At 43.7% G+C, this 142,879-nt stretch overlaps 6 protein-coding genes across 7 annotated transcripts; 1 reads left to right on the top strand and 5 right to left on the bottom strand.

Moving 5' to 3' along the window:
• Positions 1–5,237: 5,237 nt before the first annotated feature.
• Positions 5,238–11,302, bottom strand: TMEM272 (transmembrane protein 272). Its single transcript, XM_056856776.1, has 4 exons — positions 11,245–11,302; positions 10,511–10,570; positions 7,182–7,264; positions 5,238–5,600 (listed from the first exon to the last, which is right to left on the bottom strand). The coding sequence occupies exons 1-4, from the start codon at positions 11,300–11,302 to the stop codon at positions 5,238–5,240; spliced, it is 564 nt and encodes a 187-aa protein (XP_056712754.1).
• Positions 11,303–26,471: 15,169 nt separating this feature from the next.
• ATP7B (ATPase copper transporting beta) lies at positions 26,472–55,933 on the bottom strand. 2 transcript variants are annotated; one of them, XM_056856043.1, is made up of 20 exons: positions 54,737–55,933; positions 54,004–54,249; positions 50,841–51,004; positions 48,404–48,565; positions 46,197–46,273; positions 45,399–45,573; positions 45,018–45,251; positions 42,902–42,993; positions 40,977–41,104; positions 39,151–39,305; positions 38,323–38,457; positions 36,998–37,192; positions 34,956–35,141; positions 32,408–32,606; positions 30,472–30,619; positions 29,332–29,494; positions 27,716–27,919; positions 27,499–27,616; positions 27,273–27,375; positions 26,472–26,739 (listed from the first exon to the last, which is right to left on the bottom strand). In XM_056856043.1, the coding sequence occupies exons 1-20, from the start codon at positions 55,908–55,910 to the stop codon at positions 26,472–26,474; spliced, it is 4,326 nt and encodes a 1,441-aa protein (XP_056712021.1). In that variant the 5' UTR covers positions 55,911–55,933. The 2 variants fall into 2 exon arrangements, with proteins under 2 accessions (XP_056712021.1, XP_056712022.1); XM_056856044.1 differs by lacking the exons at positions 40,977–41,104; positions 42,902–42,993; positions 45,018–45,251; ... (3 more) ...; positions 50,841–51,004; positions 54,004–54,249 and having other exon boundaries at positions 32,438–32,606.
• An 18,703-nt stretch (positions 55,934–74,636) lies between these two features.
• On the top strand, positions 74,637–81,711 carry ALG11 (ALG11 alpha-1,2-mannosyltransferase). Its single transcript, XM_056856884.1, has 5 exons — positions 74,637–74,834; positions 75,895–76,079; positions 77,854–78,087; positions 79,541–80,469; positions 81,440–81,711. Exons 1-5 carry the CDS (start codon positions 74,637–74,639, stop codon positions 81,709–81,711), a joined length of 1,818 nt encoding a protein of 605 aa, XP_056712862.1.
• An 805-nt stretch (positions 81,712–82,516) lies between these two features.
• On the bottom strand, positions 82,517–106,440 carry NEK5 (NIMA related kinase 5). Its single transcript, XM_056856667.1, has 22 exons — positions 106,324–106,440; positions 103,063–103,159; positions 102,047–102,144; positions 100,988–101,071; positions 100,833–100,903; positions 100,402–100,488; positions 99,792–99,846; positions 97,246–97,446; positions 96,789–96,855; positions 95,154–95,290; positions 94,253–94,449; positions 93,730–93,796; positions 93,381–93,500; positions 92,194–92,277; positions 90,972–91,079; positions 90,692–90,772; positions 89,696–89,767; positions 89,085–89,208; positions 88,540–88,662; positions 86,498–86,635; positions 84,551–84,662; positions 82,517–82,818 (listed from the first exon to the last, which is right to left on the bottom strand). The coding sequence occupies exons 1-22, from the start codon at positions 106,438–106,440 to the stop codon at positions 82,602–82,604; spliced, it is 2,457 nt and encodes an 818-aa protein (XP_056712645.1). The 3' UTR covers positions 82,517–82,601.
• Positions 106,441–113,304: 6,864 nt separating this feature from the next.
• NEK3 (NIMA related kinase 3) lies at positions 113,305–129,519 on the bottom strand. The gene is made up of 13 exons (XM_056856716.1): positions 129,403–129,519; positions 127,686–127,773; positions 127,409–127,506; positions 127,212–127,295; positions 125,396–125,463; positions 123,208–123,294; positions 121,092–121,146; positions 120,034–120,234; positions 119,040–119,145; positions 118,170–118,289; positions 116,570–116,704; positions 114,045–114,165; positions 113,305–113,391 (listed from the first exon to the last, which is right to left on the bottom strand). The coding sequence occupies exons 1-13, from the start codon at positions 129,517–129,519 to the stop codon at positions 113,325–113,327; spliced, it is 1,347 nt and encodes a 448-aa protein (XP_056712694.1). The 3' UTR covers positions 113,305–113,324.
• Positions 129,520–135,669: 6,150 nt separating this feature from the next.
• Positions 135,670–142,479, bottom strand: CKAP2 (cytoskeleton associated protein 2). The gene is made up of 7 exons (XM_056856883.1): positions 142,414–142,479; positions 140,465–141,255; positions 138,599–138,803; positions 137,865–138,032; positions 137,588–137,657; positions 136,648–136,975; positions 135,670–135,916 (listed from the first exon to the last, which is right to left on the bottom strand). Exons 1-7 carry the CDS (start codon positions 142,465–142,467, stop codon positions 135,670–135,672), a joined length of 1,863 nt encoding a protein of 620 aa, XP_056712861.1. The 5' UTR covers positions 142,468–142,479.
• Positions 142,480–142,879: the final 400 nt, after the last annotated feature.

The raw sequence follows: 142,879 nt of genomic DNA, 5'->3' as shown, positions 1-142,879 counted from the left end.
TGCTTAAATATACTGCCAGTATAAGGGAAGGGTGGGGCTCCCCCTTTTACCCTCTTTGTTCATGTTTGTACATTTAATTTAGAACATCCTTCACTCTTTCCTTCCTCCTGAGGCAGCCCCTTCAAGAACAACACGAAATTCCTGTACACAACATGGCGGCGGCACCTGCCCTGCCAGAACCAGCCGAGAGTGGCAAGAAACATTTCTCACTCTCATCACTGAGCACTATTTCTACCTTCTCTCCTAGCTTGGATCCCAGAGGCTACGGCTTCACTAGATGGTGCTTCTCAAGTGGAGCCTCACTCTTCCTCCACTGCCAGGCTTAGCTGTGATGGTGGAGAAATGTGAAGGAAAACCCCTTCACTGAACCCCTCATGCTTCTCTGCCTAGACACAGAAAACGAGCAGTATTTAGATATCTGCTGCTTCTTCAGTGGCATTTGTTTGTGGCAGAAAATGTGTGAGAGAAAAGCTGACAAGACCTGCAACCCTATTCAGACTCAGATAGGAGTAAGCCACCACTACATGCTGTGGGACTTACTTCTGAGTAAAGCATAGGATCAACCCATAAGGTGGTAATCTTTTGCCTTCTTACACCAAAATAACTCCCAGGGAGGGTTTTCATGAACAGCCCCTACGAGTGTACTTTTAAATAGCCATGCAGTTTCTCACAGCATTGCCGCATTATTCTGTCAGCAAATTGAGCTGGCTGTCACCTCACTGGCTTCCAGCCTGGCTGCTGTGTTGACATAAGACAAAGTTCGACTTGAGCATGTTGTTGAGGCCTTTCTAATGGATGAGTGTTTGTAGTCACCGATTCCACTGAAGTCTGTCTGCTTCAAGAAAAATTGAAAGGTTGTCGTGTGGCACTGTAAAGACTGGCCTGTTGAAGCATAAGGTTTTGTGGGCCAGTGTCTCAGTCAGCAGAATTATATAGACATAAAAGTATATAAGAAGAAGGAGAGTTGGTTTTTATACGCTGACTTTCTCTACCACTTACAGAAGAATCAAACCGGCTTACAATCACCTTCCCCTCCCCTCAACAGACACCCTGTAAGGTAGGTGGAGCTGAGAGAGTGTGACTAGCCCAGCATCACCCAGCTGGCTTCATGTGTAGGAGAGGGGAAACAAATCCAGTTCACCAGATTAGTCTCCACCGCTCATGTGGAGGAGTGGGGAATCAAAACCAGTTCTCTAGACCAGAGTCCACAGCTCCAAACCACTGCTCTTTAACCATTATACCACGCTGGCTCTCAATAAGTACAACAGCTGTCAGTGCTACTAACATAACTAAGTAGTCTGTTGTAAGCCATTTAACAATGGCTTAGAAAGCTGTCTGATCTACTAAGCCCCTTGTTTACAACCAAGCCTATTGCAGTAGTCTTTGTTATCAAGGATTCCAGCTATTGGTACAGGTCATTGTGGCTATCTTGTGTACTTTTTGTTTTTGCACAGAAATGTTGTCCCTTAACATCCTCACATCCTTTCTTCCCCCCCCCAAAAAAAGAATTATACATGAAAGATTTATGATGGAATTTACACCAACCAGTACCTTAATTCCTTCCCCCTTGTAATCTTCCCCATATGAAGGATTCCCAGTTAGTTCACCACATTGCTACAGAAGTGGGCTGTGACTCACAAATGCTCATAAGGAGCCAATGGACCTTTGTTTAATAAGCTATAGGGCTTGTTTTTGTAGCCTTTTAACCACTGTTCACAATCCTTTCCCCTCACCTATCCTGTATCCAGCTTCATGACACTGATCAGATGAAGTGGACTAAACACATAACCTCTTATGATTCAGTGGTCTTTTTTGGGTTTTTTTTTTTTTGCAGAGCTACAGCAATTTACAAGTAAGTTTCCGACCCATCAGGGACATTTGAACATGTGTGTTCAATAGGAGTATTGTGTCTAGATCAAGGGAAGTAATACTACCACTGTATTCTGCATTGGTGTCCAGTTTTGGGCTCCACAATTTAAGAAGTATGTTGACAAGCTGGAGCGTGTCCAGAGGAGGGTGACCAGAATGGTCAAAGGTCTGGAATCCATGCCCTATGAGGAGAGACTTAAGGAGCTGGGTTTGTTTAATGGGTGACATGATAGCCATGTTTAAATATTTGAAGGGATGCCATGTTAATGAGGGAACTAGCTTGTTCTCGGTTGCTTCAGAGACTAGGAGACGGAGTAATGGATTTAAATTAAGAGAAAAGCGATTCCATTTAAACATTAGGAAGAACTTTCTGACGGTGATGGAAGTTCGATAGTGGAATGCGCTGCCTGGGGGGGTGGAGGACTTTAAGCAGAGGTTGGATGGCCATCTGTCGGGAGCGCTTTGATTGTGGGATCCTGCATGGCAGGGGGTTAGACTGGATGGCCCTTGTGGTGTCTTCCAACCTTGTGTGATTCTGTGATTTGTGTTCCACCAATGGAGACTACAAAAAGATCTCTCCACCTCTGTCTTACATGTTGAATCATTTTCACTTGCACGTAACACTTTACAAGCCTAAAGTCAAATACCAAGAGGGAAATCAGATCCACTTCCATATTTAATGCTGGTAAATAAATGACTTAAAGCAAGGATCATCCTTTCTAATTTTTCTCTAGCAACATTTTTGGTAAAGATAAAGATATTCTGCCACTTTTAACATTGTTTCTGAATGTTTATTTTCATGAGTAATTAACCACAAAATAGACAAATTTACATCATATATATTACAATTTACATTCAAAAGCATATATTTGGCTAGCATGTTGTGAGAAACATATACCCCGCCACGACGCAACATAACATATTCATAGACTCTTGTCGGACTCCCAACTACAAGCGCTGTGGAACGGCAGGAAATTATACTTTAATACCTTGCAAAAATTACCTCTATTATCAGGTTGCCCTGCGCTTTTATTAAAAGGCTATCTGTATGCCAAAGTCCAATTGCCAATCATAATGATGTCCATTTGGCAAATGCTGTATTCCACATCTGGGAATGGATCTTCAGCCGTAGGAGACTATCCTTTGTCAATGACAGAGGGAAGGTTCCCCCCCCCCATCCTCTTTGCATCCATGCCTTCAGGCAATTAACTACAGAGATGAGCCACTGAAATGCATTGGTTCCTCTATATTACTTTAATATAAACCTCTACAAAAACAATCCTAGTAATTCAGAATGGTTATTGAGAGGATGTCGCTCAGCACCCACTGTATGAATGTCAAGAGGGCCAGATACCGTTCTGCTTCAGCAAATCTGTTAGTTTTTCCGGTGCCGAAAGAATATTTTTTCCCCAAGCAGAATTAGTATATGTCATCAGAAGGATGAGAGGGAGGCCTGGAGACACCTGTAAATGAAGGGAGGGCACCTCATGCTTGCCGTAAATAAGTAGGCAGCCCCCTCACCTATTCCAATGAGCAGTGCCTTTGCAGGGTGTGAACAAAGGCTCCCGTTCCCCCATCTATTCTCTGCCTTTCAGTGTCCACTGTGAACGACAAAAGGCATTGGGGTGGGAAATAACGCCTAGGGATCAGGAGAAAAATTAGTCTGGGGTGTGGTTCAGCATGCCACCATTGAGCTTTGGCCTAGGAATCACATTAAAAGCCCAGCAAAAGTTGGTTCTGGGTGAGGCACTCACTGGCTGTTACCGTACTAGGTATTCCCAGCAATGTATTAAGAGTTTGAAAATGTTATAAAAAATAATGTTCGCACTTTCTATGTATTCCCACCGATGTATTAAGAGTTTGAAACTGTTATAAAAAATACTGTTCGCACTTTGTTTGGCCCCTTTAGCTGTGAAGATGTCTTCCAACCATTTTTTAGCCGTGGCATCCAATAACCCTTTTAAAGCGATGTTTTTTATAACATTTCCAAACTCTTGATACATCGCTGGGAATACCGAGTGCGGTAACAGCCTCTGTCTTGAGCTTTCTATTTGTAAAATGGAAGTAACACTAATGGCCTACCTCAGACAAGACATTGAAGCATTTTGTATACTTCAAGTACTATATAAATCACAAAACCCTTTGTAAAATGTTGTTGTTTTCTTTACAAAAGGAGTGCTTAATGATGTTGCATAATTCATAGAAGAAAAGCAACCAAAATCAATATTTTAAGGCGGCTTTCAGCTGCCTCAGACTTAAGAGGCTGTCGTTTCTGCAGTCTGGAAAAAAGAGCAGGGTCATCACATTCATCCACAAAAGAAGATTTAAACAGACGACACGTGGCACTCTAGAGCCCAAGTCCAAAGTCCCGAAAATATTGTCAATGCAAATTTCAGAGTAAAAAGGCTCAGCTGAAAAGATGTAAAATCACACCCTTTGCGGTGATGAAAAAGTGAAACCACCACATCTCCCAACTACTGAAACTATTCCACCCATAATATTAGTCCTTCTAAATATGTAATAGAAGAAAAGAAGGAGCTGACTGCCCCATTCTCATGACTCTTAGACCCTTTAGATAGGAATGATGATCTTCTGGTAACTAAAAGGTTTTACCTGGAGCTCAAAACCAGGGTCTTGCAGGAGCCAAGACTATTTCAAAAGCAGGTTTTCATACCTACCTACCACACAAGCGTTGGTTAAGACTGGTGTTTCCTTCCAGATTGCATACTGCAGAGAAGAATGCCTAAGCATCTGGACCGCGCCTTTCCCTAGACAACACACACAACCACCTGCTGGAGGAGGTGGGGTACAGATGGTTGTGAGCTAGGACAAAGCCCAAAAAAAGTGTTCAGTCATTAAATGCCACTCACAAAAGTACCATTTGAACCAAAACATATCAGCAACATTTGAAGTGACAAGACCTGGAATTTTTTGCATCACAAAATTTGCCTCACACAGCTCTTTTTATATCACAAACCTTTATTCAGGTAAGATGAGTTGACCCTTGCTTTCCTCTGCTTCACATTTTTCCATTTCAGATGGGGAAATTAACAGGTGTGTCTGAGAAAGCATTTGAAAAAGGGTGAACAGTAGCGCATGTGTCTCATTTCCAGATGCATGCGGCGGGGGAGCTGAGGCAGTGTGGCATGTGCCCAGAGCAGAGACCTTTGGTTCTGCCAAACAATATTCTGTTCAAATTTCCCCCATATCACTATTTTTCTCTCTGTGTCAGAAAAAGTAGCCCGTGAAACAGCGCTCATAATTCCTTCAATGGCATTTGCTAATGATAAACTCTGCGCATGCACCAGGAACAACCAGCAAGCCCCACAGTTGCCTGTTGTTATCCTGCCCCCAGCTTTCCAATAAGTTTAATTCTCCTCTGCACCATATCGTTGCTTGGAAAAGCAATAGACGCAGCAGCTGCAGAGGATCAGCAAAACCAGCACCGTGTGGCTGAGGAGGAGGACCCCGAACGCAAAAATGTACAAGGTTTTATCACAGTAATCTTGCGGGTGATGGAAGGGTGGGATGAAATTAGGCAGGTAGGTGGAAAACACCCAGTAGTTTCCCAGGATGAACCAGAGAAAGAGGAACAGGCTGAGGGTCAGGTGAATGTAGTATTTGTGAGCGTTCTGCCTCCACGGATATTCGTCATCGTCATCGTCGTCAATCATAACCGATTTTGAAAGGAGCTGCCTCATCCGGGTGGAGTCGAAGAGCAGAAGCGCTATCTATACATTAGAGAAGCAAGAAGAAAGATGACAGGGTTAACAAATTACAGGTCTGCCTTCCGCATACCGATTGGCTGACTGTATTTTAATTGTGTCTCATTTCACTACGGCAAGGAGAAGACCAGGAGAGAGCTGGATTGGCAGACTAAGCAAATTATATGGATAGAAAGGACCTGACCCTCTGCCCTACATCATGGTCTTCCAGTTCTCTTCTAACATTACCCTAGCTGCACATCAGATGTATTTCCATGAGCCATTCTCATGTGGTTGGGGTAATAAATGAAATACCACACAGGCAAGCCCATTCATGCAAATCTTTCTCCCTGTTCCATAATTGGGGCCCATGCAAATCAGTCCCTGTCCACAGGGCTGAGTCAGTGAAACATTACCCCAGTTGTGCGGGAGTCATTCATTTATCTAGGAATTGAGCAGATGAAAGTTCTCCCTACTAGTCACTGATTCTCCATGCAAGGAAAGCTTCACCTATTAGAGGCATTATTAGGTGAGTCAACATGGTGTAGTGGTTAGAGCATCTGACGAGGATTTGGCTTTGTAATAATATTTATTTTACATAATAGGAGTTGAGAAAAGAGAATATGGCAAAATAAATAATACAGATAATATGTACCGTGCTGAGATTACTACTGCAGATATGAAGATCTAACAAATTCATGTCAAAATTTGGGAGACCCAGGTTCAAATACCCGCTCGCCATGAAAGGTTTCTGGTTAATCTTGGGCCAGTCATACACTGTCACCCTAATCTACCTCACAGGGTTGTTGTGAGGATAAAAATGGATGAGAGGAGAATGGTATATGTTTTGGGTTACTGTTGGGAAGAAAGTCAGGGTATAAATTTAGCAAATTAATAACCAAATAAATAATATATTTCTATCATATAGCAGCTAAAAGCACAGCAGCCCTACTAGAAAAAGAGAATTGGTAACCTTTGTTACGAATGAAGTCAAAGAAACAGCCAGTCTGATATGTTGTAAGAAAAACGTCCAAAGCCCAAATGTGATTCTTTTTCCAATTATGACAGGAAGTTCAATTAAATCAGCCTCTAAACTATACTATATAATATACAACTGCCATCTTGAATATGGCTCCTCTGTGCAGGAGGGAAACATTTCTTAGATCCCCCAACCATCTGTGCTGCTGCATCCTGGCTGCCAGTGTTGTATAGCAGGTAGAATATCGGACTAGGAGCTGGAAGGGCAGGGTTCAAATCCCCACTCAGCTAGGAATCCCACAGGATGGCCTGCCTCACAGGGTTATTGTGAGGACAAAACAGAGGGGAACCACATCTGCCACCCTGAGTTTCTTGGAGGCCAAGCCAGATAAAATGTGATTGATTCGATTAGATAGATCTCCTGCCCTCTGCCTGTAGGAGCCCCTTTTCGAGCAGAAGTTGACCACCCTAAAAAGTTGACCACGCAAAAGAGGCCCCCAGCTTGCATTCAGCCACCAACGATCCTCCTGAAGGGAAGTGTTCGTTGTGTAGGCCTCTTAAGGTTCACTCTGAGCATTTTTAATCACACCTACGGCTTCTCACAGAACCTGGTCAGGGGAACAACAGTACCTTCAAACTGCCAACCACACCAGCCACAAGCAGATATAAGGGAATTAGTGGTTGGACTGGGCAGTCGTTTAAAAACCTCATTCCTGAGAAAATGAGAGAGAGAGAGAGAAAGAGAGAGCAGTCATTTAGGTAGTGTTTAAAGGTGTACAAATGCCACAGTCCTAACACTATATAAAACATACAAAGCCTGCTGAAGACAGGATGGTCACTATCTGTCTGGAAGCACTGCTGGGACTTTGAAGGGCTACATTCAGATAATGAGACGTTTTGTGATGTGGGGATGAAACGAGAAGGGGAAACTTCATTTTTTTTTTTAACTAGTGTGTTACACCACAGAATGGAAAGCCTGTCAGGTGGGCACCGGAAATCGTTCCGGAAAATCCCATAGGCAAAGAGGCAGGAACAGTAACGTTAACAAGACTGAGTTATCAAGACAATGTTACCAAGATTATGTGAATTCAGCACTGGAACTCAGGACCCAGGTTAATCCAAGCATTCTTGCTCAGTTCCACAGATTTTGTTTCAACAACATCTGACAGAAGTGGGAAAATTCAAATAATATGTTGTCCACGTGAGAGCAAGTTTTCAGTATACGTTCCACGTAACCCAGCTTTACCTGGACTCATGAAATCCAACCTAGCTTCATATCCAGTTACGAACTACACCCAGCCAGCTGTACTATACTCAAGGACCACACTTTTCAGACTCGTCTTTGCTCCTTCACTATGCTAGGAGGTCCACTGGACTCTAACACCAATAGCAACAGTCATATCCCTTTTATATCATTGGCACTGGTTATATTACGAATCAGCAGCATAAGGGCTGGAACCATCTTTAAAAATCAGATCTGTGTTTCAATCAAAAGTTCGAAATCCCCTGACAAAACAAAATAATACTTGGCTTCAAATGACTATCTTGTGCATCGGTTTACATTTATCTCTGACACCATCAATACAAGGACTACCAAGCCTCCTCTGAGCTGTTAAGGGTTGTGTGTGTATCTCACCTGGTGTTAGAGAGACACTTGGACTACTGCTGGCCTTTATGTTTCTGGTGAGAGGGATCAGTTTAGTAATTTTGTTTACTTCTTCCTCTCAAAATGCCAAAAGTACAACCTGCTGCTGTGACAATCGGGGCAGAACTGAAGGCACTGCCAGGGCAACCCGAACAACTAGAGTTGCCAACCACCAGGTGGTAAGTACAGAACGCAGGCAATGCTGTATCAAAGTGACAAAAGTGTAATTCATACACAAGTTATACAGGTGTGTAAATACATATACAGTAACTTTCAATCCAAGGTTGAGGTCTTGAAAAAGAAGGGGTGAAAAGGGATATGATGGTTCCCATAGGGATCAGCAAAGGCAAACCATGAATTCTTCTTACATAATTTCCACTGATACATGGTTGCACAGACAATTTCAGCTAGTTACAACGTTCCCGAACAGGATACAATCAGTAGCTACGGGCTGTTGCAGGCGGCCTCCGACGGCAGGAGCCATTCCGCCCCAGGTCCAGCTTCTCCCGCTGCTGTGCTACAGCTCCCGCCTGACTGTCAAAGACTGGAGCCTCTCCCGCTGTACATTCACTCCGAGGCCGAACGCCGGCAGCGCAGGGCTGCGATGAAGCAAGAGATCCAGGAGTTCCTTCTTGAGGACGACGAGGATCTTCCTGCAAGCTGACAGGTCAAGCCCTGCCCTCCACTGAAGCCCAGCCCAGCACCGCCTGCCCAGGCAGACTCCTTGGTCCTGTTCTCTCCCTGCCAGGAGAAGATGGCCTTCTCTCTGTGTTTTAATGACTCTTTTCTAAAGCAAATAAATTATTTTAGCTACTTTGGGATAGAGAAATCTTTGGCTCTAGAAGCCTTTTTCAAGACAAGTGTGCATATTATTGATTCTATTGAACAGGACTGAGGAAGACTTGAGACTTGAAACGATCGTATCCCTTTTCACCCTTTCTTTTTCAAGACCTCAACCTTGGATTGAAAGTTACTGTATATGTATTTACACACCTGTATAACATGTGTATGAATTACACTTTTGTCACTTTGATACAGCATTGCCTGCGTTCTGTACTTTCTTCCTAATCTGAGATATTAGTACAGAGGTGTTAATTTTTGATTGCTTAACCACCAGGTGGTGGCTGGAGATCTCCTCGGATTACAACTGGTCTCCAGGTTATAGAGATCGATTCCCCTGGAGAAAATGGCTGCTTTGGAAGGTGGACTGTATGGCATTGTACCCCACTGAGGTCCATCCCCTCCCCAAAACCCATCCTCCTCAGGCTCCACTCCCAAAATCTCCAGGATTTTCTCAACCCTGTCCTGGCAAGCCTAACAATGAATATGTGTCTGGGAATTGGGAAGTGAGGCTGGATTGAATATGGGTGTGTGTGAGAAAGTGAGTGACAGAGTGGCTGACAGAGTGGCTGACAGAGAGGACTCAGTAGCTGTTTAAATATGTGTGTGGAGTACAAGAGGAACACCAAGCAAGTACGAAGAAGATGATAGTCCCAAAAGACACGTGAAACTAGCAGTAAGGTAAGCACACAGCCCTTTTCTGCTAGAGAAAGTGTGGGGGCAGAAGTGAGGGGATTATGTTCCTTCTGATGCCAAATGTGCTCAGGAGCTGGTCGTGTCCCCCCCCCACACACACACACACTAGTTTTAAGGTGAGTCTGGGTCGCATTGCTAATCAGACAGAGCATATGTGCCTGTCTGAGTTGCAGGCAAATGAGAGAGGAGGTGGTAGGTAGCTACACTGGATCGAAAGCTGTCAGCAGAGAATTCCAACGCTCCATAATTTTTTTCCCTGGCACATGTTGCCTGTCTGTATAAAACCATAAGAAGGAAGCCACGTCAAATGTGGCATCAGCTTCTCTGGGCCCATTCCTGCTTTTTGTATTATTCAAAGATGCTATTCACACATGCCATGGGTATGCCACACCCATATACACTCAGCTTAACACTTGACTAATGCTTTGATGGGGTTGCTTACTCCTTTCTTGGGTGTACGAAGGATCCCACCAACCCATGGCCCCATCTGACCTTGGGCTCAGTGCGCTGATAAGCTTTTTCAATTTCCAAGCAGCTTGAATGTTCATAAACATTCTGTAGCACTTTAGTGAGGGATAGCTCATTTAACTCAACTGAACCCAGAAGTCTAATAGCCAACAGCTACAGCAGCAGCCTTCATTTGTCAACAACTATCATGAGTGACCTGTAAGTCTATGCAGACATGGCTTTTAAATTTGCCACGATCAGAGAGAAGCAGAAAGATCTCAGTTTGTATCTTCTCCGCACTAAAAACACATTCCTTTCCAAGGCAGCTTACCTACAAAAGCCATAGACAGTGGTAATGCCAGGAAAGCCAGGAGTCCAAAAATGAGGCAAGCTGTAAGGAAGAGGAACATCGTGTTACAGGACTCGTGGCAACTGAAAAGGTAACTGAACTGCGCTTTCTTATATGCTTGCAGGGAGGCAATCACATAGTCTGCCTAATGCATATGTAAAGATGGGGCTGTGGCTCAGCAGTAGAGCATCTGCTTAGCATGCAGAAGGTCCCAGGTTCAATCCCCAGCACCGCCAGTTAAAAGGACCAGGTAGTAGGTGATGTGAAAGACCTCTGCCTGGGAATCTGAGAGCTGCTGCCAGTTGGAGTAGACAATTCTGACCTTGATAAACTGATGGTCTAAGCCAGCTTCTCACCTAATTCTCCTCACTTCAACCTCCACCTCACATGGCTTTTGTCTATGCAGGTCCCACAATCCCCACCATAGTCTTTTTGGTGGTCCGAGGGGACCCTTCTTTTCCTCACCCCCATTTTAGCTGGTTGGATCCAATCTCTAGTTTGCTGACATGCTCTTGCGATCCAGGGCAGAATTTCCCTCATGCTCACACACCCACCCCACGTTTCTAAACCCTTTGCAGATACCACCTACACATTTCTATTGTTTTCCTCAAGATGCTAAAGCAGCGAAACGCTCTAAACAGAACATGCCTTTCTCCTCACACTGCAGATTCCTCCAGGCAGCCCCCCCTCCCTGTTAGCCCCACACCTCAACCTACCGTTGCTGGCAATTTTCGAGATGCACTGATGGCATGCTTTCTCCAGGCCTGCCGTCATCGCCGACCACAAGGTTCTGTAGCCCTGGGGAGGACAATTGGAAGGTGCTAACTGGGGAGGGAAGAGTAGCGTTTGAAGTTCAATAGGCCTTTCTCACTAAGGTGCAGAAAATGAATCGAACAAGAAAACACTCTCAAAGCATTTATTTTCCAGACAGGGCTTTGCTGACTTGATGGACAATCCTGGCTCTTATATGGATCAGAGCCATTGATGTACCACCCTAAGCACGGTGGCACCTTTCTAAGCCCATTAACTTGAATTAGAAATGCCAGCCTCCAGGTGGGACCTGGGGATCCCCTGGAATTACAGCTCATCTACAGACTACAGAGATCAGTTCCCCTGCAGAAAATGGATGCTTTGGAGGGTGGACTCTATGGCATTGTACCCCACTGAGGTCCCTGTCCTCCTCAGGCTCCACCCCCAAATCACCAGGAGTTTCCCAACCTGGATCTGGTAACCCTTCCTTCCATCCCCTGCCGGCGGCCAGGAGGGACCTGGCAACCCTAACTCCAGTGGGCTTAGTTTCTAATAAACGGCAGGTCTTCTGGCTCCTGATTTACAAAGTGCGCTTCACAGAGCCCACCTGGACTCTAGACAGTCCTCACTGGGTCTCCAAAGCAGAGGAAACCTGGCCCACAGGATTCCTGGAGCTTCACACCATCTATTTTGTCCAAAAAGTACATGTTTAATTGTTTATTCATAGCCATTCTTGTTAATGAGGTAAATATGCAATCTTCATAGACAAAAACATCTGAAATACTCAAGAGGGAAGAAGCCGGTTACTCTGAAATAGCATCGTTATATTCAGGAAAGATCTTTTTCTTTGCTCACTAAACTTACACCAGAAAAAGTGGTTTGTGGCAAAATCTAGTGGCCTTTTTGACCCTATGCAGTTGAGGAAATTGGTCTGGGAAACCGTAAGAATTTAATTTTGTGTTCACACTGAAATGGCTGCCTCTCATAATGATGTATGTTGGCATTCTTATCCAGAACTACCAGCTTCTGATGTTATATCTGCTTACATTTACTCCCTAGGAACACCCAAAAACGATAGGTTTGCTCCAAGACTTATGTAAAATTCGGCTCGATTGTCATGCCTTTTAGCCACTGCAAACGGATGACTGTCAAGAATGACAGAAATGTCCACAGAGGCCCAGTGAAATCGCAGCTATGCCACAATTTTAAACAGACTGCTTGGTGTGAAGGGACTATTGCTGGGATAATAAGCGTGGCTCCTTCTGGCCAAATAATCGGCCACACCATGTTTACATGCTTTAACCAGGAAAAGGGAATCCTTGAAGATGGTACCACCCCAGTGAAGATGGCACCACCACCAGCAAAGTTGGTACCACCCCAGTGGTCCAAGTTGATAGGGCCATGAAGGGCTAAGCCCTGAAGTAGTGGTTCAGCAGTGCTGTGCTAAGTAGAGTTGCATGTATGTTTTTGCCGTCAAGTTACAGCAGATTTATGGAGACCCTGTAGGGTTTTCAAGGCAAGAGATGCTCAGAGGTGGTTTGCCATTGCCTGCCTTCGCGTCACATCCTTGGTATTCCTTGGAGGTCTCCCATGCAAATAATTGCCAGGGTCGAGGCTGAGAGTGTGTGACTGGCTCAAGGTCACCCAGCAAGTTTCTATGGGATTCTAACCTGGGTTTCCCAGATCCTAGTCCAACACCTTAACCACTACACCATGCTGGCTCTCTAAGCAGAGTTACACCCTCCTAAGTCCTTTGAAGTCAGTGGGCTTAGAAGGGTATAACACTGTTTAGGACTGTAACAAACATTTTGAAGTACTGTTGGCTGAAGAAGAAGAAGAGTTGGTTTTTAATGTTGATTTTCTCTACTTTTTTAAAGGAGAATCAAACCAGTTTTCAATCTCCTTCCCTTCCTCTCCCCACAGCAGACACCTTTGAGGTAGGTGGGGCTGAGAGAGTTTGGAGATAATTGTGACTAGCTCCAGGTCACCCAGCTGGCTCCATGTGTAGGGGTGTGGAAACCAACCCAGTTCACCAGATTAGAGCTTGCTGCTCATGTGGAGGAGTGGGGAATCAAACCCGGTTCTCCAGATTAGAGTCCACTTCTCTTAACCACTACACCACGCTGGCTGAGAACAAACAACTCCATTTCACCTAACGAAAAGCTCGTGGTAACACGAAAGTCTTCCTATCTTTGCATCAATACTAGCGAACTATCAATTTTTTTTTGCAGGGGCAGAATCTTTTATTCTCTGGGACTGACTCCACAACTACTCACTTTCCCCTTCCATCCGTTAAAGACAGCACATGGTTGCCTTGATTTCCCTGCACCTGCGAGCCACCAGTTGCTTTCTGTTTGCTGCAAATATTTTCCCACGCCATTCCCTACTCACCTGCCAAAAGAAGATCTGGAAGGAGAAACTGCAGCACAGCCCAGTAATCTTCAACCAAAGTGTCTGGCGTGAGATAATCTCAGAGCAGCGTGGGGCTTATCTTTGCTTTCAGGTTGCTGGCAGCTCTGAGGGAAAGCTGAGGCTTCACGTTCCTTCTTTGTGATGCCCTCAGTCACTGGACCACTTGCTGTTCATTATGATCTGCAGCTTCTAAACAGACCTCTAGCTTCTATTCCCCACACTCCCACGTTCAGTTTAGTGCATGCATTCACTGGGCCACTAGAGGGCAGTAAAGGAACCCCTGGAAGGTTGATGAAAAAGCATGGAAAGATATTCTGATATTTTTTTTAAATATTGCACTTAGTACAAAATTATTAATAGTTCACATTGCCTCCTGTGGTAGAGTCTCACAGCCATTTGCCTACACTATGAGAAAGAAAAGACAGCTGAGGTTATCTACAGTCTGCTATTGGAGAAATAAGGCCACAGCATGGGTGTCAAGTAGGGTTGCCAGCTTTGGGTTGGAAAATACCTGGAGATTTTGGGGGCGGAGCCTAAGGAGGGTGGGGCTTTGGGTGGGGAGGGATTTCAATGCCATAGAGTCCAATTGCCAAAGCGGCCATTGGAATCTATGGCCCCACCCTACTCAGGCTCCACCCCAAAAACCTCCCGCCACTGGAGAAGAGAGGCCTGGCAACCCTACACTGCATGCCTCAGTCTACTATCCCCAAACAAATGGTCGCATGGATCATTTCAACCATATACTGTTCTGTGGTCTTTCCAGGGCCATTTCTGCCCTGATCATTGAATATGGCAGCTAGGTAGGTGGTCTATAGTGGTGGAGCAGCTGGGCATTCAGGAGTAGTCAGGGGCACTCGAACACTGGGTCCCTCCCAGGGCAGCTACCTTGGATGGCCTGTGGCTAAGACCGCCCCTGTGGAAAGGCATGGGGAGGATCAATTCCTACCTTTCTTCGGTATCACATAGAAAACACTATCAACTTCCTGTTAGACCCTTCACACAAATTAAAAACAGCCTTCCCTCCAGACCCAAGGAACTATTCTACTTCAGAATGATGGCATTCAGTCTCCATGGAGCCTCAGAAACATTCCAAAGGCAAATATACAGAAGGTACAAAATGTGCAGCTTCTTACAGAGAGAATCGTCTTTAGAGAAAGACTCGTAACATTTGGGGAAAGCTCTGTACGTCCTTCACCAAGTCAGACTTGGAGCTATCTGCCTGACAGGGCATTATCATGTTCGATAGCTAGATCTCATGGGAAGGGGACAGGACCGCCCAACCCACATGGACTAAGATTGGCCATGCTACAAAGGAGGAAGTGCAACCATTCGGTGGACTTGTGGGGATATTGTCTAGGGATTTATTCTTGGTTCAGCTGCCACACCCACGACAGAGCTGACCAGAAAGAATCGACCGTCCAAAGCATGATGGACTCAGGGCCTTGTGGGTGCATCAAATGCCCGTTTTCTACTGAGCCTGTGGATTGCATTTCATTTGCTAAGTCCATCTACCCACTGTCATGGTAGCAGCTATGCTTACTGATGGAAAACAGCCCATCTTATACCCATGTCACAACCTCTGCCCCCCTCCAATAAGCCCTTATTGAAGTGCCTGGTTGTCTTATAGAGTCCAATAAAGACAACTAGGAGGAGGTTAAAAGCAAAACAGTTCTTTATTTAGCTAAACACAGACCTGGGGTGAAATAACCCACAAATAAGATGCAGTTACCAGAGAAAGAAAGGAAGCTTACTATCATTTATGCATTCGCATGGGGCAGGCCCATGGCTGCTGACAAGCAGATTGATACACAAAAGTACCAATGCACATTAGGTGTCTACTCCACTCTAATTAGCATAGCCTATAGATATTGCCCGAAGCAAGTGCTAGGTCTTGTGATCTTAGTAACTAGAAACCACATTCCTAAAGATGAAGGTAATTCAAAGACACTGTTTTCTCTACTGGTGAAAGGCCGTACCAGGCAAGCAATGTAATCTGTTGGCCTCTTATAGTTGTGGATGCCAATGTTCCCAAAGCTTCCATGTGTGTGCATATGAATACATAGTGTTCTAAACCAGCCCTTATATCTGGGCATTACATTATTCATTTGTCAAGTGAGAGGCACTTATTGCCTGCTGAGCAGTAGAATCCTTCAAACCTTATCAGTGGGGATCCCCATTTAGAAGAAGAATAAGAGTTGGTTTTTATATGCCAATTTTCTCTACCTTTTAAGGAGAATCAAGCCAGTTTACAATCTCCTTCCCCTCCTCTCCCGAGAACAGACACCTTGTGAGGTGGCTGAGACCGTGAGAGTTTGGAGGGAACTGTGACTAGCGCAAGGTCACCCAGCAGGCTTCATGTGTAGGAGTGGGGAAACCAATCCGGTTCACCAGATTAGAGTCCGCTGCTCATGCGGAGAAGCAGGGAACCAAACCCGGTTCTCCAGATTAGAGTCCACCGCTCCTAACCACTACACCACGCTGTCTCTTACACTAGTCACTGACATGCCCACCTATGGTGGCTACAGCACTTCAATAGCTTGGGCCACCCCCCATTTGACACAGTGGTATTTGTCTCACCAGCACTTCTCACCAGCCAACTGGGTGACCTTGGGCTAGTCACACTCTCTCAGCCCCACCCACCTAACAGGGCATCTGCCATGGGAAGGGAAGGCGATTGTAAGCCGGTTTGATTCTTCCTTAAGTGGTAGAGAAAGTCAGCATATAAAAACCAACTCTTCTTCTTTTCTTCTTCATTATGAATGGTCCATTCAGTGGGGCTACAGTATGGAATGTACAGTGTGATCATCCTAAAATTCACATTCCCTAAACTTGGAATATGAATTCTGGTAACCTGTAATACTTACCTGTGACCCAAAATGAATACTGTGGCATGATTATTGTTCTCTGGCTCTTACTGTTACCGAAAGGGAAGAATTCTTCCTCTTTCCTCCTTAGGGTTATCAACCTCAAGGTAAATGAAATTGCTCAGGAGGGTGTTTTTGTACAAAGTTTTGTTGTAGTTAAATGTCTGTGACATTTTACTGCTTTGTTCTTTGTTACTGCTTTGTGCAATGTATAAATTACACTTTTTAAAATTGCACTGTTCCCCTGTTTCACAACTCAGTTCCATTGCAGTGTTTGTATTTATTAGAAGGATAAAAGTTGGTTTTGATACCCTGCTTTTCTCTACCGAAAGGAACCTCAAACTGGCTTACAATCATGTTCCCTTCCTCTCCCCACAACAGGCACCTTGTGAGGTAGGTGGGGCTGAGAAAGTGATGAGAGAACTGTGACTGGCCCAAGGTCACCCAGCAGGCTGCATGTGGAGGAGTGGGGAAACCAACCCAGTTCACCAGATTAGAGTCCACCACTGTTAACCACTACACCACACTGGCTCTGGTATATTTTATTAGACAGTGGTATTCACTGTTGCCCTGACCTGGATGGCCCAGGCTAGCATGATCTCGTCAGATCTCAGAAGGTAAGCAGGGTCAGCCCTGGTTAGTATTTGGATGGGAGACCACCAAGGAATACCAGGGTTGCTGTGCAGAGGAAGGCACTGGCAAACCACCTCTGTAGTCTCTTGCCATGAAACCCCCCAAAAAAGGGGTCGCCATAAGTCGGCTGCGACTTGAAGGCACTTTACACACACACTCACTGTTGGTTAAATGCTTTATACTGTTCTGATGGCTTTGTTTCTAATCGTGTAATCTGCCTCAAGGCACAGTAAGAAAAGCAGAATATAAATGAAGTAAATAATAAAACAACCAACAGCACTGTGGGGTTTTCCCTGCCTTTTCAGGACAAAGCCTGAATCTCTTTGGATGTCATTTTGGTGCAAGTGTGGAGATATTGTCTATGGGTTTATTCTTTGTTCAGCTATCATTCCCACAACTAGGGCTGCCAACCTCCAGGATACTGCAGGGATACTAGGATTTTAATCCAGAGTCCCACAGCCATGCAAAAAGGTCTTCCGACCTTCCTTGACTGAACTCCAGAGACCTAATAGAGCTTCTAGGGGTAACTTTCTATGTATGAATACTGAGCTGTTCCTTATTGTACGTTTTATTGTTTCAGATGCAGAAATATTAGACTGTAGGAGGTGCAGCATAAGAGATGGTTTAGAATAAAAACATTGCACCACTGCTTGTCACATACAATACACTGTTAATCCTGGGGAGGAATTTTATGGTCTTCCCCCTCCCCCACTTAATCAAATCAACATGTCAAATAAATAGCAATTTAAATACACTTTGCTGTACAAAGAAACTCAATACCCCTGAATGCTTTTCAGAAAAATCTCCCTTCGTTTATGACAGCCAAGGAGAAAGCAACCCTATTGTCACTATAAGCGCCTTTCCATATTTTCAAAGCCTGTTCCGCTATCTTTTCAGCCTGTGATCCTCTGCAAATAGCACAGCATCTTCTAAATAATTTAGAACAACCATAGGAAGCCACAGTTCCTGATTCTTTCAATGTGGCCACTGGGGTAGGAAAGGGATCTTTCACTCAACCTCACCATACCAATTCACAGACCTCCACGTGTTTAGATTAAAAGTGGCACACAGTCTAAAATACCTTCCAGGGGGTAGTGGTGTGAGGTGTGTGGAACCTTTTAACATTAAATAAAATATCCTCACAACTTAAAGCAGTAAATAACTTATCTTACTCTATGAACTTTTTAAATAGACCTTTAAATAGCCTTTTCTAGAATATGTGGAGAAGAGGGCATTACAAAGTAAACGATGTCTATGAACTATTGTATGATATGCCAGCGTGGTATAGTGGTTAAGAGTGGTGGTTTGGAGCGGTGGACTCTGATCTGGAGAACCAGGTTTGATTCCCCACTCCTCCACATGAGTGGCGGACCTAATCTGGTAAACTGGATTGGTTTCCCCACTCCTACACATGAAGCCAGCTGGGTGACCTTGGGCAAGTCACATTCTCTCAGTCCCACCTACCTCACAGGGTGTCTGTTGTGGGGAGGGGAAGGTGATTGATTATAAGTCAGTTTGATTCTTCCTTAAGTGATAGAGAAAGTCGGCATATAAAAACTCTTTTTCTTTATTAAGTTCTGCTAAGTGAATATAACAAATGGGAAGATTTCTGTAAAAAGCATTAATGTACAATAGACCAAGTATTGGAACATCTCGACTGCACTACTATGTTTAACCTACTGCTGCTGAATTTTTATTTTCTTGTTGTTATTATTATAAATTAAACTTAAAATAAAGACTTATTTAAAAAGGGGCACATAACCAATAAAATGTCCATTACGATTACTTGGAGGACAGATTTGGCTGAGGCTCAGGATCTTAGGCTGGAGGTGGGAAAAATCTTTCCCAGGGCCCACTGGCTAGGAAACCCAAGGATCTTGTCCTTTCTTGAAGCATGGCCTTTGGTTTACTTCCTTGAGTTATCTAGAGAGATCTGTGCTGCAAGCACCTTCCTACTGTTCACATGCTCTTCTATTGTGGTATCCTGTGGCCTGCATTGAATTAACTGATCAATGCGTGTGTGTTTGTGTGGTGTGATGGTGAGGATCTCTACGCTTCTTCCAGCACTGTATTTATGATTGTTTGGAAGCAGGAGCAGAGGAGGAGGAGGAGGAGGAGGAGAATAGTTGTTTTTATATGCTGATTTTCTCTACCACTTTAGGGAGAATCAAACCGGCTTACAATCACCTTCCCTCCCCCTCCACACAACAGACACCCTGAGAGGTAGGTGGGGCTGACAGAGCTCTTAATAGAACTTAATAGACTCTTAAGGTCACCCAGCTGGCTTCATGTGTAGGAGTGGGGAAACCAACCCAATTCACCAGATTAGCGTCCGCCGCTCATGTGATGGAGTGGGGGAATCAAACCCAGCTTTCCAGAATAGAGTCCACCGCTCCAAACCACCGCTCTTAACCACCACACCACGCTGGCTTGGAAGCTAAGCAGGGTCAGCCCTGGTTAATACTTGGATGGCAGATCACCAAGGAAGATTGGGCGTTGATCTGCAAAGGAAGTCAGTGGCAAACCACCGCGGCTCATCTGTTGCCTTGAAAAGCCCCATGGTGTTGGGGTCGCCGTGAGTCAGCTGCAACTTGATGGCACACAGTTATATACTGGAAGCAGGAAGCTGGGGGCACTGTCCCTTTTAGTGCCATTGAATCCTGCAGTCACAAGTCTTCTCCCTCCACCCCCATAACTCTGCAACAGTACAAAAGGCAAGGGGAGGGGATAGAAAGCAGACACGTGAAACCGGCGGCCCTCAACAGCACGTATCTCGCATAATCACTGTAATTAAATTGTCTCTACTCTTTTTATAAGATCAGTGACAGTATGTATTTAATAAGCCAATTCTTTACCAAAGAGGTTCTCTCTTACCAACTCCACTTTTGAGATTCGCAGCTGCATTGCAGATGCAGCTTAAAATAGCACCGGCATATTGGAAAGGACAGTTCATACTAGAAACCAGAACACCACCCCAGCAAGGGAGACCCACAAGCTTCGGTACATGCATGCATCTAGCAGGATGTCTGAGTATGAATCATAAGAGTTGGAAGGGACCACCAGGGTCATCTAGTCCAACCCCCCGCACAATGCAGGAAATCCTAAACTACCTCCCCACCCCTCAACACACCCATACTCCACGGTAATCAGGGTTTCCTGCACAGTTTTTGTAAAGCTTATTTTTTAAAATTTATATCTCACTTTTCTTGGCATTCAGGTCTCGAAGTGGTTTATTGCATTGTTCTCTCCTCCTCCGCTTTATCCCCATAAAATCCACCTTGCAAGGTACATTTGGGCCAGGGCAACCCAGCAGGCTTCCATGGTGTTGTGGAGATTTGAACCCAGTCACCCCAGATTCTAGTCCAGCACTGTAACCCCTATGCCAGGCAGTGGCGGATCTACATTTTTGGGGCCCTGAAGCTTGAACTGTTATGGAACCCCTTCGCAACCAGCAACAATAGGGCAACTTCCAACAAGGCCCTGGCCCCATCCTGATGGAATGTTCTTCCAAGTAACGTCATGGCCCTATGGGACCTTCAGAAGTTTTGCAGGGCCTGTAAAACAGAGCCATTCCACCAGGCCTACAATTGAGGGCAACCACAGGTTGTCATCGTTACTGGCCTCCCTCTCCTCTCCCTCGGGGGTTCTGATATTAGGATTTGGCTGCTTGACCGGGCCTCAAATGGCCCTGTAATTATATGAGTACCAACTTGTTAACTGTATTGAATGGTTTTATGAATTTTATGGATTACTTATGAATTTTAGATATATATGATTTCATTATGATTGTTGATACCTGCTGTCAGGTAAGAGAGAGGAATGGGGATCTTCAGTAGCTGCCACCACTCTGGTGTGAGCCTAACTCAAGAAGGCCCAGAGCACCCTACCTGCCCCTGGCTGCTGCTTCTCCCAACAGGGTATACTTTCTAGGTGACCCAATGAGGCACGATGACCCAGGGCAGAGTAACAAACAGTTTATTAAAAAGGTCTAATAATAATGATAACTCAAGCCACAATAGGACGACAAAACCAGTAAAGGCAGACAATCAAACAAATAAAAACCCTAACACATCTATCTTTACTGTCCCTAACCCTCTCCTGGCACTAGGTCTCAGGCTAACCCATCCCTTCCTGGAGGAGGGATCCCTCCGTCTGCAGCAGCCTCTCCCCCCAGCCCTGCTCCCTAGGAGTGAACCCCCTCCCTTTTCAGGCAAGGCATTTTATTCCTTCTCCCCAGGCACCACCCCCTTACCCCTGATTGGCCCTAGCCTTCCCTCCAAATCCTCTTCCACCAATCACAAGGCCCAGAGGGTACCTGGGAGATGTAGGCCTGGTAACTACTTTAATATAGGCCTCCCTAGGGCCTGTAGGCTGCACTTGAGGCCTAGGATCATGACACCCACCCTGAGCCTGGCTTTGACCGGGAATGAGGGTGGGCTACAAATTTAACTAATAAATAATAGGGAGGGGGTCATCAGAGGGATAAAGAGGTGAAAATCTAATCTTTTGGTGTTAAAATGCACAAGCGAGACGAGTGCAGCCTGAATTGAGAATTCAGATGTCTTTTTATGGTTCTGATTGGCTCTAGCCTAAGGGCTGAGCTATAGAATTATTAAGCCGTGCACCAACGAAGGATTTGAGGATCCAGCTGCCAAAATGTAGGCTATGAACAGATTCTGGTGAGCTCAGTGAGCCTTTACAGCTGGGGGTTCGAGCACTGCAAGCCCCCAAGAAAATTTTGAAATGTGACCAATTACAGGAACATTTTGAGGCCATGTGAAATGGGTATTAGAGCATGTTCTAAAGTCAATATTAAGTACTTCAACCCATTGGCTTATGATTCTATCACTAAAAAACTCCATCGATTTTATAGAGAAATTCACTCATTAAAATAATTCACAGTGGGTAGCCGTGTTTGTCTGCAGTAGTAGAAAAGAGCAAGAGTCCAGTAGCACCTTAAAGACTAACAAGAATATTTTCTGGCAGGGTATGAGCTTTCGTGAGCCACAGCTCACTTCTTCAGCTCACTTCTTCAGGTATCTGAAGAAGTGAGCTGTGGCTCACAAAAGCTCATACCCTGCCAGAAAATATTCTTGTTAGTCTTTAAGGTGCTACTGGACTCTTGCTCTTTTCTATCACTCATTAAAAAAAAAATTGCTTTGGGGGCCCCTCCAGGATTGGGGGCCCTGAAGCTTAAGCTTCATTAGTTTCACAGTAGATCCGCCTCTGATGCCAGGTCAGCTCTCAGTTCTCTACACAATTGCTACCCAAATCCTTACCGGCATTGCTAATCTGTATGCACCTTCCATGAGGGGCTGTGGCTCAGTGGTAGAGCATCTGCTTGCCATGCAGAAGGTCACAGGTTCAATCCCCCAGCATCTCCAGTTAAAGGGACTAGGCAAGTAGGTGATGTGAAAGACCTCTGCCTGAAACCACGGAGAGCCTCTGCCATTCTGAGTAGACAATACTGACTTTGATGGATCAAGGGTCTGATCCAGTAAAAGGCAGCTTCATGTGTTCATGTGTCTTGTGATGCCAATAAAAATGTGCAGTGTCCACCAAGCATTCTTGAATTGTTGTGCACAAAATAGTTTTTCTTTTATCTGTGGATCTGAGCCAAAAGAACGAATAGCTAGATCATGTGGACCTTTTGTTAGTAGCACCTTAGAGACCAACAAGATTTTTGGGGTACAAGCTTTCGAGAATCAAAGCTCCCCATATCAGCTTTGACTTTCCAAAGCTTATACCCTGAAAATGTTGCTCGTCTCTAAGGTGCTACTGGACCCAAATCTAGCTGTTCTACTGCAGACCAACGCGGACACCCTCTGAAACATGCTTTAATTGACATGGGAATTCCCATTCAGACCTGAAATTCTGAATACAGTAACTCAGATTCTCTTCTACATCTTTGCTACCTTGCTACATCATTGTTACTTCCTTTAAGAGTGTGTATGTCCCTTTCTCCCCTGTATCTATTAGACATAGAAGAGAAACCCAAAATCATAACTCTAACCTCCCTGCAAGACCATGATCCAGCAAGAGTGGAGTCTTCTCAGCTGAGTCAATAGGCAGAATATTTGATTGACAGGTTTGGCCCAGGAAGGAAGCTCGACCCCCAAGTCAGTTGAGGGAGTTGGAGAACTTTGGAGCAAATTCAACAGCACCACTAGTGGGGTTGCCAGGTCCCTCTTTGCCACCGGCGGGAGGTTTTTGGGGTGGAGCCTGAGGAAGGCGGGATTTGAGGAGGGGAGGGACTTCAATGCCATAGAGTCCAATTGCCAAAGCAGCCATTTACTTCAGGTGAACTGATTTATATCGGCTGGAGATCAGTTGTAATAGCAGGAGATCTCCAGCTAGTACCTGGAGGCTGGCAACCCTAACCACTAGGCCTACATGCATTGACATAAATGGCCTTAGAAAGGTGTAACTGTGTAAAGTTTATACTGCCCAAGAAATTGTGAAGGCAACAGAAGGATCCAACTATGAATAAGTGGGCTTTTCCGACTTAGTCCTGCTGGGAAAGCATGTAAACAAGTAAAGGGTGGAAAGAAATGAAGAATACCTTTGGGGGGGAAGAATATGAAAAACTAAATTAAAATACGAGTGTAGGAAATAATGACATTTATTCCAGTATTTTAATATTCACTTCATTTAAATAAAGATTCAAATGTTAAAAATAAACTGTATGCATCATCTGCTGTAATTTCTGAAACATTTTCACCCACTTAGCAACTTTTAATATCACAACGAGACACTGATAACAAGTGACATTAACATACAATCCTAAAGAGAGTTGCTCCAGGCTAAGCCCATTCATTTCAGCAGGCTGAGACTGGTGTACCTCTGCCAAGGATTTCACTGTAAGGCAGCATTTTTTGCAGCAACCTGATCATCATAGGATAATTTCACAAAGGTAGACACAACTGTTAATGCTAAACAAACCTGGTTACAATTCGGCAAACACTGAATTCGGTCCAGAATTCATGAACTGCTTTGGGAAACTAAAATAATTAAAGCAGGAAACAATGCTCATAACTGTAGTTTTTATTATTGAGCATCCATCCAGATAGCCATAATCTTTTAGATAAAACAAGATCAGTACTACTGGATTCATGTAGAACATATTCCCCACCACCACCACCACTGAATTAAAATATCTACCCTGGGTGGAAAGAGATCCTGAGTAGTATTGCTATTGCAGTTTGATCACTGGGAATAAAATTAAAGTACTATCAAGCGCAAAAGATCTCTCGTTTGTAATCTGCCTTCTCATAGAAGGTTACTTAGGCAAAAAATGGGTGAAGAATGGTAATACTATTCTACTTACAAACTTTGTTTTTCCCCCACACGGGCTCTTTCTGTTTTATGAGCAGACATTTCTTGTAGATATTTGTACTCGCCCAAGATTGTTTAATATATTTTCAAATAACAGCCATGTGATAACATAAAGGAGAATATGAGGTCTGAAAAATTATTGGCTGGAAATAACTTGAAGGATGCTATCAAAATAATTAAAGCACTCTCGAATTTTATCAGCCTGAAAAATAGAAGTCACATGAAAAAATAGGACAAAGAAATCTAGGAAAGCAGGTAAAGGCAGTGTTCATGGGTTTGTTCAACTGAAAACCACTGCCAAGGAATTACACAATGGTGTGTATCACTCCCCAGAAAGTGAACAAAATGTACAGGCTAGTAGATGGAAAGCATTGGAGGGGCAATAAGGTTAAGAGGAATTTTCAAACATGGGGTGCGCTTAATGTATGGTTTAAAAGTTTTGGAAGGAAATTCTGAGATTATAGTGGAAGTACTAGGTGTAGATTTATTACTAAACCATGTAATGACCTTGATTTGGTTTGCTCCAAGAAGAATTAGAAATGAATCCTAAGTCAAAGTTTGTGTCCGTTAGTTACCATTCATTAAACATTTTAACAGCAAAAAGACCCCACTTTAATGAATGCAAATTTTAGGAGACAGATGAGGTTGTAAAATCAGCCTATTGTTAATAATGTATGTCTTCAATGGATAGAACTGGTAGATTTGCAAACTTTTGGAAACAGTTTAGAGGTGTGCCAAGGCCTGCAAAGACCTATTTAAGATCAGGTTAACCGATTACAAAGCATTGCTTTCTCTTCTGTTTTGGTTATTTATTTGCATCTAAAATGTATTTCACCCTTTACTTGGTAACTCTGTGCTCCCCTAGGTATATTCTGAAAAACAGAATACATCAAAATGTGGATGTTCTTCCTCTACAGGATACCATTCTAAAAGACTAGCCAGGATATTTCTCTGCTACAATAGTGCCTGCATGATTCATCATCCATAACTAGCTTATGTAAGAAGTTACCCAACAGAATAATTTCACTTTTAATATTGCTCAAAGTTTGCCTCTTGAGGGACATGAAATAGATTTCCATTTCTGCAAGATGCAGGTTCAGTGTGAAGACAGGGAAACTTACTATTGATGGTAGGAAACAGAAGTGGTTAAGGAAGCAAATACTGACATATGCTGATTACATATGCTGGCGTCCCAGCTCATGGCCCATCCTTTCTTGCCATTGTGGCAGACAAAGAAGCTGGTTACGGGGGATGAAAGAGAGCTACAAAAGTAGAATTTTATAAACACAGAAACAAAACTCAACTCTGTTCCATTTCTAGCCCTAATTAAGCAAGGAACTTTGTCGTCCTCCTGGCTGGAAAGCTCAATGGGCTGGATCCATTGCTTGTTTTCCACTGGCAGAAGGGGGGTACAGTCAATGGTGGCGGAGAAGTAACTTTTGCTGATTTCCTCTTCCTACTGCAGACCCCCACAAATCACACCCAGCACTGTTCTTGGAGATCTGAACCCCACGGCAGTGCTTGGGGAAAGGTGCAAAGGGGGGTGGTGGTTATTTTCCACAACTGGAGCTCTTGATCACAATACCTTGGATGCCATCATAGAAGTCCTCATTTGCTGCTGTCATTTGCAACATTACATGTCTAAAATTATGCAGTGCAATCTATATCTTGGCATAGTGTTTGGTAAGTAAAGTTGGATGTGTGGAAAACCTTGAGGGTGAGGCTCTCTGTCCACATTTTGATTACGAGGGACTACAAGGCTGTTCGGCAACCAAAATCAGCTCAAATGCTGCCTCCTCCTATATCCGCCATTCCCGTCAGAATGCAGAAAGCATCGCCGGATCCTCCAGACGCCCAACACAAGAGCTCTGAGCTGCTCTTAATGGGAAAAGGCAGAAGGCAAAGAAGTCGCATGGACTTTATAGTGTCCTTGAATGAACGTGGCCTCCTTAAATATACTGGTCTTCATCCTGATTGTTGGTGAGCAGTGACCACTGGTCTGCTTCGTCCTCTAGAAGGCTCCCCATATGCTTTGGCATTCGACTGGAGGTCAGGGAAGAAAGAGACACTTGGCTGATCTCATCCCAAGCATCTGATCTGGGCAAGTCTCGCCTCCTGTCATCCATTCCAATACGGACACTGACCTGGGAAGGGGTCAGCGACTTCATGGAGCCCTGAGCTTGTGCTTCGTATCTTTCCACATCTGGCTTCTTGTAGCTAAGGAAAGCAGACCATGCTTCAGAACGCTGAATTAGGCAACAGGTTAGGCAATTTAGATGCCCAATTTTAAGGCCACTTAAGAAGGGAGTCAGTTTTCCAGGGATTCCATCAGAAACACTCCCTCATTCAGCTATTCCTGGTGGTCCCCTCCCCACCTGAGCAGCATTTTAATAGAATCATAGACTTGGAAGGGACCACCAGGGTCATCTAGTCCAACCCCATGCACAGTGCAGGAAACTCACAACTACCTCCCCCACACACACACACAGTGACCCCCCCACTCCATGCCCAGAAGATGGCCAAGATGTCAGCAATACTGTCAGCAATACTGATTCTATGACTTTAGGCAAATCATGGGAGGGAGGGCATCTTGGCCATCTTCTGGGAATGGAGTAGGGGTCACTGGGGGTGTGGGGGAGAGATAGTTGTGAATTTCCTGCACTGTGCAGGGGGTTGGACTAGATGACCTTGGTGGTCCCTTCCAACTCTACGTTTCTATGATTTTATGGATGAATTCTCCTAGAACTTACCATTTCAGCTGCAGAGAAGAGAGCAATACCGAGATTGAAGATGCTGCCATGGCTGCTGACCCCATCCACGGTTGTAACACAATTCCAATTGGCATAAATACTCCTAGAGACAGGGAGGGCAAGTGGTCAAACCAAAGCCTTTGTTTAAATATGTCATCTTTGGAAATGACCCCACGACAAAGTCAGCCCAGCAGCTAAGTGAATGATCTGGACCACTGTAGCTTACCTGCTGCTATGGGTATCCCAAGGAGGTTGTATATTAAAGCTAGAATTAGATTTAATCGTATCCTTTTCACCGTCTTCTTGGAGAGATGGATACTTGCGACCACATCCATCAAACAATTCTGTGAAGGGGAGAAAATACAAAGCAGAGGAAAGATCCTCCTGAAAAAGCCCTGGTATGTTTGTGGGGAAACACACTATTTTAAATGGTGCGCACTCACACGAATAAGAACAACATCTGCTGCTTCAATGGCAACATCTGTGCCTGTCCCAATAGCGATGCCAACATCAGCTCTGGCCAAAGCCGGGGAGTCGTTCACCCCGTCTCCGACCATGGCAACCTTCTTCCCAGCCACCTGGAGCTCCTGGACCTTGGCTACTTTGTGCGACGGGAGAACCTCGGCAAAGACTTTCCGGATACCAACCTAGAAGGGGAAAGGTATCTTGCGTTACTGCAATACTTTAGCCCCACCTAATGGGGAATTAATCTATCCTAATTACTTTCTCGCCTTCTGAATCACACTGCTGCGCTGCAGACCACGGGAACTGTTATCCATGTTAGAATGTTTCAGAAGGCCTCTAGCCATAGTTTATTATTTAATGGCCGCTTTGAAGATACGCCGAAGTTATAATCGAGTTATGCCTAACTGCTCGTTTGCATACAGGTGCTCTTTCCGCACTGGAACTGGTTTCCTTTGGCCAGAGCCAGGATTATTTCTCTCCTCTCAACATCAGTATCAATCCTTCTCTGTCTCTCTCTCTCTCACACACACGTATTTTCACTGTTAAATATTAAATTTGCTTCCCCACCCCAAGCTAAAGGCAGAACTGGTTCCAATTTCCTTTGCTCAGAGAGACAGAGCAGGTCTGTTGATTGAGGCTTTCTAGGTCTTTGAGTCTTGTGAGAGCACAATCTTTCACAATCCTTTCCCAGGTTTTCTAGGACCTGCACGAGCCATTCTGTCAGAGACTCCATGATCTAAACAATAGTTGGCATTCCTGTTCAGCGGAGCAATGAAGGCTGTGTGTATGTGTGTGTGTACGTATCTATTTAATACCACAAAGAGAAAAACACAGAAACACAGAGCTGGAAGGGACCCCAAGGGCCATTTAGTCCAACCCCTTGCACAATGCAGGAAATTCACAGCTATCTCCCCGCCCCCACTCTCCCACCTCTATGCCCAGAGGAAGGCAAAAATCCTCCAGGATCCCTGGGCCAATCTGTCCTGGAGGAAAATTCCTTCCTGACCCCAAAGTGGGGATCAGCTTTGTTGGATTTTGAGGGCTTTGTTATGCCCAAATCATTGTTAATTTAGCAAAACGCACAAAGGCTATTGTGCACAGAGAAGCCCATCCAAACCTCTGTGTGTGCCAGGAACAAAATTGCCCAGAGCTTTTTGTCTATTCAACTAATATACATCATTTATTGTAGGAAATCCATTTCTGGATAGGATAGAGTAAAATATAGCTCCCTATCTATAACTAACTAGGATGGAGGGAGATCCAGGACTTGTGTCCTCCCCTCATGGTGGCAGGTGGAGGAGAGTGCCTGCGTATGGAGGTGTGAAGAAGCAGGAAGGAAGGAAGTTTCCCTAAGAGTAGCAATCTACACATCAAAGAGATAGCTCAGAGCAGCAGAGAAAGGATGCCCCAGTGTCTTGTCCCCTCTCTCTCTCTGACTCACTGGTCTTGTCTGAGGGAAGAGACAGGGCGAAGTCCTTCACTTCCAACAAGCTTTACCCTGGGCATATAAGAAAGGGCCGCAGGAGCCAAGCGCTGGCTCATCCCTTCCTGCTTTCCTGCTCATGATCTGCCTACATTCAGAGTGAGTCAGTACCTGAGTTGCGATAGCTTTGGCAGTCTTCCTGTTGTCCCCGGTCACAAGCACCACGTCCACTCCCATCTTTTGTAAGGTGTGCATAGCCAGAGCAGCCTCCGGCTTGACAGAGTCCGCTATGGCAATCATGCCGCAAAGCATACCTGCAGAAGGAAACACTCCTCTTCATTCAGCGGCTAAAAAACAAGTGCCATCCTATGCTGCATTCATCGCCAAATCTCACAGCCTCCCAAGAAGACCACAATATATCTAAAAGGTACTTAAAGATGTCTAATCTACTAGCCTTTATGCTAACACCCAATACTAGCACCCTATTTTAAAATGCTTTTCCAAGTAACTGAAAATGCTCAGGGACTGACAAATCTTCAGAAAAAAAGACAGTCATCGAGAATATGTTTTTGACATGCATACGATGCACCCCCTGTTGACCGATGGCTGGGAGTGAACCAGCGGCCCACAAACATGATAGGCTGGAAAGTGGCAGGTAATAAACCCTTCCCCTTCCCCGGCCTTACCAACTTCTACAAGAATCACCATTCCCATTTTCTGTTCTTTGCTTTTCTCTCACTCCCTTCCACTGCGCTGCTTCTCCCACACGGGAACCCCCCTTCCAGCCTCCAAAGCTCCTTCAAGCTCCCCTGCTTCCTCGCATAGGAGCGGAGAAAGAAATACTCAAGAAATTCTTAAAGTTCCCAGTCCTTCTGCAGTACTGAAGCTGTCGAGTGGCGGCTGGCCGCCTCTCAAGCTGGAAATGCCTCTTAGCATCTAAAGGCCGCTGGAACCTGGTAAGATTTCACCGGTCCACCTCTGGCCATTCAGACCTTTCAGCTGTCTCATCCTCTGACCCTAGGATTGCCAGGTCCCTCTTTGCAACCAGCGGGAGGTTTTTGAGGCGGAGCCTGAGGAGGGTGGGGTTTGGGGAGGGGAGGGACTTCAATGCCATAGAGTCCAATTGCCAAAACGGCCATTTTCTCCAGGTGACCTGATCTCTATCGTCTGGAAATCAGTTGTCATAGCAGGAGATATCCAGCTAGTTCCTGGAGGTTGGCAACCCTATCTGACCCCCTCAACATGCAGCCTAACTGGACTATAGTCAGCCACAGAACGTGCAATAAAAAGGTGTTTAAGCATGTTGGCTACCCATTTATAGCCACCAATATAGCTGTGTGTCCTTTCGTTTCGTGGCCAGTCATGGCTTCATGGACATCATTGGAGATAGGCAAGCCGTTCCTTCTCATCCATTCCCGATTGCCGATCAATACTGAGTAGCTCTGGGGGACTGCTGCATCTGTGAGGCACAGAAGTAATAGTGGAGTAGGTAATGGGAGCTGTTGTTCAAAAGACGATAACCGAGCTTTTTAAAAGGTTCCAAAAACCACAGAGGAAGGGTTACAGGAACAATGTGCCAGCCTGCCCAAAGCCTGTTCCGCACACGTGTTTTTCAGTAGGTACAGCAACTCCTGCTACACAACTACACATTTCAAGAACGCCTATTTGTCTGGAGAGCCAGCATAGTGTACTGGTTAAGTGCGGTGGAGTGGTGGACTCTGATCTGGAGAACCGGATTGGATTCCCCACTCCTCCACATGAGCGGCAGAGGCTAATCTGGTGAACTGGATTTGTTTCCCCATTCCTACACTGGGTGACCTTGGGCTAGTCACAGCTCTCTTAGAGCTCTCAGCCCCACCGACCTCACAGGGTGTCTGTTGTGGGGAGGGGAAGGAAAGATGATTTTAAGCCAGTCTGATTCTTCTTTAAGTGGTAGAGAAAGTCATGGAGCATGGAGTGGGGAATCAAACCTGGTTCTTCAGATCAGAGTCCACAGCTCTTAACCATTACACCACACTGGTTCTCTTGAAGAAACCCCTTCCTTGTCTGTGGGTAGTTTGGTTTTGTTGTTTTTGTGACTAGCAAAGCCTACCCACTTCACTTCTAGATACAGTCATCCTGAAGGCATTTAATAAAAACTGTGCTAGGAGCTAAAATGTAAACTGCTTAATAGATTTAGGGTATCTCACAATGCAATGCTATGCAGTGTTACCTCTGTCTATTGAGTTTAATGGGCTTAGAATGGAATGACTTGGCATAGGATCATAGGATTGCACCTTAACAGCCCATTCCTAAGCCGCGCCGGCAGCTCGATCCAAAGCCCTTAGGAGGCCAATGAAGGCCTCTGCCGGCACAGGGGCCCACAACACCAGCGCCCGGAAGGCGCACACTGGCGGGTGAGTGGCCCCAGAGCAGGCATGCAAGCCCAGGCGCTGGTCCCAGGCCACCACCGCAGCACTGCTGCAGCCTCCCGCCGGCCTCTGGCTGTTGGCACAGGCCGTGACAGCGAGCCGGGAGGCATTCCAGCACCCCAGGAGATGTTCCCATTAGTCGGCCTCCCGAGCCATTTCAGCTCGGGAACACCCCTTTTTGTTTTTGACAAGATACGCCAGCTTTATGCTGGCGTATCTCCTGTGCAGCCCTATGAGGGTTGCATGGTTTTTTGCATAGTTTTTTGGCGCCGGGTAGAGGTTTCAGCGGTGCCGAAACCTCCTTAGGAGGCAACGCCGCTGGGTTGCCTCCTAAGCCCGGCACAGGCATTCCTCTCAGGAATGCACTGACAGTGTGCAAAAAAGGTTTCAAACAAATTCATTTAGCCCGGGGGTCCCCAGCCTTGTCAAACCTGTGGGCACTTTTGGCATTCTGAGAACAGTTAGTGGGCACTGCAACAAAATGGATACCAAAGGATGGTGCTTGGACCTATCGCGACTGTCTTTCACTGGTCCCATCACAGAACATTGGACAGGTTTGATGAAATGTCGAGAGATTCCCAGCCAAGCCTCCTCCCACGATGGAGGCGGCTGTTTCCAAATGGATGCTCCCTGCAGACATAAAGTTCATGCCTCTTGGACTCTTCTGAAGCACCTCCTACTCCACTGAAATGGGGGAAAGCGAGGATTGTCTCTCGGCTTGGAGGAAGAGATGCTGTGGAGAAGCAGCAAGCGGGATCCAGAAAAATACACCACCCATGGGTACCACTTATTTAGCCTCTTTCTAAGTTACTGATAGCTGTAAACTTACAGCTCACCTCCCACTTTGGAAACCGGGGTCTGTGAACTCTGGTCTGCAGGAATACTGTCAATGTCCCCAAGGGGAGGGCTCAGGCTGTCCAAATGCTGCTCCGTCTCGCCCAGCACGGCTTCGACGCTGCTGACTTTGCAGCTTATTCCACAGCCAGGAACTGACTGGAAGTCTTGACAATACCCCAGGATGTCTGTGCCGAGCTCCTGAAAAATCCACATTGAAAAACTCTCATTCCCCCCCTTTCCTACAACAGGAAAATTAGCTTAAAAGTTCCTAGCACTAACTTTTCAATTTGTTTGACCACAAAATCTAGTTTACATTCAGGGTTAAAACCCAGTTTGTAAATTAAGAGGCAGGAGAAGGAGAAAGTCCTTTCTGACCTTTCTGAGAATGAGGAATTCCTTAGAATCAAAGAATAACAGAGTTGGAAGGGACCACCAGGGTCATCTAGTCCACCCCCCCCGGCATAATATAGGAAATTCAAAACTACCTCTCCCCCATACCCACAGTGACCCCTGCTCCATGTCCAGAAGATGGCCAAAAAATCCTCTAGGACCCTTGGCCAATTTGGCTTGGAGGAAAATTGCTTCTTAACCACAAAGTGGCAACCAGCATTACCTTGGGCATGTAAGAAAGGGCCACGAGAGCCAAGCACTGTTGCAACCCTTCCTGCCCTCCCTCTCATGATCTGCCTAAGTTAACAGAATCAGCATTGCTAACAGATGGCCATCTAGCCTCTGCTTAAAAACCTCCAGAGCCCACCACCTCCTGAGGAAGCCTGTTCCACTGAGGGACCGCACTGTCAGAAAGTTCTTCTTAATGTTTAGCCGAAAACTCTTTTGATTTAATTTCAGCCCATTGGTTCTGGCCTGACCTTCTGTGTGTGTGTGTAATGTGCCGTCAAGTCACAGCCGACTTATGGCGCCCCCTTTTTGGGGTTTTCATGGCAAGAGACTAACAGAGGTGGTTTGCCAGTGCCTTCCTCTGCACAGCAACCCTGGTATTCCTCGGTGGTCTCCCATCCAAATACTAACTAGGGCTGACCCTGCTTAGCTTCTGAGATCTGATGAGATCAGGCTAGCCTGGGCCATCCAGGTCAGGGCCCCGACCTTCTAGGGCAACAGAAAACAACTCGGCACCACCTTCTATATATGACATCCCTTCAAGTACTTGAGGATGGTACTTGCAGCTGTTTAAGAGTTTCTTGATGCAAGAGAAGTCTTTCGATGCAGGAAATATTTATTGTCATTGCTTTATTTTAAATTTGTGAAATACCCACCAACCTGGATGGGCAATATAGGGAAGCGGCTTCAAAAAAGGTGCCGATCCTTTGGACTCATGCCCCGAGGAGGTGGAGGAAGGGGAGAAGGAGAGAAGGCAGTCTTTCCCGTTCCTCCCATCCTTCAGCTCTTTGAAGAAGCGGAATTAGCTGCAGGGACCAGCTTCTTCTTGAAGTCAGATTTCACAGAGGGATCCCAGGGATCGTTGCGAGGAGACGACACATTTCCTCCACCCCTTAACCGTGCTGAGTGTTGTGGGAGCGTTTGCCCCAGAAGCTCAGCATGGGCTAAGAAACAGGATGCAGATGGTAACAGACAAGTGTAGATTTTTTCACCTTCCCGATCTGAACTCTAATTAAATGTCGCTTATATTTCTCCCATTTGGAATTTATCAACTATAGGAAGGCCTACACTCTAGCAAGATGTCATGCCCTGCCTTCGGCTGTCCTAGAAGGAAAATACAAGAAGACTCCAAGATCAGAAAGGCTATGCCCCTGCAGGTCAGGAGACATCGAAACCACCCAGCATGTACTGTTTAGCTGTTCATTCTATCATGAGGCCCGTATTAGATTCATTGCTCCCCTGATCAGTGAATTCACCGATAAGCCAGTAGAATTCCTGACTAAGAGGCTCCTGATGGGTGAAACACCACACTTTTCGCTCCCAACTGCCAAATTCTGTGCCATTGCAATTAAAATCCGCAAAAATAGAATGGAAAAAATTACCTAAACCGGGCTATACTTTTAGAAATATTAAGTTGTTAAGTTAAATCTGGTGTTGTCGAAGGCTTTCACGGTCAGAGTTAATTGGTTCTTGTAAGTTATCCGGGCTGTGTAACCGTGGTCTTGGTATTTTCTTTCCTGACGTTTCGCCAGCAGCTGTGGCAGGCATCTTCAGAGGAGTAACACTGAGGAGAGGAGAGACACTGTCCTTCAGTGTTACTCCTCTGAAGATGCCTGCCACAGCTGCTGGCGAAACGTCAGGAAAGAAAATACCAAGACCACGGTTACACAGCCCGGATAACCTACAAGAACCAATTAAATCTGGTGATTTGTTTTAATATCCTACATTTTAACATCATTAGTCTTTTATCTAATTTTGTAATTTATACTAGTTTTACAGTTTTATTAAGTCAGATAATTTTATGTATTAACTTTTGACTGGTCGAACAGACCGTATCAATCTATCAATCAATCTATCTATCAATCTCTCTCTCTCTATATATATATATATATATTTAATATATAAAATTAAATGTCGCTTGAGAGGTACCTCTTTGCAGTATCTAGTGACAGCCACCCCTAAGGGATGCTCGCTGCTGGCTTCCGCCGTGCCAACAACAACAAGGATCTTCTTCCGAGATAGCGTAGCTGCAGCATCGCCTAGCAAGAGGACTCTCATGACTTGGGGAACCCCGTGGGTGATCGTCCCTGTTTTATCAAACATCACAGTATTGACCTGCAAGAAACAAAAGCAGCGGTGATGGCCCTAATCCTCCTCGGCGCCTTGAAGCATCTCTGGTCACTGCTGCTCATTAGCTTCTGCCTGTTCTAAATAAGCATACATTTACACAAGACTGAGAACTCGGTTAATTGTATCAGGAATGACCAGAAACAATAATAACACCATTGCACAAAACTAGACAGAGAAATCGGTTCTTGTAGGTTATCCGGGCTGTGTAACCGTGGTCTTGGTATTTTCTTTCCTGACGTTTCGCCAGCAGCTGTGGCAGGCATCTTCAGAGGAGTAACACTGAAGGACAGTGACACTGTCCTTCAGTGTTACTCCTCTGAAGATGCCTGCCACAGCTGCTGGCGAAACGTCAGGAAAGAAAATACCAAGACCACGGTTACACAGCCCGGATAACCTACAAGAACCAATGAACTCTGATCGTGAAAGCCTTCGACAATATTCAGACAGAGAAACCTGACTGACTTGAAGATAGTTTCAGAGAGCCAGCATGGCTAGAGCAATATACATAATTCTCCCCTTCTCCATGTTAGTTGTATTTATTACAACGTTTATATCTCGTCCTTCCTTGTAGTTCAGTGCAGCTTACAATAATAGCTAAAAAACATGGCTAGAGCCAGCGCGGTGTAGTGGTTAAGAGTGATGCGGGGAAGCGGGGAAGTGGGGGGCGGGGGAGGATCCATTCATAGCCTCTGAAAAAGCAGGTTCTGGTCCATTAAAGTTTATCTTGGAATAGAATGGTGTTTTGTCATTGAGGTGCCACAAAAAAACTGGTTATTTCAGCTGCCCTTCAAGGTTCCCAAAAGCGAAGTTCACGACTGGCTAGTTGCTTTTGTTTTGTTTTTTGTCATTAAGTCACAGCCAACTTATGGTAACCCCGTAGGGCTTTCAAGGCAAGAGATGTTCAGAGGTGGTTTCCATTGCCTGCCTCTGCACAGTGACCCTGGTATTCCTTGGTGGTCTCCCATGCGAATAATCTAACAAGATCAGGCTAGCCTGAGCTATCCAGGTCAAGGCTCCCTCACACTAATGGAAGAAAAAACCAGGAAGGAGTCAAATGTAAAGTAAAACACGTTAGAATAAGCAATGGGGGTTACCGCACTTTGTATACCCAGCGATGTATTAAGAGTTTTAAAGCAATGTTTTTTATAACATTTTCAAAGGGTTTTTGGATACCACGGCTTATAAATGGTTAGAAGACGTCTTCACAGCTAAAGGGGCCAAACAAAGTGCGAGCAGTATTTTTTATAATGTTTTCAAACTCTTAATACATCGCTGGGAATACAAGTGCTGTAACAGCCAATGTCTGGCGAACAGAGAAGAAGAGAAGAAGACCTTGCAGGGGGCAGCAAGAAGACAATTAGATAGGACAGTGAGGGCAGCACAATATCCTGCTTCTTCTCGGAAATTCTACACTTAGCCTCTCTCTCTCAGCTAGTGATGTAGTCAGGATACTATTGCTGCCTCTCCTCTTCGCAACTGAGTATGTTAGTTCCTGAATAAAGCTTTATTTACACGACAATTAAGTTATGCACCTTTGCTGTGTTAATTACTGCGCCAACAAAATAGGCTGAGGAAAAGAGAATCCTCCAGAGAATCCAACAACAACAGTGCTTCCTAGCCCAAAGCCACGGCTGGCCTGGGTGAGCAACCCCGCCTTCCAACCAGGAGGTAGCAGCAGAACCACCCTGCCCTCTGAATCTCTGGGGAGGTCCTCTGCTTCCTAGCAGTTTAGTCAAATCCAATCTCAAGAAATGCATGTGTGATAAAAAAAAATGCTATCGAATCCCAGACTGGAAATTTAATAGTAGCCCCAGGCACGGATGAGCAGCGACAGTATTAACCTTGTGCGCCATTTCTAGAGGCTTTCCACCTTTGATGAGAATCCCATTCTGCGCAGCGACTCCCGTGCTCACCATCACGGCCGTTGGGGTCGCCAGCCCCAGGGAGCAGGGGCAGGCGATGCACAGGACGGTGATGGAGGTCTGGAAGGCAAACCGCACGACGACTTCTGCTTTTGAAATGTGTTTACTGTATTGCTGGAAGGGAAAGGAGAAGAAAATGGGTTTTGCTCGCCAGGGAAATCTAGCGGCATTAAAAGACAGTAAAGCATTTGCAATAAGCAGACAGACACGCTTAATTGTCATTGATGCTGGCGCACAGGGACATATGGAAGGAGACAGGCCTTAAAATATCCTCACAACCACCTGTTTGGAAGTATTACACGTTTATTCAGCCCTGTTCTGGCTTTAATACTTTAAGTTGCATTACCTTGTGGACCTCACAGGGAAAGGTATGCAGGAAGGACTGATTCTACAACTGCATGTGCTGATTGGTGGGGGTGGGTTTTAAGGCATTAGCTTTGTTTTGGTAGGACAACTCCTTTTTTTTCCTTTTGACAGACAAGGAGGAGTAGGAGTAGGAGTTGGTTTTTATATGCCAACTTTCTCTACCACTTAAGGAAGAATCAAACCAGCTTACAATCACCTTCCCTTCCCCTCCCCACAACAGACACCCTGTGAGGTAGGCAAGTCTGAGAGCTCTAAGAGAGCTGTGGCTAGCCCAAGGTCACCCAGCTGGCTTCATGTACAGGAGTGGGGAAACAAATCCAGTTCACCAGATTAGTGTCCGCCGCTCAGGTGGAAGAATGGGGAATCAAACCCGGTTCTCCAGACTCCACCGCTCCAAACCACCACTCTTAACCACTACACCACGCTGGGTCTAGTGAAGGGGATAGTTTTTTCTGCCTATTGAAAACTGAGAGCATTCTTTTGTTGTTGTTGTTCGATTCTCTTTAAAATAAACTTTGATTTTTATAAAGCTAATGAGTGAAGCTGTTCTTGTTGGTGAGTCCAACTCTCCAAAAATGAACCAAAGCCTGGAGAGATGAAACCTTGCGAAGGAAAAGCTCTCAGTCTTATTATTAAACGAACCACACCTTGTCCACCTGGAGTCTGAAGGGGCTGTGGTCAGCATTCAGGACCCGGGTGAGAGGCTGCTGGTTCACACACCACCTTGTAAGGTAGATTAGGCTGAGAGAAGATAACTGGCCCATGGTTACCCTGTGAGCTTCCATGGCAAAGTGGGGATTTGAACTCAGGGGTCTCCCAAACCTTAACCAGACATTCTAACCATGATACCATAGTGGCCCTATCAACGCCATACTTACAGGAAAGTATTTCAGCACAATATCGAAGTGTAGAAATCCAATCACAATCCATGCTATCAGAGTTGCAGTAGAAATTATGATGATAAAAGGGACAAAATACCCACTAAATTTGTCAGCCAGTTGCTGGATGGGTGCCTGAAAAATTCAGAAACAAGCAGATCTTTATACCTGGGCATAAAAATTTAACAAAGAGACACATGACCTTCTGTCTCAAAGCCTGCCTTCCTTTACAAACATCACTGTGTTATGACGCACCAGTTCCCAGCCCAGATTTCCCCACAGAGAAGCATCTCCCACCAAATCTGCTGCCTGGCACTTGCCAATTAGCCAAAGGTTAACCCACCTTGCGGTGTTTGCCAAACCAAACTCGAGGACAGTGGGCCTGTTTGTTTGGCTCTGCCTCAATCTTGCAGATAGCAGGGGCAGCAGCATGCCAGTCAGGGATGGAGAAAGGAATGCTTCGCCTTGCCATTGTCTGTAGTCCCAGTGAAGAGGTGGACTCTGATCTGGAGAACCTGGATTGATTCCCCGTTCCTTCACATGAGCGGCGGAGGCTAATTCTGGTGAACTGGATTTGTTTCCCCGCTCCTACACATGAAGCCAGCTGGATGACCTTGGGCTAGTCACACACTCTCAGCCCCACCTACCTCACAGGGTGTCTGTTGTGGGGAGGGGAAGGGAAGGTGACTATAAGCCGGTTTGATTCTCCCTTAAGCGGTAGAGAAAGTCGGCATATAAAAACCAACTCTTCTTCTTCTTCTGGCTAGCACTGTTGGGGTGAACACACCGATTCGACAGCCAAAAGCCCAAGGCTTAAAGCCCCTTTACCTTTGACATTTGAGCTTCTTCGACCAGTTTCACAATCTGGGCCAGGGTAGTATCAGAGCCAACATGAGTCGCATTGACAAGCACTGAGCCATGGGCATTGAGAGAGCCTGCAATTACAGTGCTGCCGGGTTTCTTAGTGACTGGCATGGCTTCCCCTATAAAAAATAAGCCCATCAGTATCCGTTTAATACCAACATCTCCCTCATTTACTGGCCCCTACCAAGAAAGAGGCATATTGGAATTTTAGTTCAAAATTTGATAAAATTAAAAGCCTATTGTCAGGGAACCAAGGTGCCCCAGATCAAGGGGGAAAGGAGATGAATGTGCTCTCAGGCGAGAATAAACCAGCAACAATGAACCTCACTGGTTTTCCTTTCTTCCTACTTTGCTTCCCCATGGCAACCTAGCAGTGCTTCTCAGCAACCAAGAAACTCAGGCAGCTAAACAAAATCCTTGATACAGGGAGAGGTTATAGAACCATCATTGCCTCTAAAGCCGACTCACTTAATTGCTTCGATAATTTTGCTCAGCTGTGCATTTGAAATTCTAGGAACACCTTAAAAAGAAGCTTGTACACATTTCCTTTAAAACATATGGATCATGTCAGCAAGAGGAGAAATGTGTGTGCATGCATGTACACACACACACACACACACACATACAGAGAAGCGTTCTTTTCAAGAGTCATTTTGTGATGCTATCTGCCTTAGTGGTTTTCAAGGTCTGCTTGATTTCACCCATAATTGTTGTCAGGACACGGTGGCATGTGTTCTACCTTAGGCTGGAGTAGGGTTGCCAGCTTCAGGTTGGGAAATACCTGGAGGTTTTTGGGGCAGAGCCTGAGGGGGTGGGGCTTGGGGAGGGGAGGGGACTTCAATGCCACAGAGTCCAAGTGCCAAAGCAGCCATTTTCTCCAGGTGAACTGATCTCTATCGGCTGGAGATCAGTTGCAATAGCAGGAGATCTCCAGCTGCTACCTGGAGGTTGGCAACCCTAGGCTGGAGGGAAGGGCCGCCTAAACTGGAGGAAGGCTTCTTTGGCTGGAAGCAAGCTCCTTAGGTTAGACTAGAGGAAAGCTTCAAATTTTGCCAAGTCTAGTGATAGGATACATGTCAGTCAATTTTGCATCATCACATTCTGACCAGATTGTGTTTGGGAGAACTGATCGTTGCTGTTTCTGGAACCTCCCTCCAGTGTCACACTTGCAATTCTGGCATGGTTTTATTTTCCAAGGATTTACAGTTCTTCTTATTCCTGGTTCCAAGAATGAAGACACACATTGCAAAGCAAATATTTCAGATCGGGGTCCCAGGCTACTGACAAGCATTTGCCTGCACCTCTGCTGTCCAATCACAAGAATGCAGAGAATTTGCCACATTCTTAAGGGCAAAAGACTTCTGTGCCTCCTGTAGATTTTTATCAACAGATGTTAATTCAGTTAAAAAGTAATAATCTGTATCCAGCCACATCCTAAAGGTTTAATATCACTTTCATTTTCTTAAAAGGGGGTGGCAATTACTGTAGATTTCCCCATCCAACTGCACGCCCCACTATGCTACTTGCACGATACTCCAAAACTACATTTGGAAAGTTAGCATTGAGCCACAGGGGGACATACAACCAGCATAAATCACCTCCGCATATTAAGAAAACAAGTGCCCTTAAATCTTTGGAACTGCATAGCAGGAGACAAGTCATTACCTTATCTATTTTGGCTCTCTCTGAACAAGCATAGCAACAGTTCTTTGCATCAGCAATCACGTGTTTGCAAAGGCCTATATATGGAAAAATAGCATCAGGATGTCATTGAAGCATACAAAAATTACCAGTAATTAGGGATTCATCCGCCATAGAGCTGCCTTCAATCACTTTCCCATCAACTGGAAATTTTCCACCAGGTACCACCTTGACGATGTCTCCTCGCTGAACCAGCTCGACAGGTACTTGGTCTTCCCTGCAAAGAAGTCACAGGGGTAAGACCCAATGATACAAATCATTAAGAGAAGAGGAGTTGCACACTATCTTAATTGGGATGGATCCCCTGCAAATACTAAAGCACAGTGTGTGTCGTATGTGTGCGTGTACATGCATGTTTAGTACACAAAGTTCAGTACAGTGCACATCCAGTTGGTTCCTTAAACTTCTGCAATGGACTAAGAGACTCAATACAGCCAGGCAATAGTGAGGTAAACAGACAAAGACCATAACATGAGTTTTAGGCTCTGTTGGTAAACATTTCTCTTCTCTCATGCTTCAGGTTGATTTGACGTTGCTGCCTTGGTTTTCTATTAACTTCACCCCCTCCACACTTCTTTCTCCCCTTCACCTGGATTAACTATTTATTTTACCCTGGTTGCTCTGTGGATTTTTACTGTATTTATGCCGTGGAGGTTCGTGGAAGTGTGTTGCCGATTTCACTTATCAATAGCCTTGTGGCTGGCAGCTGTTTATTTTGAAACTATCTCTAGTGCATGTCTGCTAAGTACATGGGATAGAAATATTTTATATATATAACATTAATCATATGGATTAGGGACTAAAATCTGAAACAAAAAGTAGCAACCCCTAAACACACTATTTAGTAATTTATCAAAAATCCTATTTTTTAAACATTCTTTGGTGGGAAAAATTGGGAGGCAATATTTGAAATGGCTCATGAAACCAGCCAATACCTGGATCCCAGACCACTTGCATTGGTCTGGCTGTGAAACATTTATTGCCCCACCTGGAATGTTCCAACTTCTTCTGACATAAGCAAGCCCCACCATTAAATTAAAAAAACACAAACAGCACTCTACTTATGCTGCCTTGTATAGAGCCTAATCATTCTCTCTCGAGTCTAGATCAATATTGTCTCCCCTGACTGACAGCAGCTCTTCAGGATCTCAAGCAGAATAAGGTCTTTCCCACCATCTAAGCCTGCAATCCTGTCATTGGAGACACTGGAGTCTGAAGTCAGGACACATAGCATGCAAAACATGTGATCTACGACTGAGCCTCAGCGTCTCATGAGAGCCAGCGTGATGTAGTGGTTAAGAGCAGTGGACTCTTAGCTGGAGAACCAGGTTGGTTTCCCCACTCCTCCACATGAAGCCTGCTAGGTGACCTTGAGCTAGTCACAGTTCTCCCAGATCTTCTCTCAACCCCACCTACCTCACAAGGTGCCTGTCATGGGGAGGGGAAGAAAGGGCGATTGTAAGCCGGTTTGAGACTTCTTAACATTAGAGAAAATTGGGATATAAAAACCAACTCTTCTTCTCTACAACCTATAAAAGCTTGCCTAAATTTTGGATTTTCTTGCCCCAGAATTTAGCACTTTTAGTATGAAATGAGGGGTGGAGGGATTGTACCCTATCACTCCACTCAACCAAGACAAACAGCCTCTTCTGCCAGAGGAAGGCAGCAAGCCTAACCAGGTCAACTCAGATGTAAGGCCCAGTGCACTCAGTGGGGCTTATTTCCAGGACAATGTCCTGCTGCAGACTCTTTGGGGTCACTGGAACACCCTGCACTCAGCTTACTGGAGAGACAGGGTGCAACCCAGGAATCTCATTCATGTATTCACTCCCTGCAGCCACTGCTTAAAAACAAAAGCCGCGTGCATGCACACAAAAAAAGATGCACTATAAGACAGCAGCTCTGTCCCCTTTAAAGTCAGTCTCATCCACCACATATCATTTATCACTAAACTGGATTTCCACAATATTGGAAAAGCTTTCATGTTTGAAAAATACTTTTGCCACGGACATACCTGATCACACAGTTGTCAGGTCCAAGAGTCACTACAACGGCTTCTGTCGCCTGAAGAGATATTAATTTGGCAAGCGCCTCCGATGTTTTACTCTATCAAAAAAAAAAAAAAAAAGTGCCTGAAACATCCCTGGCACATTGATTCCCTTTCCCATTGAGCCCCACATCCTCTAAAAATGTCAATGGTTTAACACACGGATATCGAACTCAATTGTTACGAGGGCCAGATGTGACATAAATGTCATTTCATCGGGCCAGACCATGACTCGCCACCCCAAATCGAGAGTTGGGGTGGTGGTGGATGCATTGGCTGGCTTTTGGGCAGAATAAGAGCTCATAAAGGGCCGGATCCAGCCTGCGGGCCTTTCGTTTGACAGCCCTGATCTAACACTTCCTACAAACTTCACAATATTCTGATTTTCTACCAGATTCAAGTTCAAATTCAAATACCTTTATTGGCATAGTACAATTTGCAGATTTTCTACCAAGAACAGTAAGATATTTCACACTAAAAACAAAATGCACTAGTACCTTAAAACTGGCATTACCCAATCAATGTAGGGGGTCAGAGGATTAAGAGTCAAGGTTGTCATTGCTGTGAGTGTCAAAGACAGTGTTGTCCGATGCCATTTTAATTCATATTGTTCAGGAAGGCATTTTAATGAAAGTAATAGGGCTTTAATCATCACGGAATGGTTCAGAAGATGTTTCAAGGAAGGGAACAGGCCTGTGGACTTTACTACTGTGTGTGGTATGTGCTATCTCTTGGTATATACGTTATCTTGTTCTCAGTACATTGTATTCCTACCTATGTAATATCATTTACTGCTTGTTTAATTCTCATGCTTTGTTCAGATTTCTGCAATCCCAGCCCTACTACATTGCTTATTAGATGTCTCATCCTATTGGTTGCACTGACTTACACTGTGTAATTTGCCATGAATCTCAGTGAGAAAGGCGGGCTATACATAAAGCCACTAGATCAGGGGTCCCCAACCTTTTTGAGCCTGTGGGCACCTTTGGAATTCAGCATGGTTTACCTTCAGTCATGTAGTGAAGATCTTTGTGTTGTGGTAGCAGCTGGTGTGAAAGAAAGATTTCTTTAAAAATCTGCACAGCCAACTGAATATCCAAAGGCCAATGAGAAGCCTTGTGGGTAAAAGCCTGACCTGGTACCGCCCACTTTTAAAAAACACTTGGTGGGTGCCAAGAAAGTTGGCAGCAGGCACCATGGCGCACACAGGCACCATGTTGGGGACCCCTGAAATAGATAAATAGTGCCAGTCCACTGGGCACTGAACAAACTGAAACATGTTAAAAACAAACAGGACATTCCAAACATTTCCAAAAAAAGGCCAACATGATGGAAATCGGCCTATGGGGAGGACAAAATGCAAGTTATGGGAAAGAGGCAGAAGGAACAAAGGAAGTTTAAGAGAAGGTGACCACGTTCAAGGGGAGCAAGGCAAGAATCAGTGGCTTTAAATCTAAGTGCTTCCTCACAATAAATCTACATGGGATCGGGACACTCTTGTCTCAAAAGATAAATGCCTTATCTTCTCAGACTCTAGGCAGCTAATGATGCCTAGTACTAAAAGAGACGTAGATCCATTCAGGTGCTTGACCAGCGGACTACTTAACATGTCCTGGACTAGCAGGAAGCCAAATGTATGTTCAAAAGGATATATATTGCCCCAGGGAGCAGGACAAAGGAGGGAAAGGTTGCAACCTGCTCCTCCTGAATGAAGCAGCCACAACAGCAAAGTCCCAAAATTAAGCCTAGATTGAGATCTGCGCTTGTTTGCATTAATATCACCATCTGTGCAATGGTCAACCATTTGTTCCTCTTGAAACATTTTCAATCATGCCGGCACAGATGCCTGCCCCCCACATATACCAGAGTTTCAAGGAAGACAGTGCAATTTAACAGTCAAATTACAAACTTGCTAAGGAAGTTGGGGGGTTTGTATTCCATGGAGATTTTCAAGAAGAGGACAGGGAGGAAAGGATCTTTTCAATATAGGTTTCCTTCTGTAGGGCAGAGGGTTGGACTGGATGCTTCCTATTTAGTCCCTTCCAACACCTTAAAGCATTTAGCTGCAAGATGCATTCATTACCTTTGCTATGTGTTCCAGCCACCGACCGAGAGAAATGAACACAAACAGCATCGGAGGGGTGTCAAAAAAGGTGAGGGGGCTTTGCTCTGCCTGTTCCGCCATGGCGACCAGTAAAATAGCACAGGAGTAAGCATAAGCAACAGTTGTGGCCAGCACTATGAGGACGTCCATATTGGCCATCCTGTGCTTCAAAGACTTATAGGCTTGGACGTAGAAGTACCATCCGCCAAGGAACTGTCAAGGCAAAATAATAAGTTTCAACTCCCCGCCAACAACTCTGGCTATAAGGCCATTCTGTTATCTTAGTGTAAACACTGTGATTATAGCCCATTATGCAACAGGAGGTTATTAAAAAGGAAAGAAAATACTCTCAAATCATACCTGAACCAAAGTGCAAAGGACAAAGAAGAGAAGGTTTAGAATAGATAATCCAGGAATTAGGTTTTGTTCCAGCACCGAGGATCCATGCTGCTGGCCATCAGGTATTAGCATGTAAATCATTAAGATCAAAACAGGGATACCAAACACCAGGCTGCATAAGAACGATTTCCTCCATCTGAAAAGGCAGTGAACCCACAGTGTGAGAAGGCCAGCCATCCCTAAAAACCGAGTGGGTAAAATTCCTGGGTATGAGTTTGAACTGTTTCTTTTAACACTGTATGTGGTTTGTGTAACTGTTATTTTAAATGTTCGATTTTAAAAGCTTGTTTTAATGTTTTTGATTGTTTGCCCCCTTGGGGACACTAAGCCGGGTGGAAAGGTGGCATCAAAATATTTAAAATAAACAAATAAAATGCTGCCTAATATTCCTGAATACGAACCAAGTGACTGTTGTACACTGAATATGGTTCTTCGGTATATATTTAGAGAGATACATGTATTGATGCCCGGAGGTCCGTAAGGGCCAAACAGAATGATAGCCAAACTCAGAACGATTTATACTGAATTGGCCAATTTAAAAGCACCACTGACAAACTTGGTCACAGCAGTTTATGTGGTTCAATTGCACTATTGTATAATTTTAAATGTATTTTAATTGCTCAAATGTTCTAATCTTTTTGTGTCTGCCGCCTTGTGGCAATAAATGTTTACAATAAACACATAGACAATAAAGCAAACTGGGAAACTATTTATTAATATCTGTCAGCCATATCTTTTCTCATTCACAGCTATACTTACTGTTGGATCTCTTCTTTGTGATCTAAGCTGTGATCTCGTGGATCCTTTTTAACCAAAGATGCTTGAAAACCAATTCCCTTAAAAAAGAAAAAAGGAAGGAAAGGAAAGGAAAGGAAAGGAAAGGAAAGGAAAGGAAAGGAAAGGAAAGGAAGAAAGGAAGGAAGAAAGGAAGAAAGGAAGAAAGAAAGAAAGAAAGAAAGAAAGAAAGAAAGAAAGAAAGAAAGAAAAAGAAAGAAAGAAAAAGAAAGAAAGAAAAAAAGAAAGAAAGAAAGAAAGAAAGAAAGAAAGAAAGAAAGAAAGAAAGAAAGAAAGAAAGAAAGAAAGAAAGAAAGAAAGAAAGAAAGAAAGAAAGAAAGAAAGAAATTTTGTACTGTCACTCATGCATGATGCATATTTGGGTCAGCAGCAAGAATAGCCACTCTGGCTTGTGCTCCCTTCAGTAGCTATTAGGGTTGCCAACCTCCAGGTAGTAACTGGAGGTCTCCGGCTATTATAACTGCTTTCCAGCCGATAGAGATCAGTTCACCTGGAGAAAATGGCCGCTTTGACAATTGGACTCTATGGCATTGAACTCCCTCCCCTCCTCAAACCCTGCCCTCCTCAGGCTCCGCCCCAAAAATCTCCAGGTATTTCCCAACCAAGAACTAGCAACCCGAGTAGCTATACACTCTTTGGGAAGTGATGACACACATTAACTTTCCATACCATTTCCCCCCTCACAAACGCACAAATTACGCTTTTTTTGACAGCAAGTTAGAAAACGATAGCCCTGGATCTGCTCTGGGGGTGGCTCTGAGGTTAAAAGGGGATCCTTTACTCTAAAATAAACAGTTATTTTTTCATAAACAGGAACAGTTTTATTTACAAATAAAACAGTGTAACAGTTTCTGTAAGGTCAATATGTGAAATTGTTCCAGATAGGTGTACTGTTCCTCTAAAGTTCCTTAAATAAACCTAGACACAAAGGCTTATTTTCTCACTTGCCATTTAGGGTAATAACTTCCACACAGAGTGCAGATTCCACTCAGGGCACTTTACTTTTCACTAGGGTTGCCAGGTTCCTCCTCGCCACCGGTGGGAGGTTTTTGGGGCAGAGCCTGAGGAGGGAAGGGTTTGGGGAGGGGAGGGACTTCCATGCCATAGAGTCCAATTGCCAAAGCGGCCATTTTCTGCCGATGAACTGATCTCTTCTATCGGGTGGAGATCAGTTGTAATAGCAGGAGATCTTCTGCTATTACCTGGAGGTTGGCAACCCTACTCTTCACCCACTCAACTCACTTAATCTTGCACACTCCCCTAAATCCAACTGCATTGTCTCTCACACTAACAGTACAATCCTAAGGAGAGTTACTCCAGTCTAAGCCCATTCGTTTCGATGGGCTTAGACTGGAGTAACTGCATAGGATTGCACTGAAATAAACAGAACAAGCCAGGCAACTCCACCTCCTAGGGAACAGCTACCGTCCAGTCATAACACACTTCATTCATCCAGCCCCCCTCCTTATTCTACAGTGGTTCCTTTGGTACAGCATCTTGTTTAATATGAAGGCCAAGAACCTGGGCAGAAGCCTCCTCCTGATGTTGCCACCGTGCACTGGCAACAGCTACTATGACAGCTACCATCCAGTCATAACACACTTCAGTCATTCATCCAGCCCCCCTCCTCATTCTACAGTGGTTCCTTCCGTACAGCATCTTGTTTAATATGAAGGCCAACTACCTGGGCAGAAGCCTCCTCATCATGTTGCCACCGAGCTTACTGCCTCTGGATGTGGACGTTCCCTTTAGTCATCACGGCTAGTAGTAGCCACTGATGGACTTTTCCTCCATCACGAGCTCCTTCTTTACTGCACCAAGAGGGCATACAGTTCAAACTGCAAGGGGCTTGTAAAGTTCTCCATATGCAGCTCAGTTGTGAAATTCCCTTCTCCAAAAGTCTCCGAAAAAGAAGGGGGGAAATCTCCTCTGAGCCCAAATCCTCTCTGAAAATGCTGCAAGACTGTTTAGGCTAGCTTTTAACAGCTGGAGCAGAACAGGTGTGGAGTGATCGAGTTAAAAAAAAACACAGGGCATACAATTATATTTTGATTTTTCTTCCTTGGGGAAAGCTGGGACAGAAGCTGAAGAAGGAAACCCTGCCACTACAATAAAACTTAATTTTTAGAACATCGGCAAAAAGTTTTTAAAAATTTGTTTCAGTAACGTACCTCAATAATTGTTATAATATCTCGAGGACCAATGACCTCGGGGTCAAAGCGGATGCGGGCTTTACATGTGGCCAGCACTACAGATGCGTCAAGGATCCCAGGTGTTCTGGAGAGTTTGGATTCGATGTTGTGCACGCATGAAGCACAAGTCATGCCTAGGATCTGAACAGAATTACACTTCATGTTAAGAGATAAAACGGCCTTTTGCCAAATCAATGCTCTTTGCATAGACTGATGGAGACTTTCTTTCTCCAAGGTCTCAAGCTGAGATCTATCCCAGATCCTTTTATACTGGAAATGCCAGGAACTAAACTTGGTAACTTATGCACGCAAATCCTGTGCTCTACTGTCAGGCTGTGGTCAATTCCCCTTAACTGACATTTTACTGAATTTCCAGGACTTCTACAACTTTCCTTAACCTTCTCAGACACTCAAAAGCATCCCTTTCTAGCATTTGAGCCAGAAGCACATGGCCATATGCTTAATGGAGATTTTGAAAGGAGAGGCTAATCCTCCTCTGCCTGTCTCCAATATCCTGGGTAAAAAAATCAAGCATTGACCATTAGGTGACCCGGTGTGCCCAGGTTCATGCAGAGAGGGGCAGTGCCTTTGGGAGAATCTATAAATCTCTCCCTTCCAGAAAGTCAGGTGTGAATTTCCCTGGAACTGGTCAGTAGGGTGGATGTGGCAGGTGGGAAATGGATCTGCATGAAGGAGAAACATGGGTTAGAGGTGGCCTGTTCCAGAGGGCATGTAGGTTGTATTAGGGAATGTTCCATTTATTTATTTAGTATTTTGTTTTATACCCTACTCTTGCTCCAAAGCCGGGCTCAGGGCGGCTCACAACATGCAATCCATAAAATAAAATCAATTAAATACAATAAAATCCTCCTAATAACCATCAAGTATCAACTCAGCAAACATCAAAATGGATAAAATAGGGCCGTGTTGGCGAACCTATGGCACGCGTGGCGGACTTGACACGCCGAGCCTTCTCTGTAGGCACGTGCGGGTAAGTTGAGCAGCCAGCGTCTACCTTCCCTGGATTCCCCGCCGCTCAGCTGGGAGGAAACCTCAGTATTCAGGTTAAATTGCTGTGTTGGCACTTTGCGATAAATAAGTGGGTTTTGGGTTGCAGTTTGGGCACTCAGTCTCTAAAAGGTTCGCCATCACTGAAATAGGGGCTGGAGCTCATAAAACCAAAAAAACAAAAACCAGTTAACCATAATAGAGAATACAGTGGTGGAGAGGGTAAGGAGGCCACCTCATATGGAAAACCATAACCGCAGGCCTGCTGGAATAACTACATTTTACAGGCCCTGCGGAATTCTTTGAGATCCTGCAGGGCCCCCTAGTCTCATTGGATAAGGAGTTCCGCCAGGGCTGAAAAAGCCCTGGCCCCAGTTGAGGACAGCTGGATGTGCCAGGGAATCTTTTATTGTTTTTCTTACCTGGTCTGGCAACTTTGAACCTGTATTATTGCTTATTTCCTTTAGGGTCAAAAACTGGCCTCTTTGCTGAGTCAACGCAGCTTCAGTTCCAGCCCAACAGCAGTAGTGTTTTAGCTTCCCAGTAGCGGCCAACCGGCTGGCCCATGCTTTGCACAGAGCTGCTCATTCCAAGGCACTAGCTTGTGAGGGCCAACCTCCATCTCTCTGACCTTGACTGGATGTTTCCAGGCAAAACCTCCCATGGTTCTGGCAGGTGTTTTGGACCCTTGGGTGTTTCCCCTACCCATAATGCAATCTTTCTATAAAACCTTTTAAAATTCTGCTAGGGATTTTGTACGTCTCAGACACCGTGGCTGATCCCGGCAGCTCCTCTCTATGAGAACAGTGGTGCTACTAGGGGAGTTCGAGGGAAAAAACGACAAGGGGGGTTGGTAGCGACCTGGGCTTCTCTAAAGTAACAATGAACTCCCCAAAGCCAGGATGGTGGCAGCGGTTTACCAAGCCCCCACCTGTCCAGAAGTTAATTGAGAAGGGTGGGAAGGAAGCAGGAAGGGGGAAGGGGGCAAGACAGTCCACCAGCCACGAAAGGACTCTTTGGGGTACCCCTCCCGCTCCAGAGGCCCCCTGCTTCCACAACAGTCACCAACACTCCTGTAACACCTAAAACAGGGGTATTGAACTCAATTGTTACGAGGGCCAGATATGACATAAACGTCACTTGGTTGGGCAGGGCCATGCCTCGCCAGCCCAGATCAAGGGGGGGGGTGGCTGCCTTGGCTGTCTTGCGGGCTGGATAAGAGCTCTCAAGAGTCCAGATCTGGCCTGCGGGCCTTATGTTTGACACCCCTGGCCTAAAATTCACAATCTCAAATTAGGAATTCACACCTATGAACTTGAAACTCAAACGGCACAGATTGTTGTGGTACGATACATCTCTTTCACCACATTTCCATCGCACAAAGGATGGCCAAGCCTGTGATACTCACCTTAAGATCTATACTGCCATCTGCATCAGGGTAATCATCTATCACTGAAGCTTCAAAGCCCAAATTCTCAATCAACTGGGCTATTTCCAGTGGTTGAATAATCTCTGGCTTATATTTTATCTCGGCTTTCCCTGCCATCAAGGCAACAAGCACGGAAACTATGCCTGTAAATGACAGAATTGCATCAGTTACAGATCACAAAATTGGCGGGGGGGGGGACAAGGGGGGGAACCCAAGCAGATTACACTTAGCTGGCATTTTAAGGATTCAATCACACATGCATTTCAGCTCTTGATGAACCAATGGGTAGATGTGTATGTGTGTGATCTGTCGTCAAGTCACAGCCGACTTACGGCAACCCAGTAGGGTTTTCAAGGGAAGAGACTTACAGAGGTGGTTTGCCATTGCCTGCCTCTCCACAGTGACCCTGGTATTCCTTGGTGGCCACCCATCCAAGTATTAACCAGGGCTGTGTGAGGACCCTGCCCCCTCCTCTAACCAAGAGCCCTTAGATAGTTGGGTTTGCAGTTAGTTGTTTTAATAGGCACCTCCTTTTACAGCCTAAGTGCCAGGAGATTTGAAACTTGGGGAGTCTCATAAAGGCACCTGGGTTCAGCCATGACATTGGAAATTACCAGGGATGAAGAGGAAGAGTGCGGTTGCTGCAAGGAAAGCAAAACAAGTGCAATCTTGCTAGCCCAACAGCCTATCATTCCCAAAAACAAAATACTTTTCAACACTGGAGATATCAACTGATATCCTGACACACCCCAGAGGTGTCTGCCCAGTCCAAGATCACTGCCATTTCATTAACCAACTCCTGGTTCCTCTTCTGAGAGCCAGTGTGGTGTAGTGGTTAAGAACAGTGGTTTGGAGCAGTGGACTCTAATCTGGAGAACCAGGTTTGATTCCCCACTCCTCCACATGAGTAGTGGACGCTAATCTGGTGAAGCAGGTTGGTTTCCCCACTCCTTCACATGAAGCCAGCTGGTTGACCTTGGGCTAGTTACAGCTCTCTCAGCCCCACCTACCTCAAGGGTATCTGTAGTGGGGAGGGGAAGGGAAGGTGATTGTAAGCCGGTTTGATTCTTCCTTAAGTGGTAGAAAAAGTCGACATATACAAACCCACTCTTCTTCTTCCTTTATTTACTCAATCAAGACAGGCATTAATTTGCCCTCCATTCTGTTTCAGGAGTTATGTTGCCTCACCCAGACTTTTGCATCCATACAGATCTAGCTCACTTGAACATAATTAAAGTATGTTATTTGTGCTGATTCACCCAGGCACTTTTGCCCATGCAGATTTGGCTCGCAATGGCCTAATCAAGGTATTTTTCCCAATGGTTTGACAGCAGTTCACTTTAAATCAGCCAGTAAGATTTAAACTTATCTTGACCCAATCCTAAATCGGAATGGTCAAATCCCCACCTACCCTGGGGACCTTCAGCCCATAAAAAGAAGGATCCCCCAGACCCAGGAAATGGTTCCTCAGATCTCTGGTCCAGATCTCTGCTGGTCAGAACTCTGGTTTGCTTCTGAGAACCCCTGCTGCACTCCGCAGGCTTTTTCTCCTTGCTTTTCTGGCTCCTCGTGCTGCTCTTTGGATCTCCACTGCCTCTACCTCCAGTCCTTTCCAGGCCTCAAGTCCCGGGCTTTTTCTCCTTGCTTTTCTGGCTCCTTGTGCTGCTCTTTGGATCTCCACTGCCTCTACCTCCAGTCCTTTCCAGGCCTCAAGTCCCGGGATTTAAAGGTTGTACTTCCTTTCCCGAAAACTTCCCAGTTTCTTCCCTTCTCCCTTTTATAAACTGCGCCCTCTTGCTGGTATGTGTGTGTGTGATTGCTTAGGGAATCAGTTCTCAGGTGCTGGAGGGTAGGTTCTTTACATTTTTATTTCATTTTGTATACAATAAAGTTATTTGTTTGTGTTTACAATTACACACGCTCACTCTCTTTCTTCATAGTTTTACTTTGGGTACCACTACCGAGATCCACCCTGGTATACAGAGACTACAAGTTCTCACATTATTGCTTTCTGGAACTCTTTTAAAGCTAATTCCCCCTTCTCTGGGCCCAGTTTAGGTAACAGCCGACCCTGCTGAGCTTCCAGGATCTAACAAGATTGGGCTAGCCATGAGTCAATAGGAAGGAACTGGACAAACACTTGTCAGGGATGCTCTAGGCTGATCCTGCATTAAGCAGGGGGTTGGACTAGATAGTCTGTATGGCCCCTTTCAACTCTATGATTCTATGAACTAAACACTTTAACTATAACACTTTTCAGCCAAACCACCAAAATGTACAGAAACTGATAGGCATAAATGGGCCAGGCCAGTGATAACTTGCTCTTCTGGGCTTAGTAGAGTTCATAGGACCCCAAGACACCCAGGATTCAATACACTTTGTTTCTACCTTGATGACTGGGAGGGGGAAAATATTAAGGTCTGAGCAATTTTCACTAAGGCTGATTCCCACTAGCATTTAAAAAAACACAAGCAGTGTATTTGGTAATACCCTTCTCATTGGATTTTGCATGCTGAACACAATTACTTCACAACTCTTTGGTCAAAAGTTAAAAGAATCCCCAAGCTCTCACAACTTTACTTTCAAGTATGCCTCCTGTTTTTCTGGCCCCGCTTGTGCATCTTTCCCAGTTAGGGTTTAGGGTTGCCAGCCTCCAGGTGGTGGCTGGAAATCCCCTGGGATTACAACTGATCTCCCTGCAACAGAGATGAGTTCACCTGGAGAAAATGGCCGCTTTGGAAGGAGGATTCTGTGACATTATATCCCACTTAAGTCCCTTTCCTGCCCAAAGCCCACCTTCCTCTGGCTTCACCCCAAAAAACCTATAGGTATTTTCCAACCTAGAGCTAACAAGCCTAGTACCCTTGATTCAATGGGACTTGCTTCCAAGGAGATGTGCTAAGGACTGAGGTGCCCAATTTCAGAGGCCTTACTGATCCTCACTTCTAAGGACTATATAAACGAGGCTGTACCTATTCCAAGAAAACCAGCACTTCCCATCTAGTGTCAGGATGCCAAACTACCTTCTAAAGGAAGCCAACATTCTCTGCGCTGGATCAGTAGGAAGCAACCCAGCAGTACTCAAAAAACCACCGGCTCACAGCACCGGAAGAAAAAAGCAGAGGAGCATTAGTCATTTTACCATTTTCTTTTTGCAGGTTCTTTTCAATGTTTGAGACGCAAGACGTGCACGTCATGCCCGTGATCTGCAGAAAACATTTTTCAGTGGTTCCCGGGCTAGATGGCTTTGGATGATCACGACGCAAGTTCTCTTTCTCTAGCACAACATCTCCACATGGCAATTCAGAAACAGCTCTGGTTCTCAAGGGAGCAGAAGCTGGTTCACCGGCCTCTATACTTCCAGCAGCAAGTCTTTCTGTGGTGGTGTCTTGAAGAGGGACATCAAATACATTAATGTGAGAAACGACCCAACCGTAAAGAGGCACCATATTTCTGGGAAAGAATGAAATGGAGAGAGATCCAGAAGAGAAGCCAAAGGGCAAATACAGAACAGCTATTAGACCAAAACAGAGCTCCTGAGCAAGTTTTTTGTAACTACAAGCTACTTGTGTGTGTGTGTATGTGTGTGAGTGTGTGTGCGTGTGTAAAGTGCTGTCAAGTCACAGTCAACGTATAGCAACCCCTGGTGGGGTTTTCAAGGCAAGTGATTAAGCAGAGGTGGTTTGCCATTGCCTTCCTCAGCAGAGGCTTCCTTGGAGGTCACCCATCCAAGTACCGACCCCGCTTAGCTTCCGAGATCTGATGAGATCGGGCTACACTGTACCATTCCACATCCCATAAGCTACTTACAATAGGTTTAATAAATGTCTATGCCAATTTTTTTTGTTCAGAGTTTATCAAAAGCTACACAATACCTGTTAGGACTGAAGCATCGAAACCCATGTCTTCTATAGCAGCGCTCAGTTCTTCAGGGTTTGTTAGATCCAAATCGTAGCATATAGTTCCAGCCCCTTCAGCTAAAGATACAGATATCTGCATCACCCCTTTTCTTTGAGATATTAGGCTTTCAATGGATTCCACGCAGGAGTTGCAGGTCATTCCACCAATGCTAATCACAGTGGTGGTGGATTCGCTTTGCAGCTGTCCTTGGGAAAGATTGTGAGGAGAAGAGGAGGATGCTGCACGCGAGGGAAGCACCCCATTACGGTTCTCCGTTCTACTAGAAAAGGATACTTTGAAGTGACCGGGAGGAAGGGCTTGGATGGCTTGCTGCAGTGAGGACGGGGTGACCAGGTTCTGGTCATACCACACAACAGTGTTTTTCTGTTCCAAAGACACTTGAACACGATGTACACCAGGCAAGTCTGAGATGGACTTTTCAATGGTGTTTACGCAGGATTTACAGTGCATCCCTTCCACAGCCAACACTACGAAGGATGTGCCATTTCCATCGTTCTCTGCTGCATGTCTGTCACCATCGAGCCCACACAGCTTTCTCGCATTCATCTGCTGCAAACAGTTCATGTCAAACACCCCAAGTTTTAATGGGACTTGCTTGTGCTTAATGGTGCTCTTGTATCCCAGGCTGTCTATGCTGTTCTTTAATTCTTCAGGCTTAATTGCATAGGGATGATAAACGATGACGGCTTCATGTTTGCCGAGGGCCACTTTGATCCTCTTCACGCCGTGTAGTTTCCCAATCTTTCCCTCGATGGTGTTAGCACAAGATTGACAAGTCATGCCTTCTATCCTGATCTTAACAGAAGCTTCGTGAGTCGATTGCTTCGAAGAATGCGTCGCGTCTACCGTGTGGGCATCAAATCCCATGTCCTGGATCTCCTGGCAGATCTGGTAGGGGCTTATTTCCACTCCCAAATATTTTATCACAGCATTGTTTTGCTTGAGAGAAACCTTGATATCCGCAATACCTTTTACCTTGGAAATTCTTCCCTCTATGGATTGTACGCACGCCTGGCAAGTCATACCTGAAATATTGACTGTAATAACATCCACTTGAGAATGAAGAGAGGGCAAATGTCCCGTGTCTTCCTCAAAGCCGACATTATCAAAGGCAAACTTGTGCTTCATTGTCGATGCACGTAGACAGAGGGGGGAAGCATCCCCTGATAGAGTCTAGAGGGGGGGGAAGAATAATATACTTTTGATTTTTAAACAATACAATATCTGAAATAGTTGAAGAGCCTTTAGAGTGACCAAAGGTGGCTCACAATTTCATCATTGTAACCACAGAGGCATCAAGCATGGGTAATGTAGGAACAACTGGTTCATGAAAAACGGAACATAAGAACATAAGAAAAGCCATGCTGGGTCAGACCAAGGCCCATCGAGTCCAGCAGTCTGTTCACACAGTGGCCAACCAGGTGCCTCTAGGAAGCCCAAAAACAAGATGACTGCAGCAGCATCCTGCCTGTGTTTCACAGCACCTAATATAATGGGCATGCTCCTCTGATCCTGGAGAGAATAGGTGTGCATGTTGACTAGTATTCATTTTGACTAGTAGCCATGGACAGCCCTCTCCTCCATTATCAGGTCCACTCCCCTCTTCAAGCCTTCCAAGCTGGCAGCCATCACCACATCCTGGGGCAGGGACACTGATCAAACGCTTCCCTCTCCCCCTCCCAACACGTGCTCTTTTGTCTGCACTCAACTGTAGATGGCTACTTTGGAGAAAGGGCCAATCGGGGTTGAATGAGTTGCAATTCTTGTTAAACCCCTGATGAAAGTTCTTAAGGACAGGGTCTGCATTGAAGCATCAGGTCCTAGATTAAAGTCCTAGTTCAGGCAAGAGGTTTGCTGCACGACCTTCAACAATTCCTACACACACTCTGAACCCATGCACAAGAGCTAATAATAATCACGTGCTGTCAAATTGCAGCTGACTTACAGAGACCCCTCGTGGGGTTTTCAAAGCAAGAGATGAGAAGAGGTGGTTTGCCATTGCCTTCCTCTGCATAGCAACCTCAGTCTCCCAACCAACTACTAACCATGGGCAACCCTGCTTAGATTCTGAGCTCCGGCAAGCTTGTGCTTGTCTGGGCTATCCAAGCTGCTACTGCACAAGGGTTAAAAGTGAGGAACTGGACTTCGCCAGGGAATGTTTGCTTGCACTGGCTTTTGGAATACAACAGGATGTGAAGTAGTTAATAGGAGGGGTAGTTAATACCCCGGAGGGTAGGGTCAGAGTTCAGAATGACCTCGATAGACTGGAGAGCTGGGCCATAAGTAATAAAATGGATTTCAATAGGAAGAAGTGTAAGGTTCTTCACCTAGGCAGAAACAACATAAGGCACAGGTACAGAATGGGAGAGAGCTGGCTTAACAACAGTACATGTGAAAGAGATCTGGAAGTCTTAGTAGACCACAAACTGAACATTAGTCAACAGTGTGATATGGCAGCTAAGAAGGCCAATGCAATTCTGGGCTGCATCAGTAGGAGTATTATGTCTAGATCAAGGGAAGTAATACTACCACTGTATTCTGCATTGGTCAGACCTCACTTGGAATACTGTGTCCAGTTTTGGGCTCCACAATTTAAGAAGGATGTTGACAAGTTGGAGCGTGTCCAGAGGAGGGCGACCAGAATGGTCAAAGGTCTGGAATCCATGCCCTATGAGGAGAGACTTAGGGTGTTGGGTTTGTTTAGTTTGGAGAAGAGAAGATTGAGGGAAGACATGATAGCCATGTTTAAATATTTAAAGGAATGTCGTGCTGATGAGGGAACTAGCTTGTTCTTTGTTGCTCCAGAGACTAGGACACGGAGTAATGGATTTAAACTAATAGAAAAGGGATTCCACCTAAACATTAGGAAGAACTTCCCAACGGTGAGGGTGGTTCGATGGTGGAATGCACTGCCTCGGAGGGTGGTGGAGTCCCCGTCTTTGGAGGTCTTTAAGAAGAGGCTGGATGGCAAGCTGTTGGGAGTGCTTTGATTGTGGGATCCTGCATGGTGGGGGGGTTGGGTCACTGGGGATGTGGAGGGGAGGTAGTTGTTAGTTTCCTGCATTGGGCAGGGGGTTGGACTAGATGACCCTGGTGGTCCCTTCCAACTCTATGATTCTATGAAGTAGCAATACACAGCTAACAAGCAACCAAAATAATTCACCTTCTTGCTTTTTTTTTTGTTGCTTATTAACAGTTCTACGTACCCCTTAGGAATCTCTAGGTAAGGCATGAGTAGAGTTGCCAAATTTGAGGCGGGGACTGGAATGCTCCTGGAATTGCAACTGATCTCTGAACAACAGAGATCAGTTCCCCTGGAGAAACAGGCAGTTTTGGAGGGTGGGCCCTATGGCATCAGATCCCCGCTGAGCTCCCTCCCCTCCCCAAATCCACCTTTCCCAGGGTCTACCCCCAAATCTCCAGGAATTTGCCAAGCTGGAACTGGAAGCCCTAGAGTAGGCTAGGGTTGCCAACTCTGGCTTTTCTGGATTTGTGTTTAGCCAGCATCCACAAAATGCGTGCAGGGAGGGCGAGGTGACCTCTGACAATTGGAAAATGCAAGCGTAATCGATTGCAAAGCCCTGAAGTAGTTTGCGAGGTGACCCCAAGGAAACAGCCATGCATAAATGGCCATCGTACTTTTGTTTTTCAAACTGCCCCCCCCCCCAAAAAAAATATCTATACCAGCAAGGTAAATCCTTCCCGCTTGGCCTTTCCAGGTCACATCCAATCCTGGAGCACTCTTTTCCTGTACTGATTTTGGACGAAGTATCTTGCATAAATTCTGTAAATATTATTTATTTAATGCAGGTAACATCCAGCAGCTAAGGCATCTGTATCTGGTCAAATTCCTATTTTTATGCAGCAGAATATGAGTCAAAATAAAGATTTTAGGAAATCGTATCATGGATCTGCTTCACAATGTGTGGTTCAGCCCTCCCTTTCAGAAGTAAGTTCACTTTTGTTAATCTTAAATTAACTTAAGTTAACCTTTGCTAATTGTTAATCTTAATTTAAATTAACCTTTGTTAATCTTCCATTGTTTTGGCTGCCCACTTTATGGCAAATCTGAAGAAGAAATGTTCATTTCTGCTCTGGAAACCAGTACGAATCCTTGATATAGTAAGGGAACTAGAGGCCCCTTGCCCATCCTCTGGTCCTATTTTGGACCACTTCAGCCGGCTTGAACAACCCAATGTTGACAGGCTCCTGTTAGCTGAGAGGCCTACAACGTGCCTCTTGGACCCTTGCCCTTCCTGGCTGGTTAAAGTGCGGTGCGGGCTCCTCTGGGAGAGATTGTCAACTTCTCCCTCAGTACAGGGACCTTCCCAGAGGCACTGAAAGAGGCCGTGGTACGACCGCTCTTAAAGAAGCCTTCTTTAGACCCTAAGGATCTTTCCAACTACCGCCAGTTTCGAATCTATTGTACCTGGGCAAGGTAGTTGAGAGAGCAGTCGCCGAGCAGCTTTAGAGATTCCTGGATGACACATCGGCGTTGAATCCCTTCCAGTCAGGTTTCTGCCCTGGCCATGGGACGGAGACGGCCCTGGTTGCCCAGACTTACCAGCAGCCTTTGACATGGTCGACCATGCCTTTGACATGGTCGACCATGATCTCTTACACCACCACCTCGCTGACATTGGGATCTGAGGCATAGCCCTTCAATGGTTGCAGTCTTCAATGGTTGCAGCTGATGACACCCAGCTTTACTTGTGAATGGACGGCCATCCGGACTCCGCCCAGGACACACTGGCCAGGTGCTTGGATGCCATGAGTGGATGATTGAGAAATAGCTGGTTGAAATTGAACCCATCGAAGACAGAGGTCCTGTGGCTTGATCAGGGAGGCTCTGGGGTGGGATGCTGGCTCCCAGCTCTTGACGGTGTGCAATTAACATCAGCACCTTCTGTCAAGAGCCTGGGTGTGATCCTTGATGCCTCCTTATCAATGGGGGCTCAGGTCTCACCTGTGGCCAAGGCGACCTTTTCCCATCTCTACTGGGCCCGGCAGCTGGTGCCCTACCTCTCCCGCCCCAGTCTAGCCATGGTGATCCATGCAGCGGTCACCTCTAGGCTAGGCTACTGTAACTCGCTCTACATAGGGCTGCCCATGAGACTGACCTGTAAATTCCAGCTGGTGCAAAAAGCCGTGGCGAGGCTCCTCACGGGGACCTCGTCGAGAGATCTTATTACACCAGTGCTAAAACAGCTGGAGTATGGCATCAGGTTTAAGGTGCTGGTTTTGACCTTTAAAGCCTTACATAGCCTAGGACCATCGTACCTATGGGACCTCCTCTCCTGGTATGCCCCCCCCCCCCGAGAGCTCTTTGCTCTAATAACAATAATCTACTAGTGATTCCCAGCCCAAAGCATGTGCGGCTGTCCTCAACGAGGGGCAGGGCTTTTTCAGCCCTGGCCCCGGCCTGGTGGAATAGTCTCCCTAGTAACATCAGGGCCCTGCGGGACCTGAAAGAGTTCTGCAGGGCCTGCAAAATGGAGCTATTCCACCAGACCTACAAGGGCAGCTGCTAGCTATTCTAAGTGATCCACTGTACTGGCCTCCCCATCCCTTTCCCCCCACTTGTCATCTGTGGGGGAGATTCTGCTGTCCAGTTTACAGCAGTTACTATTATTTTAATTATTTAAAACTATTATTTTAATTATTTAATGGCATTAAAATAAAATTGCCATGCTTGCTGTGTTTAATTATTGGTTTTAACGTCTTATGGTTTTTGTTGATTTTAAAGGTTGTAACCTGCCCTGAGCCCGGTCAGACAGGGAACAAGGGCGGGCTATAAATGTGAATATAAATAAATAAGTAAGTAGAGAAAGTGCTGTCTGCCTACCATATTTTGTAAATCTGATTTGATTCATGTTCTGTAATGCCCCTCAGCTTCAAAAAGCAGCATGCCCAAAGCTATGTTTTTAATCTTAACTACATTTTAAATATCTGAAAGACAAACTGTGGTTGTAGCAAAACATTCAGACTTTAACTCAAAGCAACAGACATCTTTTTTTATGGCAAAACTAGCAGAACACAAACTAACCCAAGACATAAACTTAGGCCGCCAGACAAAAAATGCAAATGTACTTGATGCTTTAGTTCTAATCCAGGCTGGGTTACATCTGTGTTTAGTACAAAACACTCTGCCATAAACATTTTAAAAATACCTTCTCTGTTATATGTGTCCGTAAGCTCCAAAGACCCTGACCTGGATAGCCCAGGCTAGCTCAATCCGAACAGATCTCAGAAGGTAAGCAGGGTTGGCGCTGGTCAGTATTTGGAGACCACGAAGAAATACCAGGGTTGCTACACAGAGACAGGCAATGGCAAACCACCTCTGAGCATCTCTTGAATTGAAAACCCTCTAGGATTTCCTATAAGTCCACTGCAACTTGACAGCCAAAAAAGAAAAAACGTTCCAAAGCCACATCAACAGATTTAGAGACAAATTCAAGAAGGGCAGCTACGGCTCGAACAGCTGCAAAGCTGTTGCGCTGGTAAGAAGAATTGCTAGTCTCACTTTCTGATAAGCAGCTTTTCGATAATTATGAAGCAATTACCATTATTTTCAATTTGTACGCTACCCACAAATTGATGCTTAGCAGCTACCGGAGCAAACTGTTTTAGAAGGAGCTGGCGAGCTGGTGCAAGTAATACACCTCTTTAAGCAATTAGCTAGGAAATCCTAACAGGAAAAGATTTATTCTCAAGAGAACAACGAGAAACAGTAGTGGTATTTAAGTGTTTCAAAGTTAGAGCATGCATGAACCCAGAACTGTACGCCAGCGAAACGAAAACGATTCACTAGCAATGTATTATTTCAAGGAGCATTTAAATTATACTCTTTGCAGGTGAAGGAAGCTTAGGACCGTTCAAACGCCATTTCTCCTTCTTCTTTTTTAAGACCCAAATCTGCACATAACAAGATTGCGAGCGCATTAATTTGACTTCCCCTTTTCCCTTAAACTGACCTGTCTGCTCTGGATTCCTACCGCTTCTGGGAAGTTACGGAAGGAAGAGTTTTCCTCTTTCTGAGAAAGGCTGCTTGTCTTCATAGGACATTCTCCATCCTCTAACACGCGGAGCTTTTTAGACGACTGCTGTTTGGAGAAAGACACCAGAGTGATGTTATTGTGGTTTAAAGTTGCAAGTGAGGATTGGCTCTCTCTCAAACGGCTGGTGGTTTCCATTTCCATCCCCTCGTCAAATTTAAAACGCCAGCAAGCCAAGTGGAAAAAAGAAAATGCCTACAAGGAGCTATTCAGTATATCACTGCATCAACTCCCCCCACACACACACACACTATTTCCACACCCTTCTGTAAGCCTAGATTAACCCTCCTTGTCTTTTTCGTAACCTGTGGGCTGCGCTTGGCTGCGTACTTTTCCTCACAGCTTTGTGTCTTTCCCACCCATTGCCATCCTTTCACTCAGCAAGAAACAGCATTCGACACGACTCATCTCTGCACACGGCTCTCCCGTGTCCTCATTCAAGGCCGCCTTTCACAACTTTGTCAAACATGACCGGTATGAGGCAACCCGATGGATAATTAACTCTGCCGGCCAAGTTTCCACCTTCCTAAAGCGCACGTCCAAAGCATCGAGAAACTAGCCGCGGGCACATTATTTCTATTTATTTGCAGAGATCGGTTTTAAAATATGAGACAGAATACGTGCTGTGGCTTCGGTATTTCGCCAAGCAGCAGAGAACGCGCACCCTATGCAGAAGTATTTTGGCTGAAGACTCATCCTTAGGGCTGCCAGGTCCCTCTTAGCCACCGGCAGGATATTTTGGGGGCAGAGCCTGAGAAGGGCAGGGTTTGCAGAGGGGAAGGACTTCAATGCCTTAGAGTCTAATTGCCAAAGCGGCCATTTTCTCCAGGTGAGCTGATCTCTATTGGCTGGAGATCAGTTGCAATAGCAGGAGATCTCCAGCTAGTACCTGGAGGTTGGCAACCCTACTCATCCTTGAGCTGGCTGGCTCAGGCTAGCCTGATCTTGTCAGATCTCAGAAGCTAAGCAGGGTCAGCCCTGGTTAATATGTGGACAGGAGACCACCAAGGAAGTCCAAGGTTGTCTCACAGAGGCAGGCAATGGCAAACCTCCTCCGTTCATCCCTTGCATTTGACAATCCTACTGGGCCAAAAAGAAAGTGGAGAGACAGCAAGAGACATGTTCTGAGAAGCTTGTTCCAGCTCATTGAGTCTCTAGGTCCCATATTAGGCCCTTCAACAAAAAGTGCTGGCTGAAGAAGCCAAATTATTTTTGGTGAAAACGCAACTTATCCGGAAGGCGTTCCTGTGCTTCGTCCGTCTCATCATGCTCGGACACGCGTTCCAAAATTTTGTATAGAAGTGAATTTAGCCCTTGTTGCAATTGCTTACTCTGGCCAATTTCATGGAGACTTGTTAGTCTATTCTGAAATATCTTGTTTCAGCTTTTGGACTGCTTTGCTCATGTATATGTTCATTGTTGGTTTGTTTGTATGTTGTTTGCTCACTTATATTCACCATATGTATGTAGGGTGACACTTTGACACGTTTATGTTGTAACTTATCTAATAGTATTTTTGATATATTGATCATTGGCTATGTACTGTTTTTTTGTAGCAACCTCCAGGTGGTGGCTGGAGATCTCCTGCCATTAAAACTTATCTCCAGGTGATAGAGGTCAGTTCCCCTGGAGAAAATGGCCTCTTTGGCCAATGGACGCAAGGGCATTGAAGCCCCTCCCCTTCCCAAACCCCGCCCTCCTCAGGCTCCGTCCCAAAAACCTCCTGCTGGTGGTGAAGAGGGACCTGGCAACCCTATCGAAGAGAGCTGTGACTAGCCCAAAGTCACCCAGCTGGCCTTATGTGTAGGAGTGGAGAAACCAACCCGGTTCACCAGATTAAAGTCCACCACTCTAAACCACCGCTCTTAACCACTAAACCATACTGGCTCTCTAAGCATCTCCCACTTCAATAGCATCTTCCTTCAAGCTCCCTCCCCTTGCCCATCTAATTCACTAAATAAGGGCTGCTTCGCCCAACCTTGGAAGTGGGCAACTGGATTGACATTGGTTTTTAACCAACTATTTTGAATTTGCACACGGGAATAACTCTGCCAGACACTTAACTTGCCTACATCCCGCATATGAAATTTTCTATCAAAGAGTGAAGTAAAAGATGGGTGAAACATTTCAGAAAAATTCTAAAGGGAAGCAAAAAGCCTGCAGGTAGATACTCAGACAAACCATGAGAGAACTGAGTCCAGGGAATTTGCTCATCCTTATTTATACCAAAACCTGAAAGCCAAACAAAACAGAACCTTCCCGTGCTTGCGCTTCTGCCTTTGTGAACAGTAGGACCTAAACCCACACTCACAGGTGGTTTTTCTTTTTTGTGCAATAAATGAATATTTAGTTTTGTTGTGTGGGCTCTGCAAGTGTTCCTCAAGGCTTCGCTTCTGCTGCTGAAACTTCCCCAGCCCTCAAAGAACAGTATTTTTGTGTCTGGAAACATGATACAACCCCTCCAGTCACAACCACAATAGCAATGCTTAATGTGGAATGCGGATGTGGGAATGACACAGCACCTGCGGGATACTGGGAGACGTGGATGACAGTGGCTCTTTCCTTCTCCAGGAGAACCAGTTTGTGAATTTTAGTCTTCCTACTGAATTCTTGGGAGATGGTTATGTGCATCCCCCTTCTAACCAAGTTCTGGACACAAATGCATACGCAGTAAACCTTTGATGCACACAACCCCATTGTGGGGAACCTGGTGTTTTATTTTAACTTTTTAAACTGGAAGTCACACAATTCCCATCAGTGGACTGCATATCTAGCAACATTATAAAGGTCAGGAGTCAGAAAACAACTATCTTCCCATTATGCATGGATGAGATATAACATTATTAGCACCAGGGGGGAAATAAAAGATTTGAAAGACAGTATTGTGCAAAAGTTACTCAAAATGCAGGCTTAAATCAAGCATCAAGGCCCATAGAGTACTATTATACTAAACAATGCTGTTGTTTCACTATAACATTAGAAGAGCCCTGTCTGATCAGACTAGTGGTCCATCTAGTCCAGCCTGCTGTCCCACAAAGAGGCCTACTAGCTACTCTTGAGGACAAACAACAGGGCACACAGGCGGAGACCTTCCCCCGACGTTGCCTCCTGGCACTGGGATTCAAAAGTTTACTGCCTCTGAAGGTGGAGGTTCCCTTTAGTCTAGGGATGCCAAACTCCAGGTGGGTCCTGGAGATCTACCAGAATTACAGCTCATCTCCAGACTATAGAGATCATTTCCCCTAGGGAGAATGGATACTTTGGAGGGTGGACTCTTAGCAGATTAAGATGTTCTCCCACTGGTTTTTGAGTGTTATGATTTTTGATGTCAGAATTATACCTATTTATTCTCTTGCATAGGAACTGATCTATTTGTCTGATATAGAGAGTGGAAGGGCACTGTTGATACTTGATGGCCTATATAACGCGGGAAGATGAACAAGTGAATAAACCTAAGACAGTATGGCTGCTGTTGTTAGGTGCGGTGATTATGTTGTCAGAGTGAATACTGCCAGCCCTCCCATTTCACCTGCACACCCCTCACTCCCAGCCTGAATGTATGTATGAATACATATACCGTGTGTGTAACAACAAGAGCAAGTCCCACAAGGCAAGCAAAGAGCACAAACAGCAATCGCCATGTTTTGTGTCCCAATAAGGATCTTGCAGAAATGAACACCGCAAAGGATCATGCAACCGAGACCACAGCAAATGCTTCTAAGGAGGCTTTTTGGGGAGAAATCAAGAGTGTCAACTAGGCTTGTGCATTTTGATAAACCCGAACCGAAAAAAGCCATTTTGGTAAATTCTGGGTTTGGGTTTACCGAATGCCAAAACTTGGAGGGAAAGCCAAAGCCAAATTGACCATTCCCGAAAAAACAGGTGTTCATTTGGCGTTTCTGAGTTCAGCTTTCCCCAGGCTTTTTGAAGCTCGGGGGGGGGGGGCATTTCAATGGCCCATTGCGTTCAATGGTGGAAAAGTTTGCCAGGCTCCTCCATAGAGAAGCATAAGGAAGTTCGCAATAGAGAATCTGACTGCGGCCACCTCACTATTTCTTCTGTATGGGGGAGGATGGGGTGACTTCTTCCAGACCCCATAAAACCAGACCCCCGACCCAATCTTCACCAAACTTGGGGGTTCAGGCAAGGAGAGTCCCTTGCATGAATGCTGCAAATTTGGGGGCTCTACCTCAAAAATGCCCCCTCCAGGAGCTTTGCAAAAATCCCCATAGGTGCAAATGCCCAAATTATTTTGGGAAACCTGGAAATAAGCCAAATTCCCATATTTACTGGTGTGGGAATTCGGCTTATTTCAGGTTTACCGGGGGGGAAATTGGCCCCAACAAACTCGAACCTGAAATTTACTTTTTTTTTTTTTGCACAGCCCTAGTTCCAACAGAAGGAAATTAGCCACGCCAGACTAGAAAACAAAGACACCTCTCCTCGTATTATCTTTTACATGATATGTAATCCGTGACCATTAACACAATTCGGATGTTAAGTACCCTGTGACAGCCTAGAACCTCTGAATCAAATCTTTCAGTTGTTCCCAAAGTTCCTGCCAAATATGACTTAATGTCTTATCTCCTGTTTTGTAATTCTGAGTTCTAGTTCAATTAAGCACTTCCCTTCCTGCTGCCTTTCCCCTCTACCATTTAGTCAGCTCTATAGTTTTCTCCTGATAAGTTGCCCTGAGTATTCCTTTATCCTTTGTTGTAATCTTTGGTTCCCTGAAAAGAACCCGTTTTATCCTACAGGCCAAACACAGTATAACTAGCCTAGCTTTAGAGCCAGTAATCTGAGTCTGACTTGGCTACAAACTAGGGATGCCAGCCTCCAGTTGGGACCTGGGAATCCCCCAGAATTACAGCTCATCTCCAGACTACAGGGATCAGTTCCCCTGGAGAAAATGGATGCTGTGGAGGGTGGACTCTGTGGCATTGTACCTGGATCTGGCAACCCCAATCCCCTACCCCCCCCCGCTGGCCGGGGGCCAGGGGAGACCTGGCAACCCTACTACAAACTGGACTGCAACACAGGCTCTCAACATACTGGATTTCTCCTCCTTTCATCCAGTTTCGTCACAGACTAGGACAAGTACATCTGTGCTCCCCATCTTGATCCCTTTATTTGTAAACCACACAGAGAGCTGGGACTTTACTCCTCTCTGCTATTTAGGCCTCCACATCTGGAAGACTGGACACCTCTGTCCCAACAGATTCAATTTCTCCTCTGTCCTATTTCCTCATTTTCTCCACATTTACAACTTTAGCTTAAAGGTAACTCCTGTTCCAGATTGGAGTAGCTCTGGTCAAGTTGTTCTATGTGCTTTTAGTATTTGCCAATATTTGCTTAGGATAAGTCGTCCCCCCCACACACACACACTATTGTACAAATCCCTCAAACTCCAGATATTCCTTTTAAAATCTTTAAATCGGATCTCTGTCATCCTTTTCCTACTAAAAATTTTCTACTAGCAGCCACCTCATCAGGTAAAAGATCCTGGTTTTCTGTTCCCAGCAGCAACACCCAAGCCAATTCCCCACTGCAGTCTCACATGTTTGTGGGGGTGTGGTTACATGAATATGGAGACTTTTTAGAAAAGTTCTTCTATGTTAATTTGTCCCTCTCCTCCTTTTTCCACACATTATTTGGTTGTTATTATCTGGTTGCACTCATTCATGACTTCCTTTCTCGATCTTCAAGGGGACTCTTACCTCACACATTGAAAAACTGTGGCTAAACAACACGTTCACCCAAAGCTACCTCTCCCAAGCCCTCGAACACAAATGCCTTTCGAGAGCACCCAGAGAACACATTTCTGACACAGATAATAAAATCTAACATTAGACTGGCAGAATACTCTGCCCCACCAAGTAATGATCAGCTCAGCAGTCCACTATAGAGTCTAGTGGTAGCTAAATAAAGATTTTATTTTGTGACACTGGAATCTGTGAAGAGGTGGGTTCTAGGCCACGAAAACCCATGCTGAAATAAACTATTGTCAATCAGTTTTAGCAAAAAAATTAACAGGAGCGAAGCCTTAAAATACTAACTAATATGGTTACTCCTCTGGAACGGGACGAAACAAGAGGGGGGAAATGACCCAACCGAAAAACAGTCGGGTACCCGCCTGCGTTCCTCCCCAACCCTTCCTTCAGAGAGCTTGGGATATTGGGCCTTCCGTTCCCTCTTCACAACAACCCTGTGAGGCAGGCCAGGTTGAGAGACGTGACTGGTCTAAGCAAGCTCCTCAGCTGAGTGGAGATTGCCCACTTCCACAGGCCTTCCAGGTGGAACTCGGAGCAAAACCCACATGTGTTATACCACAAATATGACTAGCCTGACCTTGAAGGCGGGCGGGGGGGGGGAGCTCATTTCTAATCCCTTGGTTCCACTCACAATGAAAGCATCTTAAAAGTGTTCTAAACAATCAAACTGCAACCTGACCCAGGGGACCTAAGCACAAACCTGAGGGAGAGAGGCTTTGTTCAAGATGGCACACAAAGGAAACACGATCAGGTTGAGCGTGAGCGTTAGAAGGAACTAAAGGGAAGGTGAGAAGTTTACCGTGGAGAAGCACATCTAATCTCCTGCCCCACAAAACAATGACCAGGCTGAGTCACAAGGTTAGCAGAATGGACTCGGTATCCCCATTTCGGCCTTCGACCAAGAAAGGGAAAGCTCCTTGATTCAAATAAAGCACTTTATTTCCTATATCCACTCCTACTTTGGAGCAACCGCTGCCAAAGCCTCTGCTCCTATTGACCAAGTTAATGCGATGCCAATGTGACAGAAGAATAAAACAGACAGTGCAGTGCCTTCCTTAGGGATGCTCACAGTCACAAGCAGTTTCCTCTGAGGGATAAAAGTGGTTACTTTAGCTGGAATTAAAACTGAAGACTGGCCCTAAGGGATGGAACTGTTTTGGCAAGAGGTCCCAGGAGACAGGACTCAGGACTAGGGTTTACCATTTCCATGCTATCTAAAAGAAAGCTGCCTTTTAGTTCATGAATAAAAACTTTCAGCAATCAAGTCTCGGTAGTTCTCAAAATCTCGAGAAAAAAAAAAAAAAAAGGAACAGCCGGCCAACTGGTTTTTAAAAATTCGGAAACAAACACCCAAATTAACCTCTTCAGCTAGGCCCAGGGTGCTGGTTTCACAGGCATTTTTTGCAAGCCTTAAAAAAAAAACTCCGCACAAACACTTGGGCAATACACGTGTAAAAGAAGATTGTACATGTCTAGCCATCCTGGACCATAATTTTTTTTCATGAAATATAAGCACAATTCCTTTAACTCAAGATAAACACAAAATGAGACATCTTTCAAGAACCCTAGAAACCTTGATCAAACTGAGGATAGTGCCATCCTAAACAGTTATACCCATTGGTTTTAGAAGGGCGCAACTCTACTTAGGATGGCTCTGTTAATGAGCTTGGACCACTACTGTGAAGCAGCTTTACCTACTTCGTAGCACTCCTGTGTAAAAAGCTAATTCACATGTGCTGCTCTGAGCTCCTGAAAGGGATGCAAATGGGATTAATTTCACAAATTAAAATGGTTCCCGCACTACGTTTTCCTCAGCCCAATTGAATCCCTGCAACGTTTATAAAAACAAAACATAGCAGTGACGCTACATCCATTCTTGGTTTTGTACCACTCCGTCCTTCACCAGCATGATCTCTGCAACTGTGATCCTCAAACCGTTTGCTACTCTTCACCAACCTGATATATTTCCCTCGCTTTAACCAAGTTTACAGCTGAACCCTTATACCTCTTTCCTCAGAACCCAGTCACACCAAGGTCAAGGAGACTTACTCCAGAATAATTGCTTAGGACCACAGCCCCGACCCTGGGACAACCCATCAGCACACAACACAGCTCCCATTCTTTGTGCTGTACGAGAAATCTTAACTGGGCACCCATAAACTTACTTTGTATTTGAATAATCTAAAGCTTCTGCGCTCCAATAGATTCCCAGGCATTTTGGAAGCGGAGCGTTCGCGCTACTGTAGTTCCCCCGGGGGTTGTCAGTGTAGTACACAATGCATATCATGAGAAAAGCAAAGCCAACGACTTTGGCCACCAGGACTTCCAAACCACATGACGATCACGGGAATGTACTTATACCCAATTAATCTAGTTTAATTTATTACTTACCAAGCTGACTGCATGAAAACTGACTATATAAGTTTTGTTCCGAGATGATACAAACTTCTCCTGTGCCGGCAACCAGCTCCACATGAATAGCTTTCCCTGTGTTGTGCTCCCCCCCTTTTTTTTTCTACAGTTGCTCTTTGACTTCCTAAAAGCAAAGCTTACAAACCTGGGCCTGTAGTCATTCTGCGCAAGTGGACAAACAGCAGCTCTCTGATGTTTAAAGTAATAAATGTACTGTTGAACTAAGATGTCACGTGTTCTGGGGCCCTTCCGCTCTGCCACATTTATAAAATTAAAAAACGTAGCAGTTAACGTTACATCCATTTTTTGGTCTTGTACCAGCATGATCTCTGCAAACCCTTTAAATTCAGAATTGATATGGAACACCAGCATCGAGAGCCATAATGGCAAATTACACACAGACAAATCAAATTTGCACACCGTCCCCAGTCTAGAGATCAATGGGTTAATGTGCTTCCCCACATACTGACACATTACCTACTTTGTTCAAGTAAGCAAAAGGGTGGCTGAAAGCATAGCAAAATTGTGACTGTGGACTTAACCAGTGTGGATAGTATGTATTATCTGTTTGCAGGTTATCTACTTATGTAATATCATTTTTTTTCATTGTTTAAGATACTGTGTCTAATATTTTATGCTCTTTCAGATTTCTGTAATCCTAGTCCTATTACGCTGTTTATCAGATGACTCATCTTATTGATTGCATTGATTTACGCTGGGTAATCTGCCGTGAATCCCAGTGAGAAAGGCAGACCATCAACAAATCAGATCTACTGGGTTGCCAACCTCCAGGTGGGGCCTGGAGATCTCCCAGAATTAGATTTGATCTCTAAACAACAGAAATTGGCTCCCCTGGGGGGAAAGGCAGGTTACGAGGGTAGACCCCACAGCATCACATCCCTGCTGATTCCCCTCCCCAAACTCTGCCTTCCCAGATCTCCACGAATTTCTCATGCCGGAGTTGAAATCCTACTTGCATGACTAGGTGGGTGCATGCTAAGGATACAAACTGCAAGGCTCATCTTTCTTAGATTTCCAGGCACTCTTGAGTAGCCCTACAATTGTTATCTACTATGAGTACTCCCCCATAACTACAAGTAGGGTTGCCAACCTCCAGGTACTAGCTGGAGATCTCCTGCTATTACCACTGATCTCCAGCCGATAAGAGATCAGTTCCCTTGGAGAAAGTGTCCGCTTTGGCAATCGGACATTATGGCATTGAAGTCCCTCCCCTCCCCAAACCCTGTCCTCCTCAGGCTCCGCCCCAAAAACCTTCCGCTGGTTGTGAAGAGGGACCTGGCAACCCTAACTACAAGGGATGTGGTAAGAAGAAGAGTTGGATTTTATACCCTGATTTTCTCTACCTTTAAGGAGTCTCAAACCGGCTTACAATCACCTCCCCTCCCCACAACAGACACCTTGTGAGGTAGGTGAGGCTGAGAGAGTTTGGAGATAACTGTGACTGTCCCCAAGGTCATCCAGCAGGCTTCATGTGAAAGAATGGGGAAACCAACCCAGTTCTCCAGATTAGAGTCTGCCGCTCTTAACCACTACACCACGCTAGCTCTCAATGTGGGGAGGAAAGTTTTTCAGTGCTTTATTTTTGCTACAAGAAAAATTTCCATTTCTACACATTGTTTCATAGAAATTAAGAATAACGAATGGATGCCATTGGCGGTTTCAAAGTTGCAATTCATGTTTTTTTGGAGTGATTATTCCTAAGAATAATCCTACACATACGATTTATTATTACTTTGTGTGTGGGGGTGACTTATGGCGGCCCCTTGGGGTTTTCAAGGCAAGAGACGTTCAGAGGTGGTTTGCCATTGCCTGCCCCTGTGTCACACACCTGGTATTCCTTGGAGGTCTCCCATCCAAATACTTGCCAGGGTCGAGGGTGAAAGTGTGTGACTGGCCCAAGGTCACCCAGCAAGTTTCCATAGCAAAGTGGGGATTGGAACTGGGTTTCCCATGTCCTAGTCCGACACCTTAACCACTTCACCATGCCACAATACATACAAAAAATCCCAGTTTCAAAAATCAGGATATGAATTCACCAAATGACTGTGCAGGTCAATTCCAAACTCATGTATTCCCCCCCACAGCTCCAAGTTCTCCTCTCTTTTTCCACCCCCCTGTCTTGTCTCCCAAACAGACTTCTTTTTAAACCCTATCAGACCCCTCCCATTCTATCTGATGAAACGTTGCTGGCCAGGCTCCATAAGGCTCCCTAAGACTTTACTGATTATACAACCAGGTCCTGGTCCTTTTGTTCCATTGACTACCCCACATCAACACACGGAAAATCTTGAACTGCCGCCTTCTGCTCACTGAAAAGGAGGCTTTACATTAACCTCGGCAATGCAGAGTGCAAATTAAAAATGTACCTTACAAAGTTTTGATTTTTTTAAAAAACTTTATTTAAGAAAAGCCACTTCTTCATAACATGATAAACAAAAATATAGAAATAAACAGAAACAGGTATATATTACAGTAAAACCAGCAGTGTTGACTGATATGGAAAAGCGGTAGGTGTAATTTAAATGCTATTGAAGAAAAGAAAGTCACATTCTTGGTTGTCTACTTAACAGGTACCAATTATAGCATCAGCACCAGTCATTGTCTGAGAAAAATGGTGTTTGGACAGCAACAGGTTCTGCTTTTTTTTTTTTTGTACAGGCACATTGCACAGGACAGAACAGGCCCCAAAGGGAAGATACTTTAGGTTCAGCAACATCACAGATTCTCACGAGCAACCCTACATGTTTGAGAAGCCCATGAGAAGTAAAAAAATCTATTAAGGAAAGATGTGGAATACATGTGGCAAAATAAACAAGAGCTTGATTAACAGACAGCTTATTAATTGTTCCAAACTTTAAATTTAATTTCACTAGCTACTCAAAATTGCACCATCTTTCTGTTTTGAGTTTTTAAAATACAGATATCTGTGGCTAATTGTCTTTTCAACACTCTTTTCCCAACCGTGCTGTTCAACAGCTTTGTACAATTCTACTGCCCCATATAAAATATTAAACAGGAAAATAAAATTCAAGTCTGATAACATCTTAAAGATAAGCAAATTTTCATGAGTCAAAGCTCACTTTGTCAGATACAAATGAGAATAAAGATTCTTCAACCCTTATATTTAGATCAGAACATAAGAGGAGTGTTATAAAGAAGGTTCATTTGGATTCAGGATAGGGAATCAACCATCTGACACAGTCACGAATCATTCTATAGCTCAAAAGTAGTCATCTCATTCTCCTGCCCTTCTTCCAGAAACTCACATTCACTACCAGTGCTCAAGAGACTGAATGTAGTAAAGTCTGGTGAGAATAATCTCTCAGCCAGTTCATGTATGTATGAATTTTTAAAAGGACTAGTTTCTTGCAAAATTATGAAATCTTCTCTACCCAGATTTTTAATGTAAAATATTAATGTATATTCTCTCTCAAGTTCTATAGACCATAGTTGAAACAAGATTTAGAACAATCCCACATAAAATTGGCCTTCAGAAACCTTTTTGCAACTTGTAAGGGAGGAGCTACTCTGATTTCCACATCAGAGGTCACTCCAGCTCCTCGGAACAACCGCTTAACTACAGTAATTTTTTTGCTCCAAACGTAATGATCGAAACAGGCGAACCAGCAAAGAGATTCATATAGTTTCGCACCATTAACACTTTTGACAAAATCCATAAATGATATGTGAATTCTATTTGTGCCTTATTTGAAACTAGGCTATTATGTTACAGGCACATGGTATAAATGAAAATCATTATTTTTTTAAAAAAAATAATCCAATATGGATTTGTGTTAGCCATCCTGGACTGCCAAAAAAAACAAATAAGTGGGTTCTAGATCAAATCAGGCCTAAATTGTCCCTAGAAAATGACTAAACTGTGGCTATCATACTTTGAGAAGACAAGAGTCACTGGAAAAGACAATAAGGCTAGGAAAAAAGGAGGACCCAACATGACAAAGATTGACTCTATAAAGCACTGGTTCCCAACCAGGGGTCCGCGAGAACTAAATTAAGGTCCGCGAAACAAAGTTATAAACCCATAACAAATTAATATTTTCAATTAAAAGTTCACTATTATAAAATATATATATTCAAATATTATTCTAAGTTTAATGTTTAACTAACAGTTATGATTAAAGTTTATTTTCAAATTCTCAGAATTTTTATTTTGAACCTTGAGGTCCCTGCACCGAACAAAAAAGTCCTAGTGGTCCCTGGTCAAAAAAAGGTTGGGAACCACTGCTATAAAGGGAGCCAGACTCTATAAAGCTTGAAAGAACTGAGCAAAGGCTGTTTTGGGAAGACATTGATTCATAGGCTCGCCATAAGTCGGAAGCGACCTGACGGCATTTTACACACACATATCCACAGTTCGCAGCACTAGTACTTACACGAAAATGCCTTGGAGCCCATAGGAAAATAAAGATACGCCTCCACTTAGGCAGCAAAGTTACTCTTTAAATTGGAGTGACGTTCGCTGATTGGCTACGCGAACGAAGCCTCGTTGGTTCATTGGCTACTTTTTCTGCGGGCGCTCTGGGACGGCGACATAGACACCCGATTGGCTTTCCGCCTTGTTCCTCTCCGCTTCCATGAGCCGCCCACAAACGCTCCTTCCACTCTATGATGCCGACTTGGATGTAAGAAAACGCGCTCGCCTGATCATAGAGAAGGAAATGCCAGGGCGACGCAGGTGTGCTGTATTTCCGGGAGCTGCATTTCGTCTCGCGAGAGAGGGTGAAAGGCGCGATGTGTTTACATGCAGCGACGCGCTGGCTTTGCTAATTTATGTGAGAATTGTCCAAGATCACGTTGTAAACGACTAAAGAAACGTTTCAAAATTGCGCGCCAGGCAGCTTTCCAGTAAACGTCAAAATCACATAATGGAGCCGTATCAATTGAGAAGATCTGGGAGAATAATTTTTTAAATATTTATTTGCTTCGGTTTTTGTTAAATCATGGTAGCCATTGATGAAAGGCATCTCAAGGAATGGGTTCTGTTCACGAAAGCTTATGCTGGAGTAAAAGCGTGTCAAGTTTCCAAAGTGACACAATGCTGTTGTTTATTATCATGGACTGACGACGAGTCCTTCCAGCCAACTTGAAACCGGCCCGTCTAACAATGCCACCCTAAGCAGATAATTCGCAGGAGCTGTGGCTCACGAAAGCTCATACCCTACCAGAAAATATTTTGGTTAGTCTTTAAGGTGCTACTGGGCTCTTGCCCTTTTTTCCCCTATAGGTTAGTGGGGGTGGTGAGCAGCGGCTGCTGCCCACAGGAGACCCTGCAGAAGTCCAGGGTCATCCGCGCATCTGATGAAGTGGAGCGCAGACTTAACGCAGGGATAACAGCGCCATCCTAAAGGACACTTTAGAACCTCATGCACAGTGGGTGGCCGTGTTAGTCTGTCTGCGGTAGTAGAAAAGAGCCAGAGTCCAGTAGCACCTTGAAGACTAGCAAAAATATTTTCTGGCAGGGTAGGAGCTTTCGTGAGCCACAGCTCACTTCTTGAGATACAGCTAGAATGTGAATCCATCTGTCTTTAAGTAGAGGAGAGTGAATTCTTCTACTTACATACTAATGCTTGTCTGAATTAGTATGTGAATCCATCTGTCTTTAAGTAGAGGAGAGTGAATTCCTCTACTTACATACTAATGCTTGTCTGAATTCACTCTCCTCTAAAGACCGATGAATTCACATTCTAGCTGCATCTGAAGAAGTGAGCTGTGGCTCACGAAAGCTCCTACCCTGCCAGAAAATATTCTTGTTAGTCTTTAAGGTGCTACTGGGCTCTTGCCCTTTTTGACGACTGCAAACAGACTAACACGGCTACCCACTGTGAATTATAGGGGAAAGATGGCGTCCAAAGCAACCAGGAAGTCCCGCCTCCAGGCACAGGAACGGGAAGTCCGGCGCTTGGCGAAGGGGGAGCCGCTGAGCGGCAGCGGGCGAGGCGGGCCGAGAGTAGCGAAGCCGCTGCGGTTGTGGCCGCCCAGATGGCCTCTTCTCCCCTTGGGTGCTGGTCGCTGCTCAGGTGAGAGCTGCTAACCTGCGTGGCTGGACGGCGCCTGCCGAGGCGGATGGTTCCCCTTCCCCTTTTCCAGGACCTCCGGAGCGCTCCCTGTCAAATGGGTGGGCCATCCCTGGGCTGGTTCGGAAAGCCCACGCCGGGCTGGTTCTAACACTTGTGCCCTTCACCCCCACCCCAATACATGAATTTCCATTATGGAGGCAAATTTGGGCGGGGGGACTGTTAGTGTAATGCCCAAATATAAGGGCTGGTATAAAATGAAGGAAATGGAGTTTTTCTTAAGAATGATCCTGAGTCTGATTAAGGACTAAACAGAGTGATTCTTGTCGAAGGCTTTCACGGTTCTTGTAAGTTCATTGGTTCTTGTGGGTTATCCGGGCTGTGTGACCGTGGTCTTGGTATTTTCTTTCCTGACATTTCGCCAGCAGCTGTGGCAGGCAGCTTCAGAGGAGTAACACTGTCCTTCAGTGTTACAGAGACACTGTCCTTCGGTGTTACTCCTCTGAAGATGCCGGCCACAGCTGCTGGCTAAACGTCAGGAAAGAAAATACCAAGACCACGGTTACACAGCCCGGATAACCCACAAGAACCAACAAAGTGATTCTTGTAGGTTATCCGGGCTGTGTGACCGTGGTCTTGGTATTTTCTTTCCTGACGTTTTGCCAGCAGCTGTGGCAGGCATCTTCAGAGGAGTAACACCATATTAACATACCACACCCTCATTGGCACATTATCTTGATACTTACAGGACAATGATTAGCACATTACCTTTGATACTTTTTGCAGGACAGTGATTCAGCTCAAACCCAACCCCCTTTCTGACTATATATTACTCTTCCTACACCCTTGACACTGAGAGACACGGTCCTTCAGTGTTACTCCTCTGAAGTTGCTGGCCACAGCTGCTGGCGAAACGTCAAGAAGGAAAATACCAAGACCACTGCTCTTAACCACTACACTACACTGGCTCTCAAAAAAGAAGAGCTGGTTTTATACCCCAATTTTTGTTACCTTTTAAAGACATTCAAACCGGCTTACAATTGCTTTTCCTTCTTCTCCCCAGCTTGGCCACTTAACAGGGAGAGAAAGGTAGTCTGTGGATAATCATATCTTAGAATCGGTACCACTAGCGTCATCTAGTCCAACCCCCTGCACAATGCAGGAAATTCACAACTACCTCCCCCCGCCACCAGTGACCCCTACTCCATGCCCAGAAGATGGCCAAGATGCCCTCCCTCTCATCATCTCCCTAAGGTCATAGAATCAGCATTGCTGACAGATGACTATCTAGCCTCTTCTTAAAAACCTCCAGAGAAGGAGAGCCCACCACCTCCCGAGGAAGCCTGTTCCACTGAGGAATCGTTCTAGCTATCAGGAGGCTTCCTAATGTTCAGCTGAAAACTCTTTTGATTTAATTTCGACCCATTGGTTCTGGTCCGACCTTTTGGAGCAACAGAAAACAACTTGGCACCCTCCTCTATATGACAGCCCTTCAAGTACTTGAAGATGGTTATAATATCCCCTCTCAGTCTTCTCTTCAGGCTAAACATCTAAACATACCCAGCTCCTTCAACCTTTCCTCATAGGACTTGGTCTCCAGACCCCTCACCATCTTTGTCAACTACTTTCATAGTGGAAGCTGGCTTCTGCTCCCTACTGGTGGCTGTCCACCCATAGAAACCTTAAGAACTCGTTCTTGCTGGGCTCCTTAATAAATACACTTCATTGGCTTTTAAGAATGGTTCATACGTTCAGCTTATCTCCTTTCTTGTTTCAGGTTGCTGCACTCCTTGGCTATCCCTGCACTGATACTTAGTGGAGTTCTATGTATCTGTCTGTTGCTGCTCCTATGGGGTATGCGGCTGTGGCTCCAACAAAGGAAAAACAAGTTAATCCCCCCAGGGAAAGATGGAAAAAGGCCATGTGTGGTTGCATTTTTCCATCCGTATTGTAATGCAGGTGGTGGAGGGGAGAGAGTCTTATGGTGTGCTCTACGAGCTTTGCAGAATAAGTAAGTGAACATTACTTTGTAATACCAGTGTATGGTTTTTGCATTTATCGCTGTAGCTTTCTAAGGTGACATTCCACATCTAAAAACCTTGCTATAATTGAGTTATGTTTTCATTTTAAAAATTATTTTCTTATTGTCTGTATTACATCTTAGGTTGGTCCTTAAGTGCAAAACAAATCACTAACCTGCGTGTGCATTTGTGTCTGAAACCTGCAGATCAGTTTCAGCATTTACGCTTAGAAAAAAATTAATGTAGAAAAATGCAGTTCTTACAGATGATTGGTACTAGTTTACAAACACAGTATTAAGTGTAACCTCATAAATCTCACAATACAGATTCTGTTTTGTCAAACAGCACTTATTTACATAGTCTCAGTGGTCATAATCTAGAGAGCTCAGTTAATTGTCCCCAAGATTTTCATGTGCACAACAGCAATATGCTGCAGAGTCTGAAACCTGTCTTTTTTTTTGGGTGGGGGGGGGGTTGAAGCTCAGGCTTTTGGTTATGAGAATTTATTTATCTACTTACTTTATTGATAACCCACCTTTCTCTTCAGTGGGGACCCAAAGCTGTGTGCATCGTTCTTCCCTTTCTCCATTTTATCTCACACCAACCCCGGAGTAGTATCTGGAAGACCCAAGTTTGAGTCCCCATTCTGCCATGGAAGCTTGCTGGATGACTTTGGATCAGTCGCATACACTGAGCCTAACCCGCCCCATAGGGTTGTTGAGAAGATAAAATGGGGAAGGACAGAATGTTGTAAGCCACTCTGGGTCCCCAATTAAAAGAAAAGCGGCATATAATTGAAATAAATAACATGGATAAATAATAAATTTGGGGAGGGGTCATGGCTCAGTGGTAGAGCATCTGCTTGGCATGCAGAAGGCCCCAGGTTCAATCCCTGGCATCTCCAGTTAAAGGGAGTAGGCAAGGAGGTGATGTGAAAGACCCCTGCCTGAGACCCCGGAGAGCTGCTGCCAGTCTGAGTAGACAATCCTGACTTTGATGGACCAAGGGTCTGATTCAGTATAAGGCAGCTTCATGTGTTAAACATAATAAGTACCATATACCTGTTTAGTTACTACTATTAAGTCAAAGTTTTCAAATTACAGGGACTTTGATGTAATTAAAGTTAATATTAAAAGAATAACAAGGCTTGGGTTTTCATTTATTCTTTTGTAGTACACCAATATGCTTAATTCTTTTGTAGTACTCCAATGCACTTAATTCTTTTGCTATCAACTTTTTATGGAAGTTACTCGGTTTTTGTTGGCGAAATCACTGGGGATGGCCTGTTGTTCTTCCAAAGCATTGTGCAGCCTTAATTCCAATTTCATCTAGCCATTTAAAATTGACTGAAAAAGCTAAGAGGGAAAAAAAGGTTCAGTTGTACTTGTACACTAAATGTTTTCACAGAAAAGTCTGAACAATAAACTGTGTTTTATGTTCCAGGTACAAAGATGCTTCCTATATTGTCTATACGGGTGATACCGGTGTCACAGCTGAGAACATTCTCCAGGGTGCTTACAGGCGATTTAACATCAGACTGAATCAACCTGTGAAGTTTGTGTTTTTGAAAAAGCGCTACCTTGTGGAAGCTTCCCTTTACCCGTATTTCACTCTGCTGGGGCAGAGTTTGGGTTCGGTGGTTCTGGGCTGGGAAGCTCTTGTGAAGTGTGTTCCCGACGTTTACATTGACTCCATGGGCTACGCCTTCACGCTTCCTCTCTTTAAATATTTAGGAGGTTGTCAAGTTGGATGTTATGTTCACTACCCGACCATCAGTATTGATATGCTTTCTGTGGTTAAGAATCAGAATGCCAGATTCAATAATGCCACCATCATTGCAAAAAATCCCCTGTTAAGTAAACTGAAACTTGTATATTATTACCTTTTTGCTTTCGTGTATGGGCTAGTTGGGTCTTGTGCCGATGTTGTCATGGTTAATTCTTCGTGGACACTCGGTCATATTGTTTCCCTTTGGCGGTGTGGCTTTTACCCCAACACTGTATATCCACCTTGTGATGTTCAGGCATTCCTGGATATTCCTCTATGCAAGGAAAAGAGCACCGCAGGGCATACTATTGTTTCGGTAGGCCAGTTCAGGCCAGAGAAGGACCACCCTTTGCAGATCAGAGCCTTTGCTAAGTTGTTGAAGAAGATTGAAGGGCAGGAGGCGCTACCAAAACTTATTCTGGTTGGGGGCTGCCGTAACCAAGAAGATGACCAACGTGTAAATGAACTTAAAAAGCTCTGTCAAGAACTGGGCGTGGAGAAAAGGGTGGAATTCAAAGTCAACATTCCATTTGAAGAACTAAAAACCCATCTAGGAAATGCAACCATTGGTCTTCACACCATGTGGAACGAACACTTTGGAATCGGTGAGTATTTCTGCATAAGATCTGGCACGATACTACACAAAAGTTCTCTCTTATGGCCTGTGCTTGTTCTACAATCCTGGATTCTAAATGGTGAGAATGCTGGCTTGCATGACAAGCACAAACCAGTTTGTCATTTTGGATGGAAAGCTAAACTATAGGTTGGCCTAAAGAAAATTAATCATTGTGCCATGAACACAGAGAGTAGGGCTTGCACAAGCAAGCCTGAAGATCCTTCAGGGCTTGCCCAAGGAGTGCTAAACTCTTTTTTGCCATTCCATTGGAACCAAGTCCTTTGACCTGTTTAGAAAGTTGTCCGTATTCTTTCTCACTAAGAGAAACGGGCCCCATGAAACGTGTATCACCTTATCTACAGGTTGTAGAGGTTATTCTTTTCAGCAAAATGGCGCCCATTTCCTATGCTAAGGAACTACAACAACATTGCATGCTGGGTACACAGCATTTAAATATTAATGATATTTTTTCTAGTGCTTTTAAGCCTAATGTATTTTTGTAGAATCGTGAAAGATTGAGCCACTTTGCTGTGATAGTTTTCTGCCTGTGTGGAGGTACAGGAGAGCATCCTTTCTTAGTGAGAAAGGCGGCCTGCAAATAAAGTAAATACATAAATGCTTCTTCCCACTGGGACAGGATGCAGGACAATAAACAACTTTTTGTAACCAACTTTTTTGTAACTTTTTGTGGGGGCACCCTCCTTCTCCTTTGGCAGCATCAGCTGGCAAATAGTCTACAAACAGATGAACTTTAGCAAGTTCTGAGGTAAAGGAGGCAGAATGATCTCGGCGAAGGCAGGAACAGAACTGCCAAAGGAGAAGCTTTCTCTCAGTGGTGACTGCAGAACACTGTGTGTTGTCCTAAGGTGTACGAGCACCCTTCTGTCAAGGGTGTCCTCCTCCTTCTCCTCCAAGTGAGAAGTATTAATTCACAACAGTTCATTTTGCTTTTTTAACAGGAATTGTCGAATGCATGGCAGCGGGCACAATTATACTTGCTCACAACTCCGGAGGCCCCAAACTGGACATTGTGGTGCCCTATGAAGGGAATATTACTGGATTTCTGTCAGAAAATGAAGATGACTACGCAGATACCATGGCTCATATCTTTTCACTGTCTCCTGAAAAAAGACTGGAAATCAGACAAAATGCTCGTCTGTCTGTAAAGAGATTTGCTGAACAAGAATTTGAGGAAACATTCCTATTATCAGTGGAACAATTCTTTAAATAAAAATGTTATTTATGTATCTGGACACACCTGAGGGATTATGGTGCAATGTTTATTTTGTCTTTATTAATTATATTGTGCAACAAGTTTTTCAGATACATACTGGCTTCAGTGCAGGGATAGGGATAGCCCATAACAATTTAGCATGGTATGCTATAATCTTAACATTCGTATTTTATATAATATAAGTACAGATAAAGTCATGCATAATATATGCTTCAGGACATCTGTTAAGATCGCAGTGTTACCAAATAAGCAGCAGTTTTGCAAGGAGGTAGTTCAGCTTGTTTGTGTGTATAGCTAAAAGTTAGTTTAATTTTTCAATTAACTTTTTATGGTATCAAGCCCCAAATCTACTTTTGACTGGAAATTATTCTTACCATTAAATTGGACACCACCTTCCTGAAGTGTATTAATGCCAAACTATTATTGAAATAAGTAATCAATGAGATCCCTGCCCCCCGCACACATACACACTGCAATAGTCAATACATGAAGATTGTATTCTGCTGGACAATATAGCTCGGCCCAGCCAAAAGTCCTATCACTGAAGGCTGCAGTATCTAAATTGGTTAGAACAATCAACTTCCAATTTTGGAAAACAATATGAAATACTTGATAAACTAGAGAAATTGGGGACTGAAATGTTTCAACATAAAAAACCGGCACGGAGTTAATGCAAGAAAGTAGTAACTTCAGAGACAGGAAGGGAAGTTGTGCATTTTGTGGAGTTCCTTAATGTGAGCTGCAGTGGAACAAGTCATTTCCAGTATTAGTAACCTGATATTTGGTTTACTACACCGTGATGGCTGTTGATCCTACAAACAGGCACTAGTTTTGTAAAGCAAACTCTGGTTGCTGTAAGTCTTTAGAAACTATTGTGCAAGGTTCTATTAACTGACTGCAGCTTCCTGTTTGTTTCCAGTCAGCTCACCATTTTCTTCCAAACCTCCACCAGGTGTTTTATCAGTTAATCCGTCTCTTTCTCGTTGATCTGGGTCCACTGACTCATCTGGAGCTTTTAAAGCCTCTTCTTCCTGTGATGATATTACTTTCTCCAGGGATTCTATCAGCTCATCCCTCAATTCATCTTCAGATTCTTCAAAGTTACTATATAATTAATGGCAAAAAAATGAATATTCAGAGGTTTTTAAACCATTCTCAAGTTGTCCAGTGCGCGCGTGTGTATGTTAAGGGCTGTCAAGTCACTTCCAACTCATGGCGGCCCTATAAATAAATGTCCTCCAAAACATCCCATTGTTAACAGCCTTGCTCAGGTATTGCAAACTGAGGGCCATAGCTTCCAGAGTCCATCCATCTCATGTTGGGTCTTCCTGCTGCCTTCGACTTTTCCCAGCATTGGTTCTTGTGGGTTATCCGGGCTGTGTAACCGTGGTCTTGGTATTTTCTTTCCTGACGTTTCGCCAGCAGCTGTGGCAGGCATCTTCAGAGGAGTAACACTGAAGGACAGTGTCTCTTCAGTGTTACTCCTCTGAAGATGCCTGCCACAGCTGCTGGCGAAACGTCAGGAAAGAAAATACCAAGACCACGGTTACACAGCCCGGATAACCCACAAGAACCAATGAACTCTGACAGTGAAAGCCTTCGACAATATTTTTCCTAGCATAATTGTCATTTCCAGTGAGTCTTGTCTTCTCATAATGTGACCAAAGTACGATAGCCTCGTAAGTCATTTTAGCTTCTAGGGACAGTTCAGGCTTGATCAGAGGGTTACTCTGGATATGGGTGGTTCCTATACAGTCACTCTGGCAAGGTGAAAGCTTGTGACCTAAGCAGGATTATCTGAATGTGCTGTTTGTGTGAACAGAACCCTCCACAGGAGTAGGGTAGTGGCAGCCCTGGGTCCTGTCGTGACAGCAGTAGGCTTTGTTGAGCCACACCATCATGGGAAAAGTAGAATGGCTATGGGCCTTACCGCATTATGTATTCCCACTGATGTATTAAGAGTTTGAAAATGTTATAAAAAACATCGGCTGTTACCGCACTTGTATTCCCAGCAATGTATTAAGAGTTTGAAAACGTTTTTAAAAATACTGTTCACACTTTCTATGTATTCCCAGCGATGTATTAAGAGTTTGAAGACGTTATAAAAAATACTGTTCGTACTTTGGCCCCTTTAGCTGTGAAGACATCTTCCAACCATTTATAAGCCGTAGTATCCAAAAACCCTTTTAAAGCAGTGTTTTTTATAAGTTTCAAACTCTTAATACATCACTGGGAATACAAAGTGTGGTAACCCCCATCGCTTTAAAAGGGTTTTTGGATACCACGGCTTATAAATGGTTGGAAAACGTCTTCAAAGCTAAAGGGGCCAAACAAAGTGCGAACAGTATTTTTTATAACGTTTTCAAACTCAATACACCAGTGGGAATACATAGAAAGTGCGAACAGTATTTTTTATAACATTTTCAAACTCTTAATACATTGCTGGGAATACAAGTGCAGTAACCCCCTATGATATGCAAGACTACACACCCAGCCAACAGCCATTGGAGTTTCCAAAGGAAATCCCATGTGGGCCACTACACAATGGAACATTTAGACAACCATTTTCTAAGAGGTTGGCACAAAGCAAACAGATGCCTGACTTAAGACACACATTAGCGTACTCAGAAGTGATCTCCCTCAGTTGCATCTCAGTTGCTAGTGTCAATCTAGGCAGAAGTACTGTTCCGTCAATTTAGTCATTGACTCCCTATTCTTAAGCAACAACAGTCTTGGAGAAAGCCTTAAGATTGGGCGTGTTAACTGTTGGTAGACAAAGTCATGATGCTGCCTGGACTTTCTCAAAGAAGCAGCTGTATTAACTGCCCTGACTTACGTGTCGTCGTCATCCGATCTTGGCTCAAGTCTGTCTTCATCCACTTCAACAGCAGAGCTCGATTCTGAATTGGCTTCATCAGTTTTGGGCGTTGGTGGGGTTCCTGTCTCCTCTGAAGAGGAAAACATTTTAGTTAGTTGGTTGTAATTTTGAAAGCCCCCTTGAACTTCTGGAAAGGTGATAGAGAAATTTTCTAAATAAACAATTATATTTGGTGGTGTCCAGCATTTCCAAACAGCTAACAGCGGGGCCTTCCACTGGCACTGGGAGCCTTCTGCTAGACAAAGCCCCACGCTTTAGTGGTATGATGTTAAATTAAAGCAGAGGCCCAGTGGCACCTGAAAGACATTTATTTCCAATATGAGGTCTGAAAATAAAATTGAGATCAAACTGAAAATTTAAGTAAGTGCTGTTAGACTTTAAGGTGCTGCTGGACTTTTGCCATGAGAGACTAACACGTGTACCCCTTTGCAATCATGACATTAGACGCCTGTACTTTACAACTAATCCGTTTTTTTAAGGCATTTAGGCACCAAAGTATTACACGTACTAATTTTTAGGACAGAATTAGATCATGTGAATACATTTCTTTGAAACCATAAAAGATTTCCAGAATGCTAGCAGCTTTCTCACTGAAACCTTCCATTAAAAGTATATAAGGGAGAACTGGCCCTATCTAAACAAAATTTGGCTTGAGAGAGGGAGGCAAAACAGAAGAGTCGTTGACATTTAAAACATTTGTTTGTTTGTTTTATTTAAAACGTTTACTAGGCACCTTTCTACCTTATGGAACTCAAGGCGGTTTGCAACATAGATAATTATTTAGTGTATCCTGTTTTATATATGTTAAGTTAAAAATCACAATTTAGGAGGGCCGGTAAATTAATCAAATGCAGTCCTAAGTAAAACCATCTTCAACTGCTTCCTAAAGATCCAAAGTGAGGGGGCCAGACTCACCTCCCTGGGGAGGTTGTTCCATGATCCTGGGGCTGCGACCAAAATGTCCCTGTCTCCTGTATATGTACAAGATGAGCCTTGAATTGGGCTTGGGAGTTGATTGGTTGCCAGTGTAATTGCTGTAATATTGGAGTCACATGTTCCCGAAAGTTGGCCCTGACCAGCAGTCTAGCTGCAGCATTCGGCACCAGATGCAGCTTCCAAACAATCTTCAGGGGGTAGCCCCAAGTAGAGCAACAGTCCAGTCCAGATGTAACTGAGGCATGGATCACTGGCTAAATCTGACTGAACCAAGAACTGATGCAGTAGATACACCAGCCAAAGCTGGGCAAAAGCATTCTGACCCACCGCAGCCACCTGGTTTTCACCTGTGGTTATTGATGTGTCACATGAACACATGAAGCTGCCTTATACTGAATCAGACCTTTGGTCCATCAACGTCAGTCTTGTCTACTCAGTCCAGCAATGGCTCTCCAGGGTCTCAGGCAGAGGTCCTTCACATCACCTACTTGCCTAGTCCCTTTAACTGGAGATGCCGGGGATTGAACCTGGGACCTTTTGTGTGCCAAGCAGATGCTCTACCACTGAGCCACAGCCCCTCCCCTAGTTGTATGCCCAAGCTGCAAACCTGGCTTTTCAAACGGAGTGTAACCCCATCAACAGGAGAGATCTCAAGTCTGTGGTCTGCCTTTATACTAGCCCAGAGAACTTCTTATCAGAATTAAGTTTCAGCTTATTCATTGTACCTTGAACCACACGAGGTCAGGGGTGGAATTTTCCACTTGTGGCGTCATGTCGGCACTCAAAATGTTTCAGATTTTGGAGCATTTCAGATTTTTGGATTAGGGATGTTCAATCCTGCTGGTCTCTGAGGTGCTACTGGACTCAAATCTAGCTGTCCTACAAATAAACTACATTTTAAGAAGCTAGATGTTTTCTGCTTGGCTGTGAATTGCTTTGCTGTTTAGGACCAGGTGAGAAATGACTTACTGGGTTCTCTGGCTTGGTTCACAGTGTCACTGGAGCACTCTGCTTCTGCTAACATGTTCAGTAGTGTCCCAGGGGATTCTTGGCTCCATTTTTTCCTTTTTTCATGGAATTCTGAAGGCGTAATCATCACTGGGTCCACTGAGAAACAGAGTATGTTAGCTCACTGCATGTTAATAAGATGATCATATAAAACTGAATTACACTCCCCCACTTCCTCCCCAGCATCAGGGTTTTTGGTCCCTTTGCAGCCTCTTTTCCATCGCACCTGCAAGAATAATTTTTTTCCATCAGAGAAATTGGTTGCTAGCCCATTCTTTTATATGCAGTATTTAACTGGGTGCCTGAGAGCCAGCGTGGTGTGATGGTTAAACTGTCAGTCTAGGACCTGGGAGACCATGTTTGAATCCCTGCTCTCCTGTGGAAGCTCAATGGGTTGCTCTGGGCCATTCATTCACACTCATCCTAATGTCCCTCACAGGGTTGTTGTGCAGACAAGTGGGGATAGCAATGTTACAGTGGTATGAATACCTAAATAAACGCCTCCTCCAAGCAACTGTCTGGAAAGCATACCAGCTGAGTGTGAATACTGCAGAAGTTTCTTACTGTCAAAGGTTTCTTACTGTCAGATAAGGAATGTCTTGTGTTCATGGATCTAATATTATGCATAGTTCCACATTTGGGCAGGGAAAGTAGTATGAGGACTCTTCTATCTTAGAAATGCATACATGAACACATGCAACTGCCTTATACTGAATCAGATTCTGGTCCATCAAGGTCAGTACTGTCTATTCAGATTGGCAGCAGCTCTCAAAGGTCTCAGGCAGAGGTCTTTCACAACTCCTGCTACCTGATTTGTCTGGCTGGAGGTACCGGGGATTGAACTTGGGACCTTCTGCAGGCCAAGCAGATGCTCTGCCACTGAGCCATGGCCCCTTTTGAATCAATCAAAGATTTTAAAAAATGCAATTCCCCCCCTGAAAAAATATTCACTCCACTTGAGAGATTATACACACTAAGAATGATCCACACCTGGCATATCATGCTAACAGAAAATCTCACAATAGTTTGAACCACCACTCCAGTGAAAACATAGGGATGAAATTTCACTAAGGTCAAATAAACCCCCCACTATCTTCAATATGCTGCAGAAGCAGCCCCTACTCACCCCCCCCCCAACATTTTATCTACAGAAATTGAAAATCCATGAATGATCACAGGCGGGGTGGGGAATGATTTGGAAATATCCCACCCCAAATAAATCTCACCACCACCACCCTTACAGGATCCTGTAAGCTTTCAGGGGCTTGAGCAGACTGATCTCTCCTTCCCTTTTCTTCTTTAAAACTGAAATATGAAAGCTGAATACACTGGAGCCAGAACAGAATGTTGAAGGCTGCCGAGTATCAAGTAGCCCTCATCATTCTGTTTTAGCCAAATCATATTTAGTTTTCATCAAGCCATTTTGATGTTTTTCCTCCTTTGGGTTAATTTGCAAATGTTGTGCATACCTGGGGAGTCCCCTTCAGGATACAGAGATCCCTATATTGTCTTTGGCTGGCCCTATTGTGTGGCTTTTGTCATCCACATTCACAGCCCGTTTACTGTTAAATATAGCAACGAAAGAACACTATTGGGCAATTCCACATCTAGGAAGTGGGGAGGGGAAGTAACCAAGTCCAAGATAATAAGCCAGCAGTCCTTGTTGAGATGATAAATCATTCTGCAAAAACTGGGCTTAAGACATGGTTTTCCACTACCTCCAACTCTGATATGAGGCCTTCTTGCCTAGGGTTTTATTGTACAATTCTTATATTTTAATGGACTTTGTTCTGCATGCAAATTGCTCTGAGCATGGAAACATGCTTGATTGGGAGTTTTCAGTATGGAACCAGTACATTCTAACCTTTAGAGACACCTCTCTTTTTGAAACATGTGCTGCATGTCACACTCCAGTGCAAAGACAAACCTGTAGTGGATCCCACAAATCTTTCCCTCTTTCTGTCTGCTCATTATAAGGACAGAAAATATGTGACAAAAATCACCTTTATCCGTGGCTGGGGACCCAGTAGTAACATCTGCATTCCCTAAGAGATTCAGGACAGTTTGTGGGACTGAAACCTGCCAGTGCTTCCTGTTTGCTATGGAATCATCTTCATTCTCAGAATCTAAGGAGAAAGATGAGGTGACTGTTAATTGTTTTTAACTGTGCGTGGATGCAATACTGATGACTGACATTTATTTCCCATTGTCAATAATTGATCAAGGAGGCTTACAAAAAGTCTTGACACACAAAAGAGTTCAGAGAGTTTTCTTTTTGTCCATTGCATGTCTTTTTGGCAAAGACTTTGTGATAAAGTCCTGCAGTCCATTCTTGTGTATGGACTGGCCACATGCCTAACAAAGTTTCTATCTTTTTTAAAGAGCTGATCAGGTCCCAGGCCACTGGGAGTCATGTTATGGTGAGGAAACAACTGCATGAAACAGCTCTCAAAGTTTATATGTAATACCAAACTGAATGTGTAGGAATGCAAGGCTAACTAATAAGGGAACACCATCCTAATAAGTCTAGCAATTTCGAGACAAATACCTGTTTCCAAACAGCGTAATTCCGCCAAAGCTCTGTCAGTATAATCATTACAGACATTTGTCAGCTTTTCCTTAAGATTTTTCGCAGCCTCAAAAGTCAAGGTTTCATTAAGCGTATTCTGTTCCTGAAATCAGAACAAAAGAATCAATGTTGAAACATATTTAGCTCACTCACATTGTTTGGCTTTCCTACGAAAACCTCTCCTTCAAGAAAAACAAGCAAAAGTAAAGAACTGCAATAACCTGACAAATTTAGACCAGCGGAATCCACTAATCCTTCATCTTGAACTGAAGACATTAATTTCAGCAAGAGCTCTCGTTATGGAAAGTCAAATCTTTCTCCAAAATTTCTTTTGGAAAAAAGCAAATCTTACACAAGCGTGTCAGATTTTATGGCAACAAATCATACCCTTCCAGGAATCTATGTATGTTAATTTGTCGGCACACATAATTCTTCCATTTGTGGCTATCTCATTTATTCCAATGGAGGAAGCAGAATGCAAACACAGATGTTCACCCCATTGAGATGCCTGGAAAAGACGGGTCTGCCTGTGATCCAAACACATCATCAGAATGGGGTATTGCTATATAGTGTTACACAAAGCTATTTACCTCATTCTCGCCTTGGGAATTATTCACCTCTGGAAGACCATCCTCTAAGTCAATCTGAAACTTTATACCTCCCTGAAAAATAGTTTTAAGCAGTTGAATAACATGCAAAAATAAATAGCTGATAAAAGGATGCTAAATTCTGAAGTGCACAAAACGTGGTTTTAAAAAATAAAGACCTCCTGCTATCTGTCTACCTGAAATACAGGCAGAGGTCTGTGCAGTACCGGGGGTGGGGGAGGTCATTCTTCCTGCCAGATGGAACGGAACATCAGTCCTCAGCTATGCCCTGTATTTCCCTCCCGTTCCCAGGGTATGTGGGCATCTGTAACAGACTAGCAGAAAGTTAAATAAGATGAAGCTTCTTTATGGCTTATGCCCCCACCACTTGACTGGGATGTTCATTACAGCACTGATCAAGACTGATGGCCAGAAACAACACATATTTGTACATACATCAGTGCTGCCACTTGCAACCAACTTATGGCAACCCCAGCAAGGGTCTTGCAAGGCAAGAAATTTTTAGAGGTGGTTTGCTGTTGCCTTCCTCTGCAGAGCCTTCCTTGGTGGTTTCCCATCCAGATACCAACTCTGGTGAGCTTCTGAGATCTGATGAGATCAGGCTATACAACGCCACTTTTCCTCAACACATATTTATAATAAGGAATAAATTCTGCTTTTCACTAAGAGAGATACTAAGGCAGCTTACAATAAAACTATGACAATAAATCCAGCAAAACAATAAAACATTTTCTCACCTGCTGGCTGCTTTTAATGTACTTGGGTTAATGCGTATGTATTTTTCTGTTTACTGTACATTTTTAAATTATTGTATATTATTTTGAGGGGTTCTTCCTCCCACCCAAGAAATGGGGGAAATACCGTTATGTTTTAAATATATAAAATGCCATATGAAATCAATTTCTGGAGTTATCAGCATAAAAAGTCAAAACAAGAAGAACAGGGGGAAAAGATAAAGAAAATCTATTAATCTTTAACCTTTGCTTTGTGTTTTGCTTCCGCGACATTTCTTTCTTGCCAATTACGCAGTCCAAGTTTTTTCAAGTTTTGTTCAATAACCTTAAAGAGATAAAAACAACTGTTTTAAACAAGCACAGTTAAAATACAGTATTCTTACAGTGCGATCCTATGCAGAGTTACTCTACTTGGACAGCCCAATCCTGACCAGGGAGAGGAAGTGTCTTAGGAGCTGGCATGACACTAAAGTTTATATGTGTGTGTATTGAAATAAAACTTTAAAAATTGTTTTTAAAAATACCTGGACTGGATCATCTTTTCCTCCAGGGATGTCACTGTTGTGGGCAGACTGGTCCTCAGTCTTCTTCTGTTTCACAAGGTAGGTTTTCCCATTTACATTTGTTTTCTCCTTTAGGATAAACCATACTTAGTTACACTTTTTTTTTACTGATTAAAAAGAGTGCTAGATGTAGCAGAGGGTAATTTAACAACTCTCTGTGTTCTGGATGCTTACAAAATTTAAATGTGAGTTTTAGAATGAAACTAAAAGATTGTTAAAATAATGAAAATGAAATAAGGCTAACTCACAAATAAAGATATGACAGAATAAAAGGACACCTTTGAAAAGCACCCAGTCCAAATATAATTTCCAGAACCCAAAATACAAACTAAAAAAACAAAATCTGCATTCAGGGATAAGTAAAATTATTCTCCGAAGAATTTTTCTACTCAACTAAGACCAATAAGTTGAAATTTGGCAGGAGGAAGTGCTTTACAAGTCTGGTATGAAGCTCTCGTAGGTTATCCAGGCTGTGTAACCGTGGTCTTGGTATTTTCTTTCCTGACGTTTCGCCAGCAGCTGTGGCCGGCACCTTCAGAGGAGTAACACTGAAGGACAGTGTCTCTCAGTGTTACTCCTCTGAAGATGCCGGCCACAGCTGCTGGCGAAACGTCAGGAAAGAAAATACCAAGACCATGGTTACACAGCCCGGATAACCTACGAGAACCAATGAACTCTGACCGTGAAAGCCTTCGACAATATTCTGGTATGAAGTGTACAGCACTGAATGTTCAACATTCTCAATACTTCTGCTCACACAAAAGCGAGGGGATTGTGTTTTACATAAATTTCCCCTTTGAGTTGTATCCTTCTGCCGAACTTGTCACACCATTCCAAAAAGTCTATGAACCCTCAGGATCTTCTTTTCAGGGGGCACCGAGGGGGTTGCAAAGGAAGGGGGAACAACAGGAAAGATCCATTCCATAAACAGATCCACTCCCACTTCTCAGAAGGCAGCCCACCGTGTTCTGTTCAGTAGTGAGCATCCTAAGATGATAGGGGTCTTGCAGCAAGAATCTCATATTCTCTCTCTGAATGCTTAACAAGTTGCTAGAACAGATGATTACAATATTTTATTTCAAGAACTGGAACCCTTTTTAATTGATCACATTATCAGTTCTTCACATTGTGGAAATGGAAGTGTGGGAAAGACAGGGTGAATATTTGGAGTGGGGAAATTTACCTCAAATGTTTCTGCTCTAAGCTTAATGTCATTGACTTCGCTTTGGTATTGTTGACGAATTTTCTGCAGCTCTTCTAGGTATTCCTATTGAATATCAGAATTAAAAACCAACTGAGCATGCATGCACCTTTAAACATAACATCATTAATACATGTGACAGGCACATCTAAGTAATTAGAGGCTAGTATAGCCATCAAGATGAATCATGTGATTGTTGACACCTGGCTAAACTCAAAACCACATCCCTATAAGGAATGCGCCTTACAGTACACTTCCACAAGCATCATAAAGATCTGAATTGGGCAATATCCTTTAAAACTAACTGGACTAGAACAGAAAGTATCTGACTAAGGGAGGTTTGACTCTAGAAAGCGTATACCCTGGAAATCATGTTGGTCTTAAAGGTGCTACTGGGCTCAAATCTTGCTCTGCAAAGATGTGTCTTGTGGACTTTTCATAGTAGCTTTACATAGATATACTATTTGGATATTATCTTAGCAAGCTTGCACTGCAATCTTAAACAGAGATACACCCTTCTAGGCCCATGGATTTACAAAGGTATATTTCTGATTAGGATTACTCTGCTGGTATCTGGCTTACATCCATGATAAATGATGTGGTTTAAAAAGGTTTTACAGTTTCCTCAAACCATATCCAAGCAGAGTACTACCGTATATACTCGCGTATAAGCCGAGTTTTTCAACCCAAAAAAGGGCTGAAAAAGCCGGCCTCGGCTTATACGCGGGTCAATATGGTTGGGGGAAGGAGGGAGGGAGGAGGGAGGGGGCTACTTACCGCCGCCGCCATCGCCGCCGCCACCGCTGCCGGGCCCATGCGGCTTCCCCGGGCCAGGAGTGCCCTGTGAGGGCCTCCTGCGGCCACTGCAAGGCCGCGCCGCCGCCACCGGACGCGCCCGGCTCCTCCCGCCCTGGAAGGGCCGGGGGAAGCCTCCTGCGGGGGGCCCGCTGCCGCCACCACCGCCTTCGCCGGGCCTGAAGGTAAGCCTGCGGGGGGGGGGGGAGGGGTTATAAGCCGACCCTCGGCTTATACGCGGGTGCCTAATTTTTCCCCATTTTTGGGGAGAAATTAGGCACCTTGGCTTATACGCGGGTCGGCTTATACATGGGTATATACGGTAATATTGTTGGGAGAAAATTATTGAGAGCAATGCAACTCCTCTTTCTCACCTGTTCTTTCATTTCATTTTTTTGAGCATGAGTTTTTGGGGGGACTTTAAGCTTCTCCTCCTTCATCTCCTGATTCTGCATCTCATGATAGCGGGGATCTGCAGATGATGGTCGCAGCCCCTATTAATTTGGAGAATATAACAGTAACATATGAAAAGGATTTCCTTTCCTTTATGGAAACCACCCCACTGAACAACAAAATTAAAATGTATACGTTCACAGTAGCTTTTCATGTTGACATGTTTTTAAAAGCATTCCACTGGGGTTTCTGCACTAAATAATCACAGAAATTTCACTAATTTATCCGTTCTAATTTATAAATTCATTTTATGAATTAGTATTGGCTTACAAGTTGTTTCTCTACTTTTATCTTGTATTGCTGGGCATTGAATCGTCTTTGAAGGTAGTCTGCAGGCCTAAGAGGAAGCAGAAACACTGACTGAGAAACTGATGAGGAGATGGATATGGCATTTTATGTTTAATTGCTGATTTCCTATTAGCTGTATGTAATATGAAAAACTGCATTAAGATATTAGATGTCAAATATTATTTTTTTCATTTTGCATCTCTGTTTTGGTTATGAATGGCCTAACAATTCCAGGACGCCACTACCTGAAAACAGCTGACTACTGCCTGTATCAGCTGCCTACTATAATATATTTCAAAGTGCACATTGTAATCAAAATTGCTGATATTTAGTTTCATTTTGGAGTTTTTACTTTGAAAATTAACAGGACAAAATTACAGGCTTAGGCTGGAAATCGGTGGGGTAGCTGGAATAAACTAATAGTCTTGCAGATTCTTATACAGCTAGGAATTCCTGTTATCAGAATAATTAGATATATAAACACTCAATAATTTTTTTTTACTACCAATGAGGTGGTGGCGGTGGTGGTTCTTGTCCTTTCTCCTTAAAATAGTCTTCCATTCTTTGGCTAATATGAGGACAGTCATCTTCCCCAGAGGCCCTCTTCCGCAACTTGTCAAGTTTTTCATAATAGTGGTCATAGGGCCTACAAATTTGGACAGCCTCTAGCTTCCCACACAACTTAACCCTGGGATTCCTGTGCTGAAAACATAATCACACATGAGAAAGTTATTAAGGCAACAAATCCAAAACTCTAGATTTGAATGTTTCTACATTTTTGTAATCACAATTACTCTATCTTGGGCTCAATGAATGGCCTGGGAGTACTCAATGGTGTGCCATTGTTCAAAGGATGTCTGGAATTGATCAGTGCTTGTATGGAAGATTATTGAGAGACTCATTTGCTTATTTTAACCCAGCCTTTTATCCTGCCTTTCTATTAAAGTAACATTCAAGGTGGTGATACTGCACGTGCAAACTGCTTTGACCTTTCCAAGGAAGAGTGAGTCTTCAAGGGCAGGCCAACACAGAGTGCATTACAGTAGTCCAACTGCAAGGTTACTGAATCATGGATCAGCGTGGCTAGATCATCTGAATCCAAGAAGGGTGAGAGTTGGCAACCCAGATGCAGAATGATGGAAGGCACTCTTGGCCACTATGCCAATCTGCTTTTCAAATATCAAGGCTGTGCCTGTGAATACCTCCAAGCTCTTAACCTGCTCTATAAATGCCAACTCCACTCCATCCACTCCATCATCAGCCCTCCAGAATTCACAGTCACATAATTAAGTAAAACTTGACTGTAAACCTTATAAGCCTTCTCAGGCAAACATCATTATTGTTACTTACTGCTGCAAGGCAAAAGCAAATAACACAAAAGAATCCATAGTGAATTTTCTATTTACCTGGATAACAGGGTCCTGGAGTCTTAAAGGAGATTTGTATTCATTTTTACATAATAATTTTTGTTTTCCAGCATGCATTTCCATCTTGCGTCTTGGAGGATGATGACCATGGATTTTTAATTTCTGAACTTTAGGAGCTGATTTAAGAATATAATTAAAATATTTTGATAATCATGCCTAAAGTGCATTATATAGGTATGACACAAAAGACTTAGACTGAATGGGCTCCATTCACAGGATGAAAGTTCATACCCTCTCTCTGCCATGGAAGCCTGTTGAGTGACCTTGGGTCTATCACCCTCTCAGCCTAACCCACCTCACAGGGTTGTTATGAGAATTAAATAGAGGAGAAAAGGCCAATGTACACCACTCTGAACTCTTTGGAGGACAAGCAGAATAAAAATGTAGTAAATAAATACATTTGCATGCATGCAATATGGCTCTGTAACTTGTGACTAATGTGCAGGCAATACAGACTGCCATTTTGCCTGTCATAATGATAGGTGTTGCACTAGTATGGCTAAAAAATGACAACATGTGTGTTTGGGGGGAGAACACCCTGAAGGAATGCAAAACCAGTACAAAAGTAAAAGAAGGTATATCAAAGGTAGGGGCGAACTGTAAATTGCGAACTGAAAAGACCACCTGAACTCACAATATGAAAAAACTGACTAGCTTATAATTATAAACAATATTTAATTTGCCCATAAGAAGTGCATACATGCACAGAAAAATGGACAGTATAAATGTTTAAATATATAATGACATTGAGAAGGAGCCATATGTCTTAATGCCTTTTGATGTACATTTATACTATCCATTTTTCTGTGTATTTATACACTTCTTATGGGTACCTTGAATATTGTTTATAATTGTATGCTTGTCACATTTTTTTCATATTGTGGGTTCACATGGTATTTTCAGTTTGCAGTTTACAATACACCTCTACTTTTGATATATCTTCCTGTATTTTGCTTTGGCATGCCTCCAAAAGATGTGGGAGGGAAGGCGGAATGATATAGCACTATCTCATCAGATCTCAGAAGCTAACCAGGGTCAGTACTTGGATGGGAGACCACAAAGGAAGGCTGTACATAGGAAGGCAATGACAAACCACTTCTGCTTCTCACTTGTCTTGAAAGCCCCGTGCTTGGGTTGCCATAAGTGAGTTGCAACTTGACAACACTCGGGTACCTATAAAACACATGTTCTAATCCATGATCATGTTTTTTTAGGTAACAGAGTAACATACCTGCTTTTAGCTCAGTGCTATCTTGTGAACAGTACACACATTGTACTAGAGAAAATTTGGACACGCTGGCCTTGTTATTGCACTTCTCCTTAAGGCAAAGAGCTTCTGATACTACTTCTCACCTTCAGCGCTTGCAAATGGAGGCCGAATCTTGAAATCTCAAGTGCCAGCAGCCCTGTTCAACAAGGCCCATATGCTTAAATGCTTTGCTGAAGAGCGGTCTTGCTGTTGCACTTCTCCTTAAGGACTAACTAGATGCCTATTCACTGAAGAGCATTTTTGGTCCTTGAAATGTGTTATATTGACTCAGGACCAGCCTCAGTTGAAAATAAACTAGATTTTATGAACATATCCATTTCAAACTTTAGGTTGCAATAACTTACCAGATGACACTGAAGCCAGTGGTCTTTTTCTGTGAATAACGGTGTGGCTGAATTCTTCTTCCATTACCTAGAAGCAAATAACAGATATATATGTACAAACACACCTTATCTTGGTGCTGTATATATGTTGACCCAGACATGTCCTATACAGTGAGTTGTCCAAGCTACAAGCTCATTCTGGCAGCCCAAGGTGCGGGACACACAAAAACCTTGTCTTTATTTTTCATATGGAAAGCAGCACTGCTCGCAGGACAACTCGATTCTTTAATGAACACCTCCCTAGACACCACGCAGAATGCACAGAGGACAAAAGAAACAGGATGTACCTCCCCACCAAGACAGGAAAAAAAAGAGGACAAGGGGTATTGTTAACAACCAAGAAAGGAGGAGATAGCTTATATTCTTTTATTGGGTTGAGCTTCCTGGTATCTCCCTCCACCACATCAGAGACACTCACCTTTGGAGATAAATGTTTCTTTATTCGCTTCTCCAAGAAGGGCTTTCTCAATATGGAGTTGATAGAAGGGCGATTTCTTGGAGCTGTTTTAAACAACTGGGATATCAAAGTTCTCAAGTCATACGAATACTTTGTAGATACCGGCACGAAATGGCCTCTGCAGATCCTCAGCATGAGCTGGTGTATATTTGTGCCTTCAAACTGACATTAAGATACATTCCATAAATAGTAAGCTGCCACATGTTGTGGCCCTGTGCTAATTCAAACACAAACATTTAAAAGTGCTAGCAGACAGCCAAAGATGAACTAGGAAAAAGGAGTCATGGCCTTCTCTTTAGTAAGGTCTTCCAATCATAGAGTTGGAAGGGACCACCAGTGTCATCTAGTCCAACCCCCTGCACAAAGCAGCAAAATTCACAACTACCCCCACACCCCCAGTAACCCCTACTCCATGCCCAGAAGATGGCAAAACAAAAAACAAAAAAACACAACCCTCCAGGATCCCTGGCCAATCTGCCCTGGAGAAAAACTGCTTCTTGATCCCAATCAATCGGGCTAGCTTTATTACCCCTCATTTGTGATGTCTTCTCCTTTCATCTCAAATGCTAAAGACTACATTGTAGGTAATATGAATGGCTATCCCTACATGTATGTCAACAAGTTGGGAAAAGGCTAACAATCTGCTACTGGGGAATATCAGATTTTATCCTTTATTTTTTTTAAAAGAAAAAAGATCTAGTCCTCCTGTTGTAATAAGATATGAATACATGTGATCAGCATCTACTAAAGACTCAGGGATTCCAGCAATTTAGGGTTAAGATTTCTCAATCCCGAGCCTCCTTTTCTCTCTGCTACTCCCACCTTCCATCCCATGTCTTCTTTTGCCTTGTACTATTAACAATTCTTCCCTGCGTAATCTGAATTTTGCAACAAACTGTATTATTGCACTGAGAAAGTAAGCTATGCAGGTGTATGCAGCTCGCACAACGTGCACCATTTTCAAGGTATATAATTTGTAATTTCTTCAGAACAGTACCTTAAGGAAAATGCACTGGATTTGTCAAGCAAAAATTCCTCCACAGAAAGAAAATGCATATTTTTAATGTCAAGACTGTGATTAAAGATCTCTACAAACAGTATGCTGAATCACCCTTTATCTGCCTTACTTCGGTTCCTGTTGAATAATGGATTGCATCTCACTGGCTATCCTAGACTCATCATATTTCATTTGTGGCACTCTGCCATGTTTTGTCTCCAAAGGACCTGACTTTCAATGGCATAAACAAGTCAACAAATGTCTTTAGGTACCTGTAGGATTTTACACACCCAGTTACCTGTTTTAATCCTCCTGATTTCAACAGGTGTGCGCAACTGGATGGATGCCAATTTGCAAAGGGTTGGATTCCAACAAAAATTTCCACTGATGGGGAAGTATTTGTTTATTCCTCCCTCCTACAGCAACTTTCCTCTCATGCTGTTCTTGGGTTCCCTCAGGAGCAGGGTGTGTGTGGGGTGGGATTTGGGCTGCAGCAGGAGAGGAGGAAGTGAGAAAGTCACACTCCACTGATGGAAATGCTTCTGCCGGTGGTAATTTTTGGCAGGATTCAAGACAATGAGAGAACTTAGTGCAAGTGTTCCACGACTTTGTGAACAAACCTGTTAAACATCACATGTGATTTTTGATTATATAGCCTACAATGTTAGTTTAGGAAATGACTGAGCACCTCTTACCATATTACATCTGGAAATGGGGTTTTCTGTGCCACATCTACATAACCTGGCTTCCTAGAGGGTTCACAATGGAGCACCTACATTGCCTTTTTCAGTAATGATTCTAAGGGCTCAACTAGATGAAATGGTAGATAAGCAATCAGATCTCTTACTCCTTTTCAAATATTAAAAGCAACTGCCAGAAGAGCCCAAAGTAGATCCGGAACACAGCACTGGGGATGGGGCATCAACCCTTCACATGTACCATTTTCCCAATTTAAATTAACCCACAAAAGCCAGTGGGGAAAATATACAGGTAATCTCTGGGTTCCCTGACCTGGATGGCCCAGGCTAGCCCAATCTTGTCAGATCTCAGAAGCTAAGCATGGTCAGCCCTGGTTAGTACTTGGAGCGGAGACCACCAGGGTTGCTATGCAGAGGAAGGCAATGGCAAAGCACCTCTGCTTATCTCTTGCCTTGAAACTCCTACGAAGTCACCGTAAGTCAGCTGTGACTTGATGGCACTTTCCATCAATCTGTGGGTACCTACAAGTTTCTTGTCCCTGTGCAAATATCATCAGGGAGGAATTAAACACAGAAAACAGCATGTGAATAAAGGGTTAAACTCCCCAGCCCTCCGAGCCATGACCCTGATCCTTCTCCCTTGTGGTAGCTTTTTAACATTTGGGGGGGAACTGTTGCTTCAATCATAGATCTGCCACCATCTTGCCTAATCTGGTCTCAACAGCTATCACTGAAAGGCCACACTGGAACCATCTTTAGTTGGGATATTACATTCAATGCCATATGACTAATCAACTTAGAAAAATACTTACAGGATGTTTTAAAGTACAGAGCTCATATAAGACACATCCAAGAGACCATATATCTCTGTAAAAGGAAACAATCAGTGTATCAGTGAAAACTGAATCTAGCAACCCAACAAAGGTATCCTCTTCAGCTCTGTGTTCAGCAACATAATTCACAGTATTCAATTTTAAACAAAATGTAGGATTTGCTGTATAATATGAAAGCTATTTCCTTATTAAGGAGCTGGTTCCATAACATGTTACTGTTCCGAGAGGACTAATTACACCATACTTTGCTGAGGGCCATTCCCTCTAGAAGGAAATGACTAAAAAACCTGGTTCTGACTTTTTCAAGCCATTAGTCCAGTGCAATTACCAACATTACAGACCCAACCTAAATATTTACAATAAAAAAACTGAAAATTGCAAGGTATGTTCATTTGATAGCTGCAATAAGCCAATTGAAAGTTCAAAAAAATCTATCTGGGGGGGAGTTGCCATATTGAAAAATGGCAGAGAGAATTTCTTAATGAGACTGTAAAACTGTTTCAGATTTTTGTGCAATATTATGACACAAGAAAAAATGCAGTATTATTTTATGGTATGGAAAGCCACTGAGAAATATTCTGGTACTTACGTTTTATTGTTATATGGGCAGTTCTCACAGATTTCAGGAGACAGGTAATATGGTGTTCCTACACAGGTACAAGCAAATTCCATAGTACTAAAGAAAATAGTGATTAAAAAATCATGTGTTTGAACAACAAAAAATCTGAAAGAATTTTAAAAGTTTTATTCATCTGAAAAATGGCTATAGATACCTTGTATTGTACAAAAATTATATTCAATGTAAACTAATTGTCTTTTAGGAAACATTCACACTACTGAGTTTGTGTACTACCACAATCTACTAAGAGAGACCAATGCCACCCCTAATATGAAAAGAATAAGTTATAATGAATTGAGTATGTACATTACCAACTGTTCTCCACTTTTTTCTCCATCTCAATACACTACGGAACAAAGTCATCATTTAAAGATACAGCATCAACAACAGAACATGCTTACTCGCTTAATGTTCTTGCAATCCCAAAGTCTCCAAGTTTTGCTATCATTCCATTATTGCTGAGGAAAATATTCTGCAACAAAATGGTATGCCATGCTGAAAACAGAATGAATATTTTTGCCTTGATAATGAATGAAAAATGAGCTCCAAAAATCACCTGTGCTTTTACATCTCTGTGTAGAATCTTCCTGTCATGTACATGCTTTAGTCCTAAAGATATCTGTACAAACCAATCCAGGATCTATATGCAAAAAAAACACAATACACAACATATTTTAGATCGCAGAAATTTCTATAGGACGAGACTGTTGAAAAAGAAATACAAAAAAAATGTTTCTTCAAAGGCACAGTAAAAAGTGAAATATTATTAGATGAGTACTATATTCCCCAAATATTAACAAATAATAAAATGTAGATTCTACAGCGGCAGCACAGAGCTGCCTCTGTGGTGGCTCCTCAGCCCTTACACCAGAAACACATCCATTAGCTGCAATGGCAGTTCTACTAGTATAAAGGATGGTAAAATCAGGCAGCAACTGCATTACACCCGGTTAAAAGCATACTTAAGGAGCCCCGTGGCGCAGAGTGTTAAGCTGCAGTACTGCAGTCAAAAGCTCTGCTCACGACCTGAGTTCGATCCCGACGGAAGTCGGTTTCAGGTAGCCGGCTCAAGGTTGACTCAGCCTTCCATCCTTCCGAGGTCGGTCAAATGAGTACCCAGCTTGCTGGGGGTAAAGGGAAGATGACTGGGGAAGGCAACGGCAAACCACCCCACAAACAAAGTCTGCCTAGAAAACGTCGGGATGTGACGTCTCCCCATGGGTCAGGAATGACCCGGTGCTTGCACAGGGGACCTTTACCTTTTTAAAAGCATACTTGCACTGATAGCTTGACAGTGCAATCCTTAACAGAGTTATCCTCTTCTAAATGCATTGACTTAGGATCGCATTGTAAATGTGCCTTTGAGATTTGCTCTCCTTAAGAGGGTTGCCTCAAAAAAGAAGGAGGTGTGAGTTCTCATGCCACTGTTGACAGATGCTGACCTTCCCCAAACTTGGTCCTAGCATCTGTATTTCCAAGGTCAAAATATACATTTGTACATAAGGAAATCCAGTCAACAACAGACAAGTGCAAACTATTTTGTTTTGTTTTCATTCTGTGATGAATAAACGAGGGATGGAATGCAGAAAAATACTTCTTCAAAATGCAATCCTACCTTGTCTTCTTCAAACAACATGCCACGTTGTTGTTTTATCTTCTTCATTAGATCACCTCCATTGCAGTACTCCATAATAATAAATAGCTTATTTTTCTCTACAATAAAATATATTGGGCTTTGAATACACTTTTGTATTTATAAATATATCAATTAACTGCTTTCATCGCAGCTGATACATCAATGGTGAATTCAATCAAAACAAAACAAGAAGCAGCGGTATTGTTCCTTTTTAACTGATGTTCTGTTAAAATCTGCTCAAAGACATATGCTATTTAATTTTTATATTCACAACTATTCACTGTTTCTAAACTGTTTCTAAACAGTTTGATCAAGCAGTCTGGTTAAAACCAAAAGAGCAAGGTCAATAAAAATAGCTGACCTTCAGAAAGTAGTTGACACCAACAGCAGATAAGGTTGCCAACCTCCAGGTGGTAGCTGGAGATCTCCAGCTATTACAACTGATCTCCAAATGACAGAGATCAGTTCACCTGGAGAAAATGGCCACTTTGGAAAGTGGACTCTATGGCATTATACTCCATTGAAGTCCCTCCCCTCCTCAAACCCCACCTTCCTCAGGATCCACCCCCAAATTCTCAAGATATTTCCCAACCTGAAGATGGCAACCCTAGCAACAGACCAGGAACACTCACTCCATTATTTACCTAATAATAAAACAAATTTGCTTCAAAGCAACAACAGTTATGATAGAAGACTACAAGTGGGTGGGTGGGAAGCCAGAAATTACCCCATCATATTGTCAGCCCTCGAAAGCAAGAGCTCATCTATTTTATCCGTGAAGCACTCAGGATGCTTCAAAATACAAATCAGACCTATAGCATAATTTCAACTGTTTACGCTAGGAATTAGGGTGACTTAGAAGCAAAGGAGGACACCAGGTTCCCGTCACAGCTCCCCTCCCCCAATTTCCCCCAGGTATTTTTACTTTTCACTGCTAGGGGGGAAAACATTTAAAGAGGATTTTAAAAAATGACAACCACAGATAAAAAGGAGACCTTGAAGTGAAGAGTAGAAGGCTACTATATTAGGGTGCTTCATCTTGGCCAGGAGAGCAACTTCTTCCTGAGATGATTCTTTTTCTTTTCTTGGCATCTAAATTAGTTTAGAAACAAGTTAGCAGAGAAGTAAAACTCATATTCATCCGACTATCATGTAAATGGCAATCATGATGAACACTGCGACAGTGGTTAAGGGTGTGTTCCCGTGACAGCTTCTCTTCTCTGAGCAACGCCTTCTGAAGGTGACACCCTGCAAATGGGTAAGATCAGCAATAGCCCCATTGAGGAGCTGCCTCTGTGGTGGCTCCTACCTTGTGGAATGGCCTGCCTGAAGTGGTCTGGAATGCTCCCACATTTCTATCATTTCACAGAATGTGCAAAACAGAAATGTTTGGGGGGCATTTTTAGAAAGGGATTAGAATAGTGATATAGTGGAACAGCACAGGAGGTCACTTCTATCAGGAACAGTAATGTGGTCTACTGCCACTGTTTATTGTACATATTACCTCCTTTTATTTTATTATTTTTTATCTACCCTTCATAACCCCCTTTCTTCATTATGGTATGTCATGCCTTAGACCAGTTTTCGTTTGCATTGTTTTTCTAGGTTCGGTAATCCTAGTCCTTCTGTACTGTTTAGCGGAGGTCTTTGCTCTCTGATGGAATTGCTGTTCAGATTTTGTACCCCACTTTGAGTTCACTGAGGAATGTGGGCTATAAATGAAGGTAGTAATAATAATGATGATGATGATGATGTTTTCTCCCTCTCCCATAATACTAGAACACAGGATCCAACTGAAGCTGGAGGGTGAGAGATTCAAAACAGATAAAAGGAAGTTTTTTTTCACACAAAGATAGTTAAATTGTGGAACTCCCTGCCCCAGGATGTGGTGATGGCTGCCAGCTTGGAGGGCTTTAAGAGGGGGGTGGACATATTCATGGAGGAAAGGGGTATTCATGGCTATTAGTTAGAATGGATACTAGTCATGCTGCATACCTATTCTCTCTAGTATCAGAGGACCTATTATATTAGGTGCTGTGGAACATAGGCAGGATAATGCTGCTGCAGTTGTCTTGTTTATGGGCTTCCTAGAGGCACTTGGTTGGCCACTGTGTGAACAGACTGCTGGACTTGATGGGCCTTGGTCTGATCCAGCAGGGCCTTTCTTATGTTCTTATGATAATGATGATGCAGCAACAGGATCAAAATGTATCTAGGGGCTTTTACTAGGGTCCACAAACAGTCCTTTGATGCTTTAATACTCAGGTCTGTTTCTGGTGAGTAAGCCCCACTGAATAACATGGGACAATTCAGAGAAAACATATATAGGATAGCATTGTTGATTCTCCCAATGATGCTTGAAAAAAGTCAGCTCTGTCCCCATAATCCAGCTGCTTCCCTCCTGCGTGGTGAGATGAGTCCAAGGAGGACCACACAGCAGGTCAGGGAGAGGAAGAGCATATCACAAGCTGCTGTAAGGCTCAAGAGTGAGATCACTCGTAATTAGTAATAATACTGCAAATTAAAAGCATGTGAAAAATTCAATGTCTAGTTGTTTCATGCACGCATCACGGGTTCTGGCTGACAATGCAATGTGAACAGGGTTGGCAGACTGAGACAACAACTTCATTCAGTGCTGAAACTAGGACCAACTTTTAAAGATCTGATTCCTTCGGTTAATTTATTTATTTATTAGATTTCTACCCCGCCTCTCCCTGGCTACAGCCAGGCTTGGGGTGGCTTACAATATATTCAACAATTAGAACATAATTTACAGTTAAAATCTTTAGTAACTAAAAAACTCTATTGGCGCCCTTAAAATGATCACAATAATGGGGGGGGGGGTTTTTCCCCAACAGAGGGGAAGGAATAAAGGGAAGCGGAAAAAACAACAATCATCATACCAATAAGAATTAAAATTATGGTAATATGAGCAATAACATAACCAAACAGAAAAAAGGGGGGGACACACGAGGCTAGTTAGATGGAAAAACCGTCGCTGCCCTCAACCATAGGCCTGGGGGAATATCTCAGTCTTACAGTCAAGCATTTCAGTGACCTCTGCTATTCTTTGGAAGAAACTATCTGTAACTGTGAATTTTGCATGCAGGTCTCTCAGATCAGTTCACTGCTGGTGAACACATGAAGCTGCTTTATACTGAATCAGACCCTTTGGTCCATCAAGGTCAGTAATGCCTACTAAGAGTGGCAGCTGCACTCCAGCATCTCACGTCTTTCACATCACCTACCACCTGAGCGTTTTAGTGGGAGATGCTGGGGCTTGAACCTGGGACCTTCTGTATGCCAAGCAGGTGCTCCACTACTGAGCCACAGCCTCTTCTGGGGGAGGGGGATGGATGGACTCTGTGCTCATACAATAAATAAATACATCAGAATATAAATGAAAGCATGCCAATTATCAACATGGCCAGTGTAACACTAATCTAGTGGGTTTTAAAGACTGGTAACTGGCTGAAAAAGCACTTTGAAAGGCACAGAAGCAGTATTGGCGGATGTTTCAATGGCTAGGTAACATATTTCAGAAAGTATCTGATGGGAGTGACTTTGCAGCCTTTGGCTACAACTTCATAATTTACCTATACAAGTTTTTCTTGCTCATTCTCTCTGTTTCTGTTTGCATGAATATGTGAACTACCTAGACAACAGACCACAGTTGGGTTTGTATTTCACATTACTGTATTCTAAAACATTACAGCTCATCCACCCTCCCATGAGCTGCCCTAATGGTTGGACCACTGCGTGACTTTCATGGTATGTAGAACAGACAACAAAAAGACAAATAAGTGGGTTTTAGATCAAATCAAGCCTGAACTGTTCCTAGAAGCTAAAATTACTAAACTGAGGCTATCACACTTGGATAGCTTTATGAGAAGACAAGGCCCACTGGAAAAGACAATAATGCTAAGAAAAGTTGAAGGCAGCAGAAAAAGAGGAATACCCAACATGAGATAGATTGATTCTACAAAGGAAGCTACAGCCCTCAGTTTGCAAGACCTGAACAAGCCTGTTAACAATAGGACTTTTGGAGGACTTTGATTCATAAAGTTGCCATGAGTCAGAATCAACTTGATAGCACCTAACACACACATAGAACATATTTCACTTCTTCCTACCAGCTGCATATTGCAGATGAAGAAGTTTGTTAGTCACTCAGCAAACATTCTTTCACAAGCCTAGTTAGAGGTATACCTATGGTTCAATGAGACATTGCTGATTGAAAAACAATGGTAGTTTACCTTTGTTAAATTGACTTCTTTGATAACACACTGTTGGTTATCCTCTTTTCCTCTAGCCAAGAATACTTTGCCAAAGGCACCTTCCCCAATCTTTTTAACTATTTCATACTTGTCCATGGTGTTTTGTTTTAGAGAAACGTCTGAAATACAAAAATATAACAATTATGAATATTTGAAATATAAAACTTTCACAAAGTCTCTGTCTCACACTTTAAGTGTTATTTGTTCACATGCAAAAAAATGGGTAACTGGATTTTATTACGTAATTACTTTGGAAACGTGTGGTATAGTGGCTAGAGTGTTGGACTTTTGCATGGGTTTGAATTCCTGTTCAGGCTACAAAACTCACAGGATGATGTTGGGCCAGCAGACTACCATAAGAAAAAAAATTGAATGTTCCCTGCTAGATCAGACCAGTGGTTCATCTAGTCCAGAAGTCTTTTTCACATAGTTGCCAATCTGTTGACCTGGAAAGCCAATCTATGAAGCATAGAGGCCAAGGCCTCCTCTTGATGTTGCCTCTGAATGCTGGAATACAAACTTTTACTGCCTCTGGATGTAGAGTTTCCCTTTAATCATTGTGGTTAGTAGCCAGTGATGGACCAATCCCCCATAAATCAATTCTAATCCCCTTTCAAAGTTGTATGCTAGCAACCATCACTACATCCAGTACCAGTGAGTTTCACAATTTAATAATTTGTTGAGTGAAAAAAGTACTTTCTTTTGTTTGTCCTGAATCTGTTGCCCATCAGCTTCACTGGGTGACTCTGAATTCAAGTATTATGGGAGAGTCAGTTCTATCCACTTTCTCCATCCCGTGCATAATATCCTAACCTAATCTATTTCACAGTGTTGTTGTATGTATGGGGGAAAATGGGATGATGCCAACATGGAAGAAGGCTGGGATAGAAATGTAAGGAAGAAAAGAAACAAACCAGATTGTTAAGAAGAGGGGGGAAAGATTTTTCTCACCTTAACCCAGTGATTACAAATGAAGCATCAAAACTAATTTGTGGTCACAGCTACAGAACTGGGGGAATATGATAATTATTGCAGATTGGTTATCAGGACCTTGCATGTGGGACCTGTGTTCAATGTGTACAACATACCCCCCTCCATTTATAGAGGGAAAAATCATGTAACTCTCGTTTAATAGCATTATTTTGCATGTATGGAATCAGAAAAGGGGAAAGAAAGGACAAGTCTTTTCTTTTTTACACACACTCTGTAGCTTGGAAGATTTTCCTTCCAGCTGATGAGTGTTGCTAAAGATCCACTCTTTCAGTGCGTCAGGTGTTGCTTTAATGTCCTTTCATTATCCTCTCATTATCAGTACAGTGTGTATGTGTTGCAAAGCTCCTTAAGAGGTGGTTTTATATTTTGGGTGTAAATCATCAGTGGAATGAGGTGAACAAATGAAGCCAATTTATACCGAGTCAGACCATCTATATTGCTATCAGTCGCACGCATGTGCACATGTACTGCAGAGGGCCACGAGGAGTGGTTTTGTTATTTCCAAACAAGCATGGAGTGAATGCTTGAAGCTGCTCCATACTGAGACAGACTATTGGTCTATCAAGATGAGTATAATCTACTCTGACTGGCACAGGCTCTCTGGGGTCTCAGGCAGGGGTCTTTCACATCGCCTACTGCCTGACCGCTTCTGCACTTGAGATGGAAGGGACCGAAGCTTCTGCATGCCAAGTAGATGCTCTACCACTGAGTTATACCTCCTCCCCGATACAGTACAATGAACATGGATCTGCCTTACACTGAATCAGACCATTGGTTTATTAAGTTTAACTGTTCTCCAGAGTCTAATATCTTTTACATCACCTACTGCCAAAGACTTTTTAAAAAAGTAGAGATACTGGGGACTGGACCTAGGACTTTCAACATGCAAAATGACATTCCGTGATGAGCTAGGATTTGCTCACTGCCTCCAAACAAGTGAGCTTTAGTCTATGAAAACATGTTATGATGATGATGATGATGATGGTGGTAGTAGTAGTAGTAGTAAAAAAGAGCAAGTGTCCAGTAGCACCTTAAAGACTAACAACATTTCTGGCAGGGTATGAGCAGGGAACTAGTCATGATGCATACCTATTCTCTCCAGGATCAGAGGAGCATGCCTATTATCTTGGGTGCTGTGGAACACAGGCAGGATGGTGCTGCTGCAGTCGTCTTGTTTGTGGGCTTCCTAGTGGCACCTGGTTGGCCACTGTGTGAACAGACTGCTGGACTTGATGGGCCTTGGTCTGATCCAGCAGGGCTTTTCTTATGTTCCTATTATCTTAATGAAAGCTCACACCCTGCCAGAAATTTTGTTAGTCTTTAAGGTGCTACTGGACTCTTGCTCTTTTCTACTGCTAGTGACTAAAATGGCTACCCCTAATAATAATAGCAATAGTAATAAAAATAATAATTAGAAGAAGGTTGCCACACAACTTCTGGTTTATTTACACCTTAATGATTCTGTGTCTACGACTTGGGGCAGGGGCGCACTGTTCAGTGATGACACAGCAAGAATTCCTGTTCCATAACATGAAGATAATTCACAGTGGGTAGCCGTGTTAGTCTGTCTGCAGTAGTAGAAAAGAGCAAGAGTCCAGTAGCACCTTAAAGACTAACAAAAATATTTTCTGGTAGGGTATGAGCTTTTGTGAGCCATAGCACACTTCTTCAGATACAGCTAGAATGTGAATCCATCTGTCTTTTAAGTAGAGGAGAGTGAATTCAGACAAGCATCAGTATGTAAATGTGAATCGCAGGCGTGATGGGATGAGGTGTGGTATGCAGAAGAGTCTGTGATGCCCAGGGGAGAGATGGGTGTGGAGAAATCAGCACTGGTAATGAGCCATGAATGCAAGGTCTTTATTCAGCCCAGGTAAATACATTGACTTTAGTTTGAATATCAACTGTAATTCAGCTGCGGCTCACGAAAGCTCCTACCCTGCCAGAAAATATTCTTGTTAGTCTTTAAGGTGCTACTGGACTCCTGCCCTTTTCTACTACTGCAGACAGACTAACACGGCTACCCACTGTGAATTATGTATACGAGACTTTATGGGGCCCCCATCACTACCACCTGGTAGGGACAAGCCGTTTCTTGCCCAGTCAGGAGAGAAGAGGAGGTGCCCCCCCCTCAAAAGGGTTTCGAGCTCAGAAAATTCAGGACTTCGCGGGGGGGGGAAGGGGGGGGCATAACCTGCACCCTTTTCTGGAAGCACTCGGGGGTCGTTCATTCCCCCCCTTCCTCAGCCACATCTCCCCACTTGGGGGCCTTTCCGCCCTCTCCCCCCCCCATGAAGGAGGCTGCAGCTTGCGCCCGAAGAGCGGCCCCGCCTTCCTCCGTTGCCATGGCGACCAAGACGCGCGCTCTTTACCGGCTGCCTCCCGCTGGTCTCTGAGGCGACGAAACCGGCTCCCGTCCGGAGTGGGAGGGGGCAGGCGGGGAGGGGGATTAACAGGCTGCCGCCCCCGACCAGCTCGACTAGTTCAGGCGAAGGAAACAAAAAGGCCCTGGTCTCGTGCTCCAGCGGGGGGGGGGGCGTGCCCTCGTGATGCCCCTCCTTCTCGAGGATCGAAGGCTGACCAGAAATCTCAGCCCCGGAACCGTCCTGCCCAGAGACTCAAACAGCATTAAAGCTGTTTGAAGGGAAGATATGTTTCTTCCCCTGGCGCTGCTCCCCTGCCTGGAATCAGAGCAGGATCTCAGCTGGGTTAGCCATGTATGTTGCGGATGGATGGATGGATATATATATATAGATGCAGAGAGTGGATGGATAGATAGATAGATAGATAGATGGATAGATAGATAGATAGATAGATGCAGAGAGAGAATGGATGGATGGATGGATAGATAGATGCAGAGAGAGGATGGATGGATGGATGGATGGATGGATGGATGGATGGATGGATGGATGGATAGATAGATGCAGAGAGAAAATGGATAGATGGATGGATGGATGGATAGATAGATGCAGAGAGAGGATGGATGGATGGATGGATGGATAGAGATAGATAGATAGATAGATAGATAGATAGATGCAGAGAGAGAATGGATAGATGGATGGATGGATGGATAGATAGATGCAGAGAGAATGGATAGATGGATGGATGGATAGATAGATGCAGAGAGAGGATGGATAGATGGATAGATAGATGCAGAGAGAGAATGGATAGATGGATGGATGGATAGATAGATGCAGAGAGAGGATGGATAGATGGATAGATAGATGCAGAGAGAGAATGGATAGATGGATGGATAGATGCAGAGAGAGAATGGATGGATGGATGGATAGATAGATGCAGAGAGAATGGATAGATGGATGGATGGATAGATAGATGCAGAGAGAGGATGGATGGATGGATAGATAGATGCAGAGAGAGGATGGATAGATGGATAGATAGATGCAGAGAGAGAATGGATAGATGGATGGATAGATGCAGAGAGAGAATGGATGGATGGATGGATAGATAGATGCAGAGAGAATGGATAGATGGATGGATGGATAGATAGATGCAGAGAGAGGATGGATGGATGGATAGATAGATGCAGAGAGAGAATGGATAGATGGATGGATAGATGCAGAGAGAATGGATAGATGGATGGATAGATGCAGAGAGAATGGATGGATGGATAGATAGATGCAGAGAGAGAATGGATAGATAGATTAGATAGATAGATGCAGAGAGAATGGATGGATGGATAGATGCAGAGAGAGAACGGATAGATGGATAGATTAGATAGATAGATGCAGAGAATGGATAGATGGATGGATAGGTGGATAGATAGATGCAGAGAGAATGGATGGATGGATAGATTAGATAGATAGATGCAGAGAGAATGGATAGATGGATGGATGGTTGGATGGATGCAGAGAGAATGGATAGATGGATGGATGGATAGATAGATTCAGAGAGAGGGAGATAAAGGTTGCCAGGTCCCTTTACATCATTATATTTTGCTCCTACATTTCACAGCCCCTTTATTTAATTTATTGTTTCAGATCTCCTACGTGTATTTTACTAAATAGCGAAGCTCCACATATGAAGGACCAGGCTCTAGCTCATGAAAGCTTGTGCTGGAATAAAAAAAATATTATATTTAGGGTGCCCCTACACTGGTATGGGTAAATGAGAGTTTTAAAGGAAGGTCAAAGTAGTAAGCAAACCTCCATCTGCTTAATTTCTGTATCTCAGGCTGCAGATAAATATAAAGGCCAATAAAATGCTTGAGAGCACACAATCCCTTACAATCCCTTCATTCTTTTTAAGCAGAGACTAGATGGCCATCTGACAGCAATGCTGATTCTGTGAACTTAGGCAGATCACGAGAGGGAGGGCAGGAAGGGATGCATATGTGCTCGGCTCCTGTGGCCCTTTCTTACCAGCCAGGGGTAATGCCATCACCACTTTGGGGTCAGGAAGGAATTTTTCTCCAGGCCAGATTGACCAGGGATCCTGGAGTTTTTTGCCTTCCTCTGGGCATAGAGCAGGGGTCACTGGGGGAGAAGGGGGGAAGTATTTGTGAATTTCCTGCATTGCGCAGAGGGTTGGGCTAGATTACCCTTGAGGTTCCTTCCAGCTCTATGTTTCTAATTCACAAATTAATTTTTTTATTGAAAAGAGCCTTGTGGCCCCCTAATCACTGACATGTTTTTATTGTAGCACTTTTTTTGCTTGTGGACTTAGGCTGGTTAAGTGGTTAAGAGCGGTGGTTTAGAGCGATGGACTCTGATCTAGAGAACTGGGTTTGATTCCCCATTCCTCCACATGAGCGGTGGACGCTAATCTGGTGAACTGGGTTAGTTTTCCCACTCCTACATATGAAGTCAGCTGGGCTAGTCACAGCTCTCTTAGAGCTGTGTTGCCCCACCTGCCTCACAGGGCGTCTGTTGTGGGCAGGAGAAGGGGATTGTAAACCAGTTTGATCCTTAAGCTGTAGAGAAAGTCAGCATATAAAAAACAACTATTCTTCTTCTTTTAAGAACTCTTCTTCTTTAAGATTTGTTCTCAATAGACTAACACCCTAACACCCTTCTGGAAATGTTCCTTTATTGAGTGACTTCAGTCCCTCTTATCTTAGCCCACGAATGTGTTAATCTCTTGCGGTAATCAATATTTGTTTTCCACTGTTCTAACTCTTAACTACATAATAATTAAATACATTTACTTTATGTAATTTACAGAAGCTCAAGAGACCCTTCAGCATATTCAGGGGGGACTATTTCCTTTCTAATTTATAATGTAACAAGTAAATCAGCTTGTGTTGTAATCAACAACTATGGTGTTTGCAGGCTTTGTGAACAATGTTCCATATGAGAATAGGTTAAAATGGCAGGCTTTTAAGAAGGGAGGAGATTTGGGGTTTGTTATTTTATTTTGGTTTTAATTGGAAATGTTTTTAAATATTATTGTAAGCCACCTTAAGCCACAAGGAAAGGAAAGGTAAAAATGTTTTAATAAATAAATATTGAACCAGAGTAATGTAGACCTACCACTTTTACATACACACCTTATTCATTAATCATGCCCGACTGAATTTTGTGTAAATGGAAAAAATAAAGAAAATGGCTCTGTCGTAGTTGCAATGCAAAAACTGTAGCAATTTTAAAAATAGGAATTTAAATGATTACAGTGCTTACCAATACCTGGATTATGCATCTAGGCTACTGATATCTGTTTCTATATTTTTATTGACTTACAAATACCTTGAAATCAAAAGTACATACTTTCAGTACCTTTATTCTCATTTTTAACAGTCCTATATTTTCCCTCCCAAAGAAAAAGCCTAGTATCAGTTCAGTCAGTACACATTTGTTGCTCAACCAAACAAATTCCATCTGGAATTTTTGTGTATGCATTATAATGCTTGCATAATAAACTGACTTTCAAACTGTTTTGTCAACATCAAGGTATGAAAATCTTGATTTGGATCACAGTTAGTTGAGAGTTCTAATTTCTTATGTTCCACTATTCATCTTTTCTGTTGTCCGTCACTCCAAATTGGTCATCCTTTTCAGTTCAAAAACCCAGTCTGGATCATCTTCTGCTTCAAAGTCCCTACAAAATGATTATGTAAAGTCAGATTTTATTACAACAATTTTTTAAAAATCAAAGAGAACCAAAGGGTCAGGAGGACCTCTAATCTCCCATAATGAACTTCCAGGATCTAGACAGAATCTACAGGAGATATTCTTTTCTTTAAAATGGTTTAATTTGATTTCCTGTTCAACCTTCTTTTTTAACAACCTAAACAATTTTTCTTAGTATTCAGTCTAAATCTGATTTAATTCAGTGTGAACACATTTTTTCTTCCTTGTGTAAATCAGCCTAACCTGCACATGTGGAAGGGAGTTTCTTCTCCAGAGGACAATCTTTTACATATGTGAAAGATACTAGCAAATCCTTCTCCACCTAGTAGCAACTTTCCCCCCTAAAGAATCTCCAAATTCTTTAGTGGCTCAGGGTTACCAGCTCTGGGTTGGGAAATACCACCTGGAGAATGGCAACCCTAGGTAGTACCCAAGAGAGGGGGGAGAGGGGAGATTATCATTCAAAGAGGGCATCTATGGTGTTTTTAATGTCAAAATAAGCATGAAATAAATAATATTAAACTACTGGTAGGTGGTTTTCTATAAAGAAAAGAGAAGCAGTCATTGAAACCTAAAAATATATATATTAGAACAATGTTTTCAGAAATGACTGAAACATACGTGTCTTCCTCATCAGATCTTGATTCAAGTCTCTCAGGGCCCTCCATCGTAATTTCACCATCTGTTTCATCAGATGCTTTGGTTTCTTCAGTAAGTGGTCCTCTCAATAGATCATCTGAGCCTTTAAATATTAGCAAAATAAAAAGTCACGTCAGTTGCCCCTTCCTCAAATACTAGCAGTGCAGTCCTGCAGACTTAACTCTAGTCTAAGCTCACTGATTTCAAATGGACTGAGATTGGAGTAACTTTGCACAGAGTTGCACTGTAAACAATTCAGTGTTTTAGGATGCCTTCCCACCCAACATAGGGTCTCAAGGTGGCAAACAATAAAAACATTAAATCAACCTTGATCAAGTAAAAAAATATGGATACATAAAACCATTTAAAACAAACATAGGCACATGAAGAGGAACAAGGATCAACAAGAAAGTCTCCACCTGCTAGCAGAAAGCAAGGATTAAGGGGACAGGCAAATCTCTCTAAGAAGGGAATGCCATAATTTTGGTGCCATGACCAAGAAGGCCCTTTCTCAAGTTGCCACACTTCTGGCTTCAGATGGTGGTGGCACCCAAAGCAGGGTCTTTGCAGATGACTGTAACAATTGGGTAGGATGGGAGTAAGCAGTCCTTAAGGTATGCTTAAGGTATAATGTTTGATATAAGAAAAACATACATATCACTGCTAAATCTTACATCTCATTAAGAGTTAAATGCCTCAGTTTAGTTAGGAAACCTCTCCTACTGTCAAATATTCTTTACTAAGTTGAATATTTTTGTTCATGGTGAATTTGCACCATTGGACCTTGCTGACCTTTTCCCTGCTTATTCCCTTTAAGCAGAAGCTAACCCTGGCTACTATATGACACTGCCTTAAGAGTCCTTCTTCTTCCTACTTCTTTCAGCATATCTCTAATCCCAGTTGAGGACACATTTAATAACTACGCTAAACTATGTTAGTAAGCGGAAGGTGGTTGGAAATAAGTCTCAATTTGCATAGTGCGTACACTCATCCAACTTTAGTCTTTAGCAAACAGGTGTTACAAGGTTTTGTTGTTTGAAAAAAAATGGTAACTTCTGATCAAATCAGAAGTTACCATGCCTCAAGTGAGACATCGCATTTCCTGAACTTCAATAATGGTTTGGAGATCGCCAATGTGCGATGCTCCCTCCACTTCCACACACAGATTTCCCCTCCCTCTATGACTGCCTATGTCCAAAATTAGAACAAACTATGGTTGGCTAATCTCAAACCACGATTGCAAGCTTACTTCAAACCATGGTTTGGAGATCGGGAAACACGAAGCCTCAGCTGAGCTAGAGAGACCAAAGAAATGTGACTGTACAGCATGGGAAATCTTAAACTACTTTCACCTTACAAAAAAAACCCAAAAAACAAAATCTCCAAATTTAATTGGGGTTATGAGCACACATAAATATGCACACTCCGTATTTAATAAGAAAAAGAAGTAAAATACCACAGCATAAGAGGAAAAGGTAAAAAGGTGTGGGAAATGCCTGAAGATTAGCACTGGGACAGTGGCAGACAAAAGTGGAGAAGAAATTAGGATTAGATTGCTACACACACTGTAACTAGCTATGAGGCTTCCGCTCTGGAAGACAATTGCCTGTTGTGGGGAGGAGGAGCAGGAGGGAGCTGGCCCTGCCCCCTGCCTCCTCTCAATCACAAGGTCATCTGCCAGGGTGACTGCAGGGAGTATGTGGCCGCACAAACCCTCCCTCTCCACGATCAGTGACATTCCAAAACTTGACAGTTCCTCTTTCAGCATTCCCCTGTTTTGCAGGGGGGAAATGACAGCTTTTCCCGTTCCCTCTGCTCTAACAGATTCTTATCTTAAGGAAAGCAAACTGTTTATGTAGGATCCGCATCGAAACAACACTCTGATACTTTATGAAAAAGATTATTTTGGTCTTCTGGTTAAGTTGCCAACCTCCAGGTGGTGGCTGGAGATCTCCTGCTATTACAATTGATTTCCAGGCAACAGCTCAGTTCACCTGAAGAAAACGGCCGCTTTGGAAGGTGGACTCAATGGCATTATACCCCATTGAAGTCCCTCCCCTTCCCAAAACCTGCCCTCCTCAGGGTCTACCCCCAAAATCTACAGGTATTTCCCAACCAGGAACTAGCAACCCTACTTCTGATGGATTTTTTTCCTGCTATACCTCTCCATCTGAGCTCCAAACAACTATGAGAGACAAAACAGCATCCTCAGAAGCTTCAACAATGTAAATATCACATCGCTACGCAACACTGATTGAACGGAAACTGAACTGGCTCTGCAAAACTTTTAATAAAATAACCGACTTCAGCCACATGCACGTTCCCTTGAGGGATCTGGTCTCCGAAGGATGAAGGGGAGGCTTGACAGCACCAATCACCTGTTCAACAAGTGTTAACGTTCAGTTCCTCGGACACAGCAGAAGGCACATGGATTTTTAGACTGGTAATTTTATATGCCCATGTCTGTAGTATCTTGAGTGGCAGGCCACCGGGGCAACATGATTTACCTGCTTTGTAGATGGTGTATGTTTTAAAGGCTAAACTGATATCAGCATTGTGGAGAATATTCAAGACAGTTTCAGGAGGCTGCTTGGTCCACTGCTTACGTGTGATATTTTCACCATATTTTCTCACTTGACCACCTACTTAAAAGAAGAATAAACATTAAACAAGTCACCCGCACAGATTCACTATAAAAGCAAAACTAATTTCAGAAAATACAGAAGAAGAATATTGGTAGTCTGTATATAAGAAAAAAAACCTGGTGCATTTTAACGTGTATGTATATGTATACCTATCACTTTCTAATACCACTTTGTGTAAATCTGACTGTTGCTCATGAATTTTTGCCAAAATAAACCACAGCACATTGGTCCTGACCTGGATAGCCCCAGGCTAGCCTGATCTCCTCAGATCTCAGAAGCTAAGCAGGATCAGCCCTGGCTAGTATTTGGATGGGAGACCACCAAAGAAGTTCAGGGTTGCTACACAGAAGAAGGCACTGGCAAACCACCTCTGTTAGTCTCTTGCCTTGAAAACCCTACAGGATCACCATAAGTCAGCTGTGACTTGACGGCAAAAAAACACACAGCACACTGAGATAGGAAATAGAATGTACTGGAAGTCTGACAGCAAATTCCTGAGCCTCGAGGGTGAAAGCCCTTAGGAGGCCGGGAAGGCGCTGTGCCAGCGTTCCACCCACCCCCCGCGCCCGGGCTACTTATGCTGGCGTTAGTGGCCCCAATGCCGGTGTGGAGGCCTGGATGCTGGGCGCCGCCACAGCAGTGCTGCCCCAGAATGCTGGCAGGGCCTTCCACTGGCGTCCCAGTTGTGTAAAGGCCCACGCCAGTGTTCCGGGGGGTGATCCGGCATCCTGGGAGGTGTTCCCAGGGAATTCTGGGGGGAGGAGCTGCCATTAGGCAGCCTCCTTTCCCCTTTCACCCTGGGTATGCCGACGGGGAGAAGAGCGAGGCTGCGCCTGCTTTTTAACAAGCGCAGCTTTGCTTTTCTCTATGGGGCGAAAAGCCCCATCAAGATTTTTTAAAGCCTTTAAAAGGCTTTTTTGGGGGTTTTGGTGCCAGGGAAACGGGTTAGGAGACGTTCCGGGGTGGCGCTGAGGCCACTAATACCGGCATAAGTAGCCCGGGTGCCGGCGTGGGGGGCCCGGGCGCCGGCGCAGTGCCTTCCTGGCCTCCTAAGGGCTTTCGCTCTCGAGCTCAGGAATGCACTGTAAGTCATCTGGATATCTTTGCATTTTATATACTCTAATTTGGAGTAAGATTTTGGGTTACAGCCAGTGAAAAATTTCTACTAACAGAAAAGGGGGGGTGGATCATTTATTTCAACCTCATGCTGTTCCTGGGGGTTGCCTGCCCCCCATGAGTGGCATTGTGGGGGGGAGCATTGGGGGCTGTGGTAGGAAGGGAGAAAGTGAGGAAGTCCTGATTCACTGACAGAAATCCCTTCCATCAGCAGAGATTTTTAACTTGATCCAACCTACATATTTGAGGGATTCAGAAGTAATAATCGAGATGAACTGCCGTCTTTAAAAGCCACAGTGATTTCTAACGATACATAACGCAATGAAGATACCAAATCTTGTCTTACTTGCATCCTCTTTGGTTGTAACACTGGAAGAAAGTAGAGGGGCCTTGTCTAGGATGTTGACCACAGTACTGGATCTTCCCTTTTCCCACTGTCGTCTCTGGGGGCTTGGTAAAGCTGCTTCTGGGGGAACTTCATACTTCCCTAATAAAATGGTTTATGCAATTTTTGTGAATCAGTTCTATGTGACATTTAACAGGGGATTCCAGCTACGGCATTTGTGTAATCCAGAGGTTCCCAATGAGGTGCCCATGGGCACCCATGGGCACCCATGGACACCTTTACTAATGCCTACCAAGTGTTTTCCGCTAGTGGGCAAGGCCAGGTGGGGTTTTTGCCCTGCAGGGCTTCTGATTGGCCACCGAAGATCTGACTGGCCATGCAGATTAAAAGGCATCCTGTTAAATAGAGTTTATGCCTGAATCGTCGAAGAGTTATCACTAGAGTTATGCATAACCTTGCTCTGACATTTTCAGGCTGACTCCGCCTCCTGTGGTTGTGCCCACTATCCTGTGACAAAATTCCAAAGGCGCTCACAAGTTCAAAAACGTTGAGGACCTCTGTTGTAATCTGATTCCAAAGTTAAAGATACATTTTATTTGGAACTTTTTCAACACTAAGGCTGCAATCCTATGGGCACTTTCTTGGAAGTAAGTCCTACTGAATAACATGGGACTTTCTTAGGATTGCTCCTGAAATTAACTATTTTCAAATTTGCACATGTACAGGCCTTATTCCTTTAATATTGTGTACCTTTAGTGGTAGGACCCCTCAAAAAAACTCAGGGGAGCAACTCACAGATCACCTGAACTGATGTAAGCCCAAACAATATCATCAGAATGAGACCCAGCCCTTTAACTTACTTACTTTAACTTACTACATCTATACCTGTTTTCTCCAATCCCATTTCACTGAGTCCCTTGGAAACAAGCTCCAGTTCTGAACAGCTAGTCTTGCATCTTGTGTATTTTCCTTCCTCCTTGAAAAGGTTTAAGATCAATATAAATCATAACAGAGCTCAACAGAATTCAATAATAATTCATCTTGTTTTGCTAGGTTGTAATTAGTAAGCACATTTTTAACTACATTTGCCAAAACATATGTAAAAAGAAATGCTCTGAATACTATTAGTAATGTGATACAATTATATTTCATGCCAGGAGAGAGAGAATCCTGCTCTGTGATACCAAGCACAAACTCAGAACTGTGTTACCCAAAACTGCCTTTTTGAAAGAACAGAGAATACAATGTACATGTTGCAGTGAATATTCAAAACACAATCAGCAATCACATTCACAAGGGCCTTATGTCTGACCCTCACACATCTGCTGAATGTCCAGAAAATAAAGACAAAGACCAGATTGCAGGCAGTCGTTCAATAGTCATTGCCAATATTCATTAGCCTAGCTCCATAATTAAAGTTATTCAGTGGATCAGTGTTGGACAGGATCAACTTTCCCTCATAGTTTCTGACAGTCCACACATTCTCTCCTCTACATACTTCATCCTGGATATTGTCAACATTCTGTAGTTTTCTGCATTTTGAACTTTCGCTGTAACATATATAGTAAGTACTATAATTCAGTGAGCCTCCCAAAATTTTGCTCTTGGAGAGTCAAAAGCCCACTGTGGGGGCAAAATTAAGAGTGAGATTTTGATAGAGAACACCATCCCTTCCTCAACCAATAGAAGTTCCATTATGAAAAGGTAAGGTCAAAGTCTTCTATATATTGAAGTGCTATAATGGTAAAATCATCAACAATACCACTGAAGTAACTATACTAGGTTTATATACTATGACAAAATATGGCCTATACAAAATAAGAAAAGTATGTCTAGTTTTCCAGAGACAAAAGCATACCATTACCTCTGCTGAATCAAAATTTTTGATAAGCTTCGCCAAGCAGTTTCTGTTAAGAATTGTACTAGCTGATGGACGGTTCCTGGGATTCTTCTTAAACATTTGCTTTATCAAATAGTGAAGGTCGTAAGTATAGTGGGATGGAAGAGGGCTGTAGTATCCGTTACATATCTTTAGGATAAGATGTTTCCAGCTATTGGCTTGAAACTATATTGAACAAATATAGGAAGAAAGCATGTGGATTAATAATAGAATACATAAAGTGCCTCAAAAATCTAGGCATTGTAGAAAAGGAGATTACTATAGTTTTTGTATAAATGACTGTTAATGACCAAGAAGTACCTGTTATATTACTGAACTAGCCTAGAAGTCTTCAAGAATATCTTACTTCAAGACTGCTGCAACTTGCAATACTAGTTTTTGCTTTAAAAACAACAGTGGTTGAAATTTGATCTCTCTCTCTCTCTCTCTCTGGATATCAGTTGCCTGAGAGCCAGCATGGTGTAGTGGTTAAGAGCAGTGGAGTCTGATCTGGAGAACCGGGTTTGATTCCCCACTCCTCCACATGAGCAGCGGAGGCTAATCTGGTGAACTGGATTCGTTTCCCCACTCCTACACACAAAGCCAGCTGGATGACCTTGGGCTAGTCACACTCTCTCGGCCCCACTTACTTCACAAGGTGCCTGTTGTGGGGAGGGTCAGTCACACACTCTTTGCTTAGCCTACCTTTCCGGGTTGTTTTTGTAAGGATAAAATAGAGGAGGGGAGGGCAACATTGTAAATTGCTTTGGGTTCCCACTGGGGAGAAAAGTGGGATATAAATATCTCAATAAATAAATACACCTCCAATTTATTTGCAACGATGAAGTAAGATTCATTTCCACAGTACTATTTTTGTAACGCTCCACACTAATATATATACAGAGCAATGAATGGAAAAGGCTGTTGTGTAGGTTTTTACATTCTGATGTCAGTGTCAGGAAGCCCCTGAGTATGAAACCACAACATAAAACCTCGTCCTGAATCAGTGCCTGAAAGTAATTCACATACAAGACAGTACTTACCGGATGCTTAAGAGTACACAGCTCATATAAAATGCATCCTAGGGACCATATATCACTAGAAAGACAGATTTGAAAAGTCCATTATTTAAGGCCATAGTTTAATGTCACATTTACTGCCAATGAAATCTTGTGTGTGCACAGATGGGTGGGAATAAAAACAAGCCATAAAATAAAGGTATAAATAAAGACATCTAGAATTGTAGTACAGTACCAGCGGACTCTAATCTGGAGAACCAGGTTCGATTCCCCACTCCTCCACACGAAGCCTGCTGGGTGACCTTGGGCCAGTCACAGTTCTCACAGAACTCTCTCAGCTGACGTGGAGCCAGGCAATGGCAAACCACTTCCGAATGTCTCTTGCCTTGAAAAACCTGTGGGGTCGCCATAAGTCAGCTGTGACTTGACGGCACGTTCCACCACCACACACCAGCAAAATAAAACAGCTGGGCCCATTACATGCCCTTCATATAACAATTTAGGGTGGGCAGTTGGCATCCTAGCTATTTTACAAGTTACTTATGAGCTGCAGTGTGGAGAAATCCCACCCCAGATTGAGTGATCTCATCTTAGCTATGAAGGCAAGTGATAAGCATTGCAAACGGTGCAGAGTGGAGTGTAATACCAGCACTACATTAGAAATTGGGATTGGGGGGAGAGAAGTAGGCACAATCCTTATTACTCTCTTCATCCCACCTGCTAAAATCTCAATAGTCAACAGCACAACAGGCTGCCATAAGGAGTTCCCTATGGGGCAAGGCATGTGATTTATACATGCATTTATCAGACTTCTGGCAAAATCCCCTTGGCACATCAGCTTCCTGCTATTGGCTCGATCTAAGATGGCGGAAACATTATTAGCATTGCTCTGAGGCTCTCCCATGACTTTGCTTTTAATTCCTACTAATTCCATTTGTAAAGCTGTCGGAGCAACTCTTGGCTGTTCAGAACTTGTAAGAACATCTGTGTGTTTGTTGTTTTGGCTCCTTCCTCAACTATCTACGGTAGGACTCTAATCTTATCTGCCTGGTTGCTGAGTAATGCTAGCTTGGGGACGTCTCGTTATAGCCTTGTTATATCACGGAGCTAACTTCTTCGGCCTCAAAGAAATAACACTAAGAGATAGTCTGCACTTTGGCTATTGGTTCAGCAGATCGCATATGGCTTGGAACCACCAGAGAATGTCTATGGTTGCAAGAGAGGTGCAATTTCCGTTGATTCCACCTTTTCCACAGCAGATCTCTGACTCCCCTGACTGCTGTTCCGAGGGTCCTGTGCTGCCCCAGCAGAAAGCGAGGTGTTACATAGAAAATGTTTGTAGTAGTTAGCCCTTTAAGACTTAGAATCGTGGGCAATGTAGTCCAGACCAACACTAGGTCAGATATGTCTGAACTGAACGCTAATTGGCTATCAGAGCTTCTTCTTACCACAACTCCCTCTGGCCCGGGTAAAATGAAATCCTTTGTTCTACCGTGACCGAGGCAGAAGAGAAAGGAGGCTCCCAATTCATCTGTTTTTTTCACGGACTCTAGACATATTCTGCATCTACCTTTCCTGTTCAGTGATGCGTGAGTCGAGAGATTCATCCTTATGCATTTGTGTGAAGAAATAATAAAGATGTAATCTTGTGGACATTAAGAGTTCTGTTGTCACTACTCAAAAAGGGCCTGGAGTGCCAGCGCTGGAAGAGACAGGTCCTTTGACTCCCCCAAGCAGCATTTTGGGGGGGGGGAGTTTTTTGCACTGCAGCAGGAGGGGGAAGGAGACGAAGCCACACTTTGTGGACAGAAATCCCTTCTGTCTCCAGTAACCTTCCAGCCGATCCAAGCCATGGAATGCAGTTTGTGCAGTCTGGGTTCGCTGGATTGGAGCAACAGCCCACAAAAGCCTCCAGTATTTGTTTGGCGTGGAGTTCTTTGATCACATGTTCATATAGCCCTTCACTACACTTGCCTAGATTTTTCCATCTGCTACCAAAGCTAATCTCTGTCACAAGTTCCAGATTCTGCAGAGTTCAATCTTGGGTTCAAAATAAAGCCAGTCTATTGAGTAATTCCATTCAGAATATATGCATAGCTTGAGAAACTTTTTTTCAAAAACTCTGATTAACACTCCTTACCTTTTATTGTTGTAAGGTGTGTTTTCCCATATTTCTGGAGGCACGTAATAAGGGGTTCCCACGTAAGAACAAGCGTATGCCTTCGGGCTGTTCCAAGAACAATTAAAACAATGTGAGAAAACAACACACAACGTGTCTACATCAACTAGCAAGTAGTGTAGCAGTCTCTGACATGATCATGGTATCTTGTGAACATGTGCAGAATTAATTCCATATAGAGCTTAAACACATCATACACATACAGAGGTTTGTGTAATGTATAATGAAAGTCTGTGTCATGCTGACAGGCAACTCTGTGTCATGCTGACAGGCTAGCTCAAGGTTAGCTCTAATCAAAGCTAACTACTAAAGTTACTCTGGCTTGCCCTTGAAGGGGCAGCGTAAAAGTCATCTTTCTGACTTAGCTGCCAGATGTCAGAATCTTAATGTACTAAGAGTGCATTAATAGTTGGAATAGTTGGCATTATAGTTCTCTCAACGATGAGAGTAATATGCTTCCTTGCTCTACTGTAATCTTGCCAGAATACAAACCTGCTAACTAATGTAAACAAAACACTTTGCAAAGTGACAATGTCAGCTAAAATTATGTTTCATGAGTTATATAGTTAAACGTTGTGCTACAGATTTCTAAGTAGTCTCATTTAATGCGTATAGTCCTAACGAAGAGGATGGTATAGAAATTAAATATGTAACTTGATCATGTAACTCAGAAATAAGGATTTATACTTTAGGCACAGAGGACTGAAAGGGAAGGATGTCCATATTTGGACAACAAGATATCATAAGACAGGAAAAGAAGCCACTAAGCTCCTGGTTTTGGATAAGAAAGGGAAATAAAGGTACCCTTTCGAGGGCTCAGGAAGAGGAGAAAGGAACAATCTTCACTCTTAATGGGTCTAGAAATAGTATAAATACCAGCCACAGTCCAGCTTGCATTTTAGAGTGCTATGACTGGCAGACTGCAGCTGTCTGATGTAGCACTTCTCCATCTCAAAAGGCTTGAGATGTAAAACATTGAAACTCTGATCCTTGCGTGGACAGAAGTTCTCAGATATCTTGAAATATCAAGATCTGGATATTTCAACATATCTTACTTACAGTCTTCTTGTGAGACTGCTCTATTCCTAGAAGAGGATAGAGACCCTTAGAATTCCTATTCTTTGAATGGGAATCTAAGTGCAGTGATCTTTCCATGTATTGGAACACTGAGAGTCCATCAGATTTATGGATTCTTACAGACTAAGCCTATTTGGCTTACCAATGCTAAGAAGCATCCTGAATACAGGGCTAATAGCTAGACCTCTGAGATTGTGTCAGAACGTCCTCTACTTAACAGAGGGACTTCTGAACCTCCTCAGAGCAAGAGACCAGAGAAGTTCCTGAAGGGAAAGGAGATTCTCTGTTCTCTGTGAGATATGCACAATGCACATACACAGATTGGCACAGTCAAAGAGACTGTAAACAGCTTTAAGCTAACACATAGTATTTATATATTCAGCATTGCTGTCTAAAACTAGAAAGAGCATGCATAGCATGTACATACACAATGCCTGATCTTAATGATGATCAGTTAAGAATATTAATAGAAGTCTTTAAAGGACTCCAGATGACACAGATGACACAGCAAGGTATAGTGTGTCTTCTGTACAGAAATGTTATGATGTTTTGAATGATTTAAGTTAGGATGCTTCTAACCAAATCTTTCTCCAAAGAATTAACCATATTCTGACAGGATTTCTGTAACCTTATATTCTGAATGAAGGTGCATTGCACTAAGGATACTTTATGAGTATATTCTAACTAAGATACTCCTTTATGGAGGCATAGAGAATGTGAATGATTACTTGCTACATAAACATGTTTAAGACTAATGATGTCTATCCTTATATGATATTTTAAGGCTTTGCAACCAAAAAGCATATATTGTATAATGTAAATAAATGTGTTTTTTATATATACTTCTACTCTTGTCCATTATTATAAATTTATTGGCGTGTTCAAGAGATGTCCTAGAAGCAATAACAAGTTTCTAGGAACCGTTGATTCCGGTCTAGTGGTGTCTCGCTGAATAAGATAACTCCATTTCTCAGTAAATGGTACATTCTAAGAGTGTAGGCACTTAACGGCCCGAACCGCGACAGTAGTTTTTAAAAGTACGGCAGCAATGCAAATGTGATAATTTACGTGCCTGGTAAGAAGAAGTGCAGATCCAAAATCTCCCAGTTTTACTTTTCCATTTTGCGTGAGAAGTATATTCTGTAGCACAAAATAGGAAGAATATGCACACATGAAGCAGTTTATCAAACTCTATCACTCCCCATGCCCTGACCTGGATGGCCCAGGCTAGCCTGATCTCGTCAGATCACAGAAGCTAAGCAGGGTCAGCCCTGGTTAGTATTTGGATGGGAGACCACCAAGGAATACCAGGGTTGCTATGCAGAGGAAAGCACTGGCCTATGAGGAGTGGTTAAAATGCTTAGGGTTGTTTAGCTTGGAAAGAAGGCGGCTGAGGGGAGACATGATAGAGGTCTATAAAATTATGCATGGTTTGGAGAGTGGACAGGGAGAGGTTTTTCTCCCTCTCCCATAATACTAGAACGCGGGGTCATATGCTGAAGCTGGAGGGTGAGAGACAACGCATAGTTAAACTGTGGAACTCCCTGTCCCAAAATGGGGTGATGGCTGCCAACTTGGAAGGCTTTAAGAGGGGAGTGGACATGTTCATGGAGGAAAGGGGTATTCATGGCTACTAGTTAAAATAGATACTGGTCATGATGCATACCTATTCTCGCCAGGATTAGAGGAGCACGCCTGTTGTCTTGGGTGCTGTGGAACACAGGCAGGATGTTGCTGATGCAGTCGTATTGTTTGGGGGCTTCCTGGAGGCACCTGGTTGGCCACTGTGTGAGCAGACTGCTGGACTTGATGGGCCTTGGTCTGATCCAGCAGGGCTTTTCTTATGTTCTTATGGCAAACCACCTCTGTTAGTCTCTTGCCATGAAAACCCCAAAAAGGGGTCACCATAAGTTGGCTGTGACTTGACAGCACTTTACACACACACACACACATCACTCCCCATGGTAATGTTCTCTGAGTAAATCACCATTCAATTAAAATTTGTTTTGCTGGTGGCAACGCTGTGCCCTAGTCCAGTTAAGCTGGCTAACGTACCCCAAGAAGTAAAGTCAAAAGCCCCAGAAAAAAGGAGATAAAACAGCAACAATGATAGCTGCTCCCTCTGAAACCCTGGCAATTATGCTGTTATCCACTAAGCACAGCCTCACTCTTCAGCAGTGCCCTAGTTGGCATGGTGTAGTGTAGGCATCCCCAACATGGTGCCTCACCCCGCAACAGACACCCTGTGAAGTAGGTAGGGCTGAGAGTGTTCAGACAGAACTGTGACTAGCCCAAGGTCACCCAGCTGGCTTCATGTGGAAGAGTGGGGAAACCAACCTGGTTCACCAGATGATAGTCCGCTGCTCATGTGGAGGAGTGGGGAATCAAACCCAGTTCTCCGGATCAGAGTCCACTACTCTTAACCACCGCTCTTAACCACTACAACACGTTGGCTCTTTGCAGGGTGATGTTGGGGCAGTCTCATTCTCATCCTAACCTACTTTACAGGGTGGTGGTTATGAGAAAATGGAGGCAGGAAGAAATATTTTCTGAAGTACTTTGAGTACCCACTGGGGAGAGAAGAAGGATATAAATGAATGAATGAATGAATGAATGAATGAATGCATATATTAGCACTAAGACACTATCCAATACTCAGCAATGAACCCTGACCTGATATCATTCAGCTCGACCCACACACTCTCAAACACAATGCCCTCATCTGATTATGGGCTCTCTTGCCATCAGTCAAACCAGCTGTGCTTTGAAGAAGGATACGCATTACAAAAGAGCAGGCATTAGGTTTTCATTTTTTTCTGATGTATTTTTTTTTTCTTTAAGAGGGAGTGGAAAAATAGCAGTTATAGTCATTAGGGGATTTTAGTCACCTTGGATTTGATGTCTCTGTGCAATACACGTCTGTTGTGTATATACTTCACACCCAGGCACATCTGCGCGAACCAGTTAAGTATCTGGGGAAGGGAAGAAGACACAGCACATAGATTTTGTGCTTTATTGATAAAATGGGGAAAGGGAGAAGTATCCTAAAAATTACTATGCATTTCAATCAGTATTCTGTTCTTACCGTATCTTCTGGGAACAACCTTCCCTTTTGAAGCTTAATTTTTTGCAGGAGATCTCCCTCGTCACAGTATTCCATCACTATGTACAGGTGTCCATCAGCTTATTTAAGAGAATTCAAGATACGTTACTAGCAGCATTGGTGTGCAAAATGTATTACTGTGTACAAAATGTATTACAGTGTAGCATCAATAGTGCACCAGACCAAGACAGAGATACAAAGGATGTCCAATTCTACAAATGCAATCATGTAAATAAACAGTTTAAATGTTAATATTTACCTTCAAATGATTCCTTGTAAGTGACAATATTTGGGTGTTTCATCTTAGCCAACAGAACAGATTCATTCCAAGATCTCTGTGTATCAGACTGCAAACATGTTGTTAGTCACAGAAATTATATCACGTCTGCATTAACAAACCTTTAAATATACTACAGGATATTTAAAAAATACTTACTAGATTGTGTGATGCATGGAACCAATTAGTACTCATAAAAACAATTAAAAGTTGAAAACACAATTTAAAAGTATATGCTAGTCAAGAGAGCAAACAAGTTAAAAAAAAACAAAATAGAAACACAATTTATTCCCAACTATCCAACATCCTGCCAAAACGGAACTGTCTTTGCTGATCTTTGGAGAAAAATCTTCCTTACAAATTTATTTTAAAAAATTATATCCTTTCTCTCAACATAAGTTTCCAAGGTGGCTTGTCATGAGCACCAGTGTAGGTTAGTGGTTAGGGTGTCAAGACTAGGATCTGGGAGTAAAAGGTAAAGGTAGTCCCCTGTGCAAGCACCCGGTCATTACTGACCTATGGGGTAACATCACATCTTGACATTTACTAGGCAAACTTTGTTTACGGGGTGGTTTGCCAGTGCCTTCCTCAGTCGTCTGCACTTTACCCCCAGCAAGCTGGGTACTCGTTTTACCGACCTTGGAATTGAACTCAGGTCGTGAGCAGAGCTTTTGACTGCAGTACTGCAGCTTACCACTCTGCGCCACAGGGCTCTAGGATCAGGTTCAAATCCCCACTCTGCCATGGAAACTTGCTGGGTGATCTTGGGCCAGTCACGCCCTCTCAGCGTAACATACCTCATACAGTTACTGGTTGTGAGGATAAAATGGAGGAGAGGAGACCAATGTAAGCCAAGTCGGGTCCCCATTGGTGAGAAAGGCAGGATATAAATGAAGTCAATAAACAAATAAACATAAAACAAATAGATGCAGATGGTTATATAGGTAGAATTGTAGAGATGCATTTCTCAGGATAATTCTTTTGGTTATGTACTCGACCCAGTTAAAATACGGCCTGGCCTGAACATGGAGTAGAATGCCAAGGTGGTAGAAGCGGCTGTCCCATTTTAGACCTCCAGTGTGAAAACTCACACTGGTACTACTTGCCCATGTAAACACCCTGTGCAATTGAAAATTAATGCACAAGGGAGAGAGGTTCCAGCAGAACTCTTTGCCCGCTGTGCTAGTTTTCCACTTACAAGGATTTATTAGTGTACTTTGAACAATACAATCCCCTGCCCGCAGTCTGGGGTGGCACAGTCAATTTAGCACTCTTCCTCCTAATTACAACCTCATTCTACCGCATGCCTAGCCCAGGTGTCCTATTGAATCCAATGGCATACATAAGCTGCAACTAATTTAAGTCTCATTGCTTTAGTGAGACTTTGAATCCTATCCATGTTTATGCAGAAGCAAGTCCCAGCTAGTGCAATTGGACTGACTTGCAAGTAAGTGAACATAGGACAGCAGCCTTTGTCACATGTTAAATACTGTTTTGTTGCTAGATCATTGGTTCTCCCCTGCTTCCTCTGGGATGCAAGGAATTTTCACAACCAAGGCACAGCATTTTAGTTGGCTTGGAGGATACACCCAATTAGATTTCCCTTGAGATAAATCGCTGTACGGGTCTTAGCACTGGCTGAGGAGAAATTTCATATCATCTCATAGGTTTGCATGGCATTAGATTAATAAATAATTACCTTGGGAAGTCTTATTTCCTTCATTGCGTATTTCTGGCTTCCGTTCTTATGGTGGACCAAAAGAACTCTCCCAAATGATCCTTCTCCAAGCACTGACTGGACTGTGTACTCATCCATGGTTACCAAATTGCCTGAATCTTTTCAAGCAACTCTTGAGAACAGTAGTCTTTCTCTCCCCAGATTTCCTGCTTAAAGGTAGCAAAACGGCACACACAAAATTAGATGATTTCATATGGGACTAACCTATCCCACCTCCGCTCCATGCTGATTCCCTGCCTGTCTTCAACTATTATGCATAGGATGTATAGGATGCCATGTACAACGACTGAAATACTTATTGACACATTGGGGTTTATTTGTGAAGGGCAAAAGTGTGGTTAGTTGCCAGGCTTATGTGTTCCAGAGGAAAATGTGAGTGAGAAATGTCTTTTGCGAGCTCTCATTGCCACCAGAGGGGCTCCCAATCGCTCCTCCTTTGAATGGTGTACAAATTGTATGGGAATTAAAAGCTGTATACAGAATTTGTCGCCTCCTGCTCCAACGGAGTTGCCAACCTCCAGATGGGGCCTGGAGATCTCTCGGAACTACAACTGCTCTCCAGACAACAAAGATCAGTTGTAGGGTGAACTCTATGGCAGTGTACCCTGCTAAGGTCCCTTCCCTCTCCAAACCCCACTCTTCCCAGGCTTTAACCCCAAATCTCCAAGAATTTCCCAACCCAGAGCTGGCAACCCTATGCTTCATGTGGCCTGTCTCATTCTTAATTGTGTAATCTTAGTTCTGTATGTGTAAAGTGCCTTCAAGTCGCAGCTGACTTATGGCGACCCCTTTTGGGGTTTTCATGGCAAGAGACTAACAGGGGTGGTTTGCCAGTGCCTTCCTCTGCATTGTATATTGGATGTCTTATGCCTTCAGATTGCACTGCTTATGTTTTGTAAAGCTCAGATCAATCTACTGGTGGTCCCTGGCCCCCAAAGCATCCAGCTCAACCAGAGCCAGGGCCTTCTCAGCTCTGGCCCCGGACTGGTGGAATGCTCTGTCAAGTGAGCCCCGGGACCTGAAGCAATTCCACAGGGCCAATAAGACTGAGATGTTCCACCAGGGTTAGGGTTGAGGACAGCAACAGTTTTCATCTTGCTGGCCTCCCTCCCTTTTATTATCTACTTATGTCCTACTTATATTATCCTTCCCTTACTGACACTGTTTTACTCTTCCCCCCCCCCCATTGGTTCCCGCTGTTGTTTATGTTATATGGTTTTAGTGCGCTTTGGAAGTTTTAGAGATATTGTAGTTTGAAATTGTAAATGGTAGGAATTTGTACCTGCGTTGGAACTGTTCTCAGCAGCTCTCAGCCCGGCATATAAATTGAACAAACCAACAAACAATAAACCCGAAACGAGCAAAGTCCACATGATCACTGTTCAGTGATGACACAGCAAGAATTCCTGTTCCGTAACATGAAGATAATTTACAGTGGGTAGTCTATCTGCAGTAGTAGAAAAGGGCAAGAGTCCAGTAGCATCTTAAAGACTAACAAAAATATTTTCTGGCAGGGTATGAGCTTTCGTGAGCCACAGCTCACTTCTTCAGATACAGCTAGAATGTGAATCCATCTGTCTTTAAGTAGAGGAGAGTGAATTCAGACAAGCATTAGTATGTAAATGTTAACAGTATGTACATGTGAATAGCAGGCGTGATGGGATTAGGTGTGGTATGCAGAAGAGTCTGTGATGTCCAGAGGAGACACCCATCCACACCCATCTCTGCCCTGGACATCACAGACTCTTCTGCATACCGCACCTAATCCCATCACGCCTGCTATTCGCATGTACATACTGTTAACATTTACATACGAATGCTTGTCTGAATTCACTCTCCTCTAAAGACAGATGGATTCACATTCTAGCTGCATCTGAAGAAGTGAGCTGTGGCTCACGAAAGCTCACACCCTGCCAGAAAATATTTTTGTTAGTCTTGAAGGTGCTACTGGACCCTTGCTCTTTTCTACTGTTCCGTAACAGGACTCGTTTTGCACAACCAATCCAGAAACGGAGCCCCTGTTTCACGGCTCCACGTGACTGGTGGGGCTAAATACATCTGTTTCCCCAAAGGATTGTTATCCCAGGCGGCGGTGTGCAGGAGGGAGGGGGACCTCGCACAACCACCACCTGCAGAACAGAAGCGCAGGCTTCCAACAGAGCGAACAGCTACCAGCACCCAGCTGCTTCTCTTTGTGCCTCGACAGTGGGCGGGGCCAGGCGGGTCGGCCTGGCCGCAGTGGGGTGTACTAAAACCCTAGAACCCTTGCATTCATGGCTCATTACCAATGCTGATTTCTCTACACCCCTCTCTCCCCTGGACATCACAGATTCTTCTGCATACCACACCTAATCCCATCACGCCTGCTATTCACATTGACATACTGTTCACATTGACATTCGAATGCTTCAGTGGGTAGCCGTGTTAGTCTGTCTGCAGTGGTAGAAAAGGGCAAGAGTCCAGTAGCACCTTCAAGACTAACACAAATATTTTCTGGTAGGGTATCAGCTGATCTGAAGAAGTGAGCTGTGGCTCACGAAAGCTCCTACCCTACTAGAAAATATTCTTGTTAGTCTTTAAGGTGCTACTGGACTCTTGCCCTTTTCTACTACTGATGCTTGTCTGAATTCACTCTCCTCTACTTAAAGACAGATGGATTCACCTTCTAGCTGTATCGGAAGAAGCGAGCTGTGGCTCACGAAAGCTCCTACCCTGCCAGAAAATATTCTTGTTAGTCTTTAAGGTGCTCCTGGACCCCCTTTCCTAGAACACTCGTGCTTGTCCCAGGGGCTGTCAATCCACTCCCCGAGTGGCGCCTCCGGGTTGAGAGACCTTGCTGGAAAACCCATCCCCCGTTTTCGGGGCAACTCATTCTGCGCTGCGATGTATTTCAGCGGAGCCAACGCAAGTCCGCGGACCAGCCATGTCCCTGTGATCTTAAATGGGCTGTGCGGCTTCAGCCAGGGCTTCTAACGGGCTAGCGGGTCGGTGGCTTTAGTGCATCCCGGCTCTCCCCAGATCGGCCTTCCCCGCCGCGATTTGGTCCCCACCTACCCCGGCTCTGCAAGCATTGGGCTCCCGATAGCTTCCCGGCTCCGCCCCGGGAATGGAGAAGGGAGGGACGAGCGAACGCTTCCTCCTTCCCTCCCTCGCTCCCTCCGAAAGGGCGTCTCTGGGCCTGGAGGGAATGGGAGAGGGTGGGCCCAGGCCCCTTCCCTCCCCTTGCACAGCGAGAGTGTGGGAAGGGTTCACCAGGTCAGAGAGGGAGTTCAAACAACAACCGTGTTAATTGATTACAGGAACAGAACTGGTCGACGCAAGGAGCAACCCCTTGTTTATATGCCCCCTTGGCCGCCTGCAGCCACTCCCCCCTTGATCCGTGATAGGGGGACATAACCTCCTGGCGGCCAATGGTACATCTTGGCTTAGAGCCAATGGGGTCCGTTTGCTTGACCAATCGGGTGAGCAGGGTTTAGGATCCTTCGTGCAGAACTCAAGCTCCTAAGTCTCCCTTGCTTGCTCCCCAACTATATACGTACACAACAGAGAGGACCGCTGCACGGGCGGCACGGCCTATGTTGAGGGCCCTCTTTTCCGGCTGTGTGCGTGGGCGCATAAAGTGCCGTCAAGTCGCAGGTGACTTATGGCGACCCCTTTTGGGGGTTTTCATGGCAAGAGACTAACAGAGGTGGTTGGCCAGTGCCTTCCTGGACTTCCTTGGTGGTCGCCCATCCAAATACTAACCAGGGCTGACCCTGCTTCGCTTCTGAGATCAGATGAGACCGGGTTAGCCTGGGCCATAAGATGCAACTATTCGAGTTTCAGGCCTGGTTGTGGCGCGCCCACAATGGCCAATAATTCCAGAGGGTTGGTTGCAGCTAAACAGCAGTGGTTTTGTGAATGCATGTTAAGGGCCGTCAAGCCGCTTCCGACTCCTGGCGACCCTATGAATCAAAGTCCTCCAAAACATCCTATCCTTAACAGCCTTGCTCAGGTTCTGCAAATTGAGGGCCATGGCTTCCTTGACTGAGCCAATCCATCTCTTGTTGGGTCTTCCTGTTTTCCTGCTGCCCTCAACTTTTCCTAGCATGATTGTCCTTTCCAGTGACTCGTCTTCTCATAGTATGACCAAAGTCATACTCAGTTTAGTCATTCTCGCTTGTAGGGTCAGTTCAGGCTTAACTTGATCTATAACCTACTTATTTGTGTGGTTTTTTTGGCAGTCCAGGGTATCTGTAACACTCTCCTCCAACACCACTTTTCAGAGGTAACTACTTTCTTCCTATTAGCTTTCTTCATTGTCCAGCTTTGGTACCGCAACACAATTTTTATTCCCTGCAAGTTTTTGTGGACTAGAGTCCCCTTCTTAAGATGCGATGTAGACCTTTACTAGTGTATCTATCTATGAGTGTGAAAAACAAGCAATCCCTTTGACATTGCTTTAAAAAAAATGACCCTTACACAAAACATGTGCCTAGCAAGGAGCCTCTCATTGCATCTGAAGTCAGCTCTAGTCAAAAGCCAGTGTAGTGGTTAGGCTAGGATCTGGAAGACCCAAGTTCAAATCTCCACTTTCTTGAGGATCCCTAGGTGACCTTGGTTCAGTCTCAGCCTAACTTACCCCGCTAGGTTGTGTGGATAAACAGAACGTAATGCCACCTGAGCCACTTTGTCTGCCAACTTTTTTATTTAGGGGAGTCACCTCTCGTCTTGCTCAAAGCATCTTACAGTACCATAAAATCATAAAGACATCTGCTTCTGATCAGAAGTCTGTTTCATGGATATTTTAAGTGCTCATTGTTTTATGCTGTTTATTCCCCTTGCCCATATAGTTCAGAGCTTTCATTCTGGTTTTGTTGTTGGTACTTTGGTACTTTGATCCAATACCATGGATCTTTAATTCTGTGCCTGTCTTGTGGGTGAGTTTTGCTGACTATCCATGCTTGCTCTTGGACAGGAGTGGACTCAAAGCTGAAAGACTTCAGCAGGATTGTAATTTGAACCAGTGCTATTACTGCAGTTAGCCTTTTGATTTAGCTTTGTTATTTTATTCCTTACTGTTCACGATCTATTTTAGGAATATTGCACAATTTTAAATTATAATCTTGAGGTTTTTTGTCTTCAGAAGGCTTCAATCTAATTCCTGTACCTAGGTCTGGACTGGCTACACCTACCAAATTAATGGTTTCTTGTGAAACTCACTTTGCAAGTGGTCTACTTTGCAGGGGGGGACCTTTAATCCCAAAATGATTAGAAGCTTGCCCCTTGGCTTCTGGCTGTTTGGGTAGATAAAGGGGCTGGTGGCAGCTACTTACACGAAGGCGTGGGGATGCACACCTCAGGGTTTTGTAATTTGCGTGTTTTGCCCATCCCGATAATTCACCACTGATTGGCATCTGCCCATCCAGTAGGCCACCGAATTTCCACAATTTTCTCACTCCTATTTAAGGTGCCCTGCTTTCCCCCCGAAACTGTTGCTGAGGGCCTGCTGACCTCTAGGAACAAAATGTCAGGGGTCTCAGTAAGAGTTAGAAGCAGGACACGTGCCATTATTTTAGAATTATCTTTAAATAGTGGCGCACTCGTTTTCCTTTCATTTGTTAAAATGCTTAGCTTATTAAATAGGACTTATTCCCAGGGAAATGTTCTTAAGGGATTGCAGCCTTATTTTTTAAAAACAAACAAACAAACACATACAACACATGTAGATACCATAAATATCAATATTATTACTTTCTAAACTTGACTGTTTCAGAGCACTGAACATCTTCTCCAAGGAATATGAGCCCCTGCCCACAAGAAGTTATACAGTGTTCGAAATAAATACAAAGACTTCTCATACACTTTTTACAAGAAACTGAAAGGCACAAGAGCAGTATGGGATTGCAGAAGCATTTAATACCTAGAATATATTTAAATAACCTGGTTAGTAACTGCAGCTACAATCTCAACAGTGTTCTTTAAAAATATTTGTTAGATGAGGACATATAACATACTCGGGTTAACCATAGTTACAGCCAAATGTAGATTTAAATCATGACCATAGTTAAGGCCAAGCACAAACCCTCCTGTGTGTACTTGGTTTCCTAACCATGATTGGAGAGTCGTGTTTGCACCAAATATGTGTGTGTTTTAAGTGCCGTCAAGTCACTTCTGACTCATGGCGACACTATGAATCAATGTCCTCCGAATGCATGGCACCAAATACATTGTTTTAATTCTGTACGGTCACATTTTGTCTTGCCCTTCCAAGACTTGGTTTAGTGCACTGTTTGGTCTGTAGACGAAGGCGATGGCTTCCCCTCCCAGTTCTCCAAGCTGTTCCAGCGAAGAAACACAGGGATTGTGATCTTTCAACATGTTCGGTAACTTGCACACCTTCCCTTGTAGGCGCCGAGAACGTCTCACCGGGGTTAGAAGTTTTAGATCTTTAACAGCAGAACTGCTATTCTCACACTGCAGCTTTTTCGTCATACTTGGGGATCAAGAAGAGATGGCCATATTACATAAAATGAATGCAAGACTATGACAAAACGTAAATCAAGATCAGTTTGGCATTAAACAATTGTTTAAGTTGTAAGACAAAACATTTTATTCGGAACCCTGATCAATCTATGTAGTACACCCAGATCGACATTCTAGCCTACCCAGAATTTGTCACTAACCTTATAGGAGTGGAGCACTTTAAAGGAGTGGGAATGTTGCTAAAGAAAGTACATAATCCTTCTGCAGCTTTTATACATGCTGTCACCAATCCTGATTTGCTTGGGAGGAAGGGGGAGAGGTTCCCCACCTCAACAAAGGGCACAGGAACTCCTATGGGCATTTTAAGTCAAATACAGTAATATTTTTCCCTAGACACCAGCCTATATCCAATCAATAGCACATAGAACTAAGTTTTCCCATGTTCTTGTTTCTGCAGCCCCTTCCGACCCCACCCTACCCCAAAATATCATTCCCAGGGTCAGAGGACCCACCCAGATAAATAGCTGCAGCTCCTCTAATGGGAGGGGGACAACTTCTGCTTTTCTGGCCTCACTTCAGCAGCCCAATGGACATGGGGATTCCTGTGTGGGTCCTCTGACCTTAGAAACAGTATTTCTAGGGGTTGGAAGGGGCAGAATGCTAGAAAGCTGTGGGCCATCTGCACAGATGGAGTCATACAAGCCACTATAGACCACAGCTACTTCTGAAATCACAGCTTACCTGTTCAAGGAGGGAGTAGTTGATACATTATACTTGATCAAGTATGATCCCGCGTTGTCATTTTCTGGGGTTTTAAAGATTCCATTTTTCAGTGTTTCGCTAACATTCTGCTCTTTTTTACACCCTGCAGGCGTCTGGTTTGACTCTTTAATGCTGAGCTTTTCGTCACCCAGAAAGCTCTCCTGTTCAGGCTTCAAACATGCTTCGGCTTTCGCAGAAGTCTCTTCGTTGTTAGGTTTCACCTTGCTGTTTGGCTGGACTTCCACCTTCTCATCCAAATTTGCTTCTACAGTGCAACTTAGAACAATTTCTTCCTTGTTGCATTCCCCTGGAAAATTACACACATGCATTATTTGAGGCAACAAATTTCCAGACAAAAAAATTGGATTTATCATTCAAGCTGCTGAAAGACAGTGATATTGACCTCTCCTTAGATACCTGCATCATACATAAACCTTTACTGGCATAATGACAGCATTTTAACATGCGATAATACAAACACCAAAGGAAAATCATTTTCTATCATGAGCTGTCCATCTGCTTCAATAAAATTGCTAAATGTCTCCTTCTCATATAACTACCTGCATCATGTTTAGCCATTGTGGGCAGGAGCAAAGGTGGCTGCTGTGGGGGTGGGGGGGAGGCAGAGAAGAAAGAGGACAGAAAAGCAGAACAAGGAAGATGATGGATGCCAGTAGGAGCCACTGCAAGCCAGAAAAGAAGTCAGACGGGCAACATGTTATCACATTAAGCTTAAGTTGGACTGACTCAGTCTTAGGATGCTATTGGGAGCACCTGGCCCTAGTTGTATGGATGATTCAGTTAGTGAGGACTGATGAAGTGGACAGGGTGCTTAATTGTAAGCCGCCTCAAGTAGGACTCTGAAATGGCAGCATAGAAATATCCTAAGCAATATCAAACTAGAAATACCCATTCTTACCATCAGAGCTCGGTAGATTTTTTATATCCTTCATGACAGCTGTTAATGTATTACGTAGCTCATCCTTAGGCTGGAAGAAACATGGGGTTGGTAAGTAGATCCATTCAAATACAGCTTGTTTCAGTTTTTATATGGCAAAAGATAACAAGATCTAAATATACTCTTCCGTTTTAAAAATTATGCCTCATTTACAGGATTTCTCAAAATTCACTTGTAATGAAATGAAACAGTGATAAAACAAACAGTAGAAGTTACACAGCATTTGAGGATGATGTACCTGTGCTCCTGCCAAAATTGCTTCCTCATACACAGCCATGACCTTTTCAAGAGTGCCCAGTTGTTCAAGACGCATTCGGCATACCCAATACTTGGCAAGTTTTTTCACATCTGGAATGCTCCGTATCAGCTCTTCCAAAGTGGCATGTATTTTATCAGCTGAGCAACCCTGAAGAAAGTAAAATGTTAAGGAAGAGACAGCTACGCGCTTAACACCATATATTTTTCAACAGGAATTCCAGTGGAGCGGCCCTGGGTGTGGAAGTGTGTCAGCAAAGATCAAGATATGTTCGCTATAGGTGGTAACTGGGAACCCACTTCTCCTTCCTCTTGTTAACGAGGAATTTCAAGTTCTCTCACTTGTGTTTTGGTGCATCTGCCAAGTAACAACATCTAACACCTAATATGAAGCACCATGCTCCCAGCAGCTGCAGTTATTGTGGGGTGTCACCGACTACAGGTGGCAATTAACCACATACATCACCCTGAATTTGGTGAAGGAAGTGTCTCGGAAGGAGAAATACACACTTTTTAAAGGATCCATTTGTCTCCTACTTAACAGTGGAAGACTCTTGCAAGCAGTAAACCATTAAGAAACCTATTCACTCTTTCTTTAAAACTCCATTCAAAATGAGAGAAATTGTTCTGGAATTGAGATAGCAACCTTACAAGGCCCCATTCCTTACCTCCTGGTCATGTCAAAAGACTATGCTTACGGCTGAACAGATTTCTCACCTTCTCGATTAAGTACAGACATTCCGTGAGGGTTTTATTGACATTATCACTGAATAATTGCTGCTCATCTTCCTCGACTATGGCAGCCCAGAAGGACTCTCTTACAGTTTGTTGGGCCTCTATCACTGGGCGGGCATCTGTTGGTAAAGGAGGTGGCTTCTTCAACGCTTTCCCTTTAGATGCTTGCCATTCAGCCAGTTGACACCTGCAAGCATACATGCCAGTGTTATCAATATGTTCCTTTTTCAAAAGAAGAAGAGTTGGTTTTTATATGCCAACTTTCTCTACCACTTAAATCAAACCGGCTTACAATCACCTTCCCTTCCCCACAACAGACACACTGTGAGGTAGATGGGGCTGAGAGCTCTAAGAGAGCTGTGACTAGCCCAAGGTCACCCAGTTGGCTTCATGCGTAGGAGTGGGGAAACCAAACTGGTTCACCAGATTAGCGTCCACCGCTCATGTGGCGGAGTGGGGAATCCAGTTCTCCAGATCAGACTACCACTCCAAACCACTGCTCTTAACCACTACACCATGCTGGCTCTCACACCACGCTGCAGATAATCATGCAACAGATAATGGATACTGTCATAATGTATCCAACTGCCTACTAATAGGGAATTGGGAATGTCCCATGGACTTCCGCATTCCTCCCACCTCCCCTCTTATACCTAGTGCCACCTCTACACTGATGTTAACGCAAACCACTGTTGGTCCAAATTAGTTTGCAAAACCAATTTCTAATCTTAGTTGCGACCTATTGTTTAGTGTTATACTTCGCAAAGAACAATGGTGCAGATGCAAGACTAATCCCGATGAGCTCCAAAACTGAAAAGGCAGGGCAGTGCCCCCAACAGGAAGAGGGAGGAAGAACATGCCGTTCCATAGCATATTCTTGATCATCTAACCATGGTTAGTCCAAGGTTAGTCCAGATACATTCAAAATTACATTGTAAGATAAGCATTTTAAGAACTTTTGTGCCATTATATTTACTATACCTCAGTGGTTCCCAAAGTGGGCAGTACCACCCCCTGGGGGGCGGTGGGATTACATAGGGGGGCACTAAGAGGCAAGAGGGCAGCAGGGGGCGCTGGAGGTGGGCCCTCCCAATGGTGTTGTTCACTAATTTATAGTAGATCAAGCTATGGCACCATGCTGGCAAATTTGGTGGGAACTCAGAATTTTTCCCCACACTTTGAAGAGTTGGTTCCACTGGATCCAGTTCATCAGTTTTGTTGAATAAATTTCAACTAAAAGGTTTTAATTTGATTTTGAATGGACGTGCAATTAATCGTTACTGTTTCAAAGTTTATTGTTATTATCTTATTTAGTGAGTCATGCAAACCCCTATTTTGAATAATGCTTTTTACAGGATAGGGTAGGGGGTGCTGGAGTGGAGTTTGTGGAACCAAGGGGGGGGTGGCCCGAAAAGTTTGGGAACCACTGCTATACCTGGTAACTCCAGCCATTTTATCAACACAGGTTCTCACTGAACCAAAGGGATCAGTGCCTTTAGCATGCATTCCTACAACCACAGGCCCAAACTGGTCTTCCCCAAGCCTGCTGTTAAGCAATTCTTTTTACTAACTTTGACATCTCTCACAGGCTGATCCAGAAGTTTAGTAGCTTTCAAAAACCGATTGGGGTTACCAGATCTTTACAAGGTATTAATGCCTCATATGCAGAAAAGAGAACAAAAAATCAGCTGTTAGCCACTGAACAGAAGCCACCCTACAAGAACTGTCTGCTTTCAATCAGATGAGTTTGGATTTTTCAGTGCCAGATCCAATTTGTATACTTAAGGATGTAGAAGAGTAAATTTTGCTTAGCTGCATGAGACAAAGCAGCATTAAAATTGCCTTTACCTTCTGGCTTCTGCAGATGGGAGCAGAGTATTTTTCCTGTTGCCAACTGTTTTTGAAGCTGACACATGCTTAACACCACTCCTTCCAGAAACGGAGACTGACAAAGCTCCTGTTGTTGGAACTGCCTTCTTTGGTCTTTGTTCAGACTTAGCAGCATTACACGGCACTGCTTTTAACACTGGCATCAAATTCTTATTGGGCTTTTTTGAGATAGCCACTTTATTCACCAATGATGTCTTGATGGATTGTTTGTCGTGGTTCACTATTGGCTTGGGCTTGAAAACCGATACCTTAACAGGAGACTTGGTTTGAAGCGATGGAATATCTATTGATTTAGAAGCACCGATTGTGTTCGTGACTCTGTCCCTTGTGGGTTCAGTCTTTGCCACTAGCTTAGCAGGAGCAGCCAAAGAGTTCTTTCTTTCCTCATTCTCTGACGATTTTCTGAATGAGTTTATCTTCGACGAAACGATCTTGCCACGATAGGAGCCAAGCACACGCTTCTCTGGAAGGGGTGCATTAGAATTCTGTGTGGCTGTTTTCAATTGCTTTTCTTTTGCACTTTTCTTCAGTAAGAAGGTGTGACTGAACGACATGCGTGGGTTCTTCATTTCAGCAGGCTCAACTTTGGAAACAGCAGCAGTTGTAATAGTGTCAGGGCCACCGTTTATACCTCTAGTAGTTTGCCTTAGGATACCAGAGGAATTCAAGGATGACGGAGACACTGAACTTTTCTCCAGGCCACAACCCACTTGGTTCCATGCAGAACCATCTGCATTTTCCTTGTTTTCCTGAAATGAGATTAATATACTAAGTTATACTTTACCCACCCAAGTTTTCCCAGCATGAAGACATATACAAACCCTTGCTTTAAACAATAATACAGAAGCAAGAACGAAGACAATAAGTACTCTCCAGCTGCCCTCCCTCTGCTCTTTTTTTCAGGGAGGGAGAGAGATAGAATTTAAAAAAAGAATATTTTCCTCTTTACCTTTTGGTTTTCTTTCATTTACTAATGGCCTATCTTACAGGGTTGGTGGTAGGCACAAAGCAGCTACTGATTTTTTAATCCATTTGCCAACACATCCAGGGATAATTTTTTTATTATTAATAATAATCTTTATCAGGGCATCTTGGATAAGGCACTGGGGAGGGATTGCCCTCCCCCCAGCATAGTACTGCTATGGAATTATTGGTTGGAATCAGACATTCAGAATTTTCCCCATCAATCTCTATGCCACTGGATAATCTACTCTGAAACCTGGACGTTTTGCTGGATTTATTGCTTAAAACTTTTCTGAATATCATTTCCTATAGTGTGTATTTTTAATCAGAATTATTTGTATTTTTATGATTGATCATGCAGGCACACTTGTTGACTCTTTGATAGCAAGTTTAATAGTTCTAGTAGAACAACAGTTTTTGTGATTTCTCTCTCTCTAGCAAGAGTAAAGGCCATTTTCCCTCCCCCCCATACTGGGAAACTTTTGTTTGGCTGCCACAGGAGTTTTCAATGTAACGCTTCTCCCCATTGCGGTGATATTAGTTTTCCAAGTGGTCATATTGCTTGCCATGCTTGTCAGCTGGAAATATCTTCGGAAACAAGCTCTCAAACTACAAGCCCTGGAAAAGAAGGAACATCTGGCATCCCGCAACAAAGAATTTCACCTGCACACCCTGCAACCCAGCCTGAATGGATGCACTGCAAGGTGACACTGTGAGCAAGTCCCATGAGGCACACATCTGAATGGATGTTCTCCAGGTTGCACTCCAATAATCCTAGTTTACAACCCAAAGGACCCTTCCACCTCATTCATGTGGGCAAATTTAACTCATTCTCTTTTGCAAAAAGAGACACTTGACTTCCCCCCCTTAATTCTAATGTAGTTGTAATAACCTGAACTCAAAATTGGAGCAAATAAATACCAAATAAAATGTTTGATATTTACCATGTCGTGGTTTGTCAGTGATGTTTTGTCTGGCAGATTCACTTCAACTGACATCCCTACAAGTGATTTAGGAGGAAAAAGAGAGTTAAGGGTCAGATTAGTTTTCATGGGACATTGGTATCTTTAAACTCCACATGGAGACTCCAATTTAATAACTGAACTGTTGGCATTATTCCAGTGATCAGGGGCAATGAGAGACCACAATTATAGGAAGAATTGTGGCTCAGTGGTAGAGCATCCGCTTGGTTCAATCCACAAAGAGATCAAATTAAAGAGTGGCCTTAAAAATAAAAGCATTCATCAGCTGGTTTAAGTTCTTCATATCAAGGGCTACTCCTGAAGAGGCCTAGAGGGGAAAAGGTAGCAATTCTTGTTTGTCCAGTCCTTCAGGAATGGCTGGACCTTCCTTTCCACTCCCAAACAATCAGTGGGGCAAGGATTTGTCTTGTGAGTTTACAGAATACCT

The sequence above is a fragment of the Euleptes europaea genome, chromosome 10, assembly GCF_029931775.1.
Source record: "Euleptes europaea isolate rEulEur1 chromosome 10, rEulEur1.hap1, whole genome shotgun sequence".
Classification (NCBI taxonomy): Eukaryota; Metazoa; Chordata; class Lepidosauria; order Squamata; family Sphaerodactylidae; genus Euleptes; species Euleptes europaea.
Note: the sequence above shows the minus strand (reverse complement) of the source record. Positions and strands in the feature narration are given on the sequence as shown.

What these genes read in the sequence shown, in the direction of transcription:
- TMEM272 (XM_056856776.1), bottom strand. Translation starts at nt 11,302, where the DNA reads ATGACGGCAGGCCTGGAGAAAGCATGCCATCAGTGCATCTCGAAAATT. An exon ending in ACTGTCTATGGCTTTTGTAG is followed by an intron (nt 7,265 to 10,510) that starts GTAAGCTGCCTT and finishes TCATTTTCTCAG; the next exon opens with GAATGAGGTTTTTAAACGAC. An exon ending in GTGTGGTTGGCAGTTTGAAG is followed by an intron (nt 5,601 to 7,181) that starts GTACTGTTGTTC and finishes TCTAATGTATAG; the next exon opens with ATAGCGCTTCTGCTCTTCGA.
- ATP7B (XM_056856043.1), bottom strand. Translation starts at nt 55,910, where the DNA reads ATGAAGCACAAGTTTGCCTTTGATAATGTCGGCTTTGAGGAAGACACG. An exon ending in AAGAAGCTCAAATGTCAAAG is followed by an intron (nt 38,458 to 39,150) that starts GTAAAGGGGCTT and finishes TGAATTTTTCAG; the next exon opens with GCACCCATCCAGCAACTGGC. An exon ending in CCAAAGCTATCGCAACTCAG is followed by an intron (nt 27,920 to 29,331) that starts GTACTGACTCAC and finishes TTCCCCTTCTAG; the next exon opens with GTTGGTATCCGGAAAGTCTT.
- ALG11 (XM_056856884.1), top strand. Translation starts at nt 74,637, where the DNA reads ATGAGCCGCCCACAAACGCTCCTTCCACTCTATGATGCCGACTTGGAT. An exon ending in GGGTGCTGGTCGCTGCTCAG is followed by an intron (nt 76,080 to 77,853) that starts GTGAGAGCTGCT and finishes TTCTTGTTTCAG; the next exon opens with GTTGCTGCACTCCTTGGCTA. An exon ending in GAACGAACACTTTGGAATCG is followed by an intron (nt 80,470 to 81,439) that starts GTGAGTATTTCT and finishes CTTTTTTAACAG; the next exon opens with GAATTGTCGAATGCATGGCA.
- NEK5 (XM_056856667.1), bottom strand. Translation starts at nt 106,440, where the DNA reads ATGGACAAGTATGAAATAGTTAAAAAGATTGGGGAAGGTGCCTTTGGC. An exon ending in TCTGTACTTTAAAACATCCT is followed by an intron (nt 97,447 to 99,791) that starts GTAAGTATTTTT and finishes TCTTAATGTCAG; the next exon opens with TTTGAAGGCACAAATATACA. An exon ending in ACTGGCTTCAGTGTCATCTG is followed by an intron (nt 95,291 to 96,788) that starts GTAAGTTATTGC and finishes TTCTTAAATCAG; the next exon opens with CTCCTAAAGTTCAGAAATTA.
- NEK3 (XM_056856716.1), bottom strand. Translation starts at nt 129,519, where the DNA reads ATGGATGAGTACACAGTCCAGTCAGTGCTTGGAGAAGGATCATTTGGG. An exon ending in ACAGAGACATCAAATCCAAG is followed by an intron (nt 125,464 to 127,211) that starts GTGACTAAAATC and finishes TTTGTGCTACAG; the next exon opens with AATATACTTCTCACGCAAAA. An exon ending in ACACCTTACAACAATAAAAG is followed by an intron (nt 121,147 to 123,207) that starts GTAAGGAGTGTT and finishes CTGTCTTTCTAG; the next exon opens with TGATATATGGTCCCTAGGAT.
- CKAP2 (XM_056856883.1), bottom strand. Translation starts at nt 142,467, where the DNA reads ATGTCAGTTGAAGTGAATCTGCCAGACAAAACATCACTGACAAACCAC. An exon ending in CAATTTTGGCAGGAGCACAG is followed by an intron (nt 137,658 to 137,864) that starts GTACATCATCCT and finishes TGTTTCTTCCAG; the next exon opens with CCTAAGGATGAGCTACGTAA. An exon ending in AAATCTACCGAGCTCTGATG is followed by an intron (nt 136,976 to 137,587) that starts GTAAGAATGGGT and finishes GTAATTTTCCAG; the next exon opens with GGGAATGCAACAAGGAAGAA.